At 30.4% G+C, this 139,353-nt stretch overlaps 6 protein-coding genes and 1 non-coding gene across 9 annotated transcripts in view; 2 read left to right on the forward strand and 5 right to left on the reverse strand.

The window, feature by feature from the left end:
* The window catches only part of LOC136980443 (cell division cycle protein 20 homolog), a 21,789-nt gene extending 13,503 nt beyond the window's left edge, over positions 1 to 8,286 (reverse strand). For both annotated transcript variants that reach the window (XM_067276549.1, XM_067276548.1), the window contains exons 1-2: positions 8,146 to 8,286; positions 2,342 to 2,479 (exon numbers count right to left, since the gene is read on the reverse strand). The gene's annotated coding sequence lies outside the window, so the exon portion shown is untranslated. The remainder of the gene's footprint in view (positions 1 to 2,341; positions 2,480 to 8,145) is intronic.
* Positions 8,287 to 9,427: 1,141 nt separating this feature from the next.
* LOC136980444 (E3 ubiquitin-protein ligase MARCHF2-like) lies at positions 9,428 to 13,554 on the reverse strand. The gene is made up of 4 exons (XM_067276550.1): positions 13,192 to 13,554; positions 12,875 to 13,104; positions 12,687 to 12,793; positions 9,428 to 9,556 (listed from the first exon to the last, which is right to left on the reverse strand). The coding sequence occupies exons 1-4, from the start codon at positions 13,513 to 13,515 to the stop codon at positions 9,477 to 9,479; spliced, it is 741 nt and encodes a 246-aa protein (XP_067132651.1). The 5' UTR covers positions 13,516 to 13,554; the 3' UTR covers positions 9,428 to 9,476.
* A 2,496-nt stretch (positions 13,555 to 16,050) lies between these two features.
* LOC136980446 (putative leucine-rich repeat-containing protein DDB_G0290503) lies at positions 16,051 to 42,105 on the forward strand. The gene is made up of 3 exons (XM_067276552.1): positions 16,051 to 16,389; positions 35,443 to 36,308; positions 41,088 to 42,105. The coding sequence occupies exons 2-3, from the start codon at positions 35,450 to 35,452 to the stop codon at positions 41,648 to 41,650; spliced, it is 1,422 nt and encodes a 473-aa protein (XP_067132653.1). The 5' UTR covers positions 16,051 to 16,389; positions 35,443 to 35,449; the 3' UTR covers positions 41,651 to 42,105.
* LOC136980397 (uncharacterized) lies at positions 26,837 to 32,388 on the reverse strand. Its single transcript, XM_067276503.1, has 2 exons — positions 32,353 to 32,388; positions 26,837 to 28,384 (listed from the first exon to the last, which is right to left on the reverse strand). Exons 1-2 carry the CDS (start codon positions 32,386 to 32,388, stop codon positions 26,837 to 26,839), a joined length of 1,584 nt encoding a protein of 527 aa, XP_067132604.1.
* Positions 42,106 to 55,191: 13,086 nt separating the features above from the next.
* Positions 55,192 to 91,163, reverse strand: LOC136980447 (GTP-binding protein Rheb homolog). The gene is made up of 8 exons (XM_067276553.1): positions 91,010 to 91,163; positions 84,454 to 84,525; positions 70,991 to 71,058; positions 66,592 to 66,674; positions 63,356 to 63,412; positions 61,115 to 61,162; positions 57,137 to 57,218; positions 55,192 to 57,040 (listed from the first exon to the last, which is right to left on the reverse strand). The coding sequence occupies exons 1-8, from the start codon at positions 91,056 to 91,058 to the stop codon at positions 56,951 to 56,953; spliced, it is 549 nt and encodes a 182-aa protein (XP_067132654.1). The 5' UTR covers positions 91,059 to 91,163; the 3' UTR covers positions 55,192 to 56,950.
* A 14,711-nt stretch (positions 91,164 to 105,874) lies between these two features.
* TRNAA-UGC (transfer RNA alanine (anticodon UGC)) lies at positions 105,875 to 105,947 on the reverse strand. Its single transcript has one exon. It is a non-coding gene; the product is annotated as a tRNA-Ala (tRNA).
* A 7,614-nt stretch (positions 105,948 to 113,561) lies between these two features.
* On the forward strand, positions 113,562 to 135,817 carry LOC136980421 (glycine receptor subunit alphaZ1-like). 2 transcript variants are annotated; one of them, XM_067276529.1, is made up of 8 exons: positions 113,562 to 113,711; positions 121,819 to 121,901; positions 123,407 to 123,474; positions 128,393 to 128,616; positions 128,679 to 128,761; positions 133,036 to 133,170; positions 133,254 to 133,630; positions 135,526 to 135,817. In XM_067276529.1, the coding sequence occupies exons 1-8, from the start codon at positions 113,635 to 113,637 to the stop codon at positions 135,697 to 135,699; spliced, it is 1,221 nt and encodes a 406-aa protein (XP_067132630.1). In that variant the 5' UTR covers positions 113,562 to 113,634; the 3' UTR covers positions 135,700 to 135,817. The 2 variants fall into 2 exon arrangements, with proteins under 2 accessions (XP_067132630.1, XP_067132631.1); XM_067276530.1 differs by lacking the exon at positions 113,562 to 113,711 and adding an exon at positions 121,486 to 121,706 and having other exon boundaries at positions 135,526 to 135,809.
* Positions 135,818 to 139,353: the final 3,536 nt, after the last annotated feature.

A 139,353-nucleotide genomic window follows, 5' to 3' on the forward strand; every position in this document is an offset into this window, starting at 1 on the left:
TTATTTGTAAGATCACTGGAAGGCTTTGGTGTACCAGGAATAAAAGATGGATTATCTAAAAGATTGCATTCAAAGTTAAATTAGGTACATAAAATCTGATGTGTTAATAGAAGTTCACTTTGAGTGAGAGTGATACATCATACATGTTTAGAAAGATCCCTACATGTTTGCCTTAATTGTAAAATTTTCTAATAATTGTTAAATCTTCCTATATATTGTGACTTTTATGACATCCTGTACATTGCTATACTTGTTGTGGTTTGACATTTCAAACAAAAAATTAAGATTGTTGACAAAAAAAATACAAAATGACAAACCATAACTACTACTATGAATTATCAGTTTTACAAAGATTTTTTATTTCTGAAAATAAACTATAAGCTCAATGTTAGATGTGGCTGATGGCTGACTTTTATACACAAGATGATCATATTGATAATTGATGAATATAGTTGTTCAGAGCTCTCTGTAGAAAAAACTATTGGGCAATTTCAGTCAAATTTATTATGTATAATGTCCTGAGTATGCTGTTTTGATTTTTAAGAAAAGTTTTACTCCAATATTCAGCCATTAGAGTGAAATTTGGAACTGCTGTCCCCTTAATGCACACACAATGTATATTTTCTAACAAATTTTAGGATTTAAGAAACAAAGTGCAGTAATTTTATTTCATTTACAGATGTGGAATTGATAATTGTGTCATAGATAAGGTGCTATGTGCCCTCCATTTCCATGCTCTAAAAACTGCATTTGCTTTATAATGCACACAATGGCAGAATGCAACTGACCTACAGGAAATTATCACGTGAAATTGTCTTTTAAGATAGCTAGATTAAAAACATTGCCTTTGATAAACGAGACTAACTAGTCTCAACTAAAAGTCACAAGGGTTAAGATCTATGATCATGTTGGTCATAATGTTGGAGATGATCAGCTAATTACTCATCTAAAAATTTTTGTTGAGGTAAGGCTTGCATATTTAAGCTGATATATAGAGGTGCCTCATCTTGCATAAAGATTATGGATTCTGACAATTTTTCTGCCACAGTGCTGGGATGACAAAGTTTTGGAGAATATCTCCATATCTAGCGGCATTAATAAAATATGTTGCTGGCCCAGATATTATTTTTTTTAATAGGAAAACTCTCTAAGTATAAATGATAAAAATACTATGAAACATCACAACATTATCTTTGGTGAGTGCAATGGAATTTGTTGATGATCATGTAAATTTTTGTTGGATCAAATATAGTAGCATGAGTGTTCACATCATCATACAAATGAAAATGAGCATAATTACTCAACAGAATCCATAGGACCATGCATCATCAACTTCATCTGAATTACACATTCTCATGGCAAATATTTTCTGCTTACCATTACCACTAGAAACAATTGTTAACTGTGGAAGATCTTGTATGAATAAAAAAGCAAGAATTTTTGCAAAACTTTCCACACTGTCATGTAGAGCAAGTCTAATTGCCTTGATGCACTACTGTTGCTATGAGAATTTTGTACCATAATGAGGCACTCTCATTATGGTACAAAATGGTAATATCTTTCATTTTCAGATGTCTAATCAGTTTACAACCCTGTTCAGTTTCACAGTAAAAGTTTATCTCCTCAAAATGCAAAATAATTTTTCTAAAATTTTTAATAGTCAGAAGAGCTCTTTATAAATCTTTCAAGTGCTAGGCTGGCATTACTGTTTCATTGATAGAAAAGTTAGCAAGTAATGAAATATTAGGCAAAGTGAGCACCATGACTGTTCACCTATTGAAGAATTGTGAAGAATGCTTTGTGACATCTTTTATATCCAAAACATATGTAATATGTAGCAGAAATTTTGAAGTAAACATTTTCTAAAAATTAAAACCACATATTCAAGACAGTGTATGCCAAATTTGGTGGAGGTTTGACTAATAGTTTTTCCTACATAGAACTCTGAACCCCACTCTTTAATTATGATCACCCTGTGTTTTAGTAACAATTTATTACTTTTTATAATTATTAAAATTATAAAAAGAAATAACCTTAATCTTTTTTAAACACAATTTCTCTACTGTTACTTTGTACACAAGTTTTTATGTACAAATTAAGATGCGTCAACAGAATTAATTTTTAATTCAGCACTTCTTGAGCTTCTCTCTCTTTCTTTTTCAGCATTAGAAGCTGATGACAAACTGTCTTGAGCTTCTAAAATTACTAAATTCCTTATGTTTTTACATATAAAGTTACTATTTTTTAAATATATTTAAAATAAGTTAACATCTTAATTTTCTATTACTATAATATTGAAATTATCTAAATTATTTTCTTAATCATTACATAATTACATTACCTTCTGGCACAGCAAGATTAATTTTTATGTTTTGTTCCTCAGTTTTCTTTTTGTATTTAGACTCCATTTCAGAATTCTCATTTTTTTCACTTGAATGTTGAAATTTAGCCAATGGCGTTAGCATTTTTTCTAATGTGACTATATTAAATAAAGCAAAAATAATACTTTAGTTCAGTAGCTTGTAAAATAATTATATTATATATATGTATACATTCATATATACAGTATTTTAATATGTATTCATATATTTTTACACAGTAGGTGCCACTTATTGTAAATTTCAGTTATTGTTCTCAGTTGTCTATTATTGGGCTGCAATTTGAAAAAACTGTAGACTCATAAATTCCCATTGTTATCTGTCCATCCATTGTCTGTGTCTTTCCTTAATCTTGAGAATGGAGTTAGTTAAATAGACAAAATCAGATATGGAAAGCTTAGGGGCAGGAGGCCCCAATTAACTATATAAGAACTTCCAATGCAAACCGGAAGCTATGTTATTTCAATTCAAAAATTTTCCCCTGAAAGGTGTTAGATAGATGACCAGTGCAACTCTATTGTTAAAAGAAAAGTATGATGTACAGGAGCAAGCCACTACTAATTTGAGGTGGAGAGCATATATTTTAAATTAAATAAATTAAAAATAGGATTCAAAATTACAGCCCGGAATTGTGAAAATGTCACAATAAATAATTGCTCATTATTATTAGAATTAGTATGCCCCAAAACAAGCACTTAATTAGAAATGTCTTTTTGTGCATCTTTTATGATGCACCTACATTTTGTACACACCCTGCCTACTTATGTACAGATGCTCTCATGAGAAAAATTCTGATTTTGCATCTGCTAAATTGTGGATAAAGACAGAATGACTAAAAGTTATTGTTGAATATTCACCAAAAAATATTTACAATGCAAATGAAACAACACTATTATTGTGCTATGCCTGATCATGGCATTTGTGTTTAAACATGAAACTGTTAAAGAACTTAAGTCACTGAAGGAACATATTAATTGACAAAAAAAATTATGCACCCAGATAAAACTGTCCAATTACTGTAAAACTCATCCTATAGCTATGTTTCAGGTAGGTAGTAAATGAGTACAGTTGTGGTCTGATAACATGAGAGGTAATGCCACCAAAGTGCTCAAAATTACTACTCTGGTATCTTATAAAGAGACTTAGTGTGTTCAGAATTTTCAGTGTGCTTGTTTCTCGGAAGTATTTGAATGCCAAACATACTTTTATTGCATTATACAAGACATTATGCACAGCTGACAAGAGTTTGAGAAAGGCCACATCATCACACTGAGATACAGAATGGCTGTTTTACCAAATTGCCTGCCTTCTGGACCATTCTGTGAGGTGATATTGGTGCAGTGATCATGTGTGGGCATACAAATGGTGGCAGGTTCTGTATGATTTAGATCACCAGGGGAGATGACTGTGATACAAGCACAATTAGCTACAATGGTATCTGTTTACTATCCAGAGAGACAGAAGCCTAACTACAGAACCCTCTCTCTTTCCTTACAATTAGCAGGCAACTAGCAGAAGCACATTTTCATGAAAAATAACTGTTACTTATTTGCTATTAGTATTCCAATATTATTGGCTTTGTTTACAATGGTTCCTTGACAGAGAAGCATTGACTGCTACAAATTGGCAATGTAGTATTTTAACAATAAATTCCAGATCTATTTGGGAACAGATGACCACTGTTCCCAAATAGTAATGTGTGGATCACTGGTGAGTTTTTCAATCCACCTTTGCTGTTGAGCAGCACATTGTTAGTCTCCAGATTTGTTGCCCATCAAGCATTTGTGGAACCAGACGGGATGCCAACATTGATCTATAAGTGTGAGAGATTGGTGGCAGTTGCAACATCTGTGGACAAATCTATTGTAGGATAGCATACAGTGCCTATGTGCTTCTATGTCTGACTGTATTGCTATACATATCAAGGCAAGAGATAATCTTACAAGATACACTCAAACCTGTTTTTGTGCGATTTTTTTATTTGTGCGATTTGTTTTGTGTGATTTTTTGTGTGCGGTATATGAATTTCAATCAAATTGGTATACTGCACAAAAATAATTGCACAAAACACATTGCACGTGTAAAAAATCGCAAAAAAAAGACCGCACAAAAACAGGTTTGAGTGTACTAGACATTTCCTTAAATTGTACCATTGTTTGACAGGAAATTGTTTCTTTGCTATGATATTGTAATCAACTATTATCCTTCCCATTATGTTTACACTAATAGTTTCATTTGATTGCAATGCAGCCTTCTTGGTGCAGAATTTTTTTGACAATGCATGCATATATATATATATATATATATATATGTTTTGCATAACTATTATTATGTAATAAATTAAATAAGCAGTAAATTATTACTAGTAAATTCAATTACCAGATTAATTACATAATATTTTTCAGTGAGAACCATTATCTGAAACTGCAAATATGACTAAATATTAATTGAATTATAGATATAAATATAAATAGCAAAAAATGAAGTAAAATTTTAAATAAACCAAATATTTAAAAATAAAAGAAATGAAATAAATACATTGGTATGTTTAGCAATTTTGAGTCTTTCAAATTCATCTTCAGAGATGCTAACAAAAATAAAATGGACTGAATGCAGTTTGCAATGGTTAAAGTGTTGCACAATATTGTGAAAAATTTATTTTGTTTAATACATATTAAAATATAATATACAATACATTAATAAAGGTAACATATATTTTTAGATCACAAGTTGGAATAAGAATCAATAAAGAGTGAAACCTTATTGGGAAATGTTTTGAGAGGGTACAGTGAGCCATTTCCAAAATGTTGTACTGTTCAGCATACTACTTTTAATTAACTAGATTAGTTTTTCACTACACGTCTTATATATTTGTTTACATTTTCTGAATTTATCATCTCTTTGTACTTATTTCTTATTTAGCATTTTATGCTAGAATGAAGAAAGTAACTAGAATAAAAAACCAATGTAATAATGAAGAATCAGGTTTTTTTTAATTGATGATGAACAACAACTTGCTATCAGCAAAACAGAAGTAAATGTATTTGGAAAGATTACTTTTGAAAAACTATTAAATGAAGACCTAGATGAGAAAAAGATATCAGTATATATCAAATGAAATGAGATAAATTTCACTCTTCTAAAGGCTGTGGAATGACAGATTGTAGAGTAGATGATCTGATTTATCTGAAAAATGAATAATAATAAATCAGGAAGAAAAACTCCAAAAAGAACACATGTCCCTGTTGGTATTTTTCTGGATGAAAGTTTTTATCAAAATTAAAAATAAAATTCCACAAGGAATGCTTTCCTTATAGTGTATATGTGGACTGCTTTGGTCTCCAAGAGATATTCCTTAACAATAGACAGTTACTGTGTAGAGTTTATTTTATTCAGTTGACATAGATAAAAGTTTTCAGATCATCATTGAGAAAAATAAAGAGAGATCAAATAAGAAGCTAAGCCATAAGAAAAAACTGAAAACAAAATAAAGAAAAAACAACAACAACAGAGAATAGTGTTTTATCATATAAAAATGAGTAAATATACTCTTTGTAAAACAATATTTGAAGTAAAGAAGAGCAAGAGATCAAGAGGAAGACATTAAAAAAAAGAAGATAGAAGATAAAATTACAAGAACTTGGAACAAAGGTGTAAGAGTGTCAGATTTGGAAGAAGAAATGGATTTAGATATTCAATACTTTCCATAACATCCTCCCAGACAGGGATTTTTGTAAGTGACATCATATTAAAAACTTTGAATAACAAAAATTGAACAATCCAACAGTGGCATAGCGAACATAACTGGTACCCGGGGCACGACACTTTATTGGCACCCCCCTTCCAGAAACACACAGTTTGTCTTGGAGACCATTTGAGCACCCCTCTGCGAGTGGTGCCCGGGGCATGATACACCCCCCTCGCTAAGCCACTGCAATCCAATGGTTTAAGTATTCCAGTCCAGTTTGATACATAATCAAGCAATTTCTTTTTATATTTTGGCATTCTTTCTCCAATTCTGCATTTTTCTACAGAATTTTATTCACTGTCAATGGGAGAAAATTTGTTTCTAACCTAACTTTTAAAATATCAGAAACTTCTTTCAAAATAGACATTGTTTCTATAACAAAATGATCCTAAGAATATTTATTAAGTAATAGAATTCATCTGAGACTGTTTTTAAAATAATTATATTGAACATTGAACACTTCAAATACAAAATTACTTTAATAAAAAAAAGAGAAATTAATTAAATATGAAACAATAACCTTCACCTTTAACAATGTATAAAGGCTTCTGTATTATAGCTAAATTTTTTATAGAAATATGTATGTGGCTCTCCATCCCATCATCCTACTGTAATCAGAAAATCTTAATCCTAAAAAGGCATTCTTCATAAGGTCTTTAAACATAAAAATTGAATAGTTTGTACGGAAGATAAAGATATGTAGACGATTCTTTTTGGATGTTTGAAATGTCAACTCTCCAATAATAATTGTTGATAACCGAAGAATTAATAGTAAGCATGGCAGACCAAGAACATGTATACATATAAAATATCTAATGCACACTTAGATATATGTAGCATATCTTAAACATTAAAAAATCTTTAGAAATGAATCCATATCATTAGTTGGCTTTTTCAACTTACCCAAAAACTTGATACCATATCTGGCACTTTTTATCATAAAACTTCTCTAGATAGTCCATGCCCTATCAACTCTTAATGGTCAACAAATTTATAGTAAATGAATATATTTGCTGATGATTATATTCTAATTTGTCAGAAAATTCTGGGATATTAATAAAATTTCCACACCAAACATGTCCTCCAATGAACTTCATTCTTATATTAATGTTTCCATATGTAAGGACTGATGGTATTTTTACATTCCTGTCTATTTTAGTTGGAAATCATTAAAGATATCTCAGAAACATTGAACATAGTAAACATTAAATTATCTTGCAACATAATCTGATATTTAAGAAAAAAGAAATAAGCTGGAAGTTTCTGAGATGCAAATATGGAAAAAAACAAGAGACCAGTTTAATTGATAGACACGGGTCATACAATTACAAACTGACAATGATACAGACAATGATTCATATCCTCAGGAGTTACATAGACAAAACAAGAAAAATGATTGCAAACATGAAAATTCAAAAAATTGCTGCTAATATAGAATTAAAATGCAAAGGTACGCAGTATGTTCGATAAAAGAAAATCTGCAAAGTATATGACGATAGACATTAGGAAAGTAGAGATTTTGACATTTTAGGTAAACCATTAGAAAATTCCATTAAAAAGTCAATTTTGAATGGCATAAGATAAATTAATAAATAAGTCAGTTTTTTCTTACAACTATATTAATATCAATAAGTTATTATTTAGAGAAAAAAGTTTTGTGATATTTATCACCATTTTATTATACATAAAAATGTAACAATTCAATAGAAATTATAGAAAAGGTAGAAATAAAAATTTTGGATCTTATATTACTAAACTTAATTTTCTAACTAATTATTCAAATTATTTTTATTGAATTTAAAAACAGCAAATCATTAATTTTCTGTATAAAAATTTATATTATTTTTTATATTTAAATAATGATAATCACTTATAAATAATAATAGTATAATCATCATTAAAAAATAAATGATTTGTTGTTAATGTTTCTTGTATTAATATCTACTATGCCACTTAATAAAAATTTTAATTAGTTTTACCAAAATAAAAAATTTAAGCAAAATTAAAATATTTACTCACCTTAAAAATTGAATATTTATATAAAATCACTTAATTAGAATTAATGGCCTTTAATATTTGTATAACTTTAAAAACAACAATAACTTTAATATAATTTTTTAAAATGTAAAACTTTAACGTTAAAAACCCTCACGCCGTTTATTCGCACCAAATGGCATGCTTACTTGAGAACTTACAGCTGATTATGACGTCACAGCATATCAGCTATTGGACTGAGTCAGTATACCTCGTGACGTATTATCAGTCATACTTGAAATGGGTTTACTTATGAGATAAACGCAAAACTTGGCGATCTGACTAATGAAAATGTTTTAAAAAGTGTAATAGATTTCTTTAGTTGTTTTCAGTTGAGAATCGCAGAAGACAAATGACTTAGATATTTTCTTTTTTTTATCTTTGTTAATCTCATTAAATTGTGAATAAACAAAAGGATTAGCTGATTCACAATAGATTGCACCGATTAGCGATATCGACACTATAATTGAGATACGTCATCCTAGCTTTGGTCTCTGCGTTTGAACACATTTGACGTCATTTCCTTTATACAGGCACCCCTCACTTAAAGACCGAGTTCCGTTCCTACGACCCGTTTAAAGGAAATTTCAACTTGATAACATTGATTTAATTTGCGTCTCTTACACAGAACATAAAGATACAATCGGCAAAGATTATAAAAATGATTTACTAAAAAATTTAAAGTGCATTCATAAAAAAATAAGCACTTTAAAAGCCTGAAACTTGGAATGTTTTTTTTAGCTACTTTCTGTATTTAGGATCTCAAACATTTCAAAAAAACAATAACAATTGTGTTTGCTTTTTGGTCAGGAAGATAAATCGAAGGATATTAATTTCACTCGCACTTTCATGCAAAAAAGTTTGGATGTAGACGATGAGCACAGAAGAGTTACTCAATGCTGCTGATTAATCTATCAAAACAGATACTTTTTAAAAAAGCGCTGGAAACCAACTTGGATGCCAGCCTTTTTCTCATTTCTGATGCCATGCAACCTATGTGCTTTACCATTTCGGTAACGCTAAAACGTGAATAGGGATTTAGGATTATTCCTAAATCGAGTCCATTTTTCTGTTGCGGGTGAATCAGATCTTCATGATTACTAAATTCGTTTGTGTTCGAAAACAACGCGACAATTGAATATCAGGTTGCATCTGTCTACAGATAATTTCTGATTGGGACAAAATGATAAGACTTTCAAACTACAATATGATTTACGATAAGTCTATGAATTTTGTATTTCTCTTTATTAACAGGACAGTTCTTTAGTATGTATATATATTACGAAAAGTATTATATTTAGGTACACGTTAACTTTTTAAATGCAATGAATCTGATAGTAGTCTGTTCTTTCGTCTTCGTTAAGAAATCCAACGCTGAAGGAACTTCGACGCGGAACTGAAATATAATAATTAAATGTTTTGTTATAATTTCTTTTTCATTTTATTCTACATTCAACAAAAAAATTCTACGCAAAAACTATGTAGGTCTATACAGTGGTGATATTCAGCGGGTTCGCACAGGTTCGGCCGAACCCGTTGTTAAAATTTTCAGTTTTCCGAATCTTGTTAAACACACGGAACATTTCTCAGTGGTTTTGTTTGTTTTAAATATATTAAAATATACGTATTATACTCTGTAATATTACTAAACTAGAGCCTTATACTCCGTTCGCACCGAGCATTTCAATCTAGATTGTGAGCAAGGTCGGGGACTATGACTTGGTGCAATCTCTCTCGACCGTTTCAATCTCGACCGAAACGAGGTTTAATCGCGATCGATTCAAGAGAGTTCTTGAAACTAGATCCAGTCATAAGAGAGATCCCAGAATTCCACGCACGCAAGAAAATACAAGATGGCTGTGGAACACGTGTCGTGCTATGGACAGCGAAATAAAAAGGATATTGTATTTCGAGAGATGATGACATCTGTCTATTATCAGCAGTGCCATTCGGGGTGAAAAATTTTTCTGCTTAAAATAATAAGAATAAAAAAAAAAGGTCGACAGCACTAATATACTATTGTTACCTGGTCTTCGCCCAGGGCTCATTACCAGACGGCCGGATGGCCGAGCGGTCAAGGTTAGCAGCCTGCTGCCCTGGGGGACCCGGGATCGAATCCGGACGGGTCGAAAAATCCTCAGGAATTTTTCGGGGAGTGGTTCGTCCGGATATGTCGGTCCCCGTCCCTCACCACCCGGTCGCCCCATTGTGGGCCTGGCCGAACCCATAATGGGCTTGCTATAAGAGGCCCTCTTAGTGCCCACTGGGCGGAAAGAGTTACAAAAAAAAAAAAAAAAAAAAAAGGGGGCTCGTTACCACTGATACGCCACTGATTATTAGATATATCGCAAGAAAAGGTATTGTATTTATTTCTAGCCAAAACTTCCATTTCGTTTGTCGGTTATTGTCAGGGAAAAATTTTCTGCTAGCGAACCCTTTATTGACTATTTCGAATATCACCACTGGGTCTATAGCAGGGGTAGCCAATCCCGCGCCCGTAAGCGATTTATTATGCACCCACGACACGATTCCCGATAAATTAAAATAATTTTTAAATTTTATTTTCAATCAATTTCATGATCCAGCTTTTAAGCAGAATTTTCTTGAAATTATTTATTACTTATTTATTAATTGAAATTTTCAAGTAATTATTTATTGACATTTTAAATAACTCTATATGGATGAAAATTTGAATGACAGTTAAGAGTAGCAGTATCAAATTACTCTCCAGATTTTGAAAAATTATGTCAAGAAATACAGTCTCAACCATCTCATTAACGAATAATAATTTTTCACGCATTATGTAATAAATGTCGTTCAATAAAATTAAAAATGACAAAAATTACATGAAAAAAATTTAAGAAAGTATAATTAAGAATTAAAAAAAAAATTAAAAATAACTTTAACAATCAACATATATGATGTCATTACATATTGTTGCGCCCGCGACGTTCATGAAGATTTTTAATTGCGCCCTTGTTTTCAATAAGGTTGGCCACCGCTGGTCTATAGCATAACATAATTAATTGTATTATTTTATCGGATATTTGCAGTTATATTTTTGGAACTGTTCCAACAGTTCCAAAAATTCCAGTTTTAGAGGCAGAACTGGATTTCCTATCTCTAGTGTTGATACGGAAGCAAACTTTTCTACAGCCTTTTTCTATAACCAGTTGATACACTAGCTATTGGAGACCCTGTAATTCAAACTAATACAAACATAAAAAAGTGCTTTTTAACTGATTTTAACGTCTTTTGGTGAGGCGAATAGGGAACTGGATTTTATGTTCATTTTATTGAGGGTTGATACACTATGTATTCTAGACACTGTATCCTGACATTGGTCATCAGATATTCGCCATGCTTAACAATATGATAAAATAGACTTAGTTAATTGCGCCAAAATTTAACTGCATATAAATTCTTGTAAAATGAATCTATATTATAGTGTGGCCGTTGGCCATATTACTATTTTTTTTTTATTAATAAAATTCTTTAAGTTAGGCTTAAGGTTTCCTTTGTTTCTTTCTCCCCTTTGTCTTGCGGCGGCCGGCAACACTGCGCCTGACCACTGTCCCCAACCGGCGTGACGTCAGGGTCGTGGTTAGCCACTTTTTGGATCGACGTGCCTCGGTTCAGACGTTCGTCTCGTGTGCTCCGACCCTTGTTTCCACGATCGACATTGTTATACTTTCTGTATATAGAGTTGTACTTAGCTGTAAATAAACACGTGATAACGGCATTTAGACTCTTTTTTCAATTCAAGAATATACCACTCAACGCCACGACGACCCTGTTCGTGGATGCGATCGGATTGACCGATCTAGCCGACTTCGACTATAGTTAAAGAGGTGCCCTCAACAGTCCCCTCAGTCTCTTTCTCTATCTATAAATCGGACAGATATATATTAAAAGTAACAGAAGAAGGAGCCGAATAAAGTGTCGGTGACAAAGGTAGAAGAGTGAACAGTAGCCCTGCCCAGTACTACGGAGCATCAAAGGAAAAGCCCGGGTATTTCTTCCTTCCTCTTATTCTGTCCTTATATTCTTCAATTCTCTTCCCCTTATAGTTTATAGTTATAGTTTGTAAGTAGGTTAAGTATAGTTATAGGCGCTTGTAATAAGAATCGAGTTTTGTTTTGTTCTTTCATGTATTTAAAGTTCTGTATTTTTACCACCTAAACGTTGGAATCCGATGTATAAAGAACCTAATAACACAGCGAATTAAAGAATAGTTTGTAAATTATCAAGAATGTGTTTGTAGTCCTCATTTTGTTCGCGAAAACGAAACTAAAAATAACTTTTCATTCGCTGTCGGTTATCACAATAGAAATTATCTTCAGGTACAGTACATTTACTTGGCACTATAGACAATTTTGTAGATTCTTACCTGCTATCGTTTTATGGTAAATTTTCATTCAACGCAAAAAGTTGAATAAATCATTAAACATCTTATTTGCGCGAAATCTCTCTTGTTATACATTATATACTGTCATTATTTCCTTAAAAATGAACAATTTACTTACTCGATAAGAAACTTGTCGAATATTTCAATTCATTTTGCTCCTGCTCGGGTAATATCTCGACTTTGTAATTGTCCCTTAGCCAATCTTCATAGTTTATGATATGACGTCTACAGAAAAGTGAAATATGTCAAATATCAACAGAATAAAGTTTCATCTGAAGATTCCGTTAACACAAAATTTAATTTTACATGATTTCCACGTAAACCTGAAAGACAAAAATTGTTATCAAAATTGTGCAAAAGAAAAGGATGCACATAGCTAGTAACCAATTATCTTCTTTGATGAAAAAAATGACTTCTTTAATGCAAATGATTAGAATCGTAATGGCGATTAACGAAAGGACCAATAATAAAGCAATGTCGGTTTTTATGCTATTTTTTTGAGTATTGTTGGGACTTCGATACCAATCGGTGAAATTCTGTCGTGATAAATTAATTAACGTAGAAAGTGTGTAAATGTAAAAATGATAAACAATAAATAAATAAAAGCCTTAAACAAAATTTACACTTGGCAAGAAACGGACGCGAAAACGAGCATGACATATTTCGCAAATATCGTTATCAGTCGATTGTATCCATTTTCCTAAACATTGGTTGTGAAACAGTCCTATGGATCCTTTGCAATGACACGCGGATAGTAATCCTCCTCCCGAAGAAAAACATATGCGACACCGAGGTGTATTGCTTTCACTAAATTTTTTTGAAAAAAGACTTATTGCACTGATCACTGTGCTCATCCTGGCTGTATCGATGGAACTTCTATGATCAGACATTTTAGAAGAATCAATTCTTATAGGAGTCAGAGAAGTAGAAGGCTCTCTCGAAACCATGCTGTTACGTTATGATGATTTTTTTCAACAAGTAAACTTTTACGGTATTATTGCTCGCAATAATTTTTGATGACAAGAAATAAATTCCTTTTTAAAAATAAAATGTTAAAAATACTTTTTATTAAAAATACAAAGAAAACATTTTAATCATCAGATTTATATTTGATTTTTAAATGTTTCATATAAGTTGGATTTTTCGAAAATTCAAGTGTTTTACGTCTTTTTTAAGGCTTGCTTGTAATAAAATTGAAGACGTAACATCAAATTAATATGAGAATGTAGGCTTAAACTATCCCGACCAATAGAACAGAACGGTCGGATGATCGAGACCTTAAAGATACCACTTTACAATATTGATTACTCGTATTTAAGTTAAATCGACAGGAAAATTTCCACGGATAGACTGATTTTATACGTCATATTTACTCCTTCTAACCATCCTCCGCCCCCACTGTACGCTTGGCCAAACTAAAAATGGATACAGAATAAGAATCTTTTCATGTCTGCATCCAGCAGGCACGAAAATACAGTAGACTCGTAAATCGGCACCCCGGTAATCAGAATCGCCGATAATCGGCACGATTTACAGTCGGACTGTGTCGTGCTGAATCGAACGTTTTTGATACTAAATTTACTTCTAAAGTATAATTTTCATGTTTTTATATTCTTCAATATATTTATTTTGTTTGTACAAAATGCAGAAATAATTTTTAACGATACGATAGCCTCGATTATTATTATAAAAATTTTCGTTAGGCTTAAAATCGACGAAAATTCAACACGAAGCGACACGCAACGGAGAAAAATTTGAACATCAGACAGATTAATATATTTTTTCGTACATAAACCGTAATCGGAACAAATCCCTAATCTGAACAACCCCAGTCCCCAATTCATTCCGATTTTCGGTTCACTACTGTATTCCGTTTGGTCCGAGGCGACACGAAATTTAGTCCATTAAACAGTGTCGAAAAAAGTTTTGAAATAAAAAACAGATTTTATTTTTTTTGTTCTTTATAAAGATCTGTTTTAGTTTCGGTTTTCCCTGAAAATCGAAACCGTGGTTCGATAAGCGAGGTTTTCTCGTTCTTACTACAAGCGCATAATCGTGTAAATAAGCAGTGATGCAACAAGTAATCGAACTGATCAGAAACAAAGTAAGTAACGTTATAACTTCATTTTAAAACACACACTTTCCTTGCGTTTTGATAAATTTTCCAAATTAATGTCTACAGGCTTTGCGAGGCCATTACTCCGCTTTATTCCAATACAGCAGTGTCTCGTACTTCGAATTTAATTCATCCCATGAGGCCATTCTATCTCTGAATCATCGGAAGTCCGAAACAATTCACTTATTGATTTATATTTCGACAAATTTTCCCTGCTGAATAGGTTCAGATTTGCAAAGATTTCTACTACCTTGATAAACGTCGTCAGAGATTAAGTGAAAGAAATCATTGCAGTGATAAGTTCAGATTCCTAACAAGACAAATCACTGGACAAAGAGGGTTGTGTCTCATTTTAGTGCTTTTCACATCCTTTGCGATTGGCTATCTTTAGAAACAATGTTCTCTTTTTCATATATGGCAGAGGTGGGCAAGCAAGAGTTTAGTGGGAGCCAAAATGTAGGTTTTGCAAAATGCATGGGAGCCGCAGTTCTGTACTGTCGTGGCGAATAGTATGGTAAGCAGGGCCGGATTTACATAAGGGCATTTGGGGCCTGTGCCCAGGGCCCCCACAAAACTGAAAAAAATTATGTTTAAACATAATTTTTTTTCAAGTTTATGTTTTGTTTCAGTTTATGTTTTTCAGTTTACTATTACCGCGACAGCCTAGTATGGCCTAATCATGAGGGCAACAGGCAGAGAAAACCAAACCCGGGAAAAAACCTATGAAACATCGGAAAATTTCGGGAAAAAATTTCACATAGGTATTTTTCAGTTAAATTAAAATAATTAGTTTTACACAATAAAATATATGTATGTTTACAATAACCTTATTTTTAAATGAAATTTACAACTTTCTAGTTCAAATCTAATTGAAAGTATAGTATTTTGTGTAAATTTTCTAAATCATGAAATTTGCCTACTCTTAAAGAGGGGACCTCCATCGAATTTGTGCCCAGGGCCCCTGGATTGGTAAATCCGGCCCTGATGGTAAGGCTGGAAAGGATAGCACTTTCAACAAGAGCCGCATGTAACTCAAAAAGAGCCGCATTTGCCCATGCCTGATATATGCCCTTTAATGCTATTAAAAAAATTTTGTGAAAAACTAAACATTGAGCTAAATAAAATAAAACTAAATGCAAAATTTAGAAAATATTTTTTTAAAAAAATCGCTAAAATTAGCATGAAAAGCGAAAAGTTCGTAAATTGTCTTGTAAGCCCTGGTAAATCTTAGTTCTAAATTATGCCGCTGCGACGAACAGCGCCGATGGGCCGTTTGTAAATTGATAAGTAAAGCGGATGCTTTGCCATCTGGTGTAGAAACTATAAGAAAAAATCATACTCTTTGCTTATGATACTTTTTATTTTAATTGCACAATAGTAATTTTATTTATCCATAACGCAACAAAATTTAAAATAAACGAAGAAAAATATTGTTTCCGTATACATAACGAAACCGAAATCTGCGCAGGAAGTTTTGAGCATTACATCGTTTAAAGATGTCAGATGTTTAATAATTAAAAGTTTACGTTTGAATCATTGATTTAATCAATTGAATTTAATTAAAGAATAAACAAACGAAATGCCGTACACAAAGACGGGGATGATAATTTGAACGTGTTAAATGTATTGTGTTGGCGATCGATTGTAATCTGAAACGACAAAATAGGGAAATTTTTATGAGTCATCAAAGTTGTAAATAAGCATTGTAAGTTGGTATTTTTGTATATGTTTCAGTAATTATAAATCATTTTAAATAATATTAAATCAACATATATATATATATATTAATTATAAGTCAGTTTGGTTTGTCAATTGAAGCAAGACCGTTTGCTTCATTCTAATCCATGTTTTGTCTAAAGTATGCATAAATCATAATAATTTGTGTGTATAAAAGTATACATCATTTTTACATAAAAGATATACTGTTAAGATATTTTATACAAGTTACTGTTAGGTGCTTCACTTATCTATAAATATAAAATTGAATAAGCTAAAAGTAACTTTATATACCAGACATGGGCAAATGCGGCTCTTGCTGAAAGTGCTAATTTCTGTTTTTTATTATTATTTTTACAATTTTATTTTTATAATTTTGTGAAAATATGTTTATTAAAAAAATTCAATATTTGTTTTATATTATATTTATATTATATAATAAAATCGTGTGCCTTACCATACTATCCGCCACGACAGTGCAGAACTGCGGCTCCCATGCATTTTGCTAAACCTACATTTCGGCTCTCACTGAACTCTTGCTTGTCCACCACTGTTATATACTTAAAAGTTGCATTTAGTTTATTAAGAAATACACAGTCACAAACAAAACCTTTTGCTAGTGTTGTACTTGATACAAAAACCTACTAACATTTTCGGCCTCCACCAAGGCCTTCTTCAGGTGCTGAACTGACCGGAATCCCCCTTGGACCGTTAGAACGATGCTTTCCGTGTATAAATAAACATTATACAAATCACATTTCACCCTGCCTGACTCCGTTCAAATTCTTTGTGATACGTATAATGTTTATTACACGGGAAGCATCGTTCTAACGGTCCAAGGGGGATTCCGGTCAGTTCAGCACCTGAAGAAGGCCTTGGTAGAGGCTGAAAATGTTAGTAGGTTTTTGTATCAAGTACAACACTGACAAAAGGTTTTGCTTGTGACTGTTTATTACTCACTCCAGTGTTAATAGTTAGAAGACGTTTATTTTGTATTAATAAATACATCCATAGTAATGAAAATTCATATCTTAATGTCTACGGTTGTAACTGTTACAATTGTTTGAGATAATTAGCAGGAAACTAGAAATTATTTTACATTAGGATTATATTTATTCTGATGAATAAGAATCAGAATTATTGCTTTTGCATTCAAAAGTAAAACTATTAGGTTGAGTCATAAATAAGTTCTGTTTTCTAAAATGAAATTTATTTGCCAATAAAATGTACAAAAATAGACTTTAATCTAACACATATTCACCATCATTATTAATGACTTCTTGCCATTTTTCGGGCAACTTGTCAATTCCCCTTGCATAAAATTCTGGTGGTTTTGAATAAAAAAACTCCTGGATGAACTCCTGAACTTGGTCATCATTTTGGAAGCATTGCCCTTGTAAAGCATTCTGCAGTGCCCGAAAAAGATGGAAATCTGTTGGTGCCAGGTTCGGTGAATATGGTGGATGAGGCAAAACAGACAAGCCAAACTTCAAAATTTTTTTTTGTGTAATCTTTGCTGTGTGTGGCCTTGCATTGTCATGCAATAAGGTGATTTTTTTTCTGTTAACAAGTACGGGACGCTTTTCATGAAGTTTTAGCCGAAGTTGCTCTAACTGTTGTATGTATACATTTGCAGTAACAGTTTCATTGCGTGGCAACAACTCAAAATGGATAATTCCTCGACAATCCCACCATTTACATAACAAAATTTTCCTTCCATGCACACTGGGCTTAAAGTCTGGTTGTGGCTGATAATTTTTGTCAACCCATTGTCTTTTTCGAATAACATTTTCGTATGTGATCCACTTTTCATTTCTTGTAACAATTTTAGGCAAAAAAGATTCCTTTTTTGCCAAGAAAGCAAGGTAGCAGCTATCGACCTTCTGTCAGCTTTATTCCGTTCACTGAGGTTACGTGGAACCCAAACTCCCAGCTTGCTTACTTTTCCTAGTTTTTTGAGGTGACGAATGTTGGTTGATTGGGATGTGTGCATTTTCTCTGCTAACTCCCTCGTCGTTTGCTGTGGATTCTGCTCAATCAGGACCTTTAAAACGTCATCGTCAAAGTCTGAGGAGCGGCCTGGTCTTTCTTAATCTTTTAAGGAGAAATCACCAGAACGAAATTTTGTAAACCACTTTCGAACTGCTCTGTCTGAAATTACACCACTGCCATAGACATTGCAAATTTTTTTTGTTGTTTCTTGTAGCATTATTGCAGAGTTTAAACTCCCACAACATGATATGGCGTACATGCACTTTCAAATGTTCCATTTTAAATGAATTCAAAAATAATACATTATTGACATTTCAGTGTTAAAATTTACATTTATAGACTATTTGCTAATAGCCACTAATAAAACTCAGTTGAAGCAACACAACATCTGGCAAGTATTTGACAGTCATTTACACTTACTCGCTAAAGGAACTTATTTATGACTCAACCCAATATATATAATTATCCATAGTGGATTTCAAATGGATAATTTCGTCTTGTGGTGAAATATTTAATGGTGTTTTAATATCCAAAGTTCACTGATATAAATTACATAAGTATATTGAGATATATATTTTAACAGGTACTGTACTTTAGTTTTCAATGTATCATATGCAGTAGTGGATTCAAAAGAAACCAAAGGAGGAAGCTAAGTAAAAAATTAAACATATAGAATAATTGATATGGACCTCTTATTAACATGTGTATAATGATTATATTGTGGATGGTCCAATAAAGTATATTTGCCATTGTAAATGGTTTTTTTTTTTTTAAACCATTTTGAAGTTTGAACAAATACTTTTAAATTTTATTTTGTATCGATAGGAAGGGCTTAAGCTTCTGTAGCCCATTTGCACAAATTTTATGGAAAATATCAATTTTAAGTAACTTGATTTGATTAAATAATTGTTTTTTGACACATGACATTTAAAAAACTAATACAATTTGAAAGGTCTTACCAACATTAAAAGCATGTTCTATCAGTTATAAAAGTGAAAAATTCCTTCCTAGGTCCAAGAATGCTTCCTTTTGAAATTATAGCAATTTTAAAAGTTACCTGTAATTAAAAATTTTTATGTAATACAAATTAATAGCAAGCTACAGTTTTGATGTTTGTTTTTATATGATATTTTAAATGTTTTTAATACAATGAACCATTATTCTAACTGGTACAGAAATGGTGGATAGTCATTTTATGTATGGCTGAGTTAATGGCAATACATGTGAAGTACAACTGTACAGAGTACTTTTCAAACTGCTGTAACCTGGAAAGGAAGTATGTTTATATGGAAATTTTTTCATTATGATCCAGAAAATCTTGCAAAAAGTTTTCAAATTTTTCCAGATATAAAATAAGTATAATATGTCAAATAAAACAAAATTATGACACAGGAATAATTACATAATAAACAGTTTAATTAATATACTTCAAATGTACAGTATCTTGGCTATTTAGTCAATACAGGAAGATTATAGTATCCAATATTACAACCCTAGGCAAAAACTTATTTGAGCATGATATAGGAAAATAAAGTTGTTTAGTTCGAGCTCATTTTACAAGAAAATAAAAATGCATTGTTCAAAACAAAAATATACATTTTATTCATTGGGTTATTAAGTGTTTATCACATTAATTTTAAATGAATAAATAAACCAAACCATTTGCCCTCAGAAAAATTTTTTACATAAGGCAGTATTGGAAAAAATGTTTTTGAATGTACAGGAAATGGAAAAAAGTATTTGAACAAGTAAAAAATTAATAAAAAGTACGTGGCCGGCGTTAATTACATTTAGTAAATATAAAATATAATTACGACATACAAAGATTTAAAAAATCTTTGCTTTTGTCTTTCCTTATCGCCGTTCACTCCATCGGCAGTCCTTAGACGATTCACATAATCTCGGAGACGACCTTTCCTTTGAGGCTACAGCCACCGCAGAACAAATGTAAAATCAGGTAACAGCGTCATCTGGTGTTATTGCCACATTCATAATATTACACTTTTAAAGTAAAAAATTAATAAAAAGTATGTGGCCGGCGTTAATTACATTTAGTAAATATAAAATATAATTACAACATACAAAGATTTAAAAAAACTTTGCTTTTGTCTTTCCTTATCGCTGTTCACATTAGTATTTGAACACTTCTAAATTTACAAATTTGAGCATTCAAATTTGAATGGAAGAAACCATTAACTTTAAGAATGCATCATTTTGTAAGTGAACACTGGTATATTTTACCTGTCTTTGCTTAAACAATGGCCCCAACCAAAGAATTTAGTAATGATGTGAGAAAACAAATTAAGAGGTGGACAGAAAGTAATGGACTAAGTTTTACAACTCATACTTGTGTATCTGATAAAGAACAATTCTTACAGCTGTTCTTTATCTAATAACAAATATTGTGATGAAGTAGTAATAGTTTCAATTATTATGCCTTTGTGTCCTTTATTATAGCTTAAATTTATCTTTGTATACTAAGTACATTTATCAATTAACAGGACTTTATTATACTGGAAAATTATGGATGCAGACAACTAGTCTTACTGATCAGAAACAATATTTTTTATTTATTTCACCTGGTGAAATAAAATAAAAAATATTGTTTCTGATCAGTAAGACTAGTTGTCTGCATCCATAATTTTCCAGTATAATAAAGTCCTGTTAATTGATAAATGTACTTAGTATACAAAGATAAATTTAAGTAGTAATAGTATTTGCTGGCACTGATGCTATAATATGCAATTGAATGAATGTTTTTGTAAGCATGATTCATCAGAAACTTTCCAGAGGTGGACACAACTTTTTGGCTGATAAATTCTAAAATCTGGCAGATGTTTTTGGCAGGAACTTTTCATTTGTGATACATTTCTTTGCATTTCATATAAGCACTCAATGCTGCATGCTTGTGGGACCTTTGGAGAGTTGTCCTTGTTAGATATGTATTCAACACCTTTGCTGCCGGGAAGACAGTTACAATTCTCATGACGTAGCTAAATATTGCCAGAAGTTGACATCACTTTTGGAATAGTGCTTATCAATGGAAAGCATTGTTTTTTCAGACATTCCTCCAGATAAACCTAAGCAGTGATGGTACCTTCACAAACAAAAGCATCTGAAATGTTCCCGAGGCATCCATGGCCTGCCAAATGAGGTATTTTTTTGTAGAATTTTTCCTTAGTCTGGATTTTTTCCTCGTAGGCAATATCCTGAGGATTCATATCATAGTAATATTTTTTTTCCTTGGGTGTTTTCAGGGTAAAATGGGAAATAAGTCTTGTTGTCAATAATGAGATGCTTCTTCAGACTTTCTCATAAACTTCCCTGAAGCCTCTTTTTGCCCTTTCTGCTTTGTCCTTTATATATTTCAGTGCAGTTTGCTTCTTATGTCCCTTGATCCCCAGCATCTTAACTTTGGTATCATGTAAAGTTGTCTTTGGCAATAACAACTTTGATGATGCATTTTGATGGAAGTTTATGGTGCCCAGTGATACAGTGTGGCCGTCAGCCATGATATTGTATATTCTGTATATTTTATATTGAATTAGTCTTAGATTTTTTTTGTTTCTTTGTCTAACTCTTTCTAGAACTTTCTTTTGTCTAACTCTTCCTAGAACTTTCTTTGTCTAACTCTTTTGTCCTTGGGGGAGGATTATCTTTCCCTTGATAGTAAGAACAAAAGAGGGAGTGAGGCCCTGAAGCAAAACGGACAGAAAGAGTGCCATTCTGGGTTGAAATCCCGAAGAGTGAGGAGGTGAAAAAGTCAGTGCTCCAGAAAGGGAGAAAGGTGATCTAAGATGATAAAGGGCAGAGAGAGATCATCAAGGAAAGATGACTCAGTCCGAACGAAAGAAAAAGATTATAGACGAAAGGTCTACAAGGAAAAGGGCTACAAACGAAAAAAAAGAGGGAGGTCTGAAGTTGTTTCCCACCAAAAGACATATCACTAAGAAACCCGGGTATTTCTACTACTTTCCTTATCTTTCTTTATTTCTTCTATTCTTCCATTTTTTTTAGTTTTAAGTTAGTATAAGTTAGTGTAAGTGAATACGGTCCTCGTCAGATTGTCGCGTGTGTGCAAGATAACTGTTTTCGAGGACAAACATTTAATGCCTGTATATATTAAATTTTGGAAGTTGTAAAGTTTGGATCCTATGTGAAGAACCTGTTCAGAGAGAATAAAACTACTTTGTATTAAGATTTATTTTGTACCATTTCGCTCGCGGGATCGTGTATCTCTCATTACGAACACCACAACAGTTCCTGACTTGATTCACAACTTTCAGAGTGGATTAAGAGACAGGGTGACCAGGAAGTTGATTGTGATTGTCTTGTCCCATTTCTGTATACTTTTGCAAAATGGCATACAAAGTGCTATTTCTCATACCTTGTTCCATAAAATGGGCAACAGTTTTCTTCTTGCTGCATCCTGATATATTTTCATAGTACCGAATGACCTTTTTGGCAAGGAGTTAGTTTTCATGTCTTTTTCCATGTTGTTTCATTGGCAGCACAAAACTTTTATTTCGTTGGCAATGAGGCATATCATAGCATGAATCAACTGTCTTTGCTTGCATATGCATTTACAAATTATGCCACAAGCCTAGAATCACATTAAGCAATTTAAAATATCTTGTTTTAGATTATTTGATGTGATGTTTTTAAAAAATGTTTTAATTGTTGAAATATGTACATCATTTACTGACATTTGTTATGTACTAAGATTATTTATTCCAACTGAAGAGGGACTCTAAGTCCAAAATGTGCATTTTGGAGAAAAAAAGAGATATAGAATAAAGGATATCAGTGTGTTAATATATGACCTGTGATGTGATTGCTCTTTAAATATAAATGTATGAGGAAATTTTAGAATCATTCCTGATTTGAACAATCAAATGTCACTCTGATGATGCTGCTGATGTTTCTCAAGATAATAATGCCATCAAGCCAAAGAAATAAAAATATTCTAAGGGCATTAAAACATTATTGTGGCCTGCAGAAAGTCCAGATTTAAATTCTATTGAAAATGCTGCTTGATGAAAAAGCACCAATTAATAAAGATGAACTTAAAGAAGCCATTAAAGTTAGCTAGAGTAAAAGAACTTCAGAAACCTGCAATGAATTAATTTTGACAATGCCAAGATGTATAAAAGCTGTAATAAGATGAAGGGGAAGACCAACAAAATAGTAACTTCTATTATTTTATGTGATTCTTTTATTATTATTGTTTAAATATTTTTTCCACTTCCTGTTCAAAAGCTTTTTCTAATACTGCCTTAAGTAAAAACAAATTTTGGGGGAAAAATGGTTTGGTTTATTTATTCATTTTAAATTAAAGTGATAAACACTTAATAACCCAACGAATAAAACATAATTTTTATTTTCTCATAAAATGAGCTAAAACTAAACAATTTTATTTTCTTACATTGTGTTCAAATACCTTTTGTGGGGATTTTAGCTTTGCTAAGTATACATATATATGATATGGTATTTACAAAACAACAACAACAAAATTTATGGTATTTACAAATGTTCAAATAGCATAACGTCCTATATCACAGAATATATCATGGACATTAACTGATACATGGTTGTAAAGCTTATAAAATCATCTGCTATCTTTTAGCTATGAGATGAACAAGTGATCTTATTTTCTTTTCTTTTTTTTCCTGTTACTGCAAAAGCCATACTGAAGAGGTTTTAATCAAAATGCATATATGGTTATAGTAGAGAGTCGTTTATCCAAATCACTGGTTATCCGAACGATTTTCAGTCGACTGTGTTGTGCTGAATCGAACGTTTTTGATACTAGATTTACTTCTAAAGTATAATTTTCATGTTTTTATATTCTTCAATATATTTATTTTGTTTGTACAAAATAAAGAAATAAATCTTCAACACAAACCTGATAACTGGTGCAAGTCTAATTAATTTTCTATGGCAAACATTTTCGGACTCCACTCTGGGTCCATTCTCAAGCCTAAATTCTCTTCCAATCGGTGTTTGACAAATTAAATACTCCCAATCGCATGCCATTCGAAAATTCAAAATTGTTCCATTAGCTTCTGTAGAACCCTTCAATATAAAGACCAGCAGCATCTTTCCTTTCCTTTATTCTGTCTACGCTTTTTGCAGTAGGGCCTGCCTTGCTAGCGATAACTTCACCTTGTCCTTTGCATTTATCGGCTGGGATGATTGGAAGGCCTTATAAATTTCCATTTGCTCATAGGCTTGAGAATGAACCCAGAGTGGAATCTGAAAATGTTTGCCGTAGAAAATTAATTAGACTTGCACCGGTTATCAGGTTTGTGTTGAAGATTTGTTTACAACCCGGTATTTTTAGGAGTTTATTAATAAAGAAATAATTTTTAACGATACAATAGCCTCGATTATTATTATTATAAAAATTTTCGTTAGGCTTAAAATTGACGAAAATTCAACACGAAGCGACACGCAACAGAGAAAAATTTGAACATCGGACAGGTTAATATATTTTTTCGTACATAATCGGTTATCCGAACAAATTACTAATCTGAACAACCCCAGTCCCCAATTGATTCGGATTAACGACTCTCTACTGTATTTGTAAAGAAAAGGAAATATGATATAGTAAAATTATGACTATGAAATGTAGCATTGATGATAAGGAAAATCATACATTAATGAAATATTTATTAATTTTAGAGGATAAAAAAATTATTTGTTTTGAAAATTGTATAAAAAGAGCGTAGTGAATTGGATAGAAAAATTAAACAAATCTTAAAATCATTCAGAAATTGAATAAATTTCTAACAAATAGTTATTTCTATTGTTATTTGGCTAAGTCTTGTATAAATTTTTTAAACTTTATAATATAGATATAAAATATGTACAGTTCATTAATGATCTTGGAGCGATATTTGATAACAAATTATCATTTAAATACCATATAGACAAAATAGTTAAAGCTTTAGCAATATATTGTGGCACTCTATGGTGATTTTGTCATACATAGAGATGTTTTTATGCATAGGAAAAGTACACAAGTGAAGTGCCTATGGAAGCAAATTATGATACTATGAGATACATTTTCAGGGGTCATTCTGGAAAATTTAAAAAACCGTTAATCATTTTGCCAGTTTTAAATTTTTTTCGATACTTTAAATTATATATCACCACTAGTTTTGCTTACAAATTAATGTAAGGGTTGGTAGCCTTATCAATTTGGCATCTGGAAACAAAATTAACATTTTAAACTACCACTTAGAAATAGGAATAATTTTTCAATGAATAATTCCAAATAACATATTTGATCACAATGTTTAAATGGTATTTCACATGTTCTGTCATATCAAAATTTTTATGCTTTAGTTCACTGAAAAAAGATTAAAGGAAAGAAAACGTGTCACGTGACATCATGATATCAATAGGTGTGCAGGTGAGGGATGCCCATCACAGAGGAGCTCAACATTCTGCTGTTTTTCCTGAAGCATGCTTTGTGATTCAATTTCACGCTGAACATCAAAATAAAAGGACTAGGGATTTATGCCACTTTAATAAAAATATCACCAAGTGGTGATTTTGGGAATATGCAGTGCTATCCCTCAATTTTACATTTAAAAAGTACTATTTTTCACACGACTCCTTGCAAATATTCAGTATAAAAAGAAAAAAAATTGCTATAACTAAGAGTGCTTCTTTTTTATCTTATGTGTAATCAAAGTATATATGAAATGTGAAATGCTTCATTTTTGTACATAAATCCTTAAGGTATTTATGCATCTCAAAGATGAAAAAAGTATTTCATATATCTTAACACAATTGTTATAGTATTGCTAACAAGTTTGGTGTGAGAAAAATCAATCTAATAATAGGATTAAAGTGATTAGAAGATAGCAATATCAATACAGCACCCATACAAATAAGATGTTATAGTATTGTTAATAATCATAAAATCAATTACACAATAAACAGTACAATAAAAATAATAAAAACTTTCTTTATATTTATTGTAAATGATATTTATATGAAGAAATTCAACATTATTTCCTTTATAATATAAATAATTAATTTTATAAATCTAATAAATCTTTCAAAAATTAAATGTAAGATTTATTGTGCTAAAACAAACACCATAAATTGCAGTGTCACTAACTTATTTTGTTTTTGGTCAAAATTATTGTTATAACTACTATAATACAACACCTTAATTTTGCTGAGAATTAGATATTTTAATCACAAACGCTTTCAACCTGATTAACAGGCCATCTTCAGGTCTAAAAAACGATAATGGAACAGAAACGTTCCATGTATAGAATATAAATATTTAAATCAAAATTTTAGAACAAAAATTTAAAAAATATACAATAGAGACGGAATAAAATATAAAATTAAAATATACAAGAGAATAAATAAAAATAAACTAAAAAATATAATATACATAATAAATCTTCCCATAACTGATTCTAGCATGAGTTTTCAGTGAATTTTTTAATCATGTATTTCCACGCCGACGACAGGCTCTCAGCATCTCTCGCATTCAAACACCCTTCCCGTAGCTTACTCCTATATATTTCAATCTTCTCCGCTGTCATTGATAAAGTGGGGGAAGATACTGGTTTTATAATCGTTGCCTCGTCCCATTTTACTATCGAACCTTGGACTTGCGACATTTGTGACAAAACCGTGGTATTGGATCCTTTTTTTACGTTATACCGATGTTCTTTTAGCCTTACCCCTAAGCTCCTGTTGGTGACACCGATGTAGTCTTTCTTAACATCTAGCTGGATGTTTTCATAAGGAGCTTTATAGACCCCTGGTTTCTCCTCCGTCTTTATTCTATCCTTATCATTTCTCAATATCTTATATAAATTTGGGGCTCTTTTTAAAATCATTCTTGCTTGTTTCTTATTAGCCACTTCTTTCATAATACTGCTCAAATTACTGTTATACGTAAACTTCAAGCGTCTATTGTGAGCCGTATTTAATCCTTGTTTCTCATTGTTCTTTTCATATTTTTTGAGTAATCCTACTATGGTGCTTTTCTTGTAGCCTAGGGTCTGAGCTACTTGCAATATTCTTTCAATTTCTTTATTTCTGTCACCGATTCTATCACAATACAAATAGGCTCTTCTTATCAAAGATTGAAACGCAGCCATTTTATATCGATATGGATCCATGGACTGTGCTGGTATATATAGCGGGGTGTGAGTAGGTTTAACATATACGCTTGTGGACAAATGATCTCCCATGAACTTTATATTAATGTCTAAGAAGTGCACACTCACGGAACTTTTTTGCTCTAACTTTAATCTAAGACCATCTTTGTTATTATTGATTTTATTCAAAAATTCATGTATCCTGCCACCGTTTCTCCATAATATAAAAACGTCATCCACATATCTGACGAAATGTATGATATCTTCCTTAAAATTTTGTAGAGCTTCTCTTTCCAACCTTCTAACTACTAACTCGCAAAGAATTCCAGAGAGGGGACTTCCCATCGGAACCCCTCTTTTCTGCCTGTAAATTCGACCACAAAACGTAAAACAAGATTGATAACATACCAGGCTAGCGAGTTCTTCTATGTCTTGGGTGTAACTAAGCAACTGAGGGTTGTTGTTGCACATGAAATCCAATAATGCCTTCACACATGACTCAATCCTTACTGAAGGATACATACTTTCATAATCTAAAATGGTCGCAACTTCGTCCTCCATTAAAGAAATATTTTGCATTTCTTTCACTACGACAAGAGGATCTTTTGCCACCAGTCCATCGTCTTCTATCTGTGAGGATAAATATTCATGTAGCCTTTTTTCTAAGATAAAGGTGGGCCCCCTACATTTCTCTACTACTGGTCTTAATTCATTTCCAGTTTTGTGCGTCTTAGCAAACGCAAACAATCTTGGAGCTCCTGAATTTGGGTTGTGACATTTCTTCAGAAAAGGCAAAACAGCCGCGAGAAAGAATATTATGAAAGAAGTGGCTAATAAGAAACAAGCAAGAATGATCTTAAAAAGAGCCCCAAATTTATATAAGATATTGAGAAATGATAAGGATAGAATAAAGACGGAGGAGAAACCAGGGGTCTATAAAGCTCCTTATGAAAACATCCAGCTAGATGTTAAGAAAGACTACATCGGTGTCACCAACAGGAGCTTAGGGGTAAGGCTAAAAGAACATCGGTATAACGTAAAAAAAGGATCCAATACCACGGTTTTGTCACAAATGTCGCAAGTCCAAGGTTCGATAGTAAAATGGGACGAGGCAACGATTATAAAACCAGTATCTTCCCCCACTTTATCAATGACAGCGGAGAAGATTGAAATATATAGGAGTAAGCTACGGGAAGGGTGTTTGAATGCGAGAGATGCTGAGAGCCTGTCGTCGGCGTGGAAATACATGATTAAAAAATTCACTGAAAACTCATGCTAGAATCAGTTATGGGAAGATTTATTATGTATATTATATTTTTTAGTTTATTTTTATTTATTCTCTTGTATATTTTAATTTTATATTTTATTCCGTCTCTATTGTATATTTTTTAAATTTTTGTTCTAAAATTTTGATTTAAATATTTATATTCTATGCATGGAACGTTTCTGTTCCATTATCGTTTTTTAGACCTGAAGATGGCCTGTTAATCAGGTTGAAAGCGTTTGTGATTAAAATATCTAATTCTCAGCAAAATTAAGGTGTTGTATTATAGTGGTTTACTTGCTGAGCACTTTTACTGTTATTATTGTTATAACATTTTTTATCATCCAAAAGTGTCAATACAGTGTTAGTGCTGATTAATCATATTAATTGTGAAAGAAGATAATGGGTGACGGAAGGAAAAGGCTGAGTGGTAATCAATATTTAAAAATGAGATCATACATCTTAAATCTCATCTTGAAATTCTCAATGTGGAAATCAAGCCAGAATGCTTATCGAATGAAGATTTGCACATTACTTATCCTAATGTTGATATATGATTTTACAATATGAACATTTTTTCATCTTTAAAAAAGTAAACAAGCTGCTTCACTCTAATATGATGAAAAATCATCACATTAGCCATATTATGATTAAAAGCTGAAACTGAAAAAATTAGATATTCAGTTAATCATTGATGAAATTGCTCATGAAATAGTTGAAGAAAGCTAATCAATCCTTAATGAGTAAAATTTATTTATTTGAAATTTAAATTATTATTTTTATGTTAAAAAATTTTTTAAATGTTGATAGAACTTTATTGTAGATTACCAGTATGTTTGTTTATATTATATGTTGTATATATTATAATATTCGTTAAATGAAATTAGCTGATTTTTTTACTATTAAAAATTATCAATAATTTTATATCCTATTCCCTCCTATCTTGTATTTGTATAAATATTAAACCAATTTAATGTATCTCATTCAGTGAAAATTCATATACAGAAGTTAATAATTTACATTTAATATAAGGAAAATAAGGCAAAATTGTATATGCTTATGGGCAGCAAAAGAATAAAAACATCTCTGGTCATGCTATTTCATTCAAAAGCATTTTATGTTTTATATTTTATGCTAATTTCTAATACCTATTTGTTCATTCTTTATTGTTCATGCTAATTGCATACCTATTTGTTCATTCTTTTATCATATTCATAGTATGATTAATATTGAACATATGGTTTATCTTGATCATTCGTGATATAAAAAGTTTTGTACAAGTACATAATGCTTTATAATTCTTAAATATTGTTTGAAATTTTTATTTGTTCGTGTTTGGGATATGGGTTGGTTTGGGGAGTGGAAATCATTTGCCCTTGGACATTTTCTATTTGTGATATAATAAATAAATAAAACCGTATCTCATAGTAGAAAGTTTAAGTATAGGATAATTGATAATTAGCTTTATATTAAATTAATGGATTTGTAAGATTTCATTCTTTTTTGATTTACTTTATTATAATTAATAAAACACAATAATGTTGACTAAAATTTATAATTAAGCTTATCAGGTTTAACTTTAAAAAGGTAATTCTCAATAACAGTTTATGTAATATATATTATATAATTTTTGTAATTAAATAATAAAATATAGCCTTTCTTCAAGAAATTAACTCCTAGAAGAACTGTATTTATTATTATTTTAATATTTTTATATAGAGTTAATTTTAATAATTTTCTATTAAAGCTGAAAATTAGAGAAATATTGTTTCGCTTGATAATGACACATAGTAAAAAACAACTGAGATATAAATATATGTAACTGATTTTGTTTACAGTTTGTCTTAGTTGTTGGTGATCAGTAATTAATATTTTAATAATTAGTGATTATAAAATTTGATTGATAATAAAGGAAGCTTTCATCTTTTTATTAAAATATTATAAAACAGTTTATTGCAATTGGAATTTTTGTTATGTGGAAAGTAGTAATGAGAATATTGAATTCAGTGTACACACAGGTGTTTTAATAATTATTTTTTATATGTATTATATATGAAGCAAGGAATTTATGAATTGTAATCTGTAATTTGGTATTATTGATATTTTAAAGTGATATTTTATTAAAAATAAATCTTTAAAAAATATACCATATATGTATTATTCTTTTTAAGATTTATTTTTAATATCCTTATATAGCATAATTTTTATATGCTGATTTACAGTAAGTTAATTTTAAATTCATATTACTATAAATCTGCATAAAAATTATGCTTTTTTCAGGTATAACTTGGATAGCATTTTGTTTTGTTTTAGTGGAAGATTCACTTTTATTTCTTTTTTGAATCACTGAAGAGTTATGATTTCCACACTGTAAATTAAATGCCAACATTTTTACTTTCAAGTAGATTAAAATTATATATTATAATCTTCTTACAGGACAACAAGATTTGAATAAAATTTCAAAAGAACCCTTTTCTTTTTTAGGAATATCATTTGTGATAAATTTTTTCAGACAGATCTTGGTAATATGATTTCATTAACTTTATAATTGTGCTAAAATTCATGTTTTCAAATGAGAGGGAGACTTCCCCTTACCTTTCCCAAAAGGAGGTGATAGGGATTTTCAGAGTGGCATATAAAATATGTCCCATTCTCAGTATTATGGTCTTTTTAGTTGAAAAAAGCTTATTCATTCATTTGGTAGAGCTAGCAAGAAAGTTCTAATTTAATGATTGTGTGACTGTGGCTTTCTAATTGCTGTTTCATTACTACATAAAATATGTTTCTGTATGGTATGTCCTTAAATTATCAATATACTACATGATTTAAAAATACCATGCATAAAATTTCCATAAAAATTAGCACACCAAGAAGTTGTTGGAATTGAACAAAATTGTACATGTATGAGTGTAATGATGTTTTAAGTGAGTGATTAAGTTACATACTAAATTGGAACTCTTTAATATATATACATACAGAATGACACCTTTTGTACTTAATCCAGCTACTTTATTCAAAAATATAAATGTTTTCATTCATCTTTAGTGGCCCTCTTCAGGTTACAAGCTGTTCTATTTATAAATCATTTAAAAGTAAAGAAACATTCTATAGATATAATTTTAAAAAAAAACATTCTACATTAACCAACAAGGATTAAATTCGAATTGTAGAATAAGTGATTACAAAATGAAAGCAAAAGGATCATTTATTGCTAGAAAAACTACAAATGAAAGGAGGTTCTAGTACTCTGTTGAGTCACCTCTAGCATGAATACACAATGCAATATGAGCAGGCATAGTGGCACACAGGTGCCATATGGTGTCTCTGGCATCATATGGCACCTGCAGTCCACAGTTGCTGCAAGCTGTCCTTTAGTTCGGTCAAAGTCTAAGGCTATCCAACTTGGCATCCCAGGTGATCCCAGACATGTTTGATCAGTGACAAATCAGGGGACTGGGCAGGCAAGGAAAGTGTGGCAATGTGGTTGAGGCAGTCCTGAGACATCCTTGTTATGTGTGGTCAAGCATTGTCCTGTTGGAAAAGACCAAGGAGGACACACTTTAATGTGCACTGCTGGCATTACATAATGAGCCATCGTGCTATAACTTTAATCATTTCCATATCTGCTGAGACTTATCTGCATTTCAAGTTTTGCAGCAATACACAGTGCGGCAATTAAATTCCGGGACTGAAGCTATATCTCAGCAACCAGTAGCAACATCTGTTTAAATTTTATGTCATATGAAGTTTGGACATATATGAACATAACCTAAAACTTTTATTTAAATCGGTTGACATTTATCATTGTTTTTGATATTTTGTTTATCAGTTTATTTTGTTACATGTCGGAAAACAATAATGGAACAACGTGCTGTTATTAAATTTTACGCTAAACTTGGCACAAGTGCCACAGAAATGTTCAAAATGATGCAAAAAGTGTATGGAAGTGAGTGTTTATCACAGTCAAAGACTTTTGAGTGGCACAAGCAATTTTTGGAAGGCAGACAATCACTGGATAACGACAAACGTGTGGGAAGGCCAATAACAATTCGAACAGCAGATTCGATTCAAAAAGTGCAAGAATTTGTATCCAACGATCGCATTGCGACACTGAGAATGATGGAACAGGCATTAAACATTAACAAAGAGACAATACGACAAATTCTTAAAGAAGATTTGGGCAAAACAAAAGTCTGTGCTAAATTTGTTCCGCACACACTAACCCAAGAGCAAAAATTGATGAGACTAGAACATTCCAGAGAGATTGTACGAGCAGCGAATAACAGCTCAACCTTCCTCAAATCAATTGTTACTGGTGACGAGACCTGGTGTTTTCAATATGACCCACAAACAAAACGTCAAAGTGCCGAATGGAAGTCAAAATCATCACTTCAAGCCAAGAAAACACGAAAAGTTCCATCAAAAATCAAGACGATGTTCATTGTTTTCTTCGATAGCAAAGGCATCATCCACCGTGAGTTCGTCCCACAGGGTCAAACAGTTACTGTTGCTTTCTACTTGGGAGTTTTACAACGATTAATGAGAAGAATTCGTCGAATTCGACCAGAATATCGCAATTCTGATGACTGGTGTTTGTTACACGATAGTGCACCGAGTCACACATCATTGATTGTTCGTCAATTTTTGGCACGAAATCAAGTCTGTGTGTTGAATCATTCACCGTATTCCCCCGATTTAGCACCATGTGACTTCTCTTTATTTCCAAAAATGAAAATGAAGTTGAAAGGATGCATTTTTAATGATATTGAAACCATCCAAAGAAAGTCTACGCGCATATTAGAGGCAATACCGAAAATTGAGCTTGAGCAGGCATTTGAATCACTATTGAATCGCTGTAAAAAGTGTATTGAAGCAGGAGGAGAGTATTTTGAATAATTTAATAAAAGGATTTGAATAAAATTGTTTTGTTTCATTTTTATAGATCCAGTCCCGGAATATAATTGCCGCACTGTGTACAACAATTCCTTGATGTGATAATTTTCATGGCAATGAGTGTACATTTAAAGACTATGAAAAATTAAGCAATGGCAGCACAGGGCTTACCAAGCTAACAGATATTTTTTTTATCAGTTTATTCAACAATGTGACAAATTTTTCAAGTGGAGTTTCAAAAGAACACACAAAAATCAGCAATCGTTGCATGTATAATAAAATGCATTTCTGAAACAATTTTGTTTCCTACTGCATGTGAAACATTTAAAAGATTATTGATTCCTTTATTTGTAAGAACATGTGTTTGCTACACAGTCAGGTTTTTAAATCAGAATTTAAAAGAGTTGCAAATAAAATAAATAAAATTAAGCATCTGTAACTGAATTCCATTTTGAATGCATGAATTCAACAAAGCAGGTTTCCTTAAAGCAAAGTGAATTTATCTCTGGCATTTCTGGTGAAAGTTGAAAATGTAGTTACTTTAAAACTGCAAAGTTCTTCTATTCTATAAATGATGTAAAAAAATTTCACATGAAATTTTCAATTTTTTTTTGGCAGCAATTTGAAAAAATTGTAGACCCATAAATTTCCTCTGTCGCTGTCTGTCTTTCCTTAATCTTGAGAACAGTATTAGATAGATGAAAGTTGAGACCAGATATGGAAAGTTAGGGGTAGGAGACTTCAATCAACAATATGCAAACTTCTGGTCTAGAACTAAAAATTTTCCCATGAATGGAGTTACATAGATGACCAGCATGACTCTGTTGTTATCACGAGAAGTATGACACTACAGTACTAATTTGAGGTGGAGAACGTAATCTTAATTTATTTAATTTAAAATATATGATTAAAAATTGCAGCCTGGCATTGTGATGTTATCACAATAAATAATTGCTCATCTTATGTTTCATCTTTTTTGTTGTTTTTTGCAATATAATCTAAAATGAAGAAAATAAAACATAGATTAATTGTTTTAAGACAATAATTTTATCTGAATGAGAATGTTAGGGTAGCTTTTTATAACTTTATAATTTATAAAGTTCTCAGATGATGACTTTGTATATATGTCACCATCACCATGATAACTTTTGTTGTGATTAGTTGTTCAGCCAGAGAAGTCAAATGTCTATCAGAAGTCTGTGTTTAAAAAATCCTCATTTAAATTTGACTCTGTGTAAACACTTGAGATTTTTGCATAAAAACTGGAAATTTTCTCTAGTTTTTTATTAAAAACCAAAATATTGTAATAAGTTTTGGTCAAGGTGTGAAAAAAATATTTTCATAAGCATGTCACATTTCTATAATATTTTCAGTACTAATTGACAAAGTATGTTTGGTGTCTGGTACAGATACTACTGAATGATGATGTAGTTACGAGTAACTTGGACAGATCAAAAGTACCAAAAGCCTATCTGGCTTACTTGTTATACTATGGATCAAGTTTATTTCCTTCCCACTTTTGTTAACACTGGGGTGGCATTGGTGGCTATTGCCAGTTCCTTAGTTGGTCTTAATTTCTATATAGAGATTGTTTGGATTTGACATTGACATTGATAATTTCAAAAAGAGATTTTTTTTATGCCATATTTAAATTTTTAAATGCCACCTAATTGTCATATTTGTTAATTCATTTTATATTTTTTATTAATATTATTCTACAAACTTTATGCAATTAATCTATTATTGTTTTTAACAGGTAAATAATGGCATTCCATAAATCATGTTACCAAGATATCCACAAAGATATCTCTTTGTCCACAGCGTGCCTAGGAGAATTAAGTACAAGAGAAAATGATTCTGTGTTGTCTAATTCAATTATTGACAAATTAAAACAAAAGGATAAAGAAATCGATAATTTAAAAAAATGTAAAGAGGAGTTGTCAAATACTGTTATAAGTTTAAAGCAAGAAATATACAGTCTTAAAGAAGAAAGATTAAAGATGGAAAACTATAATAAAGAAATCAAATCTAAGTTATTAATGATATCGGAAAGAAATGCTGCACTAGTTCAAGAGAAAACAAATTTAAACTTAGAAAATCAAAAATTAAAAATGGAAATGTTATCTATGAGTGAGGCTAGATATAATATTCAGTCTCCAATTGGAGCATCAAATATACCTTTTCATACTTATCCATGGTTATTTCAAAGTGAAAAATCCATAGCACCATTCTCAAGCACACCACTAAGATCCGAAATTTTGTCAGTCTGTAAATCCAAGAAAAATATTTCTGATTCCAAAGAAAATGTTTCAGAAAGCTGGGAAGAAATATCACAAAAACTGTTTGCTCAAATGAAAACAGAAATGAAAGATTTGGAAGAATTGGGGAAAAGATTATCACTAGAATCTTTAGGTAGTGAAATCTGTGAATCTTGTGGAGAAATTGAAAATAAAGCTCTATCAGAAAATGAATTACTAGATAAGACAATTTTGGCTGAAAATGAAGCTGAGAAGATTATACTCGAACAGCAGAAACAGTTAAGGAATATTAAAAAATGTGCTTTGGAACAGAACAGAACTGTTCGAAAATTGTTGCAGAAAATTTTGGATTTTACAAAATCAAGTAAGAAATTTAGATATAATCATTTTATAAAATTCAAATGTTTTTACAATATAAATGTTAATTTTAAAATTTGAAGTTGTATTCAATTTCAGGAAAGCCAATTATTACTAAACTTTGTCACATCATTTTATGATTAAAACATTCTATTTTGACACAAATCTGTATATATTGTCGTTTACTTATATATGTCATGTTAATTTTAATATATATAATATATTTTATATAAATACATGGAAATCATACAAAAATATTAGAATTCACAAAAATGAATAAGAATCTATCATCTAATAGTACAATCTGACTAATAAACTTTGCTTATAAAAGACAATTGTGACCATAAATTTATTTTTATATAAGGCATGTATAAAGCAATTTAGATATATTAAATTAAAAAATCCAGAAAAAAAATATATGTTTAATGCTCTGATGTCTTATACAAAATGTCTAAATATATCAATATAAATGAAATAAATAGTAAATTAAATTAAAATTGATTTTTGTATCAATAGTTACAAGCTAATACAGTCAAACCTCAGTTTTCAAACATAATTATTTTCTAAAAGTTTGTTCTAAAACCAAAACAAATTTTTTTACCATTACCTTTATAAAAGATGTTTATTAAAAATTCTTGCATTTAATTAATGCTGCTAAATATAATGCTGAACACCAATTGTGTACTAATGAGAAATAATAAAGAATATTATATTTAGTAACAAAATTTTTGTTATTTAATTTGACTTAAGCACCATTAAACATTTTTGGATGCCGTTTATATTACATGAATGTCAATTAACATGGTTTTATTAATTAATTTGATTTAAATTTATCTATGGCATGTACCAAAAAAATGGAATTATTATTCTTCCCGCGTGCACATTGAAATCTAATTTAAATAGCAATGTCATTGATGATTCATGTTGTGACCTCTAATGACATGAAGCGATCTCAGTACCACTAACTTCTAAATCAGTAGTGCTGTCATTGATTGGTTGGGCCATTGACTTTCTTTAACATAGGAAGTATACAGAGTTGACCATCTTTGTCTCTCTAATCTGTGGTTGGCTCTTGCCAAGTAGCTTGTTTGGCAACTGGTGCATTTGTCGAAATTCTGTTCACGAGCTAATTTGTTCGAAAAGCGAATCATTCGAAAACTGAGGTTTGACTATAATTACAAACTGTAACAGCTCTATTTTCACTTAGTGTTTTGATTTCTATCTAATTTAATACTTTTTAGAAGCCAGAATGAAATTTATTTCATTTCAGAATCTAAAATTTCAGTTTCAGATCTACACCTTTTTTTTAACTGACTTCAAACTGCAGTTTGCATTTTTATATATCTGTTGATCTGAAACTGGAATGTAAAGTTCCAAAAACATTTATTCAGTTTAAGTTTCTTGTAACATAACGTAAATATGTAGGGTGGACTTCACACTGACAAATGTACATACACAAGGAGAATAACAACATAAAAAAGCGTTAAGAAATATTTTTCAATTCGTATTTGTGCCTAAAGACGACATTCGTAAGTGTCGAAAGCACTCGCAGAGAAATAAAATATTTCTTAACCCTTTTTACGTTGAATTATTCTGCAGATTAAGTTTCATTCTGCTTCTTAAAAGTATATCTTTGTATTTACATCCGAGTATATTTTGTATCCTTTCAGAAGTACATAAAAAAATCAATGTAACAAAGTCATTTTATGCAAATAAAAATTAAGAGAAAGTTTTTTTATAATTAAAATAAAATGAAATGAATACACTGCACTAACCTTATAATGCTTTGTGTTCCAAAATAACTGCAAATGTTTTCAGTTTGTGTTACAATTGAATAGGACTCCAGAAAATAGTCTGCAGTGAGATGCGTCTCCCTACCACATTACTATAACATATGAGCACATATGTCCCTATAACAAGAAATTGGGACTTACACTAATTCAAAAATAGTCTACAGACATAAGCCAGATGCATTTGGCATGCTAAGGAATGAAAAGGATAGGGCAGACATCAAAAGAGCACCAGGAGTGTATAAAATTCCACTTAAAGATAACAGATTTAATAGAGACCTTGTATATACTGGATATACAAGATCGTTCAAACAATGCCTCCGTGAACATAAAACTGATATTGAAAAAAAGAAAAACACCTTAGCTATATATTCCATTGAAAATGGCATTACACCTGAATTACAAGCGACCATGAACCAACAAACTCATCATATAAACCAATTTAGGAATTTGGAGGAATTAGAAATTTTTAAAGCAGAATGCTAGGGCCTTTTGATCATTTTAAGGATGAAAAGCAACTCTCTAAGACGTGGCAGGCTATGTATGACCTGGCATTATAACAGCTGACACAGGTGCACATTGTTAGGAATTTAAAATTTTAAAAAGGAAATTTGAAAATAGAAGCATTCAAAATTAGAATGCATCAGAAACTGAATGGAATGCTAATCAAACCAGAAAAGGTTTTTTTCTAGAACTCTACTTGAAGGAGTTCCTAGGATGGACTGAAAATGTTTGCGTTACATTCTAAAATAACTGCAAAGCATTATAAGGTTAGTGCGGTGTATTTATAATTAACGCTTTCTTTATTGGATTGATTTTATTAAAATGAAATGAAATTTGTATCAAAAATTTACAGATGCCATGAGAAAAAATATTTGCTATACAATGAATGATAATTTCTCAAAATATCTAGAAAAGAAATATCTTAAAATATATACTGTATATATTATTTCTTTTGTTGACGTGTGCCTTGTGTATTTTAATGGGGCGCTTTCTTCCTGTATTGTTGTCTTGAGGATGGTTATAAGTCATGCAATTTTAATACACAAGGTACTAATGAGAAGTTTTTAATTTCTTGTTTAGTATTCAAATTTTTTCCTTATTCTATGCAAATGTTTATGAAGATTAAAATAACTTTCTTTTATAATACAATAATTGACTTATTATTGCTAACAGCATTCAAGTCTGTGGAGTGGACAAAACCTGACTCCTGATTTCAGCTCCTCAATTTTTAAATTAATTTCAACTCCTTCATCGAAACTCAATGTGTATTAATAATGATAAATGATACATAAACCATTTCATTACCACTTTTTGAATCATCAGGTTATGTTTTAGACTTACACTTAAATATAGATTATAAGTGTAATGTTTATTGTACTTTTATAACATTTTTTTCTCATATTCAGTGATATTACAATAACAAAAATTAATTATTGGTTACAGCAGAAAATTATGCATGTAAGAGTAACAAGTAAAAGAATATTATATGGTATGAAAATAGAACTTTCTTAAGATTTTGTATCAAAGTTAAGAGTTGGTATACTCCTACCAACTCCAACTTTACTCAAAATTGCTTCCAACTCTGATCCTGCCACCCTGTAGCATTATGAAAGTGTATTTCAAAACTTTATTTCTACTGTTAGATTTTACTTATGACTATAAACAAAAGAAACAGTGTACCTTGTAACTCCAGCAGTATCTATATATCATATATCTTGGCAGATAAGATGATAGTTGAATCATAAAAAAAGGTCCCCAAAATCTGGGGTCATCTTATAGGACAGATACAGAAAATTAGATTGAAATTTATATAAATTAAAACCATTATAAAAAAAACGGACAAACCGTAATTATTTACTAGTAGAGAGTCGGGTATGTGCACAAAATAGAATAGCCCATACGACGTTTTTGTGAATAGTCAAGGTCATTACCTGAATGCCAAATCAGTGAGAATATTTGCAACAATCGCAAGGCAGTGCTGCCAGATGCAAGAAAATAAATTTGTTCATTTGAAAAATTACAAATAGGACATAATTCCGTATACACTATACAGTATTTTTATTCAGATGATGATCACTGATCTCAACTAAATTCATAGACTGTCGATAGTTTGGGGTCATCTTATAGGACAGATAAAACTATAAAAGTTAAAACTATAAGTTATATAACTTATCTATAAGTTAATATAGATAAGTTAAAACTATAAAACTTTGACGAAAATTTATACCTTGTCTTATCTGAAGGTCATCTTATCTGCCGAGATATACGGTATATATAATCGAGATGGGTTGATGATGATAATAATAATAATAATAAGTGCAGAGCTCAAACAGTTAGGAGTTGAACATTGAAATCTGGTACACAGTTAGGGTATGTCACGAGAATGTACACTAAGAAGGGATTTTTCGAAATTCCCCCCCCCAGGGGAGAGGTTGTTAACACTTCCTCCAACAATGAAAGTGTTAAGAGTAAGCGATGTGCAAGATTTACAGGTGCAGATGTGTTTTTGTGAGAAATCGAACATATTTTTAGACCCATCTAAAAATTCTCTAATTAGTCTGGAAACAGGGGACCTAATTCTTGCATTCTGTGAAAACGGGTAGGATTGGCTATAATGTAATAATCTTAATCTTTGCCATTGTTACTTTTTGTCCAAGCAACACCAGGCTTATCTGCTAGTATTTAATAAATCATAACATTTTCAACCTAATACCATAGTTGAAGTAGACCACCTCAGTGAAGTAGACCATTTAAAATAAAATGAACATAAGGCCTATGCTCTTATTCATTTTATTCAATTCTGTTTCTTTTGTATAGTCATATAAACCATAACTGCATTGCATTAAGTAAATTTTAATTTTTGATAACTTTAAGGAATATTTGTAATCAATTTCTTGAGTTAGAATTTAAGTTTGTTCTATGTTTGTTTAATGTATATCTATTTCATTTTAAAAACATTTTACATTTAATCTTACTGTTTTTTTTTTCTTTAGGTAATTCACCTATTCCATATATGAGTCAAAGAAATATTGCAAAGATCTATGATGTAAATGATAAATTTGATTCCGAAACAATATCAAATATCGAAAGAAAATTCCAGTTCACAAGACCGTCTGATGAAAGTTTTAGAGCCTATTTCACTCAGCAATTATACAACACTGGACAATTATTACAAAATTCTCAGAGCAAGCTAAGTTTTAATGAAAAATTAAAAACTTCATCTATAAACCCTATGGGTATTATTACAGATGCCATCAGAACAGAACAAAAAATCCTTAATACTTCTAAATCCAAGGAGGATAATTTATCAGTAGAGAATACAATACCAATGCAGACTTATATGCAAGACAAATTGTTGACGGAAAATAACAGCAAAACCCATCCAGTTTTAAGTGAAGATCGGGAAACAAATGTACTGAATGATGACGATCGTATCTGTCCTATGTGTCAGGCAGTTTTTCCAAAAACTGTCTCTCAGCAGGATTTTGAAATGCATGTTGTGTCTCATTTTGAAATTGAGAATAATTCAATTTTAGATAATTTTGAAGTTATTTAAACAGATGCACGAGTATTTGTAAAAACAAATTTTATGTAAAAAAAGAAAATATTCTCATATGTTGTCTTGTATTTAACATAATTCAATGATTTCAGTATAGTTTTATGATGATGATGGTTTTGTTATAATTATTACAGTATGTTAATACAATGTATTGTAATCAATGAAAATAATGAACACATGAATTGAAATTGTTCTCTCAAATTTCAAGATATGATTATGCAAAACTTGAATAGTCTTTAAATTTTATATCCTATTTTTTTCAAATGATTGAAAAATGATGTAACTTGTTTCAAATGTTTACAAATTGTTAGAATTTCTGCAAACAAGTGCAATAAATTATGAATGATGACAATTCTAACAAAGATAATTTTTTGCCTTTACAACAAGAGAGTTTTAAGGTCGTGTTGTACTCAGTCCCCGTTACCAAATAAAAAAGTATGCTTTACTAATAATATTTTAATTATTATAACAATAGTTTTCTCTTAACATATTAACAAATATATAGAGAGCAATTCCTACTTCATATTATTGTTTATGATGGTAATTTGTTTTTCCCATAAACAAATTGTCTATTGATGTGTTCAAAAAATGATAAGAACATAATTTTTAGTATCTGGATTAAATATAAGAGAGAACTTTCTATTTTATCAAGTAGCAATATATCATTGCTTTCCATTTTATGTTTCTTCCAAAACAATAATATATAAATCAATAGATTTTTATGTTTATCCACAAACATATCAAAACTTACAAGTACACTGATAATTTAAGGCAACCAAAAAATATTTCTTCTTTCTTGAAGTCATCTTCAGCTACATGGCAACAGTTACATATTTTAGAATATGTAACTGCTCCAAAAATTTTGATATTTTTATATTTACACAAAACCTTTTCATTATTAATAAGCTGTTTTAAAAATACTGTTAATTCATATGTAAGTAAATTTGGGACAAAAACTTAAGAAAGCAATCTTATTTTAAAATAATATATAAACTAATATTTTATCTTAACAGGCTACTTTTTACATTAATATCATATACTCCTGTTCCCTGTATTAATGTCAAAATCCACGTTACATGTACTTGTAAATATTAATGGAATATAATAAATCTGTGAAACATATTTCAATTAATGATAATTTCATAAATTTCTTAACTTGAAAAATGAAAATTACATGTTAAAATCATTGTAATTACTAATATCAACACTACATTTGAAGGAAGTTTATCTTTTGAAAAACTTAAATTGAATCAGATTAGATTAGTGTATTTGCAAATATTCTGATTAATTTTTTATTACAAATGCATGCATAAATTCAACAGTGTTGATAAGGAAAGATATCTTTTATTGTATTCTGTCAACATTCTTGAAGATATGGCTTTGTAATGAAAAAATACTCGAATGTATTTTTATTACTTTAAGCATCAGAAAAATATTTTTAAGTGAACAACGATGTATACTTCATCTTAACAAAAAATTTGACTCTGCAAAATATGATGTTGTTAGTCATTTGTTAAAAAATATTTTGCACAAGTTTACTCGATGGAATCTTATAACAACATCCAGTGATGAACCCGGGAGTGGGCCAAGGAGCCCTGGCACCACCCAAAGTAAAGGAAAAAGAAACACTAGTAAATTTTTCAAACATATAAGTCAGATAAGGTAGGAATTTTATTGAATTTGCATTAAAAATTTTTATCCATTCAACTCGGCACTCCCAAGTTTAAATCTTGAGTGCTCCAATGACATCATCCATCAAATAATTTGTAGAATAAAACTATTTGGAGAGAAGGATCGTACTGTTCGTAAATCTTACTAATAGTTTGTGAAATTAATTAATGACTTGCCAGATCCATGTAGTAAATGAATTTCGTGAATTTCTTGTTATGACTGCAACCACAAAACATTGTTAGAAAATTTGAAAAGGATTTTAAACAATGTATAGTGATATTGGACCTTGGATTTATATTTATATGTTCTTTTATATATATGTGGACGATCTTTGCAAAGCCACGATGAGCACAAGTGATAGGTTCGGCCAGAGAGAAATGGCAGAATTTCTAGAAGATAGGAAAGTTCATCAATACAGACAGTTCAACTACACAGATTATGTCACTAAAGTGCCATTGAAATGAATTCAAAAGAACATATAAATATAAATCTAGGGTCCAATATCACTACACACTGTTTAAATTGCCACCGTATTTGATTTCAAAACTATTACTGTCCTCTTTTGTTAATAATAAGAAGAGCAACTTAAATTATTATATCTTTTTAGTCATTTTTAAGCCTGTGCATTATAATTTTGTTACGGTCCGAAATTAAAATAACTTTTAAACTAGTAATCATTTTAATATACAAATTGGGTGTACTATAGATTACCACTTATGGAATTTCTGGACTTTGATTATATATTTGAACTCAGGGGACCGAGACGAGTTCAACGGTACCCTATTTTTGGACCGGAGACGAAAAATAAAAAAGTATCACTTCATACTTTTTTAATGCTCTCATGAAGACGGCACCATAGTTGCTAGTACTGCCATCTTGCGGTAAAGTCTGCAAACCATGACGTCGGACTACGGTCATCTCCAGTAGGGTTAAACCAAGGCCGTCTAGATGGTACTGTACAGTACATCTAGACGGCCTTGGTTAAACACGCCATACGAGAGCGGAGAGAGCGACGCGACTTCCGATCATCGTGCGATCGCCATTTCGGTTAATGTTAATTATGGCAGTGAACATGGCCGTTCCCACTGTTCGTGCTCCCGACTGACTTCCCGGAGGGGACCCGCCGGCAGGCCGCCATGTGCTAAACGTCACTAGTTATTGATTCACGGTAGTTCTTGAACAAAGTAAAAAGGGGGGAAACGTCTACTAAAGGCAATTTTAACGGCAAGCGACGCGACTCCCGATCGCGATAGCGAGGCCGACTTAGCGGAGAGAGCGACGCGACTCCCTATCATCGCGCGATCGCTGGAAAAAGTATGATAACTTTATTATTTTTCGTGTCCGGTCCAAAAATAGGATATCGTTGAACTCGTCTCGGTCTTCTGAGTTCAAACATATACTCAAAGACCCGAAATTCCATAGGTGGTAATCTATAGTATCCCCTAAAAATTTACTAAATTGTATTAAATTATACTTAAAATCTGTAGATATAAGTAATTTTTATAGCTTTTTAACGTAAAATAAAAAAGGTGTGTTTATACATTTGTTATAGACTAGAATTCCATGTATATTTATAGTTACTACAGAAATTTTCTCTAAACTTCACATTTTAAATGTCACCAGACACGTGAATTTTTTGACAAGGCGTACTCAAAGATAAGGCAGAGAGCTACCTCTGCACCATGCCTTCCTGCTCGGCATTGGCGTGTGTCTCTCTTAGTCGGATCCGGCCGCAACACTCTGACGAAAAATCCCATCGAGACACTGCAGCACAGATCACCAAGCCTCCCCACCACGACAAGGTGGAGACACGACGAGGAGGAAAAACTACCCCCTGCCTTGTTTGCGTACTCCAATCTGACAAAATTTAGAAAAATAACCAAGTAATATAAAAAAAAATTTTTAATGTCAATTCCTACTTAGGTCAACAAAAAAAAATTTTATTCTAGTTACTTTTTATTAAATAATTACAATTAATATAAATATGTATATACATAGGCTAAATATCTTATATAAGAGAAATTTTTTTCTCCCATATAAAACTAAAATTTATTAATTAAATTTAATTAATGAATTAATATTTTAAAAAACTGTATTAACATCAAGTGTCATTTACTACAAGTTTAAAAAAATGTATTTGAACTTGAGTGGATGAATAAAAAGTATTTTATTAACGATTGAAAATTTGAACAAGATATATAAATATATACAGTATAGGGAGAGTATGAACTAATAGTAAGTTTAAAAAAAAGCCAAAAGTCCCGCTCAGATCACCTGATCTGCTGCAGAAAGGAAGTACCCCGGGGGCACCACGAGGAGGTAAGGCTCGGAGGATTTGGGTTTCCGCCCCCATTTAGTCCGGAGAGACGAAATACGCGTATCTCCGGACTAAACGAAGTCCAACAAATAAGTCGCCCGATTGTTATATTGCATTTTTATTATTTGTATTGTTGATTGTTTATTGTTTCGTCAATCGGTATATTGATATTTTCGCAGAAATTTTTGCAATTTATAAATCAAATTCTTCACAATTATATTAATGTATATTTAATGAAGTAAATTATTGCAGACAATTTGTAAATTCGCTCTAGCAATAACATTCTCCATTGCAACTTTTTACTTATCGTGTTTTAAATTTACATAAATTCATAAGTGAAGGATAAACATTCACTTTTTCTAAACATATATATTTCTTGTCATTGTTTTAATGGTAACCACAGAGTTGATTATTTTACAGAGAAATCTTCGTTTTTGTCATCTTGAAACACGTTGTTTTGCACGTGGAACGAACGTGGCACGTGGTTTTCTCGTGCGAATCTTACATTTTAATAAAATATATATCATTCGAGAGAGGGGAAAAGTGTTTTTACTTTTTCGGCTGTTACGTATAGCAGCGAGAAAGTATGGCGATAGGTCAAAGAATGACCCTTCGAGATTTATACATTTTTGGACTCGGGGACCTTGAAATTACGAGAAATGCGAAGAAATTCGGAGGGGTCTGCATGTATGGATGTTAGTGTGTGTGTTGCACGATTATGTTCACCCTGTTTGAAGCCTAATAACTTTTGTGCTTTTTGTCGAAAATTTTAGGAATTTTGTAGGAAGCGTTCGTGTATTACGGGAATTGATTCGATTAAATTTTGGTGGTTAAAGTTCGAGAAGGTTGGGAGATAATGGGGGTCGTGTGTATCTCCAGTAGGGTCATTTAATTTTTTTTCTGTAAAACTCATCTCTACCCCTCAAAATTGCACTTTTTGCTATTCGATAATAATTAAAAATATGAAAAATTATTTTTAAAAAAATTAGCAATGACCGGAATAGTTACACAACTTGTTGCTGGATTTTTTCACAAGCTGCTAGATTTAAAATATGGTAACGTTTTAAGTTCTTTTTTTTTAAAGAAAGCGATGTTAATAATTCTTTCGGAAGGTATTTAATGAAATTTGTTCCAGACATTTGTGTTATGCATGACAAACAAAAGGTTAGTTCATGTTAATTTACTTTTGTTATCCAGAACGATGCATATAGTGCACAATTTGTACACATGTAATGGTGCAGTTTATACATATCAGTCTCTTGCACTTCCTGGCATGTTTCCTTTGTCTATTTTTGATGGGAATGAGACACTTCCATTTCTTACAATTATTTGCTCCTTATTATTTCTTTGAAGCATTTTAACTTCAACAAATTTTGTGGTCATTGAATTGCCTCTAAATATTAATATATCAAGTTCAAATTTCTTCTGTAGTAATTTGAGATCAGTTGGAATAGTTCTGGAGGGTAGGACCACAAAATAGTAAGCAACTTATTTTTCCCCTATTTTAAGCACCACCCAAATGTACACTCACAAAACAAGAAATTAAATCTGGAAATTTTCTTTTGCATTCATGTTGTTTAATCAATTCTGAATATTTATTTTTTTAAATTTGCTTGACTTGCAGAAATGGAAGACCTAAAAGATGATTGCAGAAGAATCATAGAAAACATTTATACAAGAAATTTGAAGAAGAGTAAACTTTTCACTGTGAGCCATTTTAAGTGTACATAAATTTCAAAAATCAACTCTTTTTTGAATGTCTGATATAATTAAGATATAATATATCATTATCTCCTCTTCAATTCTCTTAATTGTATCGAGAGCTCAAGGGAAAGTGGAAGAAAAAAAATGGTTAAAATGACTTAGGCAAAGCATAAGCAGCTGACATGCCACTGTTGGTGAGGTGAGCCAGTCTCCATAAATTGGGTTGTCATTATCACTAAACAATTGAAAACAAATAATAACAATTGTTATTGAAATTTTTATAGTAGTATTAAGTATCATTTACAAAAATATATAGTTCAAATGTTTTTGGCCTACACTAAAGGCCTTCCTCAGGAACAACCAAGTTCTAAAATGGAATGCTAATGTACTGTACAATGGAACATGAACTTAAAAACTTGAACTGACGGAATTCAAAGATTGAATATTATGTTGTTAAAATTAGCAACTTTCATTGGATATGTACCGGCTGACAATGATGATCCCCTACTCACAAATTGGAAATTGTGAACCACAGCATAATCACTCCAACATTATATGGATACAGCTTTATAATCAAGAATTCACTTGAACTAGTCCACATCCTGAAACCTTATTTCAAGGGTGAATTCATCACTGTTTTGAATTTTAATTTTTATACCATCAGTGAAGTTACAACCCTGTTTCTGCACTATGGGAGATTGCTTACGCTGTGTAGCTGACAACCAAGCAGCCCAGCTTGGAGATAGTGTAACTCTCTCCAAGCTTTCATTTTTCTTCCAGTTTGATTCCACCATCTTTTATACAACAATATAGGATACCCACGGGAAGACCCATTTTGGGAGACTTGTGCAAGCTTGTGATATGCCTCCTTGAACATAAAGTCCTCACATCTTTCCTCCCAGATACTAACCTTCACAGGAGATGTATTGACATCCTCATTATCTGGAAGAGAAAACCACACCTAGATGCTTTTGTGGAATCCACGAATGACAATCCCTACAAGCTCACTCTACAGATTGACCAAGGGTGAAAGAGAGGTACACTTCTTTGGTCTCACAATTAGTTTTAATGCAGATAACTTCCTAACCAAGATATACCATTCTATCCAATTTACATCCCATGACCTGTTCCACTTTAAAATAGCAGTCTAAAGGGCTCTCATTAAGTAAGCATACATACACTGCACATCCAGGAAGGACATAGAAAATTTGTGTGCACATGCTGTTGTGTATATTAATTTGGTTTCTAACTGCTTTGTTAAAGTTAAGACCCAGAACATGTCACAGAGTAACCAGAATGCAAGGAGAGAGAGAACGTGGAAAGACTGCCTGATTGTTCCATACCACAATTCCTTATCTGCTATTTTTAACCAGATAGTTGGCCTCACTGGATTGCATACAGATGCTCTCCAACTATTTTCACATTATTTAGAAATGGAAAGGCCTCTGAAGTGCATAAAAATCCCATTTGGGACAAAAGGTATAATAGGGACTTAGTATACATTGGCCCAACAAGGTCATTGTTGAAAGAGGTTAAAAACATGAATATGACATAGCACATGGGAAAGCCACCAACACCATCTGTTTATGCCTCAGATGAATGTGGTTCCTTTGCTCCAATATGTCACTCTTCTCAGGACGACAGCATGAGCAAACACATTACAAATATGGAGGCACTGGAAATTTTTAAAACTACATTAAAGAGTAATCTTATCAATTACAAGCATGAGAAACCCATTTCCAGAGTATGGCAAGCCTGTTATAACTTATTACTGAGTCAGTATATGTCCAAAGTTGCTAATTTCAACAACATAAAAACTTGAACTGATAGTATTCAATGTTTAATTGTATGTTAGCATTCCATTTTAGAACTCTGTTGTTCTTGTTCCTGTGGAAGGCCTTTGGTATAAGACAAAAACATTTTAACTGTGTTTTTACCTGCTGGATTGATGTAAGGTTACTGAAACAGAAACATAGTTATTGTCCAGTTTCATTAATCCACACAGTTAAAATTATTTAGTTTCAACTGAATAAAAAGAGAAAATGTAATGTCATTCTTTATTATCATTCAGTTACATTTAGAATACAAATCTTTCATATTCCACTATTTTTTCAGTCAGCAACATTACCGTTGCCAGACTGAAATAATTATATTAAACTTTTCTAAAAAATCATTTTACAAATAGAATTTTATGATACTTAAAAAATTCATTGTTCAGTATTTGTAATAAAATCATTCATTTGTAATAAAATAAATTCATTATTAAGATCAAGAATCAACATAAGTAATGTATGAATCTTTATGAACATCAAATAATAGAATGATTCTTGCAAGTATAAATAATTGTTTCTTTTCTGTATAAAAATCAATTTATAGTTTTCAATTCAGGACATATGCAGATGTTACCATGATTCTAGGACTATGGGCCACACTGAACACACAATAACTGTAGCAATAACAAAAACAACGTATGTGGCCGAAAACATTTATAATATCTATTAAATGTTTGTGGAATCCTTTTCCATATTTAATATTGATTTTAAATTATAAACATCAAAAGAATCAAAACAGATCTACAGACTGAAAAAACATTGAATAATTGCTTGCACTGTATTAAAGACAGGCCTTAAAGCAATCATGACACAAAAACATATTTCAGGTATTATCTACTTTTAAATTGCATAATTCTTGGAAACACTTTTTAAAATAGAAATCTACACTGCTTTTTTAGGTGTTTTATTATATGGAAAAATGTTTTTGACCTTTATATGCCAGCTTCAGGTACAGAGCATTAAAAATTTTAGATTCAAGACACAAACACCTTATGTCGCTGAGAAATTTAATAAACGCAACTAACGTTTCCAGCCAATTCTATTGGCCATTGTCAGGTAAAAAACAAAACTGAATATTAAACAAATAAGGTGGTATTTAAATATTATTCTATTTGTTTAATATTTGTTTTTTTTACCTGACGGTGGCCAATAGAATTGGCCGGAAATGTTAGTTGCGTTTATTAAATTTCTCAGCGACATAAGGTGTTTGTGTCTTGAAAAATTTTAGACTTGAACGAATTTAAATTGATAGATTTAGATGATATATAAATATAAGTGCCAGTTACAGAAAAAAAATTATTGTCATCAGCTATATGTGTTCTGTGCAATTTAATTTTTATCTTTAGGAAAATAGTTAATTGGCAAAATCTTGCCTTAGCCCCAATACAAGAAAGATTGCATCTTACAACTGCCCTAAAACTGAACAAAGATTACTTACTTTGAGAGTTGTTATTTTAGTAATGTAACTTAAAATTATATGATTAAGCTAAGAATGACGATAAAATAATAGGTAAATTTTAGATACTGTTTTTTGATTGTTAGACTAAACGGGAATTTGCTTTGGGACAGATATTTGTGATTCATTAGTTATTAAATAGAAATTATTGTTTGGAATTTGGTTACAAAATAAGATGTTTTCTATTGTCATGAGAAATCTGGTATTGAGTTAGATTTGGACTTGTTTTTTAAAGATAGCTTTAGTTTTGGATTTCACTTCTCATCAATACTGTACGTCTCTTATATTTTAAGTTTGAGAATGATTAACAATAAGGAACATTTTATAAGTAACATAACTATCAAGTTTTGACTGTATTGATCATTAAATTTACAAATACATATCTTCAAATTTACATATACAAATCTTCAATATCCAGTAATTAAATTTGTTGGAAAATCTAATTTTGAACATTAATACTTGATACAGACATTGTGGTATTATAGTATCATTCTAATCAATGACAATGACCTAAATATTTATTCTTGTGCTTTATATCCAGTTCCATATTAAAAAGTTTGTTGTAGAACAATTATATCAATTAACAACTCCTTTTGCATACTTTCTCCAAAAATGTATGCTTAGCTAGCAAAGAAAACAAATTGTTGCAGTACTGGAGAACTGTCCTATGTGACATTTCTTAAATTTCACACAGGACTTTTCACTACCAAAGAGACTTCATAGGGATAAGTTAGCACCAGTTATAACAATGAAATTTAGGTGCCATAAATTGAAAACCACACAGGATCCATAGAAAAAATGGACTATATTTATTATTCTAATAAGTATAACTCAAAATATGTCACTTGGCACTTTGAGCTTTTCTCCATTACTGTAACAAAATGTTTTATTTGCTAGTTATATCTTCTTGGTAATATCTAAATGAATTACTTCAGTTAGATGTTCCTTTAAATGCATATATCAAACATTTACATTATTATATACAAGTGAGTGTCTTGTTAAAATAGTGTAAGCTTGCTCAATAACCATTTTAACAGATTTTACAATCCATTCTCATCTTGCAATTTGATTTGTTACTTGGATCGTATCTTCATAAAAGATATGTAAATAGTGTCCGAACAATGAAATCATTGAAAACTTAAAGAATTTGATTTGAGTTTGACTAATGTCACCTTCAGTATTTTCATTTTATTAATATTAGTCTGATCCAAAATTTTATTTGCACACAAATAAAAGAATCTCTATGATTTCATCTGCAAGTTAAATCAGTATAATTCGATTAATAGATTAAATATTATTTTATTATTGTGATTATAAAAGAACTAGAAGCATTAATTAATTAATCAAGTGTTTTCAATTAAAGGTTTTCATATTTGCTTTACTCTGTACACAATCATCATTGTCAAATTATTATATTGTAGGTAATTACTATATTGTTTTAAGTGATGCTCCAAGAACATTTTTTGTTTAACAGATAATATATTACATTCTATTTTTATCTCAATATAAACTTCCACTGGCTAATTCATGTAGTTTGTTTAATGTACCAGTGAACCTGATGTGGTCCACAGTATTAAATGAGTTTGACAATCTTGGTAAAATTAAATATAAACTACAAGTTTGATAATTATTAAATTAATTAACTTAAAAACAAATTTGTTTTTAATAACTCCAACTCTTCCATTGTTATTGTTGAAATATACAATAACAGCCATGGAAATTGCATTACCTATGATATAGACTAAAAAGCATCCACCAGATATGCAAAGTAGCGTACTTAAAACTACAATCACAATTTGTAATGATAACAAAAAATAAACAAACAAGATACAAAAACAAAATTTATTATGTATAATGCTATATTGAACTATACTGAAGTCTTTCACACCTTAGCCTATCGATACTGTTAACGAGTACTATTGCAAGAACTTGCCATTCACAATTATGGAAATGAAAAAGGTTCACAGCATAAGCAGGCCTGAAAAACAACATGGACAGTTATTTCTCATTGAATGGGAATAACTCAAGACCACATCAAGTTTTAATAACAACTTTGCAGCAATCTGGCATAGTGTGTGCATGAGTTTCTTCAGTACTCTATACCAAGCTCAAGATATCAACTCTCTTAGTACACTCCTGCACTTTGTTTATATTCAGGCCTCGTCTGTCCAATTTTCCTGACCATTATATGTAAGTAGTTTGCAATAGGATTGAGATTGGGACTGTTTACTTGACCAACTTAGGCATCTACTCTAGGAATATTTTTTTATTTAAACAGCAATTTGTGTTAATGAGACCGTGAATCAAGCGTGACACAGACTTGAAACCGTGTCGCACTTGATTCTTGTTAACTACGAAACACAGTATAGTGCTTTGACGATCACTTGGCTTTCTTCTGAAGAAAAGATGATCGTCAAAGCACAGAGAAAAGACATATTATACTTTACTCATCATCTCGTATGGTGACAGTGCAGTGTCATCCTGGAAGATAAGGATTTCTTGTCATGAAATTATTCCTTAGTTGTTGGAATTAGCTTGGTAGATAAGATGGACTATGAAAACAGTGCTACAAATACAATTTATAAAGTGCAATCTGTAGACACCTTTATTGGTTTTGCTTCCCTATACCATTTGATTCATCAGAAACTTTATTGTTTGCATCAAGTAATCCATTATAGGCTTTGCCTTTTCTATGCCTAACATACAGTTTGCCTCAGATCTATGCAGATTAAATTTGGATTCATTCAAAAACAACAGAATCCCATATGTCAATGCTCCAGTCCACATACTGTTAAGTCCAGATGGATTGCTGTCTGCACATTTTATTCATTAGTAATGGCTTCTTACATGGATGGTAGGCTTATAAATCCCTGTTGTATACCTCAAAAGTTTGTCCACTTGCTTTCATGCCCCTCTTGCTCTTTCTACTTTCAGTTTAGAAGAATTAGCATTATGTACTAGGCTGAGATGCTTTAGCATCCTTTCCTGGCATGGCATTCCCAACAATGTAATGACTGATCCAATTTTTCTTTCAATGTTTCCAGGTTCGTGTCTCCTTTGTAACAAATACACAATTGATGAGACACACACACACACACTGCTATTTTGTGAAAAGATAAACTTTTTATACAATATTAACTGTCAAAAACTTCTATTTTGCTTATAAAAGGCACACCATGTTTTGATGGGTTTTATACCAATAAATGATACAATCATTGAAAACATTGCTGTAGTAGATTTTGTCAATCAATTAAAAGCATTCTCATATTTATGAAGTTATAGATGATGCAATCTTTACGATGTTTTGCAAGTCTGTGGAAAAATACTTTAACTAAAAATTAAACACAATTTTATAGAACTTCCAGAACAATGCAATTACCATGGCTGCTACCATAGATTAGATATAACCCATAACCAACTTTCATATTTAACATTTTCATATGTATTTAAATTCAGTCTTCATAGCTGTATGGCTTTTAGATTAAATATTGTAGTTGTTATAGTTTCAGTGGCTGTCAGAACATTTGATTCCATCTTTTTTGAATCATTGGTTGTAAATCATAAATTGTTTGGTTAGCTGAACTTTGTTGTGTGCATTGGTACACTTGAATCAATTTTATACATTATTTTCATATTCTAAATAAAACAAATCAATTTTATACTACTACTTTTTGCTTTTTATGGTAAATTTCTGCATAAAACTAATTGTGGTTGTAAAAATAATTTACAAACCTGAAACAATAGCTACAAATACGTCACCCTAACCTTGTATAGCTTTGCACTTAATTTTTGAAATGTAACACTGTTTTTGATCCACCCTAGGACCTTCTTCAAATGTTCTATAAAAATTTTTCTGGTGCAATCAAAGTTTGATTTAGCTTCTGATTTTAAATGTTTTAGTTTCAAATGTTTCTATCTTCAAATTTAATTTTTTTCAAATTTTAAAAATTCAGGGTGGATCGAAAACAGCATTATGTTTCAAAAATTAATTGCAAAGCTATGTAAGGTTAGTGTGATGTATTTTTATTTATTATCGCTTTGTTCATCAGATTGGTTTGGATGAAACAATGGCTTTTGGCCCGTGCCCATGACGTTGCAATTACTGGATTTTTAACAGTATCTCAGTATATTGTTACTAGACCTCACCAATTATCAAGTTAATGACTATTGTTGAATGTAATGTAATGAAATTTGTTCTAAAAACAATGAGTGTTAAGTTAAATATAAGCCATATAATACTTTGGGTATTAATAGATTTTTGATATCGCTAAATTTTTCAAAATAATATTCTAGTTCTAGAATAATAATTCAGAGATTATTTAGGAAAATTTAAATTTTGTACGTTTAACAATAATTTTATATACCAAACTGAAAAGTATAAAATGGAAATTATTATTCAATATAACTTAAGTAATTATTGCATGTTTACATAGCTTGCAAAATTAAATTTTTTTAAGTGTCTTATTTGACTGCTAAAAGTACTTAAACATTTTAAAAATATATTTAATTTTTCCTGTATTCCTTTACTAAATCCTGAAATCATATCAATAACTTACAATTTAATATTTATCAATGTGAAATTTTATTTAACTACATTTAATTTCCTTTTACATTATGATACAATGAAATATTATGCTTTGCCCAATTTATATAAAAGTGCTTGATTCAAGTTGATTATTTTTTAATTGCTTGTTATATCTTTAAATAGTTACATTCTGTTCCAAATTAGATGACCAAACAGTCTAAATGTGCAATTGCACAGCAACAAGAACAGATCAATTGCAATAAAAAAGGATTTGAAAATCAAATTACCTTTTCAATGTTCCATGAGACTGAAAAAGCCAATCTCTTGCATGATTTTCGAAATTATTATTATTTTCTTTTGTCAGTCTATAAAATAAAAATAATCTCATATAAAAATCAATTAAGTTAACAATTTTGACGTTTACGAGTCTTATTTGGACAATATATGTAACTCAGTCATCACTTTTGGAATGGATTGGACATATAATCACAATATCAAAAGTAACAAATCAAAACTACTGTCATCACTGATGTAAAATAAAATGAAAAATCTTGTTTAATCCTGATTGTTCATCACACACAATCATGCTTTGCTTTTTGAAAATTTTTAAAAATTAGATTTTAAGACAACTCTTATGAAGAATATATCACATTGATGGAGATTTGAATAGACCATTGTTATATTGTTAGGAATATTAAGATGCCACATTTCATATAGGAATACAACAACTGCTTATTATATTATTATGGTTTGAATGCTTTGAATACACTTCAGCATATATTCAAAATTCCATTTTGTACTTTTGTACATATTGCATTTTTTTTTTTTTTTTTTTTTTGCATAAATAACAAGTAATTGCATTTTGGGAAATATTCCTATACAAAAATCTCAATGTCCTTCATTCTTAACATGTATCTAAATAAAATCTGCTATTATCCAAGTGACATTTCTATCTTTGTTTCTATAATAAATTTTAATTATCACATTCTTTCAAGCAGATTTAAATAAAAGCTCTTTTATGATATATGAAAAATTACATTATTTTCATATTGTGTAAGCTGACATGAAATATATTCTCAGCACACTCCATATATTGTATTTTGTATAGCATTTTCATAAAAGACAGACTACCAGCAAATACATACAATTTATTCTTTCATAATTAGTAAAAAAAAAAACTCTAATCAAGGCTTTAAGTATCGTATAAACTCAAGTCATGCTTTAACTTATAACTTCTATACATGTAGCAATCTGTTTTACATTAACTAAAGAAAACCCTCATTTTTAATGGTTTTTTTAAATTTAATCACTGTTATTTGCCAAGCTACATTTAACAGTGCACTTGCAGTGGTATAAATTGATCATTCTAAATGCAATCTTCCATAGTATGAATTATCTTTACAATGGAATAATTTCAATATATACAATGCTAATTTCTTTCTTGGTTAAAGTATTAATCTAATTGATAAATATATTTTTATATATATATATATTTCCCTCCCTAAAAATCAAACAATGCTGCTTGTAATAGGAAGAACTGTACAAGAATCATACAATGGATTCTAAATAAATGAGACAGAATAATAGATATATGATCTTTTAAGATCTTAAAAAAATTCATAATGCTTAACCATGTTTGATTTTGTAAATTTGTAGATTTGTGAAAAGTAAACTGATACCATTAATGTATATGTTGCCAATGTACATATGCAATATAGAGCAGGTCGAATTATGTTTACGTAATGTATCTGTCCTTTATGCATAATGCCGTAATTTAATATCTGTATTTTTATCACGACAATACACAACTTGACTTTTCCTGAACGTCTCCATTGGCTTTTTCAATTTCCCATATTATAGTGGTAAATATCTCTGTGACACTCTGGAAAATTATATATTCATAATTAATAATTTTAAAAATTATATTTAATAATTTATATTTTTTATTAATTAGTAAATAAATATTCTTCATGTTTACTTGATTTTGTTTGGCAGATGCTTCTACAAATTCTGCTTTCATTGTTGCTGCAGTTCTTTTACCTTCTTCGTAACTAACAACTCTATATAAAAAATAAAATATCAAATTTTTTACATCATTTTTACATTGTACAATTTCTTTCTATTTAAGCAAAACATAATTAATAATTAATAAAATGCTTCGAAAAAGTTCTTTTTTTCCATAAAAAATACCTTCATTCATGATTCAAATTTTTAGTTCACATTTTTTTAATATTTATATTTAAAATATTCTATTGTTATAAAATTTGTTTATCTTATCATTTTTTAAAAATTGTCATAATTCGAACAAATTTGTTTCAACAAACATATCAATATATTTTTATTTAAAATCTTAAAAATTGGTATTATATTTTATTTGGAAGAGATTCAATATTATAGGTCTTTGATTTAAAAACTACTTCTAAAACTATTATAAAATTAGAGCTGGTAACTACGCAGATGTCTGCTTTTTTTCTATCCATATCATATTAGGATTATGGTCAGTTGTCAAAAAGTATTCTGAAAGTGAATAAATGTTGATTGCTCTTCAACAGACTTATTCTTTTAATTCTAGCTTTAATTTATATAGTTTTTCCCAACTTTCAGAAATTTCATATTATTCAAAATATAACAGCAATATTTAAAATAATGGAAATGAGATTCAAAAATCACCACTAGTCTCTATGCAGACAAGACATGAACTACAAACTCTATTTTCCTAGATATTAAACTCTTATTGTTTTGCCCACATATTTTATACAGTAGAACCTCTATTATCCGGACTAATTGGGGATGAAGGTAGTCCGGATAATCGAAAAAGTAATAATTGACAATGCATATAGTATGAATAATTTTTATTTGTCTAGATTTACATATAACTTCAATATTAAATTATTTTTTATTAAGAAATTCAATTAACGATTTTTGTTTAAAGCTAGCTGTTCTTTTTGAAGCTGCTAAATCGCGAATACTTTTAAGACATATAAGTTGTCCTGAGTTACTACTCTTCTTAGCTCTCAAACCACTTCATGGCGACATCTAAGCACTGAAAAGCTTCAGAATGTGTAGGACCAATATCTCTTACTTCGCAAATCTCTTCTTCGTCTTCTCGATCTTGTTCATCTGAGGCAGATATTTCTTTAATTATTTCCTCATCATTCAAAATTTGGAATCCAGGATCGTTTGCATTGCAATTTAACCACTCAGTTACATCTTCTTCGTCACATTCGGCACATATTGAAATTTGTGCTATTGCTTCCGCACTGTCTCCTATACCACTTTCTACTGTTACTGGAATTTACTAATGGTCTTTTCAAAATTTTGTTCCATGCATTCCATCATGTATGTACAGTACATAAATAGTGTCACAATTCGCAAAGTGCAAATCAGCAAATTCGTACAATTTTTGTTTATTTTGAACAATCCGGATAATCGAAGGTCTGGATAATTGAGGTTCTACTGTATTTCTATAGAAATCTGTAAAAATTATTGCGTGTAATTAAGATTAAAACACATTAAAATTGGGAAATTTTTGCAAAATACACTGTTCTCTCACTAACTTGAACTCTATTCAATCTACCAATTTTATTCACTTTAATGCTCAATGTTACAACTAAATACAAACCATAGATCATGTTTTAAAAACATGATGATTTGTAAAATTAATGTTTACTATACATTTTAACATAAATATATGGCCTGTTGGCCTGCCACCAAGGAATCCAGAATCAAATTTAGTCTAGTGAGGTTATGTATAAAGGAAAGGGAATTAAGTACAACTTTGTACAATAATTATTTTGAATTATTGAGAGTAAAGTATATTTTAAAAATAACTTTTCAAATTTAGGTATGTTTTATTATAATAAAATTTATATATAAATTTTGAACTGTTAAATATACATTTCTTATTTAGATTTGTTTTAAAGTAAAAAATATGAGACTTTCATATTATATAATATTGAAGATTGTGCACTGATGCAAATTTAAATGCAGGTTTTTCTTGGTACAATGTAGTTTTTTGTACAATCCTAAAAATCTGCACAAATTTCAAAAGTGTTTTCTGGTAATTTCAAATAATTTCACTTGCATGATACAGCAAACATTCTTTCTAGAATGTTCTTGATTCCATTTATTGAAAAAGTTTACACAAATAATGTTCCATTTTAAAAATGGAAGAATTAAATGAACTGTCCAGCTTCCATGTTCTAAAATGTTGATATTGTAAACTTCTATTTTTTTGCATTGTTCAATTTTATTGTAACTTACCTGAAGATGATATTTAAAAAAAGGCCAAAAATGTTACTAATTAAATTAGTTTTGCTGCTTTTTAAGGTGTGCCTAGATTAAATGAATTTGATAGAAGAAATGTTATTGGCAGATTTTATACTGAAAATTGCAAAAATGGAAATCTCATTCAGTTAAATATCTCTCTGCAATGGGAATTCCATGGTGTATAGAGCATCATTTCAAGGGTAAAGCAAGGAAAACCTACAGAAAGAATAAAGAGAAGTGTTTGAAAGAAGAAAAATGGCTGAAAGGAAGAACAACTAATTGGAAGAAGAAGACTTGGGAAAAACTGGACAAATGCTTAGAAAATTGGGAAGAAAGTTTGAAATTTTATACAGACATTACAGAAAAATATTTCTATTCGACTATACATACATAGATGAGTCTAACTGATTTGTCCCTTCACACGCTTATTAATCTAGCTGATTTATCCCCTTTTATTAATTGTAAATTTTTAATTTTAATTATGCTGTGCCACCGCTAGAGGACTTTTTAACTATTTTACATTTTGCGGTGAATGGTAGCCTACAAAGAAAGGTCGACTTCGCCGGTGGAACTGTTATTGCCTTGTACAGCGTTTGAAGGGACAAATCAGCTAGACTCATCTATGTATGTATAGTCGAATAGAAATATTTTTCTGTAAAGCCATATTGGTCCCGGCAATTTTTATTAATTTATACAGACATGTTTACCAGAATCTGAAAGAACATTAAGTGACTCTCAAGAAATGAAAGTCTGCTACAAAATACACAACAAAAGCAACTTGCTACTCAAACAACCCTTCTGTGGAAGCTGCATGAAGGATGATGGAGTCATGAAGGTATCAAACAATTTTGATGTGGATATGAACAATACCTATTTCAACAAAGTCATATTTCACTTTTGACAGAAATGAATGTGTTGATAACAATCACTATTTCATTAAAGAAACGCTAAATGTGAATCCTAAAGTCAAATTCAAATGACCCCTCCAAGTTTTTACTGATACTTCTGGTTTGGCTGGCAATCAGTGCAAAGAGGCCTTCATTACTCCATCTTGACTGTCCATCACCGAAAAAGCATATGGCAATGAATGCATTACAGAAGGAGCTAGAATGCTTCCTAAAGAAATACTATCCTAACCAAGAATATGTCCTCTGGCCAGACATGGCCACTACCCATTATGTTCATGACACAATTGCAAAATTGGGCCATTACAGAATTTGATACATCTACTTGAAGTGAACATTCCAAATGTTCTACAACTGCAACTGATTGAGAGAGTTTGGTACAAACCGAAGCAAAAAGTTTATGAAAATGATTGGGAAGCTGGATCCACAAAGGAGTTGGGGATAAAATCAAGCTCAAATTTCACCACTTCAAAGCTGACCATTTCCAGAGGTTAATGAAATGGGTTAACATTAAAGTTTGAATTGCAGCCAATTGCAGTTCTGATCATATCATCTGAATATTAAACAACCTATCTGAACTCAAACTTTATTTTAAAATAAATAATGACTTTTAGGATGCATACTCCTTAGTTATATTAACAGATTTTATTATAAATATTTCTGATATTTGCATGTATAAAGCATTCTATAGTTATAATAATAATATATTTTTCTTTGTATTTGAATATTCCTTCTGAAGACAGAAAAGTTCAATATCCTATATTTAAAAATTTTAAACTCACCTCTCCATGTGCAGATCTACTTTATTTCCTACAAGAATAATTGGAACACTGAAAACAAAAATAATTATTACTAATTACAAAATGATGATGATAAATTTTCATTATATTTCAGTTAAATTTTTAAATACTTTCAGATAAATTATGTACTATGTTTATTAATAATTTAAATGATAATTTATTTCTTTCAACTGTACTAAAGTATTATAATACAGTACCAGACCAAATATCTGACATGCTTGGAACCAGAAGAGATCCAATTTTCTAGATTTCTGTTTTCTGGACACAGGCTAAATACATAATTAAAATAAAAAACTAAACTGTTTTTAACATAATGAAAGCTAGCAGTCACACTAGAACTGGCATCATGTGATGGCACCATGGAAAACAAAACGACCATATGGCAAACTACAGATGCACTATAACTCACCAAATTCAAAAATAGTTGATTTTCTGGTAATTCTGAATTTCTGGAAGTTGGATATTTAAAATAGTCTGGTACTGTGTAAGATTCATAAAAATTAAATTATTAATTTTATAATAAATATTCAAAGTACCATAATTTCCTGTGAATAGCTTGTAGCAGTGTATATAGTGATTGCAATACCGGGATACCGAATACCGGGATTTTGAGCCATTTGTACAAGTTTAAATACTGATATTTCGGTATTTACTAGAAATTTTTAAAATTGTCTCCACTATATGTTCAGGGGTCACCAATATAGCAAAATAGTATACATTTTTGTTTTTATGTCTCCCTAACGGGTGAAATGAATTAGACTGTGAATACAAAGTTGCATCGTACAGTCTAGAGAAGTGATCAATATGTAAATCACCCAAGGAGGCGGGCCAAAACTGTCCTATTACAGCTCAGAGCGATACTGCACACGCGCAGGATTCATAGTCTGATATTCGTATCTGTGAAAACAAGGTTATAATTGTGAAGAAAGTGCATACTATTTCGAAAAATTTCAATATATTTTTAAATTGGTGAGTTTGTTATTCACACTGTATTTGCATATCATACTTTAGGGTTCAAAATATTTTTCAGGTTTATTATATACTCATAATTAATAAACCCATAATAATGAATAAGAATAACTTTAAAGAACATAAAAAATCTGTTGATAATACTTCGGTTAATACTTTCATTATTTATATGATGAAAAGAATATGGTGGCACAATGTAAAAAATGTTCAAGAGTTATTAAAGTGAATGGAGGAAGTTCAAGCGGACTCCATACACATTTAAAAACAAAACATGATACAAATTTGTTAAAGAGGAAAGAATCTAATTGCGATGAAGATACAAATTTAAGCACAGTTTCTAAGCCCAAGCCATCAGGGATTTTAGATTATTTAGAAAAAAAAGATAATTTTGATGAAATTATAAGTAAAATGACAGCATTCGATGGTTTGCCATTTCGAGTGTTTTGCACTTCTACTGAATTAAGAAAATCACTATCCGCCAGAGGTTTTAAAAATCTACCAACATCGATTAATACGATAAGAACTGTTATAAACTACAGTAACGGTGACTTGTCATAGGGAAGGTACAGTACATTCAAAACAACAGCAGAAATTTCTATTCCTGACTTGAATTTTATTAGAAGAGATTTATTAAATAAAATTAGAACAAAATGAAAGTCAAGTTAAAACTACAGCATCACTTGATTTCAACAACAAAGAACATATTAATGTAAGTGATGTGAAATGAAACCAAGATCACAAAAAAAAAGTTTGAAAGATGACTAATTTGACAAAAACAGCTAAAAAAATAAGAATAATAATGAAACATAAACCACAATTTTAATCCCTATTTTGCAACAGAAATAACCAAATTCTTGTCCCCCAATGTCCCTAAAACTATAAACAGCAAGATTTACTTAGATTGAAGGGGAAATAAGACCATTTTGCTGATTGTTTATTGATACATTTTAATTAATAACTAAGCAGAAGTGCCATTTCAGTAATTTTAAATCATGCCATTAAGATTCATTATGAAAAGTTATGTCTATTAGACCCCTTTTTTGTTCTGTACCCAGTTACTCTTTAATTTCTATAGCAGACAACAGACACATTCAGATTATATATGTATATAGATTTTGTAAATTGTACTATCAAATAAATTCAGAATTTATATTACTAAAATTTTGTACTAAAATATACAGTGAAAATATTTTATTCATGACACAACTTAATTATTATAAAAGTAATATTAAATAATATATTATAAATACTTACTGAACTTTTCCAGTCATATCTAATAATTTCTGATAAATCATTTTAACAATTTCAAAACTAAAATAAAGAAAAAAGTATGTAAATTTCTTTAATATATACATATATAAATTATATTTAATATTTCTTTATAAAATTCTACACTATTTTTATTTCTACACTAAAACATTATTTATTATGATATAATAGATTTTAATGTTACACTTCAAGGAGATAACTATTATTATAAATATATACAGTTTCAGGTTTACTTATGCATTATATTTATCTTTTGTTTTTTTCTAATTAATTTACAGTAAATTTATCTATCTATGTATGAAATAGTTATGTGAAAATCACGGATTTAGGGCCGAATTAAGAGAAATAAATTGTAAAATTTATTGTAAAAATTGGAAATAATGTAATTTTTTAACTTCGACAGCCTTATTTAGGCCCCTATGTACGTGGTACGATCCAAAAGTTCGGGGATTGCAGTAATCTATGACAACAAAAGCATGTATTTGAAGTTACAGGGTATGAAATGGATTCTACGAAACCACCTCTACGTGTTCAGGTTAATTTCACCCATGTCATGTGATTAAACCACGAGCGCTGCTGTTTTTTCCCGGAGATAGTTACCTTTGTTCTGCGACGTAATAAAAGTGGAGTTTCAAGAACAACCTCCAACATTAAATTTTGTCAACGTTTTGGTAAAACACCTACGGAAACTTTAAAATTGCCAAGAAAGGTGTACGGTGATTCTCTACCATGTTGGAGGTTGTTCTTGAAACTCCACTTTTATTACGTCGCAGAACAAAGGTAACTATCTCCGGAAAAAAACAGCAGCACTCGCGGTTTAATCACATGACATGGGCAAAATTAACCAGAACATGTAGAGGTGGTTTGGTAGAATCCATTTCATACACTGTAACTTCAAATACATGCTTTCGTTGTCATAGATTACTGCAATCCTTGAACTTTTGGATCGTACCACGTATATAAGGGCCTAAATAAGACTGTACTAAACCAAAATTTTGCAATTCTATTTAATATTGAAAATCCTTTGCTATATCAATATCCTAAAATTTAGAGTATCAATATTAATATATTTTTTTTAAAACTCTTTCTGCCCTGTGGCACTAAGAGGGCCTCTTTTGCAAGCCATTATGGGTTCGGCCAGGCCCACAATGGGGCAACCGGGTGGTGAGGGACGAAGCCTGACATATCCAGACGGACCACCCCCCGAAAAATTCCTGGGGATTTTTCGACCCGTCGGGATTCGAACCCGGGTCCCCCAGAGCCACCTTGACCGCTTGGCCATCCGGCCGGTTTAATATTAATATTGTAAACATATATCAATTTTGGTTTGATATATCATTATCAGTACAGCATTAGGCCTACAACAAATCTGTATAATAAAATTTGAATTATGAAGTCTAAAAAACAAACAAACAACTTTATGACAAAGTTTATTGAAAACAGTAAATTAGTTTCTAAAATGATAATTATATTAATAAAATAACTATTAACCTTCAATTAGCTGTTACTTTAAAAACAAACAGATTAACTATTTTAAATAATTGTACTGCCATACATTAAATCTAGTTGTTCTTAGTATAAGTTAATCTGAAACTATAAAAAAGTATTTTAATTTAAAGCAATTATGTAAAATTTAAGATTTATTTTCTTTCAACATTTAAATTAAAATATCTTCAATAACTACAAATTCTATTCCTTAATATTATACAATCTCTTTCCTTACATAAATTAACCATGCTTATTTTTAGCTAAACAGATTATAGATAAACTAGAACACGCAATCTGTACATCTTTATTATAGTAATTAAATATACAAAATATTTTAAAGTACACAGTCTTCCAAAAAGAATGCTATCATCTTAAATTACCATAATTATGTTAATTATTACCTGAAAAAAATGTAATATACATCAAAACTTGCAATGTTTTGATGTATATTACATTTCATCATCATATTACATGTATATATCAAAACAAGTTTCATATATATCCATTAAAATCCCTCAATGTGTTCACCTCATAGTCACTTGGCAGATAGCTATCCAATAGTCAAATTCTTCCCACACTCATTACAGCATATCTATTGTTACTCCTGCCACAGGAATCAAAATTTGATTCTGTAGCTCCTGAAAATTCTTGGACAATGGTAACATGTAGACAGTGTCTTTGATGTACCCCCCAGGAAATTGCAGGGTATCAGATTCAGGAACATGGGTGTCCACTGGAGAAACAGTTGTCACTGAGCCTGTGACATTTGATCCATTGCTGAGGAAGCAAATGATTCAAAACTACATAGACTATAAAAATGAGGTAGGGCCTGTCTTGATATAATCATCAGAATCTTGATTCAGCTGAGGAAACAGCTAGTTTTGCAGAACATCCAGGTACAAGAACAGTGACTGTTGCTTCCATGAAGAAGAGTAGCCCATACATTTTGTGGAGAAAATAGCACAGAAAACATTAAGTTTTGATGAATCATGTTCATACTCAATTATTGCATGTGGGTTTACTGTGCTCTGTATTTACATATTATGATGATTCACTTCTCTGCTTAAATGAAAAGTTGCCTCATTGCTAAAAATGTAGCAATATGAAAAGGAATCATCATCTTCCATTCTCCCATGCATGTCTGTACAAAAGTTAAATCTGATTGTCTCATCCAAAACTTTTAGGGCCTGTAGTAACTGAAGCTTGTAAGCTTTCATAACCAATTGTTTACACAGAACTCGTGTCATTTCAGGTATGACCAAATCATGGCTACATTGGCTTATTGAGTTTTCACGGGCTCCAAATGTAAGATTTTTCCACACATTTTCTTCTGACATTTTGGACCATCCTGGACTTTTCCTCCTTGCAAATGCATTTTTTCTCCTGGAAATGTCAATACCAGCAAATAATGTTTGTCTTATATAGTAGATCACTAAAATTATCTGTAAAACTTTTTCACACAATGATGACCAATTTCAACTTTGTAAACTACAGAAGACAGAATGCCTTCTATTGGGAAATTGTCATTTTCATTTACAGTGCTGCCTAGCAACAGGAGATAAAAAACATATTTGAATGTAAATGGTATATAAAACTCAGACAGTTACTCTACTGATTGATGTACATTGCATACGTCTCAGTTAATAATTAACACAATTAAAGTAATTTAAAATGGTAGCAATAGTTTCAGAAGACATTGTACATTAAGAAATCAATAAAAAAAATAATAATACCTTTTAGTGGAAGTAATTGAATAAACAAGAACATATCCATGTATATCCATAGAATATGACTGAGGAAATATTGACAGTTCATCCTAGATAAAAAAAAATATATAAAAGAATTAATTTTAAATACATGAATAAATTCAGAGAAACATTTAAATTAGAAATGATTTTAAAATCAAAAATATTTATAAAAAACAAAAATGTATATCTAGATAACAAATATGAACTAGGACAATACTTTATTTTCTCAGCAGATCACAATGAACATCTATCTTTACAGATATACTGTACTCTTATATCTTAGATTTCAAAATAAAGACAAAATACACTCATTGACCCAAAAAAAAAATTATACACCCAAATCAAATCATCTGATTACTGCAAAACTTTACATACAGCTGTCTCAAACACCTATGTAAACAATTACAGTCGTGGTCTGATTGCGTGCCAAGTAATGCCATCAGAGTGACTTCAAATTATTACACAATTTCTTATAAACAGGTTCACAGAGGCTCACTTGTATTCAGAATTTTCAGCATACCTGTTGTTTAGCATATATACTAGGTATATATCTGTATGACACAGTCAAAAACAATATGCACAGCTGAAACGTTTGACAGAGGTCACATCACTGGGCTAAGGAATCAAGATGGACATTTTGCTAAACTGCCCACCATTTGGGCTATTCTGATCTGACTGAGTGATGTTGAAAGCAGTGGATATATGAGGGCACATATACATGGCAGGCAGACTCAGGATAACTAAGATAAATAATAGGAGAGATAATCATCTTGTGACAAAAGAACAAACACTGCAATGGTATCTTTGTTAATCATTCAGAGATAGGTGGAAGTTTTGCTACAGAACCTTCTCTCTTTCCATACCATTGATAGGTAAATTTTTAAGCACAGTTAGTGTTATGTGTTAGCATCAGCACCTCAATATCATTGTCTTTTTATGCAGTGGTGCTATGACAGAGAAGCATAAACTGCTACGAACTGGCAGCATATTGTCTTCACTAACAAATCTTGGCTTTGTGAACAAACAACCTTTATGTTAAAGCAACAACGGCCAACTTCTTTGGACTCATAAGTTGCAACCCTCAACTTTAGAAGCAGAGAAGACCACACTTTGATATACTATATGTGTAACTCACCACTTACCTCCTTACAAAAATTACCAAGCCAAACTCTTCTCCATAACATTATTATTGTGAGAATCTGGAGCTGAGGAATTAATTTTAACAAAGTTTGTTAAAATATTTATTAAATATAATTGATAGAAGTTTATCTATTTCTAGAAATCATACAAAGTTGAAAAAGGAACTTCCTGTTTAGATGGAGGAAAATAACATAGTTCCTCCAAAAGCAATAGTTAGTGTGGGATTTCTCACACATTATCTGCAGGACTGCCTGGCGTTGGAAGCTTGGAGGGCTTATTTCAAATAATCTGATTAGAGGAGATTTTCATACAAAAGGTGATAGCTCAACAGATGTTTGGAGGTGACCTAAGTTAAGCCAAACTAAGTTAAGCTGACTAGTTCAATGCAGTTTAATCAACTTAAACCTAGCTCAGCTCACTTGACCTTTTAAGAGGTAAGTTATAACTTAAAGAATCTAGACATTAAATTATGTGTATTCCTCTTGGGAAACCTCAATGCATCTCTCACATAGAAGACATCCAGATAATATGACTTATGTATACTCTCTCTCTTGGCAGGTAAAGTTAGTAAATGAGGCTAATTCGAGGTCCCACTTCCAAAGAAAAGAATTTTATTAGGTTGTTTCATTTTATCATGTTTAATCATTAAGATATATTTTTCATATTAGTTGTATATAGAAGGTTTTGATTTTTCTTAATAAATATATCTTTTAAATATTATCTGATACAATTCGTTTATGCCTAACTCCATCGTCTTACTTATGTTAAAACTAGACCCTCCTATGAACTCTAGTAAATTATTTTATACTTTCATTTGCATCTTAGTCCGCAGAACTGATGAAGTGGTGTCAGGTTCCTGACTGTGGAAATCTTGCCGATTCTCCAGATAAATAACAGCTATCACTCATGTAAGATGGGGAATACCATAACCCCTGCATCTCACATTATAAAGAAAGTACAATATGTTGGAAATTAGATTTAAAAAACTATTGGTGAAAATAAAGATATTTTGTTTTGACTTTTGACTAAGATTTTCTCTCTTTGCTAATCAGAAACTACACCAGTATAAGTCCTATTAATAAACAAGGTCAAACAAAAGTAAAAACAGTAAGGATATAGAGGTAAAAATAATTAGGATAAAATACACTTTATTTTTACTTATTGCCATCAATGTGAACATTGTGGGTGCTCATGAAAACTAACCAATCTATTACAAGAACTGTTAGTCTAATTGTTGTAATTGGTAAAAAAACTTCTGAACAACATTGTATTTAACATAACTGTTGAAAAAATAATTGTCTGTCTTGTAAGGACAAGACAGACAATACTAACAATTATTTTTTGGGCCAAGGGCAGATCTCATGGGCCATTGCTATGTTAGAGCATGGAAGATCATTGGTGAACCTTTACTGTTGTGCAACATATTGCCCCTTCTATTGGTGTGCTGATCTGGGATCTGGGAGCCATCTTGCATGACAGTCAGTCATCTCAAGTAGTGATGTGAAGGGCATTAATAGCACAATGGTATGTTCAGAAAATGCTGCACCCTTAAGTGTTGCCTTTCATGGCAGGGTCACAAACAGCCATTTTCCAGCAAGATAATGCTTGGCTGGCCATAAACAGCCAGGAATGTCTCCATATTGCCACACTTCCTTGACCTTTCTGATCTCCCATCAAGTAAATCGAGCTAGCCATTAGGGATCAGATGAGACACCAACTTCAGTCGTCTACTGAGAGATTGCAATAGCAGTTGTAACAATTGTAGGTACTGTCACAGGACAGCATAGAGCCTATGTATCTCCATGCCTGACCATATTGCCATCTGTAAACAGGCAAAAGGAGGTCCTTAATTGGCACATTCCAGTTTTATGGGACCAGATAAATTTGAATTAGGGGGCCTCCATGTACAGTGTTGATTTCTGACATTTTTCTTTGGGAGAATGTTTTGGAGAAATATTTTCTTATAAAAGATTAGTTTGGGACTCCCTGCTGATGAGGAACCTTTGCAATTGCCCATAGGATAATGCACCTCTGAGGTCCTACAAGTTGCTAAAGGTATTCATATAAACAGTATTGTTGTTCCACAAAAAAGCATTCCTTTGCTATGATACTGCAATCACTTATTACCATCATCATTACAGTTGCACTTATAAAGTTTCATTCAATTCTAACACTCCTTTTGTGTATAAGTTTTTGTCAATGAAAGTATTTTTCACAAACTTACGGAATTTATTTCTGAATTCAAATAGATTAGAATTTTAATAAAATAAAAGAGTACACCGTACTCTTTTATTTTATACTCTGAATTCTGCTTAGTCCAAACCAATTTTGTTAATTTTCTGCTAAGTGTTCCTGCCAAAAACAAAAAGAAATCATAGATTAACTTTTTAAAACAGAAAATGTTTTAAACTAATACCAATACATATTATACATTTTAGCATAAATGCAAAGTGATCAGATTCTGAAATGTGAAAAATGGGACATTAGGTTGGGTGCTATGATAGGTTGACCAGATCTCACATGATCAATTCCAGTCAATGATTGTCAGTTTTCTAGCTTTTTTAACATCATTAATGTCGGATGTCACAAATAATCAATGAACATTTTACTTATCCATACTCTTGTTTACAAAATAATGAACAATAGCAACAATGAACAGTTAACTATGGTTCTTAGTAAATCTTTGCTTTAATAACCTTTTTTTAATTCATACAATTAGCAAAAACCATAAGCTCTCTTTTTATAATCGATCAGGAAGACCATGGCACTTTCATGCTGTATATATTTACTGTTTTCCAACAGACACAGTTGCCAGACTGAACAATAAATCATCAATTAGACTACAATTTCTATAAACTGGGTATTAAAATTTTTACACTAATTTGTATGAGGTTCTTTTTTGACTTACAATTCAAGCAATGAATGTTAGCTACTTTTAATCAGAAAACAATCCAAATGCAGGACATTTTTTGAAACAGCTCTAAAACTGGGAGAGCATATTAAAAAAAAAAAAAAGACAAGACTGCCTAATTCAGGATGTCTGATCAGTTTTCATAAATGTATACACTAAATACAGTAAAAAAATTTCTAAAAAATACATATATTTGTTTATAGTTGTATTGTCTTTTCTTTATACATAACCTCAGTAATCCAAATCTTCATACCGTAGTCAGTTTAAAGTAGCAAACTATACAGTTTATAAAAATAAAACTATTATAAAATAATATTTTAAAATAAAACAAACCTGTCCAGCAGTATCCACAAGTTTAAGAAAATATTCTTGTCCTTTAACTTTAATTGTCTTTGTGAAAGCTAAATAATAATTAACACAAATCATAGTTCTTTTAATAAATATATTTATATATATGAAGTAATAAATATAATTAATGTATAATGTAAAATAAAAAATTTGTTGTAAAATATATATACTGTATGTATATATATATATATATATATACAGTTATCTTTTGTAGAACACAGTACTTCTACAACACAAATTCACTCTAGAATAGTTATGGAAATCCTCCATACAAAATTTCTCAATTTTTAAATGTAAACTTCATTATTCAATATTTTTTTTATTCAAGCAAACACGTGATGTCTCAAATTTGCCCACAGATTTTAGAATATTGAAAATTTTCAAATTATTTTGTACTTTTTGTCAGATTTACTTTAATGAAAACTGATAGGACAAGGAAGAAAAAGAATTGTTAACATTCCTATCAACCAGGTGTCATTGTCGTTGCTTTCAAACTTTAGTCCCTAAGACTGTCACTGGGGTTTCTTTTTACAGCTTAATCTTTGTGTTTAGTATAGCTGAATCCATCTGATGAACAAAGCAACAATAAATACAAATACGTCGTACTAACCTTGTAGCTTTAGCACTTAATTTTTGAAACATAACACTGTTTTCGATCCACCCTAGAATCTTCTTCAGGTGTTCTATAAAAATTTTTCTGGTGCAATCCAAGTTCGATTTAGCTTCCTATTTTAAATGTTCTAGTTTCAAATGTTTCTATCTTCAAATTTAATTTTAAAAATTTTAAATTTGCAAAATGTGACCCACTAAAACAAATTTTTGATTAATAACATTTTTATTTTGTCATCCATAAAAACTTTTTATGATTAAAATAAAAAAAATATGAAAATGTTTCTGACACTTCTGATCAAGATCAATAAAAAAACTGAGATGACAACGATATTTTGTAAAAAGAAAATACCCTCTTTTAATTAAAATTAATATTAACATGTAATACAATACTTTTAATTGTGATTGTTAATTAATTGATTGGAAATAAAGAATCAATTACTTTAATAAACATATTTCTGTTAGTAATGAAAAAGAATAGTGTACTTTTGCTAACTTCTGGAACATGTTCCAGAAGTTAGTGCATTAATCCTTTGTTTCGTATAGCACAGATTTGCATAACACAACAAACATTACTATACGAGGGATACCTGTATATGTATATACAATTCATTTATTTTATTTACTTATCTTTCAGAATATTTAAAAAAGTCCAAACACAATTTAGAATTTCTTAAAAATTTAAAATAAAATAGTCCAATAGCATACAGCAGTAGTTGGCTTTAGTAATAAACATTATTTCAGAATTTTATACTAAAATAAATAATAAATTTTATCAACCATTATAAATTACTGGTATAATCAAATTCAATTAATTAATATTTAGTCAGATAAACTGAAGAGCATTATTAAAACTTTAATGAAATAAACTTTATTAGTGATCTTGTTTGTTATACAAGGACAAATACATGCTACTTGACAGTTGTAAAAAAGTTTAAGAAACTTTGAGAGTATTACCAATTAAAAAAATCAAGTTCAAGGACAGGCAGAGAAAGCTGCCAATTAAGGAATCTTGGATTGAGGAGTTGCGTGTGATTTATATTTAAATCTAGACATCATCTATATAAATAAAAATGTAATGTTCATTTGTTCCTAGCCACTAATCTCTGAAAGTTCTTCACTGATTCCTTTGAAATTTTCACACAACATTCCATTCGAATACAGGCGTGTTTATATATAATATACATGTCGAAATTCCCTCCCCCACAAGTTAATAATAAAAAAAGTTATTTTTTAATGAAATCTCATAACAGATGGTGCTACACACAATTTTAACTTCATACTAGTGTGTCTTGCTTTTTCTTACACAAATATTTTTCGCTTGGAAAATTATGAAATATTTAGCTATAAAAGTTTAAAATTAATTAAATCGTATTTACAATTCCATATTTTTTTTTGTTTTTTTGTTTTTTTGTTGACTATTGCCATATAGTTCAAGAGACATTTCTGAGAACAGAACTTTGGTTCGCGACATTAAACTTACAGGCGATGTGCTCTCTCAACGACATTTTCTCATGGTCCAACTACATCGTAAGAGTGGGGATACTACTGCATACATTTTAATCAGAAAAATATTAGAATTATTTTTAAAGGTAATTTGATGTTTGAAGAGGAATTAATCTATATAAATAAAAATGTAATGTTCATTTGTTCCTAATAGTTAATCTCCGAAAGTTCTTCACCGATTGATTTGAAATTTTGACACAACGTTGCATTCGAATACGCGCGTGTTTTTATATAATAAAGATGTCGAAATTCCCCCCACGGGGGAGAGGGACAGGATTAAGCCTTACCACGAAGAATTTGGCTTCTATTATACTATTTCTGGGCTGCCAGGGAAAAAAAGTATGTCAGAAAATGGTCAAAATAAGAAAAGTCCATGGCCGGAGTCCTGGAAGGGATTTCGATCTTTTAGTCTAAGTAGTTTAAGTCAAAATTAAATAGAATAATTTAATTCTGGCTTAAACTATCAGGTCAGTCCATAAGTTCCTGCGCATTTTTATGACCTTGAGAAAAATCTTGTTTTGCTGTTAAAAATGTCAGTCTAATGTGATAATTTTTACATCGAAGTGTTAAATTGGATCTCATTCATATAATACTGTTCAGAATTGTGAAGTTGTGAAGTTGTTAAGGCTCGTACCGGAAGATCCGTCGACTTCGACGACGGATCTTCCGGTATGAGCCTTATCCTCCACACTAAAATCATTGTTTCTAAATCTTTCAAACCACTTCTGCGCAGTCCTTGAACTAATTATGATTTGATTATATACAGTATTTATTTTTTTGGCTGCATTTGTAGCATTCTCACCACTTAAAAATTAAAAGTATAAAACGTGTCTTTTATATTCGTCAGTAACTTCCATTTTAACGAAAATAAACAACTGAAATGTTCACAATTCTGAACAGTATTATATGAATGAGATCCAATTTAACACTTCGATGTAAAAATTATCACATTAGACTGACATTTTTAACAGCAAAATAAGATTTTTCTCAAGGTCATAAAAATGCACACAAACTTATGGACTGACCTGATAGTTAGACCATAAGGTCGAAATCTCTTCCAGGACTCCAGCCGTGGACTTTTCTTATTTTGACCATTTTCTGACTTATACTCTTTTTCCCTGGCAGCCTAGATTTTACATGTAGCTTTTTGCATTTTTGATTGCATTTTAATAAGGTACATCAAGAGAATGTACACTAAGAAGGGATTTTTCAAAATTCCCCCATGATAGTGAGAAGCAAGGGATTCACTGAAAATAATCACCTCAAAGGGAGCAGAAAACTGCTACATCCACATAGTTACTTCTGGGTAGTGCTAAAAGTAGTGAATATTTTTAAAGGTCAAATTAATTAGGTCATGAAAAAATATAACTTTTACCTCCCCACCTATTCCAGTAATAAAAAGTATGGTTTCCCATTGGAAATAGCTTATAATTTAAACCTTAAAATAATCTTGACCTTCGACCTAGATTGTAAGATCAATGGTATAGCCAGTTGTGAAATTTCCCACTCTTTCCATTGCCAGGGTCAAAAATGTGTGTTCCCATTGAAAAAAATAGACTTGACCCTCAAATGACCTTAAAGGTCAAGGGCAAGGTCACATCCAAGATCACCAATTGATTGGTTCTTTGAAACCCTACAACTATTGTCTATACCTTTTTTCTCAAAATAATGAGATCCAAGTAAGTTATTTCATTGTCTCAAGATAAAAAAAACACTCTGTATATAAGCTGGATATTTATTAATATATACAGTATATATATATATATCAATCAATTATAAATCATTAATATGATATTAATATGATAAAGTATAGTTAAAAATCAAACAAATATGAATTAAAATGCTCTGAAATATGCAACGCTTTACTCAAAAAACATTTAAATTTAAACTGATCTTATTATCATTTTCAACAAAATAAAATTATTATTATATAATTAAGAGATTAACACTGTATAACTAAATTTTAAGTTTTTTTAATGTTGTAACACTAATATACAAACCAAACCTTTCTTTCAATCCAATTGGCATATAGCCACAATCTGCAGTATTCAGAGTGCAAGTTCCAATGTTATTTTAAAAAATCAACAATCTTAAGTATATATAATTGATTTCTTCTTTAATAATGCCAATTTATATAACTTTTATATTTACAGAGTGAATTTATTTTCACTAAAAGATTTTTTCATTCCAACAAATTTGCATGTAGAATACACAGACGAAGCACAAGAATACATGTAATGCTTATATAATATTTATTAGGAATAAACTTATGCTATTAAAAAAAAAACTATATTTACCTAAAAATAAATTACAAAAAAACTATATAAATAGATATAGTGGCATTAAACAAACTTCTTTTGATATGCTTAGTTATTTTGAAAAATTTATACTTTATCAAATAAAATAATAAGGAAAAGAACTACTTTTAATTGGAGCAAAGAATATCACTATTAAAAATTTAAGCAATGTTAATAAAATTTTCATTAATTTTGAATATTGCTAAAAAATTTATGAATTTTTTAATCTTTTCTAACTAATGATATTCTACTCTAAAAATAGAGAAATTGTTCTCTATTTGTCAACACTAATTTGTATTGTATTGTATTGTAATATTAATAAATATTCTACTCTAAAAAAAAGGGCAACAGATAAAAGATATGTAAAGTCCCTGATAACATCCTTCAATAAAGTTTATCATCATAATTAAACTAATTTAAGTGATTAGTTATCTGAAAAAAAATTATATTTAATTTTAAAATCAAATATTTATCAATATTATAAATCATATTACATAATTATTACATATATAAAATAATGCAATATATATTACAGTAGAGAGTCGTTAATCCGAATCCCAGTTATCCGAACGATTTTTAGTCGAACTGTGTCGTGCTGAATCGAACGTTTTTGATACTAGAGTTACTTCTAAAGTATAATTTTCATGTTTTTATATTCTTTAATATATTTATTTTGTTTGTACAAAATAAAGAAATAATTTTTAACGATACAATAGCCTCGATTATTATTATAAAAATTTTCATTAGGCTTAAAATCGACGAAAATTCAACACGAAGCGACACGCAACGGAGAAAAATTTGAACATCGGACAGGTTAATATATTTTTTCATGCATAATCGGTTATCCGAACAAATCACTAATCCGAACAACCCCAGTCCCCAATTGATTCGGATTAACGACACTCTACTGTATATATATATATATATATATATATAGATCTGATATATTAGAAATCGAAATTGAAAATAAAATATTTAAATTGTAATTTTACAGGTAATAATCAAAATTATGTTAATAAATGTAAAATTATAAATTAAGGAAACTCTACACAAAATATACAGATACAAACTTCGACATTTCACAAGTATTTTTAACCAATGTCATTTCTTTTACTCTTTTTTTTCCCCCAGATAATTAATCATTTTTATATACAAAGTCTAAAAACTTCACAATGTAGCTATTCATTATTTAAATATGCCTTTAATGATAGTTTAATTCTGTGAAACAAAAATTATTTTCATCTATTAGATACAAACTGAAACCACTTTAAATAACACCAGTAAGTCATTTTGTTACTGTGAACATATTTTCTCTTATTGAATGAGGAATCAATAATAAGATTATTATTGCTTTTTAAATTACTTTTTAATAAAAAGTCATAGTTTTTTAAATTTTTGTGTGTTCTATTTTTGAGATGGTTCTTTTCAATTTGTAAAGAATAAATACTGTATTCTTCAATTTAGCTGTAGCGAGAGCAGCTGCCAATGTCATGGGAGATGACTGATTATGCGAAGAAGAATTATGTCGAGGAAGAGTTGCGCTTCCGGGAAGCGGAGGCGGTGCCGGAGGCGGTGCCGGAGGCGGAGCCGTATTGTGCCCCGACGAAGGAAGCAGAGGAGGCGGAGGTGCGGGTGCAGGTTGTGGAGGTACGGGAGGCAGAGGAGGAATAAATACTGTATGTTTATAAGATATCACCAATGTTGTGTAACAGTAAAAAATATCAATAAACAGAAAACCTTGTAGAAGAATATAAAAAAAAAACATTCAATAAACAAAAAAAACACCAAGGACCATTCCTGTATTGTCCTCTTATATAGTATAGGTCATTTATAGAAAGAACAACAACTTTATAATATAAACAACATTAAAACAGACACAAGTATAGGAGCCAAAACTTTTTGTTTTAACAAAAACACTTTCAATCTTTCAGTCCAACATCTGATCACTGATCGACTGATACACTGAAAGGCTTGAAAACATTCCTATTAAAATAAAAATAAAACATTCCAAGCTTCCGTACTTGAGTCTATTTTAATATTGTAAATATTCTGAAAATGAAAATGTTAAAAAAAATCATAATAATATATGAATTTTAAAAAAAGACATATACAAATATTTCAATAATTTTTATTAAAATAATAATTATACAGTAAGATATAACATATCCAAGCCTGAATCTTTGTAAACAAATACAGTAGAACCCCGATTATCCAAGGTTCTGCATTATACATCTGTTGCACATTTCCTGGATATCAACTTATGTATTATACAGGATGATAGAATTCACACATGGTCATATCTCAAATCTACATACAATCCAATTTTCATCTCATCCTCTTCATATGATTCCTTCCAATATAAAGTAGCAGTTTTTAGAGCCTTAGTAAAAAATGCATTCACACCTACTTTAAAGGAGAGAACTCATGAATTGCAGTGCATAAAACAGCTGGCTATCCAGCATGGATACCTGCGTAGATTAATAAAAAACTTAGTAAACAAATGTGGGAAGCAAGTCCAAAATATGGGAAAGGCAGAACATAAATTCAAGGTTGTGCAGATCTTTGTGTAACAAGACCTTGATGGCTATATACCAAGAAGTGGCAGAAGATAAAATCCTTTCCTTGGCCTATAGAAGCAACCCCACTTCTTAGAAACACCAAGGACCCTCACAAGATGTTCCTTCTGGGAGTATACACCTTACTGCTTCAAGACAACAGCGATGCCGACACCTACAATACATTGGGGCTACAATATGTCCATTAAAATGGCGTCTGCAAGAACATTTTATTTCAATTAATTTAAGGCAAACTACTACAGCTTTAGCCATATATGTCTTGGACATGGATGTGCAAGTGAATGTCAATAATGCATGTCTCATTCATCATACACAGGAGCCTTCTCTACTTAAGTACCTGGAAATGCTGGAAATATATAAGGCCAATAGAAACAATACGGCTATCAACTACATGGACAACAATACATTATCCTAGCTTGGAGGGCATTATCGGATATTTAATATTACTTTTACATCTATATAATTATATCCCAATACAAACACGTGACATCTGACGGCCAATCAGACGGTTGTTTTATATTTTAAATTATTACATTCCATCATATGTTCTATTCTGATATACATTTCCAAATAAGTTCTTTAACTGGAGGATAATTGCTAAAAGCAATTAAAAACATTCGTTTTTCTCCATCATTGTGTTTCATGAGCTGGATTTTTGATTGCCTAAGTGTTTTGAATATTATCCAGTATTTAGCACATTTATTATTTAAGTGATTGAAAGTGACTCTGTATAAATCTTTTATAATCATAATTTTTTTATCTGAATGACCTCTGAATGACAATGGCTGTCTATATTATCCAAGTTTTTGTTTAACCTGGGTTGCATTGATCCATGTTAACTCAGATAATTGGGGTTCTACTGCATCCAAGGACTAAATTTTTCTTCAAGGCCAAATTTTAGTATATACAGTATTAACATTAGTATAAATTGCTACTGAGTGAATACAGATTGTAACTGCTCTGTGCTAATTTTCCATGTAATAATGTAATTATGTAAGTAGAATTGAAAATGTAGATTGAAACTGATCGATATTATTATATAATTAAAATAAGTTTTAAAATACTTTAAGTCTTTATGAAAATAAATGTTTTTAAATAAATGAATATTATACTAATGTGTAGATTAAAAGCAAGTTAGTTGTAAAACTTGTAATTGAATTTTCAACCTATTAATGTTAATAGTTTTTACTTTCTATAATTTTTATAATCTTATAATGATTGTAGATGCTTATTTATTCATGTATGGCTGAAGAGGGTCTTAAAGACTGAAATGAATACCAGATACAAAGTTTCATTCTAACCACAGACGTGTCATTTGATGACCCCAGTAACAATGTGATAAGTCTCTAATATCTCCACTACACAGTGTATGATACCTTTAGTGAAAACTAAATTTTAGTATTTACATACAACAAAATAAGCCCTTGTATTATAGCAAGATTAAGTTTTTGAAAATGCCATCATAACTGAAAGAAGAATTATAATACAGAGTGCAGCAGTAAATTGCATGATTTGGCAGCAGAGTTGTTGAATAGTAGGGAGAACATGACTACTGTAATCTTGATGCCACAACCATTCATTGTCGTGGAGAGGTGGAGTGGTTTGCATCGGGCATTTGCCAAGAAACTTATATAAACAATGAAGGTATGTGTCTGCACAGTATGCATTTCAGAATCACTTCAATTTTCCATATAATGATCCAGTGCCTTCCAATAAAGTAGGGATAAAATCTTTCCAGAAACCAGCTCTATACTGAAAAGAGATGGTAGTGCAAAATGTGCACGTACACCAGAAAACATTGCTAGAGTAGAAGCAGCATTTAAGAAATCCTAACCATTCAGCATATTGGCATGCAGTATGTCACTTTGAATATCTGATTGCAACTCGTGGAGAATTTTACACAAAGATCTCTATCATCTGTACGTGATTCAGACAGTGCAAACACTAAATGACAGTAATGCAATATAGTTCGATCTCCATGCCAAATATTGAGTATCAGAAAGTAAAAATACACTGAGTGCGGCATTATTACCAGCTTTTTATACTGCTATCGCTTTCAACAATTGTATGATCGTTGTCTTCAGGCGAATGAAGATTCAAAAACGAATACAAATGTTCTAACATGAGATAGAACAAATTATTTAAATTAAAACTTTTAAAAAACATTTTAGAATTAAAAGCCATTGCAAAGTATAAACAGCGATTACATTCGGTGTTATAATGTGATGTAGCGCATGCATGGATGCAGATCCACGTTAAACAGTGCAACAGTGGATGTAAGTCACTGTTTAATTGTTTGTACAGGGCGACCCATACGTTGAGCAGGTCAAGGATGAGAGTGTTGCACAATTCTGAGGTGGTTGTGAGGAGGACTTCCCATATAAATATGAGTTTCCAGTCATTATAGTCTCTGAGTAATGTAGCTTGAGCCCATAACAGGTAGTAGTTCTGTTTGAGCACCTTTTTTGAGAGCTGCATGGTATGCTTTCCTTTCACCACATCATCCTGGTGCTCAGCTAGGCGGCTAGTGAGCATTCTTGTTGTGACCTCAATGTACAGTACCTTGTGTTCATCCCCATTATGGGATTCTCCAACGGTATGACATAAACACAACTTACTATCATTTCCTCTTCTAATTTCAATTTCATCACTTCTAATTTCTTAGAGGTAAAGTCTGTGCACATACAGACAACATCTCTACTCTTTTAATGTAATGTGTTCATTCCTGTTATGGGATTCTCCAACTGTATGGCATAAACACAACAACCTCAGAATTGTGCAACACTCCCACCCTTGACCTGCCCAACATATGGGTCGCCCTGTACAAACAATTAAACAGTGACTTACATCCACTGTTGCACTGTTAATGTGGATCTGCATCCATGCATGCGCTACATCACATTGTAACACCAAATGTAATCAATGTTTATACTTTGCAATGGCTTTTAATTCTAAAATGTTTTTTAAAAGTTTTAATTTAAATAATTTGTTCTATCTCATGTTAGAACATTTGTATTCATTTTTAAATCTTTGTTCACCTGAAGATAATGATCATACAATCATTGAAAGCACTAGCAGTATAAAAAGCTGATAATAACGTCGCACTCAGTGTATTTCTACTTACTGATAAATGACAGTAACATTGCAAACCAACTCAATTTCTGTCAACAGTTATTGAACAGGATAAATGTTAATCCAGACCTTATAAACAATGTTTTGATAAATGATGAAACCCATTTCCACCTTTCTAGCTTTGTCAATAAGTAAAATTTTTGCTATTGGGCAAGTCAAAATCTAGAGTGTCCATGAAAAGCCACAGAGCCAAGGTAATATTATGGTGTAACATCTCATCCAATGGACTTATAAGGCCATATTTCTTCAAGGATAACAAAGGTAACACTATATTTCTTCAAGGGTTAATTCACAGCATTATATTAGCATGTAAGAAAACCGTGCCTGAACTCGCTCATCATTGTGTTAATGAGGACATATTTTTCCAACAAGATTGCATTATATATCACACTTCAAGACTTCTATAAGGAATTTTATTTACATTAGATTTACATTATTACAATAAATTATTTACATTTATTTGTTTACTAATCATGTCTTCTAAACAACAACACCACAGAACTTCCAGGACCTAAAAGAATGAATCTGGGAAGAGGTGGCTTGAATTCATATGACATTTTAACTGATTTTTGTCACTAAAATTATATTAAAAATATAAAATTTGATAAAACTTTGATAAAATTCTTAGTTATCTTTTGTACTTTCTGACTCTTTATCCAAGGCAAAATGTTAAAAACAATAAACTGGTATCAAAAAGACTTTAAAACCATTACTGTCTGTTATTTTCTTTATTTTTTCTCGTATATGCATTTCAATCTTCCGATCCTCCTCAGTACATTCATAAGACAAAGTTTAGCAACTGTTGTTTTACAACATATTATTTCCATGACAATCACTTTCTTGTTTCTGTGCCATCTATTCTTGATTTTTGTCACTTTTGCAAATATTTGTGCTGACTGTAAAAACGTCTGAATCTCATTAACAAATTTGCAGCTCTTTGTTTAAGCACTTATTTACCTAAGTTTATTCTTTTTGCTCACAATGTCATCTTTCTTTTTTTAAAGTCGGCTATCTTCTTAAAGAAAAAGGAAAGTATGAGACAAGATCACTGTCCTTTCATTCATTCATGCTACATTCTACACTATTCTGATTTTTAACTTTTAAATATACGTAATAAAATTCTCTCTTAAAAGTTTATTCCATCATCAGATTATAAGTAAATAAAAATAACTGTTCTTTTCCCAATTTTAACATTTTAAAATATTTGTTTAAATATTTTAAATACTTAATACTGTCATTACAAAAAGTGAATGACACATCTAGTACTCTTCTTGATTTCTCAATAGATATCAAAAACCAATGCATTATTTCCCATCATTATAAATAAAATGCTCACAGATTATCAATGGTATTTTGATCAGTTTATGAAAGTTGACTACATTCAGTATCCTCTGGATAAAAGATTGAGTCCCTCTAGAATTATTTTTACTACACATTATTTTCAACAATAACAACCAAAAGTTAAATTGTAAAAAAATTAGAGTTTCAATGTAAATATTTAAAAAGATTTTATTGCATGCAAATTAGAATATAAGATCTTCACCATAAAAGAAAAAATACTCAATAAATTTTATGATCACATACATTTATTCAAATTAAAAATCTAAGACTTTCAGTGTTTTGAGGTATTCTCCCTTAACAACGATATAGAGTTGCATCTTTTTAAACCAAAAATTAAAACTGGTAATTCAATCTACTTTTGACAGTGTTGACACCATCTAAGAAAACATCTTGTTTGACATAAATCTTCAACTATGTCAAATTTGTGCCCTTTCATTATTAAATTTTGTCAACAAGTTCCATTAGCCAAGATGGCATGGATGATTGTCAAGCCCCATAGCTAGAGGGAGCCAGGAGAGGCTCAGCCATAACTATAAAATTTTAACTCACTCCTATCCATTGTTCCAAATGACAAAATTCTATTTATTTACATTTTTTAGATAAATATATCATTTTTAATATTTAAATTTCAAATATTTTTGTACTATTAAATAATTTTGTACCAAATTTCAAATATTTTTGTACAATAATATTAAATAATGAACATACAAGTTCATTATTTAATATTATTATTTCAAAAAGTTTTCATGAACAGGCTGCTGGATCTTTCCCTGAGATACTCCAAAACTCCCAGGCCCCGATAAGGTCAACCCATAATTTGCTAGAGCCATCCCTACTATAGCTGATGGTTCTGCTGATTTTTCCTGATAAGAGCTTCAATGTTTCCTCTATCCTTTCACATGTTATTTGACAATCTCCTCTAATTAATTGTCTCACTTCTTTGAGTGCTCAGTGAGTGATGTCAATAAATGTATATGGATGACCAGGTCTGGGGTCATTTTTCAAATAGATTTTGCCTTTTCTTAAATTTGTGAAACAGTTACAAACGATAAAGGTGCCACATTCCCAAAAGCTTGTTTCAAGTGTTCAATTGATTCTTTGAGAAATAACTTCAACATACAGTCATAAAGAATCAGTGTAAAATGTTCATATATGAGCTCCATGGCAGCTACTTAAGAACTGATGGAAAGTGTCGGCTTCATAAGAGTCAACTACCAACCATAATGCTTCTAGCTATATGAAACTTTTCCAGTAGGAGTAAAAAATGTAGATTTACATTAACATTACTTTTCAGTCATTTTATTCAGATATATCCAGCTGTAAAAATTTATTGAGAGCCCCTCAGTTGTATCTTCTCTGATTATGAGGATTTAAGCTAATATAATATTTCTTAATAGATTCCAATCTAATTTAGTTACTCCCATACCAACAACAATCTAACATTGATGAACAAGGTAAATTAAGTGAAGAAACACATATTTGTCCTTGATATTTGTTGCAGAGAAAAAGAATTTAATAAGTACTGTTAATAATTAATAACTACATTAATATTCTTAAACAGCAATCAAATACTTCATACATTTATATACCATAATAAAGCATTATAATATAATAAATTGGTAATAAATTATATAATCACTTATCTTCTTAGAATATGCACTTATCTCATTTAGTTGTCTGTTGCCTACATAATCTAATTTATAAATTCTAATCTAATCACCTAAATTACAATTTTGCTTTTAAAAGCAAAATTAATAAATCAAGTGATCAGCTTAAAATTTTGTTAAATGTAACAATTAAAATGATCCAAATGAATAAGAATTGTCTACAAAAGTTTTGTTTTGTAAAATCTAAAATTTTATGAAGAATATTTTATAATTTTCGGATATATTTTACAAATCACAATAAAAGATAAGTAGGTCCAATTAACAAATGTAGTAAGTTTATGACTAATTTCTTTTTATTAAAAATCAACTGAAACACTTACTATTTTCAATTGTAGGTTCATAGACATCTACAAATCTTCCTTCAACAAACTGTATAGTGAGTGATGATTTTCCTAAAAATTGGAAATAAATAAATTTTGAAAATCAATAATTGAAGAATTATATATGTAAATATAGGTAATTTGTTTATTATTCATAATCAACAAAAAAAATTAGCTAAATAATATAATCTAATCAATATCTGCAAAATAAAGATTTATAAGATAATTATTATGGCACATTTAAAAAGCACATGACAGTGGAAATCATATGTTGTTTAATCAATGTCACAATACATATTGATATATATCAAACCAATAAAGAAACTAACAAATTGACACTAAACTAGTTCAACTGATAAATAAAACTTTGAAAATGATATTAAGAAAATAAACTATTATAGAATATTTATGTGAAATGCATTGAAAATGATAATATATTAAATTATTGAACATTTCATAATTAAAATTGAAATATTAGTCTTTTACATTAAATGTACACCACATAATTTAGTCATTTCAAATAAACTAATATATTCTTTAAAAACATTTTTTAATTCATTTAAATTACTTTTAATAAATTAATTTTTTATAAAGTTCAATTAATGATCTCTTTCAATTAATTATTTATTTTTTTGAATTTTTTAAACAAATAATTTTGTAAAAGCTTTTATTTAACATTTTTAATGTTAAACCAATAGGTCAGTTAACCTAGGTTTAATATTATAAAAACAAATGTATTTCTTTTCTTTCCCTATTTTAATCTTTTGGCATACTGACAATAAACATTATATTATTAAAGCTTATCTTAGAATTCAATGATTGATTATTATCTACTGATGAATTTGATGAAGATAAAATGTGAATGAGATGAACAAATTTATTACTGTAAAAACTGTATGCTTGCTAGTATTATTTGCTCTATATATTCAATGAATTGTAAAATAAAGACTTGAGCCAATGTTACTGAAAAAAATTAAAATTTTAATGAGATAATTTAAAACAAATTACAAAAATTGTTTTTATGCAAACATTTTCGCTTGATTAATCAAGATTTTTCCAGGCAATGGAACAAGGATTCAAAATAAAATATTTTTAAATATCAATGAAATGAAACATATTTTTAAATATTAATAATTAAGTTCTTACCAGAAAAATTTCTGGTAAAAAATTATATAATTAGAATTTATATTAAATAAAATTAAGGAAATATGAAAAGAGAGAGAAAAAAATGTTTCCAAATACCAGTGGTTTGTTGACATTCATATTGCACAGCTCTTGGATAAGAATTTCAAGAGAATTTCCAATAAAGTATTTTTTTTATGATATGAACTGATGAGTTGGATATGATCCAAGTTTGGGAATAACCTTCCATTACCACTATCTTTGCTAATTCTGTTGTAAGTCTGTTGTTTTATATATTGCCCTTATGTTCTATAATTCTTTCCTATAATATGAGTTGTAACACCAATGTAAAAGGTGGTTTTTGCATCAATCTTAAAAGAATTTTATATATACTAAATTTTGTAAAAACATTAGAGGATTCTCTGTCAAGCAAAGAAGTGTACATAATGATGATAAAGCACTTGTGAAAATATTCACAAAACTTTTTGGCACATGTCTTGCTATTTTATCTAAACAGCTTCTAAAGACAGGTAAAGAATAGGAAAATAACTTGACATTTTACAGTGAAGTGAGGAGACATGAATTATGAAAAAGGCTATTCCACAACTTGTTATGAAGATAATTGAACTTGTTTAAAGAAAATTCCTCATCCAAAATGAACTGTTTGACAATATTTATTTCACAAATTGTGGAAGAATTGTTGCTATAATGACCATAGACCACATATAAGTGAAAGACTAGCAGTGTTTTTGTAAGTCCCATATTGAAAAAGTTGACAGATGGTATTTGTGTTAGTGCAAATGGTTTGTGGAAGACTACAAGTGAAAGATGGTCTAGTATTCAAGTTATTCTTAGGTTTAGGAAGCTGATGACCTCATTGTCTTCATGCTCTATTATAAATTTTATTTCATTAAAGATTAAATTGATGTAGGCAATTAGACAATCTTTGAATTATTTCTCTCCTACATCAATTCATTTTCAAATAAAATGAGGAATTTTTTATTAACATTGTCCCAATGTTGGGCTGCAATTTTTAATCATATTTTTAATTTACTTAACTTAAAATATATACTCTCCACCTCAAATTAGTAGTGTAGTGTCTTGATCCTGTACATCATACTTTTCCATTAGCAATGGTGTTGTGCCAATCATCTATTAACTACTTTCAGAAGAAACGTTTTGAATTGAAATAACGTGACTTCCAATTTGCATTGGAAGTTCATATATAGTTAATTGAGACCTCCTGCACTTAAAGTTTCCATATCTGGTCTTGACTTTCATGTATCTAACTCCATTCTCGAGATTAAGGAAAGACAGACAGATGAATGATGGTGGGAATTTATAGATCTACAATTTTTTTCAAATTGCAGCCCAACTAGAGTACTGCAACAACACTTCAGCAATGCCATAAAATAGTACTGAGCAGCACTGTAATTACTGTAACCCACACTGAAAGTTTAAGTGTTATTCATTTTTATATATTATGAAAAATATTTGATAAATCTCAAAATTTTGCTTATGTAGTGTAAAATTAGTATCCTAAAACTGTCATGAAGTCTTAAAAATGCAACTAATTATGAACCTCAGATATCACCAAATAAACAACAGCAGATTTTGTTTCTATTATGAACACATTATTTTTTTTTCACTTCTATAGAGTTTATTATTTTTCTGGTGTAGGTTAAGAAGTTAAATAAAATAAAATTTGCATTTATTATTATTTTCTTAATTATTCAAATTAAATATTTGACTCACAATTTGGGATTATTAAATTTTAAATTCAATTTTGATCCACCTTCAGAAAAAGGTTGGCCATCACTGACTGGTCTGTAGTTTTATCTCATTTAACTTTAAATGTAGATATTTATTAATACATTTAATTTTTGACTTATGTTATGTTTACACTACATTCAGATATTTTCTATAACAATTATCTAGTTCTTCAGTCTCTACAAAAGTCTACATAACTTTATTTTTCATCCAGCATTGCTGTTGTTTTTGTCCATTCAAGAATCCTATAAGAATACAAAATTCCTTTTTTGTTGATAATAGATTTCTTTAAGGCCACAACATAATCATATAAACTATTTATGATAAAACAAAAAGAGTCAATAAAACATTTTATTTCTCATGAATACTTCTTTTAAAAAAACAAAACACAACCTCTGATCTTATTGATATAGAATGAATAGAATATTCTAAAAGTCATAGAATGCTAACAAGTAATCTACTTCATAAAAAATGTGGAACTAAAGAACTGGTATTTCTAATTTTTACTTTCACACATTTCCTACTTGTTAGTGCTTTCTGAAAAATTACAACAAATAATTGTACAGTGAAACCTCGCTTAATGAGCATCTCACATAACGAGTATTTCGCATAATGAGTGACCAGGAGAGGGGAAAGTCCCAGATTGTGCACCTGCTCCATTAGTTTGTGTTTAGCACACATTCTGCTAGCATCTTAGTGTCGCTTGTGATCACACATTTTTCCAAACTTGTGATCACACATATTACGTTTAAACATTAACAATCATAGCTCGTTATATAATAAATATGCCAAATGATATGCCAAATTCTTAGACTACATAAAGGCTATAATTAAATATTAGAAATTAAATAATTTGACTAGAGGTAGGCAGTTATGCTGCTATCTCTCATTAAATTTAATGACCAATTCGAAATCAAATTTTAGAAATGTCTAAATTAAAGATTAATTATTTATAATTATTAAATTTAATACGAACTAGAAGCATAATAACTGCCTATCTCTAGTCAAATTAATCAATTAATAATATTTAATTATAGTCTTTACATAGCTCAAGAATTTGACATATTGTTTGGCATGTTTATTAGACATATCATCTGTGATTTTTTTTGTTTTCTGCAAATCAAATTTGCATTCTAGGTTGGTTCATTCCGCACTAGAAGAAAGATGATGATGATTCATGCTCCTTAACAATGTATACTGTATAATTTTCTTTGGATAAACATTATATGTAAAATATTTGAGTATTTTTTTCGGCATGGCACACATTATCGTATTTTACATTAATTTCTATGGGAAAAATTGTTTCACTTAATGAGTGTTTCGCATTACAAATAAGATTCTGGAACAAATTATGCTCATTAAGCGAGGTTCCACTGTACATTGTTATTTTATATAAAAGTTTTATTTTTTTATTTAAACTTACTAAAAGCTTGAGAGTAATGTCACTTGTCAGTAATAATTATGTAACTTTTTATTTGAATTAAATTTAAATTGTTATGTTTAACTGAAAAGATCACAACTGAAACGGTTAATATTAGGTTAAAATTTAATTCTTTGTCAGTTTTAAAATTATAAGATATTACTACACAGTATAACATATTCTTAATAATAAGTTATATAAAAACTATTTCCAACATATAAAAGCTAATCATGAAAAGAATATAGATCATACAGCTAACATTGGAAAGTATGCTGTTATTAGAAAAAGTTATACATTTTACTTTTTAAGATTGGTCTTCAAGAAGTTTTTATTTTTAAATACAACAAGCAATTATTTATTGTGACATCATCACAATGCCGGGCTGCAATTTTTAATCATACTTTTATTAATTTAATTTAAAATATATGCTCTCCACTTCAAATTAGTACTGTAGTGTCTTGACCCTGTACATCCTACTTTTCTGTTAGCAATGGTGTTGTGCCAGTCATCTATCCAACTCCTTTCAGGGGAAAATTTTTAAATTGAAATAATGTGACTTCTGGTTTGCATCAGAAGTTCATATATAGTTAATCGAGACCTCCTGCCCTTAAGGTTTCCATATCTGGTCTTTCATCTAACTCCATTCTCGAGGTTAAAAAAGGACAGACTAGGACAGACAGTGGGAATTTATAGGTCTACAATTTTTTTCAAATTGCAGCTCAAAAAGAAATCTTTATACAATTTTATATTATTATTTTAAAAACTAAATTTTTGTTTCTTATTAAAATTAAGAACTTTAAAATATTAATGACTTGGAAACTGTCTTTGAACTTAATAGGAAATATGCTACAAATATTGGCAAAAGTAACTAAAGATTAAATGATTAAGTAGAACCAAAAAGAAATTCCAGATATGTTCATTTTTAAAGCTTAAATCAAAATTCTGTTGATCAATTCATATCAATTTCAATGCTTATTTAGATAAAAGTAGAATACAAAATTTTCATCAATGTTAAAATTATGTTCAATAAAGTTGCTACAGTTTTGCCTTTATATACCTAGTAATTAATTAAATTTTCTGAACTTGTAACTTTATTTTGAATAAACAAATTTTAAACTTTTTTTACTAATATTTCTTCATTCAATCTTCAAAATTTACAAAGATATAACTTTACATAGGCCAAATTGTTAAAAACTAGAAAACATTAAATATATAATATTAATAGTCATTGTTAATTATTAATATTCGAATATTATAAAAGCAGACTAGATCCGAGATTTAATAGCTTTATTAAACCAATTATGAATTAATACAACTATTGAATACTTGAGCTGAGTTTAATAAACTTTATTCAAGTTTTTCATTGTGATTTTATTATATAAATATATAACACACAAATCAAGCAATAATGATCTAAGAATATTTAAACAAGGTGAAATGGAATTGTGTCATCTCGAAACTAAATTAGCATAACAATTTTTTCCTAATATAAAAATTCAATCAGATGATGCATACAAGTTACAAAAGATCAGATAAGATAAGGAAGAAGACTGCCACATATACCGTAGATCATGTTACGATATGATCGACCACCCAATTTATGTCTACAACAATTATGTCCATCACACTACCAAATTTAATTTAATAAGTAGGATGGATATTGCATCATCATTGATCCTACCTAACATATGCATAATTATCTGATTGGCATTTTTTTTGTCGAGAAAGTTATTAACCTAGTTTTAATCTATGCTACAAAATGGCATCTTTCAATATATTTCTTTATAGGAAACTATTTTATTAGCACCTGTTTCAAGTTTAACATGTAATAATGTAGATATGTATATGGAAAAAGCTAATTTTCTTTACATAAGTATTGCATAATCATTAGTTAATGAAGAAAATTAAACTTGTGTTTATGAATTTGGAAGAAAGTATTATTGTTTATATGTTCAATCATGGTTACTTTTGCAGGTATTTGTGCATATATTTAAAAAAATAATATAAAACGCACCAAAAAAAAAAAAAAATATTTTAAAGTAATTCATATTGCTGAAAGAAATATAATAACGAATTCTCAAGGCCAAAAAAAATCCAGTTTTAATTTAAATTTGTAAATTTTTTTAATGTTTTTATTAAGTTACATAACTTTAAATATTTGTTTATATACAGATAAGTATATATATGAATTTACATTAGGCCTAACTAATTTGCTTAAAGTTATGAAATATTTTTGTTTCTTACCTACTGATCTAAAACCCATAATGGCGAGTTTTCTTTGTTTTGGTGGCATCTTTGTTATTCAATTACACATCAGATAAATAAAATTGAAAGAAAACAAAAATTATTTTAACCAAATTTCATTTCCTCGATCACAATAACCACGTGATCGAGACTAATGTACTCTGGTGGTAAAATATGATACTAATTTACTGATATTAAATTGTTTAAAATATAAATAAATAAAAGTTGTAATTACGTTTTTTTAAAGTAAAAAATAATATTTCTTAATAAAATATATTCCAAATTTTGTGTAATGTGTGTAACGGGTAATTGTATAAAATGTTAATCTTTATTGCGGTGTAAGAGTACTTTCCATTCAAGGACGTTGAGATTACTCGAGTGTCCACCAGATGTCGTGACGTCTAATCCAATTGGCCGCGTTTCTTTATGCAGCGAAAGTGTAGCGAAAATGACGTAATAAGCAGCTATCGCTACACGTCGCTGCATCATAGTTTATAATAGAGTACCTAGATATCAGAGTAGGGAACATACGAGTCATCGCCGCCATGTTTTGTCGACTGTCATCACATGGGTTTACATTAAGAAATGACGATTTTTTTTAGTTTAATAAAGCATTTTATTTGTAAAAATGCTTTATTAAACTTAAAAAATCGTCATTTCTTAATGTAAACACATAGACCACGCGATGACAGTCGACAGAACATGGCGGCAGTGACTCGAATGTCGCTACTCTGATATCTAGGTACTCTAGTTTAGAAACGCTTTCTGCTCGAGCGAAACATGAACGCCATAATCTATCCTTTAATTCCACAGTTACAGCCGAAAGTAGCGCTTTAGTAAAAGAACTACAATATTTAAATAAAGAGATATAAAGAATTGAGCATTTCTCTTTCCAAAAATGTGAACGAAGTAAAGAGATAGGAAATGTATAATTATATTTAAAATATAGTATTTTCGTATCCTCTAGATAACTCTCAGAGTCATTTGATAAAATTAATTCTTCTTAATCTTTACATAATATTTTTATCAACAGTCACTTCGACTTTTTTGTTTTTACAGCATATTAATATCGTATTATACACACAAGCGTCCATTTTGCTTTACACGTGTAGAGGACGTAAAAGCTGCTTTATCTTTGCTGCAGCGATCTCCTGCAGCAAACATTAGAAACGGTTCGCTACATTGCAGCGCTGCATTTAGAAACGGGTTTCAGAGTGTTCGCTGTAAAGCGCTTCTCGAGCGCTGCATAAAGAAACGCGGCAATTTTTACCATTGATTACAATTAGCGACAATCGCTAATTGAACTTTAATTTGTGTTAATTTCAACAAAATTAGTGAAATTTATATAAAATAATTTAATAGTAATAAAATATGTTTATAATTTAAAAAAAAATCTTTATTAAATGGACATTTTTATACTCTAAAACAGATTTAAAAATATATTACTTTAGCCATTAGAGGTTGCAGCCGAAGTTTTCATCTCTATTAAATGTAATTTAAACTCTTAAACTATCGATTGCTTTTTAATTTCGTCCCCGTGAAAGTTTTGTAACGAAGTGTAAAATCTTAATGACGGACATCGATCGGAAATGACGAGTTTGTCCTTATTTTGATGTGTTTAAATTGCGGTTTCTCATCAAACGGAATTTGTCAAATATCAGATCTTAATGGATTTAATACAGAATATAATGACATAAATAGATCTTCTATTGTTCCAAAACACCGCTGTATTAAAAAATATTTGTTTATAATTTATGTACACCGATGTAGGAAAAAATAAAGCAATCGGAAATATGTTTTACGTTATGGGTTTGGTTAAATAGTTTATAAACTTTGATAAAAGTAATTAAATAACTTTTTGAGAAGGTTTGCTAGGTTTAGAAAGGTATGATAATCAATTCGGAAACAAACCGGAAACTTCATCCTTGGTTTGTAGTGAAGTTTTATAAGGCACCTTGATGATTTCCTCTTCATTTTTTACGTATTCTCCACAAACGAATAATTTGATAAAGAGTAAAATGCTTTTTACAAATGTAGTGTTCAATCAGTTCTCAATATCGCTTGTTTCCATTTTTTAAAGTGCCATTATAAGCGAGCATTAAATCGAATTAAATGCCACCTCGTTCCTCACTCCGCTCGGCAATTCACGTACAGTACATTACGTCGTTATAAACCCTCCCACTAATTCGGTTTTGTTTTGAAGCTGTTTGATGATTTTTTACAGTAATTATAGCAATGAGAGTGAACAATGTCCGGCAGACAGGTCACCCAGGTCACCCATAAAGCTAAGTTTAAGAGTATGAGCAAATCTTATTGTAGGATCAAGATTTCTTTATATTAAATAATTGCTATATAATCTTTTTCAACAGTATTAAAATTTTTCTTTGTTCCTTGCAGAGCAAAATTACTGTAAGCAATTGTCACTTCTTTTCCTTTAATATCTTGCAATATAACAACTCTTATATCATCATCATTTGCATCTGAAAGGCAGGAAAACGGCACTTTTCCCTCCTGGTATAGAGTAAAAAATCTCACAAATGATTATCATAAAAATTATTCAGATAAGTAACCTTACACTCTGGACTTTGAGATGGTTTGATGCAATCGATATTGTATTCGATAAACTACCTCTATAAACCCAAACAAATAATTGTCTCCAAGCTTTGTCCCCCTAAAACGAATCAGTTTGGCTAGAAATAAGTGGTTAAGCTGCCTACCGAATAAATTAAATCATTAGAATTAAATTAAGTTTAAATTTAAAATATTGTGAAAAAATTGTTTAAAATGAAAGTCAATCCACAACTCCTGATTACCTTGCAGATGCATTGTAAATTACATTACCCAAAACTCTGTCTGAATTTTATTTCCAAAACTGTTAGTTAATTTACATATAGGCATAATAACAGCTATTCACTTGAAGCTGTGTTATGTTTTTATGTTTTATTTTTTTTTAAATGTTCTAAAAAACAAACATCAGTGTATAAATAGTCATGTAAGGCCTACATGTTTGAACTCACCACATTCCCGCCGCACCGCATAAGAGCGCTCCGGCACTCAAGTTTTGGTCATATCCGGTGTTTTCTGTCGAGTTCGGTCGTTTGAACCCACCACTTTCCCACCAGACCGCATAAGAGCACTCCGGCACACCAAGTTTTCGTCATATCCGGTGTTTTCTGTCTTGTCCGGTCGTTTGAACCCACCACCTTACCGCCAGATCGCATAAGAGCGCTCCAGCACTCCAAGTTTTCGTCATATCTGGTGTTTTCTGTCGAATCCGGTCATTTGAATCTACCACTTTTTGCCAGACCGCATAAGAGCTCTCCGGCACTCCAACTTTTGTCAAAATGGGTGTGTAAGTAATCTTGCTAGTTTTCACTTTTTACTGTTTTGATTCGTTATTATCGCGTTACTTATGAGAATTATATTGGCGTGTCGTTTTTTATTATTTATACTGGTAAATGTTTTGAATTGTTTGATTATACTTTACGTATACTTTTTTCGTATTATTGAAGCCTGTTTGTATTTATATTTGTGGCCGTTTTGCCAAAATGGTTATTTTTTTAAGATGACAGCACTTGTCTATTATGCTATATCCAAAAATGTTTATTTAATATCGTTATAAAATATGACATTATTATTTCATTTATTTTAAATAATACAATTAAAATTATACCATGTAAGTCAGATATGAAGTCAGATGCAAGTATATATCAAGTTTGTATATTAAATTGAATTGGAAAAGTAAATTAGCACTTACCTGAGATTATGTTAATGTCTCGCTGATATTATAATTAAATTGGAATGTTTTATTTATTGTTATGTTAATTAAAAATTGAATATTGAATTGAAGTGTATTCATCTATTTAAGGATATTACCTAATGGTTTAATCAGATATAAGTGCGATCAATTGTTGAGGGCGAGTAAATTCGGAATATGTTTTTTTGCCGAATATGTCGTCGCCGAATATTTCCTGTTATTGTCGGCGCGGCCTTGTCACCTTAATCATTAAGCTATATTTAAGATGAATTAGTTATATTCAGATAACATACGAATAATAAATTATTTAAGATTCCTATTAAAATCACAATATGTGGACATATTGGTTGATCTTCGTCATTCAAAAGATACTGATGAGTCAGCTGAGAATCCCAATTATCAGTCTTGTTAAAATAACTTTAAATATCTTGTCACAAGTTTTAAATTTACAAAATTTAAGAAAATTCTTAAAGGAGATAATACATAAAAGTGTCTTTTCATTTTGTTGTTTTGCACGTACACGAGGAAATTAACAATTTCACGCAAAGTCGACCTTTCAGAAGTTTTACCTGGTAACCAGTTTTCTATAGAGAGGTTTCATGTCGACATCACGAGTGACGTCATGAGCATGCGCAATTGTCCAGCGCCATCTTTGTGACTTCGTTTACGTTTTGTGTGTGTTCACGTGCGCTTTAACTGGAGTTCTTGTGTTGTTTTTTTTCGTCGCGAATATCACTATGGTGATTTGTTGTGTAATTGGGTGTAATGCTAGTTCACTCAAGAACAAAGGAACATCATTTTTTAAAATTCCCGGCATTATTTGTCATCAAGGATCCCAAACTGAGGAGCTTTCACGACGAAGGCAAACTGCATGGCTCTCGAGAATTAACCGGAAAAATTTCGTTACGAATAAAGTGAATATCAATACAAGAGTTTGTCAGAAACATTTCATTTCAATATTTACGTTAATAAACACTAAGTTATATTTTAAAACCTAAAAGAGTTTACTGATTTGCTTATATTAATTTAGTTAGGTATAGTGCATTTATAAACGAATAACTAACGTAATTTCAGGCTTTAGCTAGTGCAAACTTATAAACATTACACGTTAAAACTAAAAGCAAGTAGGCTTATTATATGCTAGTTTCAACTAGAAAATAAAGGTACTGAACAATTTGAATTAAAAAATTTCCACAGCTGTTTTTAATTAGACTTTTACTTTCAGACAAAAATTCTTAGTTAAGAAATACGTAAAAACACGAGTTTAAACAAACAAAAGAAAACATATCTTTCCAAGCAATATTACTTCGCTGTTATTCATTACTTTTACTTTTATATCAGGAGAAACCCAGCCACTTGTTAAATAGTTATGGGCCTCTAAAGATTTATAAGCTTTCATTTGTGACAGGGTGTAGAAATTTGTTGTCAAAACCAAATAGTTTATAATGTCACCAAATTCTACTTTCGGCCACAACTCTTGATCTACGACGAAGTCTGATAAACTGGCTTCGTATGGATCGCCTTGACATAACGAAATTTTCTCTTCGTACAGAGCTGCATCTCGTCCTGTTAGACTGCTAGAATAGCCCGCAAGAAAAGAATCTTTTTTAACTTAATCCATGATAATAGAACTGCAGTATTTTTGTACGTTTAAACTAAAAAAAGACGTCGAATAACAGACCACGTGCAAGCTAAGCGAGCGAAAACTACCACAAAAATGGCGAATGGGCGGAGCAAACGTGTGTTTTATCACGTGACATGCGACCTTGAAACCTCTCTATAAATAGTTTGATTTCTTGTAGTTTATTAAGTAACATGTAGCTCGTTCTACATGTTTCGTCACAGACCTATTTATGCTAGCCTTTTGTCGAATAACTTGTTTTAAATTAATGGCTATATTAACACTTAATGCAATTGAAGAAACATTAGGATAAACTGAAATGAATTTTGCAAGAAAAATATCGTGAAATCTGCAATGTTAATTCTTGGCAGTCAACATGTCGACGCGTTTGTTCACGAGAAGCTTGTAACCGGATTTTCTACGGACAATTTTTTGGAAACGTCGAACCGACAAATATTTGAATTTTCTGCAAGACACGCTTTTCGAAAACAGTTCATTTTTGCAATTGCGTTGCATAATTATTTAATTATTTTACCTGTTCTCGTAGTCTGGTGCATTACAAGAGTTTCGATTTAATGTTTAAAGTTTGCGAGTTGAGTAATTAGAGTATTGTTTAAATTAAAGAGTATTCGTTGAAGAGGGATGACGTATCCGTAGCTCGTTAGTTAGAGTGGTTAAGCAGTAGTCGGTTACAGCATCGTTTAATAACGCGAATGCCGTCGTTTCGACCCCTACACGAGCCAATAATTTTGTTTTGTAGATTCCTAACATCGTGCGAGAGTTCATCACAGATGTTCTTTTGTTTCTGTTTCCTGACAAAACAATGAAATTGTTACGCGTTAACCGGATTTGATTATTCAACTAGACGCTATTTATTTGGATACGCACCAAAGGAGTAGCGTCTTAAGAAGTGGGAAGAGGTAATTCGATGAATGTGTATGACGCGTAAAGTTTCACGTCAATATCATTTCGTTCTCTCGTATCTGTTTCCACTATCACGAGTATTTTATTCACAAGAGAACCAGACATCAATGCACGTTCGAGAGTTTCGTTACGAACTCGAAACGGAATTTGCAGATTTTCCACGAACAGATGGAGACCGATTAGTGTCAGGGTAGTAATAAATGGGAAAAAGCAGGCGTTAGATTAGAACCAACTGGAAAGGAAGAATGTTACGCGCGAGCGCTACCAATTCTTGCTTGCGAAGTAATGTGTAATTATAGCGGAGTTCGTGGACATCGTAACAACGATGTAACACGTAGTCTAGTGGCTAGGTCACCTAGCTTTCACTCAATATGTCCTGATTCAATTCCAGCAGTTTCATTTCTATTTTTCCGCCGTTCATGAGATGGGCATTGTTTTTTCAAATCTGCAAAAAAAAAAAAAAAAAAAACAATTAGGCTTGAGTTTGCGACTGTTGGTGTAATCGAAATTTTTGTGGACGCCGTTTGCATGTTTGAGTGTGAATAAAATAGATAATAGGCAGTACCAGATGCCAATAGTTGTTGTGGAAAAACGAACAAAAGTTAGTTCATAGGAACTGACTTTTGTATAAAAATGTGTAAACCATACCTTTATATTGGTATTTGATCTAATGCTATCCTTTATTTCATCTTACATTTTTTAGTCATTTTTTATTCAAATGCAATGTATTTCAGGTCGGATAATCGAGGCAGTTAGGTGTTAATAAATGAATTTAAAAAAATTAAGATTAAATTTTATAATTTAACTTATTATAAAATGTGTAGAAAACTTATTTTATTTTAAAATTATTAGATAAACAATTTTTTTGTTTGCTTTTTTTTAATTTAAATAATTACCATTGTATTCTTTTTAAAATTTTGGAAAGTATTGGGATAACTTGACTGAGAAAAAAGAATCATCCTGGTATTCGTGCAAGACACGTTGATGGCACACTGGTACACATTCGAGAAATTCTGCATCTTCATGTTTTACTTTTTATGACAGGACTATAAACAGCCATTTTCCTGCGAGATAATGCTTGGCTGCAAACAGCTAGGGCTTTCCAGGAATGTCTCCGTCATGTTGCCATACTTCTTTGGCCTAACAGATTTCAACATTTGTCGCCCATCGAGAATTTATTGGAGAAGATAAGATGCTGGCTTCGATCATCTACGAATGTGAGATCTGAATATCTCCCACATTATTATTTTATGATCAATGTCGCTTGATAATTTTCCTCGTGCAGATTTGCTCACAGAGCAAACTGCACGTGGAAAATCATTATGGATGATCATGTAGAAAATCATCATGTGGATTTGCTCACAGAGCAAATCTGCATGTGGAAATTTTTTTAAATTCAAATCTGCAATAGATTTGCTCACAGAGCAAATCTATTGCAGCATAACATCCATACCCGACTGTATTGCCACATGTATTCAGACAGAAAACGAAGATAATTTTAGCTGTTTGGTTGTATACTGTGATACGTGGACAATCTGCCGAAGAAAAATGCCTCACGGAAGAACCTTCTATGGGAACTGACCTTTGTTTAGATGTCACAAACGTGAATAAATTAAGAAAATTCCATTGGCCAATCCGTTGGCGAGGCACGAACCCATAAACACCTTAGGAAATTTGTTTATTTTTTATATTGAATTTAACATAAAACTAAAAATAATTAATGTAAATTGATATTTATATCAAAATAAAGTTGATTATTAATAAGTAATAACATATTGTCTGTTTTCATATATATATAAAGAAAAAGAAACATAACAAATAAGTTAAATTTTAATAAGTAAATTAAATTTTTAGTTTCAGCATTTTTTTTTTATTAAAAGAAAATACTTCGAAAATTAAAATTAAAGCTAAAAATTTTCAGTTTGATTTCGTGAATATAATTATAATGATAATTTCAAGTACTGTAATTAATTTTGTTAATTTTTAACATCACAATGTTTATTTATAAGATGACTTAAAGAAGTAAGTTTTCAGAGCTGTTTGTAGACAGAACTAACGGGCAGATCTCAACCAAATTTAATATAAATACTATTCTGAGTTACTATAAAGTTTCGATTTGCAGGAAAAACTTTACTTGTAATAGCCACAACAAAATTTGGCACTGCTATTTCTTTAGTTTGCACATTACATACGTTTTTTTTATAATGAATTTGAGTATAAAAGAATTACAAAACATTCTTCACAATTTTTCGTCAGACAAACACATGATATTCACTTTGTTACTTGTTAATTAATATCTTCTATCAGCGAAACAGCAATGTCATTTAAGCAACTTCGGCGCTTATCAGGAGTCACGGCAGGGATTCCCCGCCAAGTAAAAAAGTCACTTACTGACTATATATACATGAGGGGGAAGTGGATATGGGCCGCACACAGTGGTATAGCCCAAGAACGAGAAAAGGAAAGAAGAATTAAAGTTAGCATGAGAAGGGTTTAGATGAAGGTGAAAGTAAGTATGATAGGAAAGTATGGAAATGGGAAGGTAGCGGGGCCACAGGGGCGTCTGCATTGCATTTATTGAATAAAGAAAACAAATATATACATAAATATTTACACAACATACATGATATAGTTACCTTAAACAAAAGCGCGAGATGAGGTATTAAAAGCTAACAATACATACAGTAAACAGATTCCAATTAAGCTACAAAGAGTACATTTAACGTAGTAGAACAGAATAATACATGGTCGAAATTACAGAAGAAAATTTTTCGTTGAACTAAATTGCTGTAACAGGAAACAGGTAATAAAAGGTAAATATATTACAGAGGGCCCGTTAGAGGGCTAGTCCAAAGTCTTAATGCTTTTAGCAAAGTTCGTAAAAGCTTTGTAAATGTCTTTGTTGCTCATTAGAGTTTTTAGATGACAGGGCCACAGTTCATTGGCCCTATTCACAGCGTCAGTTAACTTTTTCCTTTGCTCCTTGTAGATCGGGCACTGGAAGATTACATGCTCAGGGTTGTCTTCGTCATTACTGTTGCAGGTGCATTTGCCGTCGGTTTTCCGAAGGAACCTTAGAAGATAACTTCTAAAGTTTCCGTGGCCGGTTAGCAGTTGGGTAGTCTGGTATGAGGGTTTGAAGAACTTATTGGCATGTCGGAGCTTAACGTCCGGGAAATAACTAAAAGTCAGTCTTCCTGTGGAGCTGTTAGTCCACCTATTTTGCCAGGAGTTCCACGTATGACTTCTAATGATGTTCTTTAACCAGATGGGTGGAGTGAAGGTATAAGAGTAGTTTGAACTACGGGTGTGAGCAGTGCGGGCCAGAAGATCGGCCCTCTCATTCCCGTAGACACCGGAGTGGCCACGGACCCAGGAGAATTTGATATTGATGTTGTTTTTTAGTGAAAGAAGGAGACTGACGCTATTCTTGACGATGATGTGCTTGGTGTTGATGTTCTTTAGATTCAGCAGAGCTACGCGGCTATCACTGTATATTGTAATATTTTGGAATTTATAGTAGGCATTGTTGTTAGTTATCCATTCTAGGGCCTTATATATGGCCAGTGACTCGGCCTGGTTAGAGGTACAGTGAGCTGCCAGCCTGTGGCTTGCTTGGAAAATGCTTTTGTTGTTATTGGTGACTACAAAAGCGCATCCAACTCCGTCTTCGGACTTAGAACCGTCGGTGTAGATGCTGCAACCAGAAGGGGCGATGGAGCCATCTAGGGAGAAGAGCTCATTTAGTGAGATTTTAGGATGGTATTCAGTGCGATGGCAGTTGTGGTCCAGTTTGAAGCTATTCAGGTGGTCAGAAATATTATTTAGAACAGTGCTGTCCACCAGATTCCCCATTATCCTGTTGAAATTGAAGGTTGTGGTAGTCTGATTAGCTAATTTGAATTGTTGGTAGGCCCAAAACTTTTCCTTGATAATAAGATCTATTGGGATTAGGTTGGCTGTAACTAAGAGGGCGTCCGTAGGGGCAGTCTTGTATGCTTTGTTAATGGCTATAAGTGCGAGCCTCTGCGCCGAGAGAAATTTCCTTTTAATATGTATCTTGGTAATTGAGGCCCCCCAGACCTCTGACCCATAGGTCAGGATAGGCTCGATGACAGACACGTACATGAGGCGGCAAGCTGTACTTCCGTAACCCCAGTGTTTTCGAGTGATGGAAGCCAGAGAGTGCAAAACGGTGACTGCCTTCTCATACGCATAGTGGGCATGATGTTTCCAAGTGAGCCTATTATCTAGTATCACTCCCAGATATTTAAGTCTGTCACTGTTCTTAATTCGTTTGTCGTCTATCTTAATACTAGGTTTTTTCCGAAGGGGGGTGGACTTTGGGAAAACAACACAGCTGCTTTTATTGTAGTTTATTAATAACTTCATTTTGTGACACCATTGGGAAATAACACGTAGGATATCATTGGCCCTTGCCTGTAGGACCTCCTGATTCTTGTGAGAGAGCGCCAGGACCGTATCGTCCGCATAGGCCTGGATGATACAATTGTTGTCGCCTGGGAGAGTAGAACTTAATTTAAGAAGACTATTATGCATTACATTCCAGAGAAACGGGCCGGACTTAGACCCTTGGGGGCAGCCCCTGTTAATGCTTTTATGCAGATAGGTTTGGTTGTTGTTAATTACTATTATTTTTCTATTATTCAGGTAGTCCTTGACAAGTGCAAAGATGTTTTTCGGGCAGCCAGAATTTTTAATGCTGGTGAGGATGGCTGGCCACCATGCGTGGTCAAAGGCCCCCTTGAAGTCTATGGAGACCACCATGGTGTGCTCACCTTTACTTTTGGCATCCTGTATATAGTTCACTATTGTGTCCAATGCTGTTGCCGTGCTTCTCCCTTTCCTAAAACCATGTTGGCTATTGCTTATGAAGTTGTTGTGCTCACAATGGTAAGTTAGCCTATTTACCATAAGCCCGTCCAAAACTTTCCCCAAGACAGGGAGAAGGGAAATAGGACGATAATCAGAGGAGCTTGAAGGGTTCTTGTTTTTCGGAATCAGTTTAATTGATGCGGTTTTCCAGATTGTGGGGAAGTGTGCCATCTCTAGGCATTTATTGTAGATGACGCTGAAGGTGGATGGGATGGCTTCAAAGGTTTTCTGTGCCATCTTCGGAGTAATAGAGTCCGGACCGGGAGCCTTCCGGAGTTTAAGCTTTTTGAACTCCGCTGCTATTTCTTGATTTGTAAATTGGCTGTCGTTGTTGGTCTTGACTATATATACAGGAATCAGTCGATTTTTTCGCCTCCCCAAACACTTGAAGTAATTCCGAATATCTCGTTCGAAGGAAAATTGTTTTCTTAGGTAGTGTGCAAAATTTCAAGATTTTCTGTAAAGCGTTTGACGAAATATAAGCAATTAAAAAGTGCAAAAATTGTCAAAAAAACTGTATTTTCTTCTTTTTCTTTTTCTTAATCCGACACTGCAGATGCTCTTAGCGAAAAGACTAATGGGTCTAGAAAGCTCAAATTTTAAACTCAAGACTTTTTCGTTATCAGTGAGATGCTGGCGAAACTTCCGGATCGGCAAGTCAGAGTTCACGGGAGTTTCCCATAGAGCTAATTCAGTTTTACGGTTTAATTTTATGCTTACAAAGATAAAATTGCATGAAAACAAACGAATTTTATTCAAAATGTTACTCAGAACTACAAATGCTCAAATTTATGCGAATTAAACTTTTTATAACGATTTTTCCAAAGGCTATCGAAAGCATCGGCTGCCGAGCGCCGACCGACATTACGTCTCGACAATGTCGTCGACCGACTTTATGTAATAATACAATTATTAAACAAATACGATTGATATTTAAACAAAAACATCTGAGATGTAAAAAAAAAACTTGCCAAGTAAAAATTTCACAATTTAGACGACGGTCAAAATTTTTCATAGCGGTTTTTTCTATTTTGGTAAAGATAAGCTTGGCGCTTGGAAGCGCTACCCACAAGATTTTTACTTATATTGTTGTTTTGTACATTTTGCCTCCAAGTCCCAAGCTTATCTTTACCAAAGAAAAACGCCAAAAAAATTTTTGATTATCGTCTAAATCAGCGTTTCTCAAAGTGGGCGATAACGCCCCCTTGTGGGTACTGGAGGCTTTCAGGGGAGCAGTAGAAGGCTCAAAGGAAATTAGGGGGCATTAAGGAAATCTAGAGGGGCGATGGCAGACAAATTCTATCTATAAAAATCTGACTATAATATATATAAAATGCTGACAATCTATATATTTTTTAATTTTTATTGAAGATCACAGCCTGAATATTTCTAACACGTTGACTTATATTATAGCATGAATGAACTTATTATAGTAACATTATTGCATAAATATGCTAAAAATGAAAGTTCAAGAATGGCTACCAAGAATTTTGGCTGCAGAAGCAAATCTCTCAACTGTACCCTGAGTTATGGTCAGTTGTTCAACGATTTCTGATAGCATTCCCATCGTCGTATTTGTGTGAACGTGGATTTAGTGCTGTAGCAACGTTGCTAACTAAAAACAGAAATTGGCTGCAAGTTACTGAACGCGGCGACTTACGGCTGATTTTAAGTGAATTCGACCCTGATATTAACAAACTGGTCGAAATACATCAGATTCATCCTTCACATTAGATAAGTTTTAAATTCAAAGTTTTCTTTTAATGTTAATAAAAATACTTTTAAATATGATTAAGTATGAGTTTTATTTCCTCTCATTGAAACATTCTTTGATCTCAGAAATAGGATATAGATCACACCCTATCTATCCTATCCATATAATAATGCATGTTTAAACATTATATTTACAACTGTTTTTAAGATACGCAACAGATGGTAATGTAAAAAGGCAAGTTAAAAAATATGGGGCGCTAGGAATTTTTTTAATCTCAAAGTGGGCGGTGGTCGAAATAAGTTTGAGAACCAGTGGTCTAAATTGTCATAAATTTTTACTTGGCGTAATTTTTTCACATCTCAGATGTTTAGGTTTGGATATGAAACTTCCGACTCCACTGGCAACAATGTTGATGCTCGAGAACATAAGACAACAGACCGATAAAATGGTGGCGCCGCTACAAGAAGTAAGAGCGGTGTAGTGTTTTTGTGAATAATTGTTCTTGCTTCGTGCACTGCTGTATAGGCGCCGCCATTTTAATGCTCTGTTTGTCTTATGACATGCGCTTAGAAGTAGGAAGGAATCATCACGACAATTGGCTACAGCTGAACACGTGTTTTTGAAGTGTCACTGCTTATTTCTCCTCCTAGAAAAAGAACATTATCGCATTATGTAGAGTCAACATAAAAATGGTCCGGCAAAGTTTGCAGGATTTTTTTCTGGGACTAAATTATAACACGATGATTAACAATCTTAATTAATGATACATTGATTTTTGTATAAATATCAAAATTTCTTAAAAGTAATTATACTGATTCCACTCATTTTCGGGAATATTCGGGACTGAGTAATACTTCATGAACATTGAATTCTCGAACTTTGAGTTCTATTTTCAATGTTAAAATTGTAATTCGTTCCAAGATTTTATGTATTGCCGGTTTGTAAAAATTTTCGGAAAAATGAGTGGTTTTATTAAATAAATATGCTTGTTTGTTTGTTAAGTTATGGCAACTCAACACTTGAGCGATCTTCCTAAGGGGAAGGCTTCCGGGTGGTCAAGTGCTCAAGTTATGGCAACTCAACACTTGAGCGATCTTCCTAAGGGGAAGGCTTCCGGGTGGTCAAGTGCTCAAGTTATGGCAACTCAACACTTGAGCGATCTTCCTAAGGGGAAGGCTTCCGGGTGGTCAAGTGCTCAAGTTATGGCAACTCAACACTTGAGCGATCTTCCTAAGGGAAAGGCTTCCGGGTGGTCGTTCTTTTTAAAGGTAACTCGCCCCTATTCAGGCGTTACAAACGTGGACAAAACCTGGAAATCTCCACGTGGCTAGCCCGTCCTGGCGCAAGGTCCCAGGTGACCTTGGTCCTGGTGAGCGCGAACCATGACCGAACCCTCAGTGTTCGGGAAACGGAACCGTTTGGAGGGTTTCAGGCCCAAGGAGTCCTGAAACCCTTCAAAGAAACAGAAAAACAAATACTAGGAATTTTTCCAAAAATATTTTTCTAATTAAAATTAGTTTTTTATTTATATTATGTCGTCTTCTATTTTTATACTACTTGCGAATTCACATAAAGTGTAAATGTTATTGAATTAGCATTGAAAATTTTGTACTCATTGAACCTGGCTCCCTCCATAATTAAATTCTCAGTACACCACTCCGAACTTCCGATCTAAATTGAAAGTCACGTAATTTTAATTCAAAATCTTTTCGAGAATGAAGTTTATTTATTTATTTATTTTAAAATTCAATGTAACAGTGATAAAAATCACAAAAGATTAAGTAAGAAACATCTTTGTTTATACATAACACAAATAGACGATAGACATATTTATTAATACATTTTATAATGTTTATGAAACAAAAATAAAATGTACATAAATATGATTTAGGTATTTAAAAAGTAAGCGAAAGAAAAACATGGACAAATATTAAAAAAAAAAAAAAAAAAGTTTGGAGGTGCCGGGTATCGATCCCGGTACCTCTCGCATGCAAAGCGAGCGCTCTACCGTCTGAGCTACACCCCCGATAGTAACGCCATCCCTTAAATAACGTATTTATACTAAAACTAATATTTATTTTTATTTTGTTATTAATGTAATTAAAAAATTACTAAAAAATTACAAAATTAAATATATAACAGACAACATTTATCAAAATATTAACTTTTTTTAATGTTTAAAGCTGTATTAAGCAAAATATATATATGAGATTATTACACCGGAAACAAAACCTTATTTGTTAATGATAACAATGGAAAGATTCATAAAACGAGAGATAAACGAAGCATGAAATAATTTGTTTCTCGTTATAATATGATTCTCTGTTTTTAGATTAAATGAATTTTCTGTCCAGGAAATTAATGAGTTTTTTTTAATGTTGAAACACGACAAAACTTTACTTGGACATTTTTAAAACAATGGAAACGAATTGGATTTTTAAATACATATTTAATTCAGAAAAATAGTAAATAAACTACGAAAAATGGAGGTTAACATCACGTGATTTATAAAACGATTTCAATTGTTTTTGTTTTATATTTCGTAACATCGATCTAAAGTAGGATAATTGCCGATGTCGTTATCTTGTTTTAAATCAATGTCACATGACTGAAAATTGTACTGAAAATGACTGATTAAATTATATACTACGTATATATAAAATATCAATCAAATAAATTATACTACTAAAAAACTGTTAACAGGAAATACAATATATATATACAGTAAAATTCCAATTATCCGGGCGCTGATTAACCGGATCGCCAGTTATCCGGATTACTCTCCAACTTTGTTACATAACACGCCTATTTATTTTTATTATGTACTGTATATGCATCGAAAATAAACCATATTCATTTGTAGGTACATTTCCATTTTTAATATTTTATTTACACATAATTATGTACACATGCACTCTACGTAACGGATGTTTGGATAGGAAAAATACGACTATTTTAAGCATAAAACCAATTATCAGGATATTTCACATAACTAGACGGCCCGAGGTTCCAATTAATTCGGATAATTGAAGTTTTGCTGTATATAGCCTATATAATAAATAATACAGTACGTGTATATTTGTAAATTACAAATGTTTCTTTGAGTTTTGTTAAGTTTTATATAAAAGCATTAAAAAATAACTATGACCTATTTAAAATTTAGGTTAAAAATGATTATAACAAATTAATTTCGTTCTTTTTAAATTATAAGAAAACTACGTGTGTATTATATTCTATTAATAAGATTTTTTAAAATTCTATTTCTGTTTGTCCCGTTTTTGTAATTTAATTAAATTCAAATATCAAAAATCGTTTGACAGAATTTCAATGACTGGAGATGACATCTCATTCAGGAGATTATAGACATTAAACCAGAAACACATGACCTTCAAAATTTTTCTATGACTTATAAGGTCACTTTCACAACGTATGTGTATTAACTGTGGTAAAGCGTCAGTTTAACTACAGGTGTCTTTACATAATGCATTCAGATGTTAAAATGACGTCTGACATTCAGTTTCTATTTCCTTAAGCTTCTAGTATATTATTATAAATTATTAATACTGATTATTCCCTTATGGGGGAAACTTGGTGAATTATGACTTGTATCCAGAAATCACCGCATTTTTATAGTGATTTTTACAAGCATAAATCACTACATAAATTTTATAAATTTCAATGTTAACTGATAGAGAAATGTTTCCAAAAATACATAATTATTTCAATTAGAAAAATAAATATTTAACTACTGATTAAAGTTGATATATAACTTTGTTTAGATTACCCAACTTAGAACTACTGTAATTAATGTACTAATTGTCTACATAATTTTATTGCTTAAAATCCTAAATATTAAAGTTTTTATCTTAAAAATTTTCCATAAAACATCTTTTCAGATATTCTCACATCTTACTTATTCAGGAATATTTAAATTCGTCAGCTTTGACGGATAATTGTAAATTATATAAAACATTTATTCAGTATTGACTTACATTATACACTTACAAAATAGTATGTGAAGATTTTTTTAATGTAAGTCAAATACTGAATAATTCTAAAAATCGATTGTAAAATTGGCAGCATTTTATCTGAAGTATAAGCTAGAATATATTACTTCCAATTTTTTTCAGATGTTATAGCACATAAGTAAATAATTTGTTTAGTGTACTTAGTGAAGTACTATGTCGTTATACAAATAATCTTTATATAAATTCTTATTAACAAAACCTTGTATCTGACTTGTACTGTATGATATTAAATGATTACTAATATACAAATATTAATAGCTATACTTTTTTAGCTCTTGATAATATTATATAAGCCTACATGATTTTTATTATCATTTTACCAAAACCCCTCCTATAAGTATGCCACAATTTTAGGATGGAATCTGCTGGTCCCAGAGAAAAGATTAAACTTAGGGGTTCTACTGTATTTAATAAAAGACCCTCACTTTAAAGGCAAATGCTTGAAATTTGCCATTAAAATGATACATTTTTGTTTGAAATTTGAAAATTAAAAAATTCTAGTTTTTACATAAAATGGTATTTTCTTTTCTATTGTAAGTATGAAAATTTTATTTTTTAGCCATGCTTCTTTGTGATAAGCGAGCATGACTGGTACAAAAATAACAATATTAAAAAAAATTGTTTGTTTTTAAATAAAATCGAATTATGAAACTTTATATAAGAACTGCGTATACATAATTCAAAAATAATCCATTTAAATTTTAGTTTCTTAAAAAAAATAGAGTTTTAACGTATTCGCGGTTTTCAATGTTGCATAGTGTAACTAACATGAGAAATGATATACTGATAAAGAAGTTGAAGAAGACTGAGGAAGTTTCGATGTAATTAATATACGAAAAAAGTCAAAATAAATTTCGTTTATTTAAATGTAAAAAAATAAATTTATGGTTTGTTTTTATGCGGATTTTTCTCTGAGAAATTATCAAGTTTGTATACCGTTGTCATGTACAATACAGTACAGTACTAGCCTATTTAAATAGCTCTCATTCTCTTCCTCTTCCTCAATTTGTAACAAAGCATTTATCAATTAGCTTTTTAAACATAAAAGTCATAGTTATTGAAAACTTGAAAATACAAAATTACTTAAATTTAATGTCTCCTCCAGTGATGCTTATTATTTTTGTGGCTGTTATATATAACAGAAAGTATGGCAACGATCGGTCAAAAAGTAATCACCCCAGGTTTTTACATTTTTGAATTTAGGACACCTTAAAAAGTCGAGAAATGCAAAGAAAAAAAAAAAAAAAAAAAAAATTCGGGAATAATTTCTATGGATGGCTATGTAGGCTATGGATGTTAGTGTAGACTTTGTTCATCCACTTTGAAGCTTAATAACTCCTGTGCTTTTTATCGAAAATTTCTGAAATTTTGCAGGGAGGTTTGTGTAGTGGGGATTGATGCTATTAAATTTTGGTGATTAAATGTCGAGGGTGGAGAGATAATTGGGTGGTGTATATTTCCAGTAGATTCTTCGTTTTTTTCACTCTCCGCCCTATGGGCGGGCCTCTTTTAACAAGTCCATTATGTGTTCGGCTAGGCCCACAATGGGGTGGCCGGATGGTGAGGAATGGGGGTCCGACATACTCGGACGGACCACCACCGAAAAATTTCTGAAGAAATTTCGGCCCTTTCAGATGCGATTCCGGGTACGTGGTACCCCAGAGCAGTAGACTGCCACCTTGACCGCTCGGCCATCCAACTGTCTCTCCAGTAGGATCGCACTAAATGACGATTTTACTCGTTATTAGCATTTACAATTTTTTTTTATAAAACCTATCCTACCCTCAAAATTAAGCTTTTTGCCGTTTTATAGTAGTTAAAAAATATTTGAAAATTTTATAATAAAATATGATAACAGATGGCACCACCAAAATTTTAAATGTTGCCGGAAAAGTTGAGCAACTCGTTGCTGGCTTATTTTTTGTTAGAAATGTATTTTTCGAATTTTTCTCAGGAAACTTCAATATTTTCTCCTTAAAATATAATTTTTTTTCTAATTTTTCTTTTATTTTAAATTAATATCGTTGGCTTTCGATATTCCTATATACGTTACGCTAGGATATCGTCTCATTTATGAAAACATTTATGAACCATTATTAATCAGAAAAATAAAAACTTTCATAATTAAAGAACTATCTACGAAATAGAAAATTATATACAATTAAATTTCGTGTCTTATGTTAATTATTTTTAAAACGGTTTCCCCAAATAATCATGATATTAAATATTGATTTTCAAGTGGGACATATCGTTTAAACGCCGTGCGAATACAATGCATCTCTTTAATATAAAACTTTATTTTTTATTAAATCATAGAAAGTTAAACAAACATGCTGGACATTTCCTATTAAATATTCAGAAAATTGGTTTGCTATATTTTCTGTTAAATAATAACCTTTACATTTCTTATATTAAATAATAACAGACGTTTTATCAGAACTCATTGAAATATCTGTCCATAAATTATTTTTATTGTTTTTTTACAAAAGGCCTTGTTTTTATAAATAGCCTTGATGTACTATTAAACATAAAGTCACAAACTCCTCAGTTTGAGGAATTACAGGTTGTGAAACACTAATCTAGAAAATTAGCTTTGCTGAACACACATTTTTAACTTTATATACATTCAAATTCAATTAAAATCTGTAAAAACTCGAATATTATATATATACATAAGATACTATCAACTTGATATCATTTATTTTAGAAGTTTAACTGTTTTAAATGTTAAATAAAATTATAAGTTTTTCAAAAAAAAGTCGAAAGTTTTATGGAATGTTAAATTATTTCTTACGATTTTATGAAATAATGCATAATGCAATCATTTAAATAGAAAAATTCATGTCTCTACATTACTTTTTTTATTAATTCGATTTTTCGAATATATTTTTAAGTTTGAAAAATAAATCATTTTAAAAATTACTGGTATTTTTCTTCTTTTTTCCAAAAAAATTATTTTATTGTCGAGAATTTTAATCATTTATATTAAAACTTAAGCGTATAGTTCTTAGATACAAGGTCTATAAATTGAAAGAATAATCAATAAATGATGTGACAACAAATGCATTATTCGGTTTACTCATAAGAATTATACAAAGAATGAATATTTAACTTTAGTATTTACTGTCATTCAAATGAAAATTATTACCTCGAAAAATAATTTATTTATTTATTTATTGAATTATTATATTAAAAGAACCTTGTTACAGGGGGGTTAGAAAAAACAATATTAATAGACTTGTATTTACACCAATAAATGATACGATCACATAAATTCCGTGTAGACAAACCGTAGTGGTAGTAATTAACAAAGAAAAAAAGACATAAATAAGTGTACAAATTTCTGAATAGTTGTCGTAATGATTAGTTAAACAAAGGTATTACCAACATTACGATTGATTAATTCTTTGGTAATATGGATGAAAAAATTATTTATTTTATACATATAATTAAATGTTAAATTATTAAATTTAGATCTGAAGTTTGATTCTTGATTTCTGTGAATTAAGTCATTAATTTGATATTTTTGGTGAGATTTCTCTAACGCCGGACAGTCATTAAAGATATGGAATAATGAAAAGTTATTGGATTGACACCAGTAACAATCCTTTGTAAAGTCAATATAGGTATTATTGACCATAATAGAATACAGTATTTATTGTTATCTCGGAAAATAATTTTAAAACAGTATTTTATATATATATATATATTTTTTTCTCATTGATGACCTCAAATATTTAAATAATCTCTGAAATAAATTTATATAAATTCATAATGTTTATAATTATGTTTTTAGTTCTTAACTGTCGTCATGATTTTTAATCTAACTGAAATCTCTTTACGTAGCTAACATAATAGGAGATTGATCTAAACACCAGATACGTAACACAAAACTTAACAATAATATTATTTTTATTTTATTAACTTGCTTGTTGTTTATTTTATTTTTGATTTATACTTTATACTTTATTATCAAAATATTCTAAATACATCATTAAATACTTGATTTTAGACCAAAACAAACTTAATCTGTTCGCCACTCTACTCGAAAATTGCAATTCTCTCAATGATTATATACTGATCTGTAGAGGATATTTTGGATCTACTTAACTGGATAAGGTCAATAATTATATAAACTTGATATAAATTGTATGTTGCTAACAAATTGAATAATCAATTATTCTGCCTCGTGAATTTTCTAATTATTTAATATGTATCATACGATTATCAGACTTTTCACAACACAAAATGAGCATATAGAATGATCCTATGTAAGTCTACGTATTATTATTATTCTAAAGAAGTTATTAATTTATAAGATATACTGTATAATACTTTGAAATTATTTGACTTCTAATAGATAGGATGTAAAATCTGCAAACTTTATTATAACGATATCTATATTAGCAGATTTATATCCAAATTATTTTATTGTGTTGTCATTTTTCTTTTATGGTAAACGTTTAAATTATTAATAAATATGTATTTTTTTTTTTTTTTGTTTTTGTTTTTATTGACTTAAAATGTGCATATACGTCGAAGATTTTACGATAAGTTCAATTGTTTTATGCAATGAAGTAAAACTACTGTACAAAATAACTGATTAATCAATGTTTGTGTCATAATGATCAAATTTCATAATAATAAACTACCATACAATACAAATTCAATAAATACCTTTTGCTGAAATCTAATTATTTTCACCAATTTTTCTGTAGTTTCATTTTAATTCAAGATGACATAATAGAGTACCACTGACAATATAATGCTTTATAGGCCTATATACAGTATATATATATTAAAAATATATAAGAGTATAATATATATATAGACCTACAGTATTTGAAAACAGAATAAGTTGTGTTATTACGAGAAAAATTCATTATAGAAGAATATAAGTTTAGTTAATGGCATTAGGCTCTGTTCTTCTCTCTGTCATATACATACATAAATCAGATAAACTGTATTCTAGTCATCTGGGCATTTTGAAAAATAATAACTGATGAACTGATAAAGCATACTGTATAGCATATATAGGCTTATATATACGTTTCAATGAGTACGTGTGCAAGTCTAAAACATCGTATCCATGATTCTAGTTTGCTGCAGATACATATAATTTAATTAATTTTACATACAAGTATAAATACACGTAAGCCAATTAAATCATTTTAATTTATAACAATAAGAAAATTAAAAATATAGACTTTTAGATAAATAAAATAATGATTTCACAGACGTAATAATATTTCAAAAATCAAAGAAATTTACCAAATATTTCTTAAAATAACTATACATTTGCTTACGAGAAATATGAAAATGATATTTTAATAATTATATAATATATAGTCTATTAATGGAGTTTTATAAATCAATTGCTGTCGCGACAATGCGTCGATTCTCATATGCGATGTCACTGTTAAAGAGGCGAGACATAATATAAAAAATGTAATATATGTGTTTATAGTTAAAATGGGATAATAGTATATTAAGATTAAAAAATATATATTCGTAAATACACGTTGATTAATTTGCGGTAATTCAATCTAAACGTTAAGAATTTGAAATTTGGTGACGTAAGTAGATCTATAACTGCTCTACAGAACGTTTAAATGAAACACATTGGTCAGGTGGCGCCTGACATGATGAACTTGAAACTGTATAGCAGTTGCTCATTCGATCACCATGCACCGACTGAGTGTCAACGTTTTGCTCTTCTTGCTCTTATCTCGACAGCATCTTGCAACAGAAACCATAGAAAGGTAAGAATTATATAACTAATAACATAATAATGTTATAAAAATCATTATTGCATCGCGAATAATTTTTAAAAAAATTATAAAAAGTTTGAAAATAAAACCGTTTTATATACAAAAAATATAAATTTTATTTTTAACATTTTTATATAATAAAATAAAAGTTTATAAGGCTAATATTTTCTTAAATTATCAAACTATATTTTAAGGAAACGAAATTAATTTACATCTACTTAAACGCATTTTTAAAATATTTTTTAATTCATATGTTAATGAGTTCATATGAATTTGACGTTTTAATATGGGCTATTGAAATTTCATAACAGGCGATGTATGAAGAAAATTGTAATTTATAAGAAATATATTCGAAAAATTACATTCCATTAACTCGGCTCTTATCCATTAGACAAAGAGCCGATAGTAATAGTCATACAGGTATCATACCTTTATCTTATAGTCAATAAAAGTAACTTTTGCATGCCGAAACTTCAGTAGGCCTATTTAAGAAGACTTTTCTAATAAATAAGTTTATAAATAATTAATATTTTTACAAGATTTAATTTTGTAAATATTGCATATTGCAATATAACTCCTTAACTTTCTACGTAAATATATAGAAAAGGCACGAAATTATCTATGATTTTTTGTACATTTCTATATAAATTATATAGTACATTTCTACATTAGTACATTTCTTATATAATTTATACATTTCTATATATATTTATAATTTACAGTCTGTGAAATATAATAAATAAAAAATTAGGCTATATTCATTTATATAAATAAAAGATTGATATATTTTCATATATTATTTAATTATAAATTTATCTTATAACTGAGATATTGTCATAGTAATTACTGTATGTATATATATATATATATATATATTAAGTTATAGAATATGAAAATAATATGAGGTGTTTAATTATAATTTAACTTATATTTTATACTTTAAATATAACATTTATTGATCACTAACCTTTTTTTAAAATTAAAATTTACGAATAATATATCACCTAATTCTTTTATATGTGTTTTTTCCTCATTCCTGGATAAATCATTCATCACCGGCATCGTGGAGATTAGTCAATCATTGAAAGTTTGACAGAAAACTTACATTATTCGGGTGTGGTGCACGTCACGTGACTTCCGACTCAGAAAAATCGCATTTTTCACCAATAACCTTTATTTTCCAATGTGTAAAACATACGATTGTAGGCTATACATTAAAATGTAATTATTTAAGTTTCATTTTAACCGTAAAAATATTCAATACTGTTTGACATTTATCGGTTATTAATTAATTAAAATTTCGAGTGTGATTGATTTTCACCAAGTTTTGGCTTCAATTCAAAACAAACTCTTTCGAATGATCGATTTTCTAAAACTTTGATGAATATTGTGACATAAATTTCGATTTTCGAATTTAATAATCGTTAAAATAAAAATTTGTAACTCGATCAGCTTACATTACTTGAAACATTTTTTTAATTACCGAATTTTCATATTAATAATTGAATATTTTCAAAGCTAAAAAAAAATTATTTTTTTAAATTTATTAATTAAAAATACTCGAATATGAACTGCATCGTTAGTTAAAATGTTATTTAATTAATTTATTATTTAAAATAACAAATTAGCTTTCCTGTCTGTCCATCACGCTCTAAACTGTAATTCACTAAAACTTGCTTAATAGAGATTTTCAGCGAATATAAATAGCATTTATGTATTTGAAAAAATTTGGAATTTATTGTGAGAAAATTTCAGATTTTTTTAAAAAATAAATTGCTATTATTTTAAAATAAAAAATGGCGCCCGTTTCAAATGCACAGCGCTCAAAATCGAGGAAATTTATTTAAAATAGTCGAAATGGTAAAATAAATTTAAATATTATTATTATTAACTTATTTATGCTCCTTTGCTAACAACAGAATTTAATTAAGAAGCGTATGCGTCTTCAGTCAATGTTAATTAATTATTTATTTTTAAATATAGTAGCAATTATGTAAGTCCGTCACGCTCTATGTTTCTATAACTATTAACGGAGAAACACAATTGAAGTATTATATAAGAAAATTTAGAGTTTTTTGTGAAAATTCTAAATGTTTCCTATTAAAAATTAAGAAAAGTAATTTGCATTATAAAAGTTTAAAAGAAAATTATAAAACTAGTTAAATTATTTATTAAATGAATTAACACGTTACATTATACGATATCGAATAACAAATTTTATAATAAATAGTCGAAGAATAATTGAATATATCAAGAAATGGTGGCAATTGTGACCTTAAGTCAGTAATGAGAATGACACTCAATTAGAACAACTTAATTTAATGTGAATGTATTACGCCCAGTTAATTATTCTTCCTTTAACATGCACATACTAATCACAGTTTACAGATTTAAAATAATTAAGAATAGCCGCTATTCGAATAATTTTCTATGTTAGATTGTCGATAATTAGCTTAGTTTGACAGTTTAAAATAAGTTGTCGTCACTCGAGATAGATCTTTGTATGTAACATTTGTAAAATTTCATTTATTTTCTCAATCTTGTAATCATTTAATCATTTAAATCGTTGTTTTTCTCGCTTTTATACAAACAGTTAAATTCATATACTTGTTTAACTTACGATTTATCTAAGCTGAGAGGATAGTATATTTCATTGTTGCTAAGTTCGAAATTTGTGATGTGTAAGGATGAGCTGGCCTACTTCGGGATAGCGCTTTCTGACATTTATTAGAGGATAAAAATTTCCCATTTCTAAGATAAGATTGTTTTATAAGAATAGGATGCCTCACTTTTAGGATAAATATGTTTCGTAGCATTTATTACAGGATAATACGCCTTATCCATATGACAAAATTTTTCTAAGATCCTTCTTAGCATTTCATAAGACGTTACAAGATTTATTTATTAAAGAATTTATTTCTCAACTGCAATATCACAAGTAGGTCGCGATCTACCGATTGAAAAACAAAAATTTAGGCAAACACTTTCGATTTTTCGAAGAGGAAACTTGGGGTGCGCCTTATTGCAAATTTTTTTTTCGCATCATATTTGGCAATACAGTATTAATAGATTTAATATTGTTTAGCATAACGTTATTTTTATGTCTTCCTATAGAAGTATTGTAGACGAAGGCTTGAAAAAAAACGTCGTACTAAACAATATCAACGCTTGAAAATGGAATAATTTCAAAAAATATGAATATTTAATTAAAACACGTGTTTATGCTTGTTATAATGTTGAACATTAGAAGGTAGGTCATCACTAAGGGTCGGTTTATATGCACTTGCATATTTTTCTGTAAATTCTATGATGTCGAAATCTCAATTTAAACACAATTTGGGTCTAAGTAGTTCAAATTAATGTATTTTGTTCAAGCATATTGTATATGCATTTTTAGAAACGAGTATAAAATATGCATTTAAGACTTACTGTAGGTTTGACCATTTTCGAGATAAATAAATTCTTTATAACTTATTTAAATGATTGAAGGTGTTATATTTATATATATTCAAATGATCTATATACTTTTATGCCATTTGTACAATGAATTCTTTATGCACATACGTATACAGTTTACGTCAGAAACGTCCGCTATCTAATTACGGATAAGAGCGCAAAATTCAAATGTTTTAAATTTGAACCGTTTAACATCGCATTCAAATTAGGCTGAGGTTTTGTGTTAACACGTAAGAATACGTGTTAAAGAAAAATCATTCATGCATCTCTATCAGAGCGTTCACATGCTGATGTATCATCTGTTGAGGTATGCTGACGACAAGAGGCACTAGCTAAGCGTTACGTGCATTAACACTTAGATCAAACCGTTTAGATTTTCGTCAGTCTTCAGAAGCAGTTTACGAGTCGGTCTTGATTTTTATGTTTATTATAGGTAACGAAATTCGCCGAATATTGAACTATCAGTACTATAAGATGCAACCAATCTTTTCTCTTATGTTGTACTAATATTGTAACCGTCGCAATCAAAATCTCATCCTCTTCATCAAGTTCATTCAACAGTTGAGTAATATCCATTTCCTGAAACAAACAGCTTTCCACAAAACAAAAATACATTTAACCATGCACCCAAGAATGGCACCTGTAGTTTGATGACAAATACACTAATCTAATAACACATCAATGTGAGCAGTGTTTTCAAATCTACTGTGTCGTGATGTTATACGATGATACGTCATAGCAACGTGTTAATACAAAAGTATATTCTGAATTTGGCATAACTTTCATTCTTTTAGTTTCACAAACGATCGTGTCTTGCATTGCCTGAAAATTACTCATTTTTTAAAAAAATTATTAAAATACTTTGAATCAATTGGATTAAAGATATTGTAAATGTTTATTTATTACTCGTAATTGTTAAGTTTAAATCTAACAAAAAAAAAAATTGTGTAAATATAATGCTTAATTATATATTAGGGAAATAATTTCTTGTGAGTAAAGTAGTCGAAATTGTATGTTTGGTTTATCAAGTTAAGTTCAATCAACAATATGTATAAAACAGCAAAAACTAATGCTTAATTGCTAAGAAAGTACGTGCAGAAGTTTGAATTCTAGTCGCTTAAAATAGATGGAAAAATTCTTTATTGTAATGTATGCCACAAATTGTTTCCTGCTAAAAAACATTTTCATACGTCTTAGCATATTGAAATAGTACTTACAAGAAGAAGTATCAAAACGATCCAAAATGAAGTATCAAAACGATCCAAGCTAAGTTCTAGTTGCCCGAAACTAAGTTTTATTTCATATCAGTTGGAAACGAAATATTACTCCGATACTAAATCTATACTTAGTAAATAATAAGAGCGCTTACTCATTTCTCATCATTTGTACAGAGCTATAAACAAAACTATACTGCTATTTTAGATCAGTGACATAACAAATATGACAAAAAAAAAAGAAAAAAAAAAAAAAGGTTAACCCAGTCATCCTCAAAAATCTTGCAAGAAATAAATTGTATGTATAGAAATAAATCCAATGATAATTGATTAGACAGCATAAAACGTTATAAAATTTTATTAAACATGTAATTTTATTCTTAATTTATCTCTTATTCGAAGCTTTATTCTAATACGCATTTTGTGACACACAATTTTCAAATTCTTTGTGTCGCTTATTGTCGTGTGTTTATATCCTGCCATATAAAAAGTGTGACGTAAGAGACTTGCTACAAGATTTTCTCGCAGACAGAAATATAATATAATTTGTAGGCATTTTAATGTATATAAGTGACGATTTTAATACTCATAATGCATATTTCAGGCATTTTTTACGTGCATATACAGACACATATATTGCAATTTTAAATGCTTATAACGCCAGCCATTAGTCAAGACTAGTCTATTGTGTTGGATGGAACAGTTCATCAACATGTTGGAAGAGTCTGGGAGAAAGAATGATTATTCCATCATTCATTGAAAAGATTGCATTTAAGTTCCGTTAAAGGCATCACAATGAACTGTGAAATACAGTCTGAGAATCGGAAGAGCAGAACTGTCTCAAGTGCCTAAGAGACATATTTTATATTGCTTGTGATACTGTTAAGTTTTGCTTTATACAGATAAACATGGGAATCATCCAGCCTCAATAGAATTTGATGTTCGCGTATTTATTTATTTCCTCTCGATAAAAGGATCAAAGTAGGGATACGACTTTTATTTGGGTTAATATATTTTGCTTAAGTCTTTAATCCACTTATAGAGTATACGTTGTCAATTATAACCAAATATATTTGGGTATATTTGGCAAACTCTACTCTCTACATAAGCCTATATTATGGTTTACCGGTTGAAAAATATGAAACAAACAAACTGTAATTCATTTTTTAATGACTAATTGATTGCCTTTGTTAAAGTACATAATGAAATTGATTGTAAAATTGGCGATTTATAACTCGTATTTTAGGAATCTTTTGTGTATTAAACGAGTGTTGTTTGTAAACCTTGAAACTTTCCACTTAAATACTAATTAACTGTATACATTTTATTGTCTTCGGGTATTGTTTAACGAATTTAATTAAACTAAAATAATGCATCTTAGAGCAAAAGTATCTAATTACACATATTCAATTTGGTTTTTCTATTCATTTTTTTTTCTTTTCTTTTTGCTTTCATTTGCAATGTGTAAAATCGATCTTTTAAAGGAAGGAAAAAATAAGCGAGAAATTTTTTTTGTTGATGGAAAAAATAGTTAAAAACAAATTAATTTAAATTTCGAAATTCTATTCTTGTTTCTCTGCTATGATCTTAATTATTTAATTTTATTGATTATTTGTATAAATAAGATGCTTTACAATTGGTTAAAACTTATTATTAAATCTTGGAAAGTGGTTAAAATTGTCACATAATTTATGAATTTACAGCTGTCATTTCTTTTACACGAAATGCCACCTTTTAACTCGCTTGCTTTACTACCTAGTGTCAAATATTAATGGTAAATAAAACAAACTGAAAAGTATTTGTATAATCAATTACATTTGAATGTAATTAATAAATAATACTTGGAAATTTCAACAAACAGCACTTTCACATATACAATTTCTAACAGTACCGGCCCATTTCGGCGCCGGTCTTCTGGCATTTGCCAGAACTGCCCTATAGCCAGTCCTCCCCTAGTTAGAATTTTCACATAATAAAACGATTGACCATGATATTAATAATATAGCATTTCTTTACGCTAGCTATGTTAATTAGTAATTGATCATTTTTAATTTAAATGTTCGTGTTATTTTTAACTAATGGCTTGAAATTAGTTCATTAACTTGATTGATCATTATATCACTAGTACTAAAATAAACATTAGATTAACCTATCATTTCGTTGGAAATGATAATATTCAATTAGCTTAGCAATTGGTTAGTTTATTACTCCATTAATCCAGCCTCTAAGAGCAGAGTTTATGGTGGGAACGTGAATACGATAAATAGGTGTAGATTCAAAAGGGACAATGATTTGCCTGCGTGTTTATTTCAATTGACGTTTGTGACAAAAGGAATTCTAAGAGGCTTCAACTTTTACACTTTTGCAGTCATATTTCACAGGACCTGTGCACGTGTAACTTTGGCGAGTCACATGTCATAGTCGTCACCCCAGTTTATGTGAAGCGACAAGTAGACGATGTCTCTGTCGCGTGCAACCTACGATCACAGATCCCGGTTAGATAGTAAATTAGCATATTTTGATATGTACTTTGTAACTCATATTTTTTGTATATTTTACTTATGGTGTACCTCGGAATTCTGGAAGTACCTTGGTGAGAATTTCATTGGTTTAAAGCAGTGCAGTGCACACATCTCACACAACCCAATTTCATTTTCACCACATCACTTTTCATTTTATCTTTAAAATATCTTAATTAGCCAAAATTGTAACGTATCTCTCTTATAATCGATCAATAAATATTTACAAACCTAAACAATCAATAAGATTAGTTAATAGTTTTACTTTTTAAATATATATTAAAAATTTATATATAACATAAATATATATTTATATATGTTTTATACATAAATAATATATTTATTTATAATATATAATATATAGTATATATTTTACCTAGTGGTAGATAAATTGTATAAAAAAGTTATGTATATTTTTTTATAAATTAAAAAAAGTATATAACTTATTTTATACAATTCATCTACCACTAGGTAAAATATATACTTTACCTATATGTTTACCTTCTAACAAAAAATAAAACTGTTTGCCAGGGAAGCTTTACTCAAAAGAAAGAAACGAAGCTAAAAAAATTCGATAAGAATGGTTTCAAATTATACAAAAACCAAGGTTAAAGTATAATGTTAATTAAATGCGGCTAAATGGATAAATTGAGTCAACAAATAATAAAGAAAGGATTACTTTGTGGAAGTAATCCTTTCTTCAAAGGAAAGAATTGAATAAAGAATCTTTGATGGCTGCAGCAGGAAAGTAAACATCTAACACGATTATTTTCGCTCTAAAAAGCTTTATAAATTATGTAATGGTTTTAAGAATACCATGACATAATTTACTCAATCTTTAAAATTCAATATTTTTCTTTTACCTTAAGATATTTGTTTAATATTTATTTATTCAAACACTATTTTTAGTGCTTTATTATCAAATGATTTATTAATATTGGATGAATTGTTGAGAGATTATGATAGAAGAATCACTCCAAATCACAAGCAGAGTAAGTTGTTTTTATTCTTTTATAATATTAATAATAATGATATTTTTATTTTAAAATTTTTGTTTATTATTGACACACAATAATGGTTAATTAGAATTGGCACGTGACTTTTTCTTTATTGTAAATAGTGTAATTTAACTAGCTTAGTGATTGGTCGGTATTGACACATGATAGAGAATGATTGAAATTGATACGTGACAGTGATTGGTCAAAGCTGATATGTATTATTTTCATTATTGAAAATAACATTATTTAACTCGTTCAGGGATTGACCGGAATTGACAAAGTGATAGTAATTGGTGAGAACATTGTCATTTTATTGGAAGTAACACAGTTCAACTCGTTTTATGATTAGTCAGAATTGAGATGTGGACGATCGAAACTAACACATGCCATTTTCTGTATTGGAAATAACATGATTCAAGTCAGTTAATGATTAGCTGAAATTGACACGTGATAGCAAAGGGTTGGCCGAAATATATGAGTGCTTAATCGAGATTAATACGTCACGTTTTCTTTATTGGAAATAGACTTAACAATCTTTATAATTGATCAAAAAGAAATGTGATAAAGCGATAATAAAAATATTTTGTTATTTAAATTTAAATTGTTTAAATTAGCCATCAATTTGAAAATTTATAGAAACTTTTTAAAATATATTTTTAATAAATCTACACTAAAAGTAACTAAAAATATAAAGCAGAAAAGTCAATTTCTCGATTAAAAATATCAGATTTTAATCAAGAAATAAGAGAATGTTATTTATTAACTTTTAATATCTGCTATATTTAATTAGTAGATTATATTATGATTCAAATAGCGATATTTTATCTTTTATATGCAAAACAATAGCTTTACTCGCCTATTGATTTTCTGTATCAACATCTAATGGATGCTTTTCTAAAATTATAATTTACATCTATATTAAAATCACAGTCTACAGTTTATTAAAAAAAAGAAAGAAATTAGCATTGTGTAGTGGAAAAATGACACTCTTTATTAACTGTTCTGACGTCTCAAACAGGAAAACAAGTGCATTTAAAAATTAATTCCTCGTTGAAGTAAATATAAAAGTTTATTTTTTTTTTCAAATTTTAAGTTGTAAAATGTTTAAAACGAATTTCAAAAACTACATTATCTGGCTTTTTAGAACGACTCGTTAATATATTCTAGTCCTATATTAAAGCTGTAGAATGACATTTTATTGCGGTTGAATGTGTTCGTTTGATACAACTACAAAATCCGATTAACGTTAAGCTTGTCAGAAACATAAATTCAATTTATCTTTTCGTCAATTCTCTATTTTCTTTTTTTGTTCTTTATTCTTGTTTTAATGTAATTTCGATCGTTTCTGTAACACAAACCTAAATTCTCTCTTTTACTTTAATTGAAACTTTCTAAAATTAATTTATTACTTTTCATGTTTGGAAATATTCCAAATAATAAAATTAATGTTTATTATACGAAATTAATAATTTAAATTCTTTTCCCCTCCTAATAAATAGCATTACCAACAGTTGTTAAATGCGAATTATACTTAAGAAGTTTTGGAGCTGTGAATCCGGCAACAATGGTAAGGAAGTTAATTAAATATATATATATATATTAGATAATTAACGCACATACGTATAATTATCATAAGCTTAAGCTGTCTTTATTTATTTATTTATTAATGATCCTAAATTGTACAATTACTAAATTATTAAATAAATATTTCCTATAATTAATTGGGCTGCAATTTGAAAAAATTGTAGATCCATAAATTTTCAGTCATCCGCCCGTCTATCTGTCTGTCTGTCTTTCCTTAATCTCGAGAATGGAGTTAGTTAGATGAATGCCGATTTTTGTACATATTTCATTTTTTATTTTCATATAATTTAAATCTGATATACGGGTGTATATTGGTATTTTTTTTTACCATTTATGATTGAGATTGAAGGTAAACGACGAGAGTGCAGTACTGATCTTCAAGGGTCAAGACTGTATATAAATGAACTGTTTTATATTTATTTACCATATATTAAAACGTAGATAGAATAACGGTCTTCTTTCTAAAGCTGATTAGAATTAAACATGGCAATCTTGGTAATCGCAGACACAGCTTTACAGTATCCAGAACTGCCTCAGTTCATTTTTCTCATGATACTCTATAATTTTAGATTTCCATGGTCAGAATTTGATCATTGATTACGGATATTTAATATTTGAGGTTATGGGCGGCACTAGGGTGAGACGAGAGTGGGCGCCAGCCAATTCCGAAATAATTCATTCGAACCCATTCATCCACCATAAAATAATTTCTGTGCGCTACATACAACATAAATAAAAAATCTAATGAAGAATTCTGGATTGGAAAAATTTAGAAAACTCATTAATACGTAATGGAAACAAAGATATTGATGCTGAAAATCTGTGTAATAGCAATATCCAAAGACTTCCAAAGTCTGTGCCTACACCAGCAGTAAGTTACTTCTCTTCATACTACAACAAAAATTTCTGCATAATGTGTCTAATGCTTCCGTTGTTATACGGATCCTTCTCACACTTCCAGTATTAGTGGCAAAAGGTGAGTCGAGTTTATCAAGCTCAAACTTATAAAAACTTACATACGCATTTCGCACTACAGTGTTGGAAAAGAGATTAGTTTAGGCTACTTGGTAATTACTGTACTGTATGTACTGTACATCGTGATTTTGATGTGCTCGAAACTGAAACTTTACGGTATGAGACGTTTTGACAGTGTTTTTTTTTTTTTTTTTTTTTTTTTTTGTTTGTTTTTAAGTCTGACTGTAAACAAAATGTAGTAAATAATAGGTTGGTTACGACAAGTAACCTTAAATAATATATAAACAATCCTTACTTCCTCAGCAGATTTACCAACAATAATACACAAACACCTAATTACTTGCTGAGCTTGCTTATATCTTTATTTTCAAACGTTTTCAACCTAGTTATTATAGGTCATCCTCAGGAAAAATTTATTCCATTTTCACATTCGAATATATAGCCTTCGAATGCTCGTGATATTACAACGTTTCGAAATTTTCAAAAATTTTAACGGTTTAAATAATAACAAATTAAACCAACTACAAACACATTAAAAACATTACTAATTAACAAACATAAAATAAATAAATAAATAAATAAATATTGTATCAAAAGTAGATTAAACTAGTTAAAGCTGCCATGTCCTTTCTACGGGTTTTTAAATCCCATTTCTTTTTCTATTACGTATTTCCATGCTGTTGGAAGATTATTTGCGTCTTTTGCATTTAAACATTTGTTTTCCGCCTTACTCTTATATATTTCTACTTTCTCCATCCCTAATGCAATCGTCGGGGAATGGACTGCCTTTACTATTCTCGCTTCATCCCATTTTACGTTCGCTCCTTCCTCTTGTCCCATGATCGCCAAAATGGTGTTATTGTGCCCTTTTTTTACATCATATTTGTGTTCTTTTATACGTGTTGCCAAATTACGTCTAGTTACTCCAATATATTCTTTTGTTACCGCTAATTGCTCGTTCTCAAATGGAATCTTATAAACCCCCGCCTTATCCTGCATTCTCATTGCGTCCTTATCATTTCTAAGTAATCTGTATATGCTTGGTGCTCTTTTATAAATCATTTTTGTGCCTTTATATCTACATAACTCTTCTATCACCCCTTCCATTTTTCTGTCGTACGTGAACTTGCCGATCCGATCCTCTCTATTAAATCCTCTGTGTCTATGCTGTTTGTAACTCTTAAGTAACCCTTCTATTATGTTTGCTTTATAACCTAACTGCTTTGCCACTTTTTTAATTCTGTCAATCTCCTTAATTTGATCTCGTACATCTGTGCAATATACGTACGCCCTTTTAATAAGCGCTTTAAACGCTGCCATCTTATATTTGAACGGATCATTAGACCACGCCGGTATATATAGGGGCGCAAGCGTGGGTTTTAAATATACTGAAGTTTGTATACCTCCCCTTTTAAACTTTATATTTATGTCCAGAAAATGGAGTTGCGTACGGCTTTTTTGTTCCATTTTTAGCTTTAACCCATGCGGATTGTCATTCATAGCAATTAAAAAATCTCCAATCTTTCATCTCGTTCATCCTTCCAAATTATCAATACGTCATCCACATATCTCTTGTACATTACAATGTACTCCTCAAATGATCTTAGGATATCTTTTTCTAGTTGACGTACTACGCTATACTGAGCGATGAGGTGGGGACGGTAATGGATTATGAAAGCATGTACCCGTCCGTGAATCTAACATCATGCTTCAATGCCCTTACTGAATTTTTGATAGAGCATAATCCAGGGTTGGCGGCGCATGTTGAGGACTTAAATGGACTTGCGGATTTGATGTGCTATCAATCGTTTTTTGGATTTGGTGGGGTGACATACAAGCAAAAGAAAGGTGTCCCGATGGGAAGTCCCATGTCGGGACTCCTATGCGAGTTGGTAGTACGTCAACTAGAAAAAGATATCCTAAGATCATTTGAGGAGTACATTGTAATGTACAAGAGATATGTGGATGACGTATTGATAATTTGGAAGGATGAACGAGAAGATTGGAGATTTTTTAATTGCTATGAATGACAATCCGCATGGGTTAAAGCTAAAAATGGAACAAAAAAAGCCGTACGCAACTCCATTTTCTGGACATAAATATAAAGTTTAAAAGGGGAGGTATACAAACTTCAGTATATTTAAAACCCACGCTTGCGCCCCTATATATACCGGCGTGGTCTAATGATCCGTTCAAATATAAGATGGCAGCGTTTAAAGCGCTTATTAAAAGGGCGTACGTATATTGCACAGATGTACGAGATCAAATTAAGGAGATTGACAGAATTAAAAAAGTGGCAAAGCAGTTAGGTTATAAAGCAAACATAATAGAAGGGTTACTTAAGAGTTACAAACAGCATAGACACAGAGGATTTAATAGAGAGGATCGGATCGGCAAGTTCACGTACGACAGAAAAATGGAAGGGGTGATAGAAGAGTTATGTAGATATAAAGGCACAAAAATGATTTATAAAAGAGCACCAAGCATATACAGATTACTTAGAAATGATAAGGACGCAATGAGAATGCAGGATAAGGCGGGGGTTTATAAGATTCCATTTGAGAACGAGCAATTAGCGGTAACAAAAGAATATATTGGAGTAACTAGACGTAATTTGGCAACACGTATAAAAGAACACAAATATGATGTAAAAAAAAGGGCACAATAACACCATTTTGGCGATCATGGGACAAGAGGAAGGAGCGAACGTAAAATGGGATGAAGCGAGAATAGTAAAGGCAGTCCATTCCCCGACGATTGCATTAGGGATGGAGAAAGTAGAAATATATAAGAGTAAGGCGGAAAACAAATGTTTAAATGCAAAAGACGCAAATAATCTTCCAACAGCATGGAAATACGTAATAGAAAAAGAAATGGGATTTAAAAACCCGTAGAAAGGACATGGCAGCTTTAACTAGTTTAATCTACTTTTGATACAATATTTATTTATTTATTTATTTATTTTATGTTTGTTAATTAGTAATGTTTTTAATGTGTTTGTAGTTGGTTTAATTTGTTATTATTTAAACCGTTAAAATTTTTGAAAATTTCGAAACGTTGTAATATCACGAGCATTCGAAGGCTATATATTCGAATGTGAAAATGGAATAAATTTTTCCTGAGGATGACCTATAATAACTAGGTTGAAAACGTTTGAAAATAAAGATATAAGCAAGCTCAGCAAGTAATTAGGTGTTTGTGTATTATTGTTAATATATACACTTTAAATTTTGTGCTGTCAATGGAAGAGCTTTTGCGTTATACCGAGTGCCCTTTAATTCAAAATGATTTGTGTGCTAAAATATTTTCTTTGTATTTACAAAAGATAATCAAAGCTTGATTATTACTTATTCCAATTTAAAATAAATTTAGCTGTTTCAATTTATGTACTTTTTATTTGTTCTACAAAACATTTCATAACAATCGAAGTTGGTTATTTTTGGGGTTTTAAGTAGCTCGCTTTATCTACGAAACAAAATACTCTGCCGCTGAGCATACTTGTAAATATAGTAAATTTCATGTAGAATTTACTTTTACTTTGTATTTTCATTAAAAACTATTAATCTCTAGAAATTGCGTGAAACATATAATTTGACATTATAATGTAACTTGTAATTATAAAATTTAGTGTTATAATTACATGCTTTATTGCTCTTTTCGCTTATAAGATTCATTCTTAGGAAGAATTGTTATTCATATTTACATTAAATACGCCATTGAATAAATATAAGACCAAATGATTTAAAATATTGTGTATATAGGCCTAATCTATTGGATAAATAATTTTAATAAACGAGAAATTTTTTTTTGTAATTTTTTATGAAAATAATTAAAAGTTTTATTTGTAGACGTTCGGATTTTTTCCGATTCCGATTACAATTATCATAAAAATTTTAAACGTAACTCTCCCAAAAAATATATTACAGGATTATGAAGTTGACTTATATCTTAGACAACGTTGGACGGATAAGAGAATGCAAAGCACTAATTTCAGTCGTCCACTCGATTTAAATGATCCAAACTTGATCCAAAGAGTATGGAGACCCGATGTATACTTTCCAAATGCTAAACATGGTGATTTTCAATATGTGACTGTGCCAAACGTTCTCGTTCGCATTCATCCTACTGGCGATATTCTTTACGTTTTGAGGTAAATTGTCAATTAAATTAATTTAATTTTAAATAAAATTTTAATGTTTAATTTCTTAATAGATTGAAACTAACGTTCTCCTGCATGATGGATATGGGAAAATATCCTTTAGATTCTCAAGTTTGCACTATAGAACTTGCTTCATGTAAGTGTCTGTTTTAATTAAATTTAAATCGTGCAATAATAGTAAAAATTATAGAAATTGATTTTTCGTCGTATTTTTGATTATAGAAATTTAATAAATTATAAAATTTTATACCGATTATAAAAAACATGTTTATAAGTTAACAAAAACTTCGAAAGTAAAGAAAAATCTTAACATGGAACTTAGAATAGATCGTTCTTGTAAACTACTTATAAAAAATTATCTGTTATTAATAAATGTTGAAAAAACGTTAAAGTAGTATACGGTAGCAGCCATTAAACAGAATGAATATTGTTACATTTTCGTACATGATTAATATTTCGCTGTGAATTAGCGACAAGAGATTTTTCTCTACTCAAATTAAAACTGGAAAAAATAATGTATGATCGTTCTTTTATGTTTTTGTTAATTAATTTCCATTGTCTCTTCCTACTTTCGTTTTGGCTGTATACTTTCATTTAAAATAAAAGGAAATCTAATTCTTAATTTCAGTAATTTAATTATCTTGAGACAATAGTCTTGTAATTGATATGTTAATTAATGTCACTCTGGAGGATGGTGTATTCTACAAGAATTGTTTAAAGCATCGTAGCTGGATACTTTATATTGAATATATTGTAACACAGAAGAATAAACCTCATAATTAATAAAACTTTAAACGTGGATATTTAAATATTGATTATATAATAATAATAATAAAGAACAATTTAAAGTTTGGAACAAAATTTCAAATTTTGCGTCAATTATATGACATATTTAATGATTCTTTTAAAAGAAACTGCTAAAAATAAATCTTTGAATTATTTATGGTTTGTTTTATACCTATTAATTATTCATTGAAAAACTAGAAAGGGTACAAAAAACATTAAATTAATTCTAGAATATTTTGACGTTATTTTACTTAATTTTTATCATGCTAATGATTATTTGAAGTTAAATATCATCAGATATTTTCTCCCAATATTTATCCTGATTGGATGAATCTTCATAAAAATTTGCGACGTTTGATATATTACATTTATTGCAGAGAACCGCCTATTGATAAACGTTTTTATTCGATTTTATCGCCGATGTAATATTTTAAAATTTAAATAAGTTTTATTTTTATTTATTTGATAGTACAATGAAGGCCCTGTATGTACAGGCAATAAATGAACCAAACAAAAAAAATATTACAATCACACATAGTAATATAAGAACAAAATTACAGTATCTTCTACAAGAGACACGTGACAATTAATCTATAAATAAAAAGAGGTACAAAATTATTCACATCATATCCTTTCTAATGTCAATAAATGTTACCCCAAAAAACAAAATGACAAATAACAAATAAACACACACACACAAAAGAAAGTGGCAGCGATTGGTCGACGCATATAAAACTAAAACTAACAATAAAACAAAGTAAATTAAACAAATACCTGAAAAATATTAAAGTGTTAATTAATAACCGCCCAAAAGCGCCGACCATAAACGCTGCAAACTAGCCAACACCCAGATGTCCTCTTAAATACTGTAATCACACCACCTGGTCGACAAACTTCTGAAAAAAGAAAGAATAAAAAATAGCTTATTCTAATCGAATCAATCCTGTTGATCGTTTATCTTAGTAATAAACCTATAAATACAGTAATATTTGTTATGGTCTTGCAACAGTTGCCTATATGATTGAATTGACAAGTAATCTTTTCCAAAGCACTTTTGTCTATCTGTAGTTAAAACTTTACATTCCACATGATAAGCATCAAAATTGACGCAAGAATCACAGAACTCACAATACTTGATACACGGAGAACTCATTCGTCTAAATGTATTACATCGAACATGTAGCACTGTTGTATCATACAAAATGGTCTTTCCATATTTAAATAAGTCAGCGACCCCCAATCATTAAAAACATCCCGATACCACTTATTATATTTATAGTTGGCCGCTCTATTTTTGAATTCGTTTACATAATTGATCGCAAGCCGCATTAAAATATCAGAGGCAACAGTTTCATTAACCATTGTCGGATCCATTCGATAACCGAACTTCTGCATCAAAGACATAATACGATCTCCCCACGCTATTCTTAACGAAATTAATAATAATTTAACCGACTCAGTAAGCTTACTAGCAACCTGTTTGTATACCCATCTTTTTACTTTTATTACTTTTTATTATATTAAAATAAAGGGGAACGCTTTGAAACTCCAAATATATAATATACGATGGAATCCATCTTTTTAATGAATATAGACGCTTAATAAAATTAATTTGTAGATTATCATCTCTGTCTTTCTAATCAAAACCCCACACTTCGGACCCATATAACAGTACTGACTGTATAAAAGCCTCAAACAATTTTAACTTATCTTTCCACCGTACCAATCTACCAGAAACACATACCTTAATAATCTTATCTATTCCTATATTCACTTTATTATGAATATACTTTAAATGTTTAGAAAAACGCCCGTTAGACTTTTTTTTTTATTTGTGGTTTAAGGCCCTTTACCACTCAAAAGAGAGCATAAAAAGGCCCCTAGGCCCGTTAGACTGGAAGAATACACCTAAATATTTATACTCATCAACTACTTCTATTTTACACTCTTGTAAAAACCAATTTTAGCTTTTAGAATGTTTTCCTCCGTTTCGAAAAACCATAATTTTGGATTTATTAATATTCACAGAAAGATTTAACTCCTGTAATGCAATTTCCAAAAAATCTCTGTAGGCCCAATCAATCTCTGTAGGCCCAAGGGCGAGTCTGCCATAACCACCAAATCATCAGCATACGTCAAAATTTTCACCTGAGTTCCCAAAAGATCAATACCCACTAATTCAGAAGCATTCAATTTACTTACCAGTGGAAATAAATATAGATTAAACAATAATGGGCTCAAAACACAACCCTGTTTCACACCCTTTAACGTAAAAAAGAAAGATCAGAAATATCCTCTTTACCGGACACACATGCCTCTGTATTAGTATATAACTGCATCAAAAAATTTACAAATTTATAACTCAACCCAATCTTCAATAGCTGTCTTCACAAAATGTCTCTTCTCTATCCAAGGAATCAAATGCCGCAGTCAAATCCACAAAAAAGACGTAAAGTTGCCTCGTTTCTTCCTTAAAGACTTCTGTATTAAAGCATATAAAACAAAAATATTGTCCAATGTTGAAAAACCCGACCGGAAACCAACCTGGAAGACCGAAAGAACTACAAACTTATTCAACCACATTACCAATCGCTTACCAAAGATTTTACAAAACACTTTAGAAATAGTCGGTAATAATGAAATTTGTCTATAATTTTACGGCAAATCTCTACGCCCCTTCTTAAATATACGAATGATCTTAAATATACGCCAATCCAATGGAATTATTCCTGATTGATAGACATTATTGAACAAACCTGCCAAATATCCAACCAACTCTGGATGATTCTTATACAGCTCCACCGGTATACCATCTATACCTGGAGCAGTCCCATTTTTCATGGAAACTAAAACCTTTTTGACTTCCTGTTCCGTTATCTCGGTATCCAACAACTCGTCCTGCCAATTCATACACCAATTATATACAGCGATATCTGGTAAATACTGCCTAGAACAAAATTTCCGAGCAATGTACGATACCCAATCAAGAACCGGGAGTTCACTACGTTTCCTACCAATAAAGAAATTAATAAATCGCCAGAACTGTTTACTTTCACCAGACGCCAAATTACTATTCATCCTTTTCAAAAAAAGCTTTTTCTTAGCTCTACATAAATTGCGACTGATATTCCGCTCCTTAATGAAATTACCCACAGCAATACTTAAATAAGTTAATAAATAAAGCCTGTTATTTTATAGAATTTTCAATTTGAATTTCATTATTTACAATATTAAAATATTTTATGCTCTGAAAGAAGAAATATTTTTTATATTACAGTATTATAATAATAAATACACTGTAATAATATTTTAAGCATTCATCTAAGTAATCGTGTTTATTTTATCATATTTTTGCGGTTAATTAGAAAAAAATCGTTATTAAGAACTGTGATGCTACATAATAATTTAACTTTATTAAAATAAATACCAATAAAGAAATAGAATAATTTTCATCAAGATATTGTCTCTCATTTCTTACCCATAAACTGACTGATCCATAGTTTTAGTTAGTATTAAGAATAATTTCTAATAATTTCATGTAAATTTAACATTTTTAGTGATTTAAATGATTGTTTTATAAACAATCTTGACTTTATTTGTCATATTTTTATCTACATTTTTTAGTTTCAAGAACAGTGAAAGAAGTTGAATTACAATGGTTGAGCGACAATGCTGTATCTATGTACGATGGATTGAAAATGGCACAGTTTGAACTGAAGAGTATCAAACTTTCACGATGCAAAGAATCTTTTCACATAGGTTCATATATAATTTGTAATGAATTTTAATAAAAATCATATTTTACATATTAAAGTTTTGATGAATTATTATTCTTTTTTAAGGCGAATATAGTTGTCTTCGTGCAGAACTAAATTTGAAACGGTCCGTTGGCTATCACGTAGTTCAAAGCTACCTTCCTTCAATTTTAATCGTTTTTATTTCGTGGGTATCATTTTGGTTAGATGTCGACGCTATTCCAGCTCGAATTACACTCGGAGTTACAACACTTCTGACCATATCTTCGGAGAGCACTGATCAACAAGCCAATCTGGCTCCTGTTTCCTACGTAAAGGCGCTTGACATATGGATGGGAATGTGTACTACTTTCGTCTTTGCTGCTCTTTTGGAATTCACATTTGTTAGTTATTTGGCACGAAAGAAACAATGGAAACACATATACGAACGACAGATCAAAATTACTGAATCATTATTATCGGAGGTAAGATAGAAATCATTTCTTTAAATTACAAATACTGTTTAGCTGAAACTAAAACATAACTAATACAGGCCTATGTATATTGCATGCTATAAAATATAAAACTAAAAGAGAAAGTATACATTTTTATATAATTTATAAAATATTCGATATATCCAATGTTTTCTTTATTATTATAATTACATTATATATAAATCAAATCTGGATTCGTTATTGATAAACTATTTAAATAGTAGAAAGCAGGCTCGTGTTTAGGATTTTTAAAAATGGGGTAATAGGAGTAGTTTATTAATTTTTACAATATGGATATATAGAGTAACACAATACAAAAGACTAAGGAGAAATTGAACGGGCACAAATAAATATTATATACAAAATACAGTACTAATATTTTAATTTTTCCGAAATAAGGATGCAACCTCAAAGCTTCCCGTGTGCATGGCCTTGGTAGAAAGTTCAGTATATTTAGAAATTCTCAATCAGATTCACGTTGTTATCTTCATTTTTTATTCGTTAATATCTTTTCTCTGCAGGGTATCTCATTTATCAGGGGAATAAAAAAAATGCAACATTTATGAACAATATTCGAATTCGAGTCATTTTATAGAAACACTACACTGTATGCTTTCAAATTGCTACTCGTTTCTACTTATAAATAATAGCAATATAATATTTGAGATATATTTTCATAAATCGACCTATTAAAAATTTATATTTTCATATTAAGAATATTTAGAAATAATAATTAAAACACTATGTATAGGCCTAATTAAAAACTAAGCATTAGCAATAAATATATTTTTCATATTTAGAAAATAGAGAATTTAAATGGCCATAGAATATAATTTCGTTACTTAAATATTTCAATAACCTACCTGTAAAAAAGTAGATAATTCAAATTTTGTAGAATTGTTTGTTATTTAATATAGTAGTACTTCTTTTGGGAAATAGTAATATGAATACCTGGCAGTATTCCAGAAATAGTAGTCAGAATAATTTAGAAAATTTTTTGGATCTGGATGTGTCAAAACTAAAGATGGCTAAAAGTTTTGACAGAGGATAAAGAAAATAATTTATTTTTACTTTACTTTATTTGCAAAAGTTCAGCTGCCAATAAGAATATTGGCAGTTGAACTTTTGTAATATTATTTTAAATTCTTTTTTTAAATCTTTGCTAAAGTAATACATATCACATATATAATCTGAAATTATCTTATGAAACTATTATAACTTTCATTACCAGACTTTATTTAACAATAAAATATAATAAATAGTTTTCTATTATAGACAGACTTATTTCTATTTAACTTTGTTTTACTATTGCTATTTTAGTTCAAAAATACGAAAACTGAATTTTTCGTTTTTGCCTATTCCCAGTGTTGTTCGTTTGTAGAATGATAGACATCTTAAGTCAGTGGCGCAGTAGGGCCCCTAATTTAAATTTGCCTGGACCCCATGAAGTATATCTTCATGGGGTCCAGGCAAATTTAAATTAGAGGTCTTATGTACGGTGTTACCTTCAGACATTTTTCTTCGGGGGAAGTTTTCGGGAAAATATTTTCCTATAAAAAGATTTATTTGGGGTCCCGTGTTGATGGGGTCCTCGGGAAATTGCCCTTTTTGCCCATAGGATAAATTGCCACTGTCTTAGGCGTTGATTTCATTGATTTTCAACTATTTTTACTTCTGCATAAAAGTAAAATAAATTTTATTTTTAATTTTTATTAATGAACTATTTACTATTTTAAATACTAATACTATTAATTTCGAAAGCTGTCTTTTCATTTATATGTATGATAAATTCTAATAATTTTTTCAATATCATAATGTACGTGTTTTATTTTGCATAAATACACAAATATAATCTTTATATTATTAATTTATTTATATTTTTATAGAATTCTAACTGCAACAACTGCGAAAATTCGAACGAACCTATCAAACCGATGAGCAAGAAAATATTTCTTACAACAAGAACAATTGCAAAACGGATCGATAAAACAAGCAGAGTCGCTTTTCCCGTGTGTTTTTTATTTTTTAATATCTTTTATTGGCCTTATTACTTAACATAATCATTGCTTTCAAAGAAAAAAATCTATACAGTGCATAACATAATACAATATGTATTTAGTTATAATCTAATGTTTGTTAATTCAATGTTATGATATAATTGAACGTAAATAAAATCTACTGAAACAAAAAAAAAATTCGTTACAGTCTTTAGTATTAACAACTTTTGATACAAAATACAGAAATTTTAAGTTGAATTAGCATATTTTATTTGTTGTCTTCGAATGTAAAAGTATAGGCCTATAGTGTAGATTTTTTCGTAAATATTCTACGTTAAAATACGGTAATAAAAAAAACCTTAAAACAAGTAATTTTGTTGAATTATGATAAAAATCTATATATATGTATAAGTTTAAAAAACACTGTCACGTTAGCTCGAATTTAAATTTGTGTATGGCGCCATCTGTTATGAGATTTTATTTATAAATAATTCTTTTATTATCAGTTATTATAAAAAGACAAAAAACTTGATTTTGAGGGTAGATATGAGTTTTTAAATATATTATAAATGCCCAAAAACGAGTAAACTTTTCATTAAGTCTGACTCCACTCAAGATATGGCACATGAACCCTTTATCTTCCGACCCTCTTGACCTTTAACCATCAGAATTTAACAGCATAAATACCCCATATATAGGAATAATTCTGCCAAGATTCAAAATTTTTGGTTTATCTAGCCCTGAGATATAATGTAAAACAGACGTCGATATAAACACAGAATTTTGTAAGGATTGTTAAACAGTGGTGCCTCATATAACGTACAGTACTGTACTTAATCCGTTCCAGGTGCACGTCCGTTAAGTGAAACGTCCGTTATACGAAACGCATTTTCCCATAGAAATACATGTGAAAACATCTAATTCGTTCCGCAGCATAAAATAACCGTACTGTATCATAAAAAAAATGAACATGGGTGCGTTATTTTATTCCTCCGCGTAACTCTGCGCGAGCGACATCCGTTTAAAAATTCCTGCAGAACGCGTTCCTAAATTCCGGTGGGAGTGCGCACCGTCGAACGGCAAAAACGGCCGCTTGTAGCTGTAGTTTACGGTGGAAAGCAACATGGCGTTCTCCATGGTTCAGATAGTTTCGTTTCCGGGTCCATTATGTGGTTTTATGAATGAAAATTTAGAAATTGTGAAAGCGCGAGTTAGCGCACGCGGTGATGTGTCTTTACGAATTTTTTTCGAATGGTAGCTGGCATTCTAATTTTTTCATGGCTATTTTGAATGCTCTTTCAACAAATAATCCATTTTATGGTTAAATTTTACAATTGGGACCCTTCTTTTGCCTTTAAAAGCTCGTATTTTAGACTTATAGATTCCTCCATCACGATACTATCGATAGTGCGGACGCTGCCATTTTTTTTTCTTTCACCGTCGTTCCTAAATGCCTACAAACAGCAGCGCACTCCCGTAGTAGCGGAGACGCAGAGCGACCGCTATTAAAGAACGCATCCATGGAGCAGTCACCAATTATGCCGGAAAGTCCGTTGTTCGCAGCCAGTCTGTTGCTCGAGTCACGTAACGGCCAAACAGAAAGTCCGTTGTTTGGAGCGTCCGTTATTCGAGGCGTACGTTATACGAGGCACCACTGTATACAGTATTTGTGCTCTTGGAGTATCAAAACATCGAGAAATGCAAAACGGCCAAGAGAGGATCAAAATTTGACCGACCACCATACCCCTCTGTAACAGCAGGGAAAATAAAATATCTCCAGTATTCCAACAGATAAAAGTTGAACGAATCCCGAACATCAAAAGTAAGAAAAAATAATAATAAGAAAAATAAATAGGTAAAAAGATACTGTTTAAAATTTATTTTTAATTCTTAAGCGATGAAAGAATTTAACTCAGAAAAAAAGCGGAATAAGCTCCGAACAAGATTTAAACTAGACCTTCTACTGATTCCAGCAATATATCACATAATCATTCGAATTCCTTTAGTGTATTTGAAATGTATATAGAGGACAGGTCGATCTTACAACATGGCGGACGAAAATAGTATAAGTTTGCATTTAACATTGTACGTTTATATGTGATCAGCTATTGTATAAATTTATTAACAATATTTTTCAACAAAATATAATCGGGTTATTTATTAGCTGGAGGAGAAACAAATTGGAATTTTATTGAAGAACAGTGAGCAGCCAATGCAGTTCAATGCAAAACGTTTGTTTTTGTGTGGTCTTTGACAACGTTTCAAAGAATAAGTCGAAGGTTTGGTGTTCAGTTTTCTAACCTAGTATCAATAAGTATTTTCAGTATAAAAATAAGTTCTGAAGCGAAAGATTGATTTGAACAAAAATAAAGTAATATTTTTAAAATATAAAATATAATATTACTAGCAGGTAGGCCCGGCGTTGCTCGGGCAAAAGTAACGATAGCGAAGATTAAGATTACTACGTTATAGTCACAAAAGAAAAAGAGTAATTTCATCAACGAACTAACTTGTAAGTATTACTAAAGAAAGGTCGAATTTGAAAATCGAACGTTCTAATATTCGATTTTCACGACGTGTTCTGATTAGGCTATATCGTTCGATTTTCATCGAATGTTCTAAAGAAGAATGGTCGAGAAAAACCGAAGTAATCTGTTTAAATTTGAAAATTGTTAGTGTATAATCCTGAACGTATCGAATTGTCACGATATTCTAGACCCGTGGTTCTCAATCTGTGGTCCGTGGAACACGGGTGCTCCATGAAGCCACTTTAAGTGTTCCGCAAAAAAATCAAATATATAATTAAAAATTGTTGCAAAATAAAAATCAATACTATGTAAAATAATTTTTGCATGGGAATGTAATCAGCAAATGCCAATGACGTCATATACTAGACCGAGTGCGCTCTTGATTTCAAAAAGGAAAAAAGTTTGCCACCCCTGCTTTAAAGCTGTACTGTAAGTGTTCCGCGGAAAAAGATATCACAGTTTAATGTTTCCCGACTTCAAAATGATTGAGGACCACATTCCCTCATACTTCTAAATACAGACTACAACTTTTCCACTGCGACATTTTTCAGTGAATCTAAATGCAAATAGCGGCTGTCTCTCCCAAAATCACCTTGCATTGTATCTTATGCATTTTTGAAAATTCGCGGATAGAAAGCAACTGAAGCACAAAATCTCAAATGCAGCATTCGATTTTAGCGCATTCAGTCACGTCTAAAAGCTTTCCGATTTCGTTTCGACACTGTTGCTGATATTGTTTACTTATCCCGAAAACCATGACGCTGAATTCACAGATTGGGATTAGAGAGCGAACTTCTTTATTTTTCCGAATTTCCTTTTATTATTCCATTCACCCGAAAATTTTACTGTGAATTGAATGTTCAAGTTATGAAAGTGACATTAGCGAGGTTGAGGCCGAAGTTTTAAACGCGAAAACGTGTACGTCGGACGTTCAGCGCCTGTAAGCCTAGTTTCCTGTAAGCCTAGAATTGACAATGGCGTTTGGAATGTCGAGCATGATTCCACTGACTTTCCAAACGCCATTGTCAAACTTCTTGGCTTACAGGAAAGCGGCGCTGAACGTTCGTGTTGTATGCTTTCTACTGATGAATACTGATCCCGCTCGTACACGTTTTTGCGTTTAAAATTTCGGTCTTAACCTCGCTATTATCGCCTGTCAGTCCTTTCTAAAACGATCACTTCTATCCAA

The sequence above is a fragment of the Centruroides vittatus genome, unplaced genomic scaffold (genome assembly GCF_030686945.1).
Source record: "Centruroides vittatus isolate TY-2023 unplaced genomic scaffold, ASM3068694v2 contig_7, whole genome shotgun sequence".
NCBI lineage: Eukaryota > Metazoa > Arthropoda > Arachnida > Scorpiones > Buthidae > Centruroides > Centruroides vittatus.

Bases quoted from the DNA above. Each gene is read 5' to 3' on its own strand.
- LOC136980444 (XM_067276550.1), bottom strand. From the start codon at position 13,515: ATGGTTTCGAGAGAGCCTTCTACTTCTCTGACTCCTATAAGAATTGAT. The intron at 13,105-13,191 runs GTAAATTTTGTT...TTATCACGACAG, and splicing joins GCGTCCGTTTCTTGCCAAGT to AATTTCACCGATTGGTATCG. The intron at 9,557-12,686 runs GTAAGTAAATTG...ATTATATTTCAG, and splicing joins TTCGACAAGTTTCTTATCGA to TTCCGCGTCGAAGTTCCTTC.
- LOC136980397 (XM_067276503.1), bottom strand. From the start codon at position 32,388: ATGGCTCATTATGTAATGCCAGCAGTGCACATTAAA. The intron at 28,385-32,352 runs GTGTGTCCTCCT...GCTCTTTTTAAG, and splicing joins TGCCAGCAGTGCACATTAAA to ATCATTCTTGCTTGTTTCTT.
- LOC136980446 (XM_067276552.1), top strand. From the start codon at position 35,450: ATGGCATTCCATAAATCATGTTACCAAGATATCCACAAAGATATCTCT. The intron at 36,309-41,087 runs GTAAGAAATTTA...TTTTTTCTTTAG, and splicing joins TTTGGATTTTACAAAATCAA to GTAATTCACCTATTCCATAT.
- LOC136980447 (XM_067276553.1), bottom strand. From the start codon at position 91,058: ATGCCACCAAAACAAAGAAAACTCGCCATTATGGGTTTTAGATCAGTA. The intron at 84,526-91,009 runs GTAAGAAACAAA...TCCAATTTTTAG, and splicing joins TATGGGTTTTAGATCAGTAG to GAAAATCATCACTCACTATA. The intron at 57,041-57,136 runs GTAAACATGAAG...ATAATTTTCCAG, and splicing joins CATCTGCCAAACAAAATCAA to AGTGTCACAGAGATATTTAC.
- LOC136980421 (XM_067276529.1), top strand. From the start codon at position 113,635: ATGCACCGACTGAGTGTCAACGTTTTGCTCTTCTTGCTCTTATCTCGA. The intron at 113,712-121,818 runs GTAAGAATTATA...CACTATTTTTAG, and splicing joins GCAACAGAAACCATAGAAAG to TGCTTTATTATCAAATGATT. The intron at 121,902-123,406 runs GTAAGTTGTTTT...CCTAATAAATAG, and splicing joins CACTCCAAATCACAAGCAGA to CATTACCAACAGTTGTTAAA.